This window comes from Calypte anna, chromosome 5A (genome assembly GCF_003957555.1).
Source record: "Calypte anna isolate BGI_N300 chromosome 5A, bCalAnn1_v1.p, whole genome shotgun sequence".
NCBI lineage: Eukaryota > Metazoa > Chordata > Aves > Apodiformes > Trochilidae > Calypte > Calypte anna.
Window position 1 is genome coordinate 5,376,417 of NC_044251.1, and position 117,224 is coordinate 5,493,640.

Sequence of the window (117,224 nt, forward strand, 5' to 3'; positions counted from 1 at the left end):
CATAGGTAAAATTCCCATTTTTCTTTTAGCTGAATAAGCCCCCTGCCTTGGTGCTTGCACATAAAAACACAGATAAACCCCACAGCTCCTACACAGCTTTGCTCTCATTTAAGAAGTTCGACCTTAGACTCCACCTTAATGTAAAATGTAAATGTAAAATGTAAATAAAAAATGTAAATGTAAAACATACTGTGAAAGGGCAAAACATTCCTGTTTTCCTCTTTTCCTACCTGCTTTTCCAGCTGTGAGATTATAACAGGATTTTCAAAACAGCTCAAGAATTTTTTTTTACTCTCAGCATAAGTCTGAAAATTTGAAAAAACTTTGGTTTAATTCTCACATTGAAAAAATGCAAAGCTATAAGAATTTAAATTTTTAAAATTTTATAATGAAACTGAAGAGTTTAGCATGGCAAAAATAACACAGATAGAAGAATGAAACTATAGAAAATAAAAAAGCCTTCAACATTCAAAATTCTTACATATTCTCAACAGAGGGTGGTATAAGAGCTAGAGTAGCTGACATATAATGTATCCTAAATAGCCTTTTATGAGGGACTGTACTTTAACCAGCCCTTAGATACGTGCACCCAACCAGAGAAAACCAAGAAACACCAAATGGAGATCTGACAAAAGCATTATGTAGATGACTATACAGCTGGCTTCAAAAAAATTGCTAGAAAAATATATTTGATTGACACAGGTACTGCTTAAACTTCTCACAATTTCCAATCACCTTACAAGAGTTCAAAAGAAAATACTGAAGTGTCCAACTCTCATAATCATGGTCAGACTTCTCACAAAACAGACACTTCATATTCATGTGCTCCACCACTGACACACAGGTACAGTTCACAGCCAGAAGCTAAAGCCTGGGAATCTTAATGAATATACATGAAAGAAAATAAGTACATTCAAAATGAGGGAGAGAAAAATGCCCTCTGGGCCTTCTAGAGACTCCACATTCAAGTTCTGTCAAGAAAATGGAGGTGCACAGTTAAAGTTGTTGAAAAAGAATACGGAACTCAATGTCTAGTAAAAAAAGAGGAGGTGGTGTTTTCTCAAAAAAAAATAATAATAAAAAAAAATCTTTGTTCAGTCAGAGCAAACTTTAAAGGAAAAAGTAATAGAAAAGTAATAGAAACATAATAGAAAAGTAATAGAAACCACCCCTGCAGGTAGATGGGACTGAAAAGGGCTTTAGGTTATAAACAGTGTTGTCATTCCCAAGAGCCCCACCAGTATTAGCAGAATTTAAACCTCTTTTTCTGCCCAGAGAAGACTCAAAGATGGCTTCAGCTGTAGAGGAAGCTGTGATTGTACAGAAGACAGGTTTTGTGGTGCAGGTGATGGTGTTGTTAAGAAAAGCAGCTGCTGTAAACAGAAGCTCAGACCACACAACTCCCGAGACCTCAGGGCCTGAGCACTGCAGGGCGAAGCTGCTGCCCCCCCCATGCATTATCAATAGGAAATTCTCTGAACCTCATTTCCGGGGCCTTTCTCCCAGCAAGTCATTAAGCTCTAATTAATGGCTCTGTGAGGTGGAGGGATCCGCTTTGACGTCCATTACGATAGAGGCTCAAATGTCAGCCCAGCAATGGCATGAGGTAGGCCCTGGCGTTCTGCCAGGTGTGGGATGAGTGCTGACGCATTCAGCATCCTCTGAAATCTTCAGCCCTGTAAGAAAATCTACAAGTTTTCTCTCTGCGTGTGTGATGGATAACATCTCTAAGTGATCTGCTGGTCCATTACCAAACACCACCTCTCCACTCCAAGCAAGGAGGAAGAAACGATTTAGGGTGGCTCAGTTGCAGAGTCCATCTCCAAACCAAAGTTAAAACCAGCCACGACCTGGCCCCTGGAGATGTCACACAGGCCCAGAAAGATCAAGACCTCTACAGGAAGCACTCGACACAGTTTGGGAGATGGATAAGGCTGGAAAAGAGGAGAAGAGGGGCCAGAAATGGCCTAAGGAGATGCAGCTGAAGTGCTGCTCTGTCAGCAGGGGCCAATGGTGGGAAGTTAGGAAGCACCTGGCTGCAAGCATAGAGGGACCACACCTCATACTCCACCTGGAGTATTTCAAAGGCACTAGCTAGAAATCATCAATTTGATGTTTATTTTTACGTTTTAATCTGCCAGACTGTCAGATGTCACTGTGAGGCAAGGTACTAAGCCACAGAACAGCATGTTGACATCTTACCCTCTTCCACATCAGTCACCGTCTCTCACTCCCTCGCTCCCTCAGCTGTTTGTCCTTGGCCTCTTATTGCCATGATCCTTCCTTCTTCCTAATTTGAAGAATCTAATTACTATGTCACTCATTTTCAATAAGAAAGTCCATTTAGAATTTCATATTGGACTAACCTAGGTAAAAGATACAAAGCTACCAGTGCACTTCTGCTCTCTGGAGTAGAAATGCAATGGTGATGTTAAATGTATTTTCCCTGGCAACATCACTAGAAGTCCTTCATAATAACTTTTGTAACTTCTGTCCATCCATGTTTTACTCCTGGGTCTGCCTGCCCCCTTCTCCTGCCTAGTAAAAACATAGGTGTACTGAATAAAGTAGTACATCTAAGACATGGTGAGAAAGGAAAGACAGATGCTGAAACCTCTTGCTGAGGATCTGGCTGGCTCATCATTAACTAAACATCAGAGGAACTTCTGGCCAGGCATCCTGAGGGTGTGATAAAACAAAAACCAGCCCTTATAAAAGTTAAAATACATGACTTTTTCTCTCTCTCCCTTCAAGGACCTCAAAGGACTTCCCAAATACAAATACAACACAATTCTGAAATACCATGGAAATGTATAGCAATCTTTGTCATGGAATCTTTCTTTATCCTTTTGTTTTCTCACCTGTCAAATGTACATTACAGCATCTCCCCTGTGCTTAAAAGGCCAGCCATAAACTAACAGCATTTTTATTCAAATGTGAGGAGCTACTAAAAAAGATGCCTACAGCAAGTATAACTATCAGCTTCTTCTTAACTAGTTAGTTTCTTCCTTGGAGTAGCTGATCACCCAGCTTGCGTATTCATGATATAAAATTTGAAAAAAATGAATGACCCATTGGCAGCAAGAAAAAAAAAAAATCTAGGACATTTACTTTCCACCATCAGGGGAAAGTATCAGAATAACTGCATGGATATTCTGAAACCCAGTTCAGTCAGTCTGACAGCTTCTTTTGGTCCGTTATTTCAGCATAGTACTTAACAACTGCAGGATTAGCTAAGTACACTACCAAGGTAAACACCAGTGAAGAACACAGTGGTACAGACCAAGCAAACAAGAAAAAAGAAAACCAAAGTGACATTTTCCCCAGCTTTCATATTCTCTTCAGCTTCACAGGCCTCTTCCTTGCTATTGGAGACCCTCACAGCTTATGAAAGGTTTGTCTCCCTGCAAAGAGAGCATTGCCAGCAGCCAAAATGAGCTATTACCCAGATTCATTTTATTGCAGTGATTTCAATATTGACACCAATCAGCACAGGGGTGTTGTCCTGGTTTGGGCCAGGATAAAGGTGATTTTCTGTCTTGTACTTTTGCTTTCAGCTCAGTCTCTTGTGAGTAGCTGTTCCTGCTGAAATTAACAGCAAGTTTCTCAGTCAGTGTCTGCTCCTAGGACTGATAACACTCGATGTTTATAGTTACTGCTAGAGACTGGTGTGCAGAGCCAAGGGCACTGCTCAGCTCTGAGGAACATTTTACCCTCCAGAAGGAATAGAGAGGTCCCACCTGCAGCCTCCTTTGGGGAGGAACGGACAAGATAGATGCCAGAATTGACCAAACAGAGTATTCCATCCCATACACCTCATACTCAGGATAAATTTGAGGGATCACAAGGGCCAAGCCAGCTTCCTGTGTTTCCTGCCTTTCCTGCTTCCTTTCCTTCGCTCATTCCCTGTTTCTTTCGGCATCCTGGGAGGATTCCATCCATTCCTCTGCCTGTGCTCCTGATCCATCCCAGCCCATATCTGTGTGTTCCTGCCTCCAGCTCCCAACTGCTCCTGACTCCAGGATTCCAGCCTGGACTTTCCCAGGGCTGCCCTGCAGCCTCAGTAGTGACGTGAGGGTTACTGGGGGAAAAGGGGGGAGGAATGTGGTATCCATTTTCCTGTATATTTGTATATATTTAGTAATTTTTCCTATTTATCATTACTGTTTCATTAAAGTTGTGTAGTTTAGTTTCCAACCCATAAGCCTCTCTCCCTTATTCTCTCTCCTTTCTTTATCAGGGAGGGGGATTCATAGAGAGCATCTGTCACTCGGTTTAATTGCTGGGCCAGTGTTAAACCCTGACAGGTGTAAAGTTCAACCAGGCAGAAAGCAGAGCAGTTTTGCAAACTCAGCTTTTGGGAACTCCTGTTCTAGCCATAGGAGAGAGGCAACAAAGTGAGAGATTCAGTGAGACTGGCACTATTTTAAAAGGCCAGGATGGAGCCAGGATCAGGGTGACAGCAATGGGTAAATACCAACCCACACCATCACATCTGTCACCTGACAACACAAAAACCACCAAACCAAGCTATGAAAATATTTGCAGGTGGTCCAAGGAGGAAGGACAACTATAAAACCAGACCAAACTGCTTTAGAATTGTTCTTTAAAAATAGAAGTACACAAGCTTGATGTAAAATACACAAAATTCAAGCTAAGGTTATGGAAAGTTTTCCACAGAATTTAGCTTTGCATGGTAGAAGGGAAAGCCTTGGAGCCAGAAGTAGAATGGAGCTACACCCGAGGTCAGACACTTTTTTTTTTTCCTGCATGTTTCTTATTTCTTTTAATTACTTCCTTTCCTCATTGCTTTTCTTCATACCCATGCCTGAAAGCAGAAGCAGGAAGAGACTGATAAATTTAGCTGTGGAAAATTTTTCTGTTGCTTTGTGATCAAGAATAGAAGCAGGAAAGTACAAAAAAAAAATAATCCAGCTAGATTTTTTTAAAATATATTTGCTGTTAGTTTGAGAAGCCACCAGCTTGTGCTCCTGTGTGCATGTTGAGACGTGGTGCTGGAAAGCAGAGAAATAATCAATAGCAGAGACACAAAGCCAGGAAGAACCCAAGAAGTAAAATCATATTAGAAACAATCAGCTCAAAACACTATAGCTAAATGAACAAGACAGGCAGGCAATGGGAGGCCTGGAAACAGCTTCAGAAAGCAGATGCAGTAAGTTCACATGAAATGCCAGAGATTGCACAGCCAGCTGAGAACTCAGGTATCGGCACCACTCCAAGCATTTTGGTAGCATAGCACCTAAGTATTCAGCTCTTTTTTTCACATAGAAACTTGGTTTCAAACTTAAAAGGACAAATTCAAGATGAGCTGTGTTGGGAACCAGCACTCTCAAGTTGGTCCTGTTACACAGGAGCAGTGTTACAACATTTCACCTCTAGCAGGCAGGAATAGAAGAAAAAAACCCCCATCAAACTCTTATTTTAGCTGAGATCAAATCAGTCATTTACAATGCATGCCATGACCTGGTCTTTTGGACACATCTTGTATTTTGCAGCAGTGCAAGCATGAGGTTGGGTTACACCTGGAGGCTGCAGCCAGTATAGGATGGGCCAGGTCATCAACTGGGTTCAAATGCAGATCCAAGGATTCTGCTACATGGGAAAACTGAACTAGCTGCAAAATAGCACAGAGCTTTAATTAATCCAGTTAATTAGTTGTGGTGATAAGGACAACAGTCCTCTACTTGCTGCCATACCTTCTGACTCATGAAAACTTTCCCCACAGCAGATCCCAGTGCACCCATCACCCTCCCTGGAGTTCACAGATCAGCTGCTGGGGCCACCAGTTTACCACAGGCCAACAGCAGCAATGATAAATGGGAGAAAACCACTCTGCAAACTTACTGTCAGGATGCCATTGGCCTTCTTGGCCACCTGGGCACATCCCTGACTCGTATTCAGCTTCTGCGAACCATTATCCCCAGGTCCCTTTCCACTGCGACCTTCCAGCACTCTGTATTACTGGTTTAAGCAGCTCCATGGAATTTTCACAAATGTTTCAAGTTTCCCTAGCTATAAGATAAGCATGAAGATCATCTCATCACACATTTTGTGCTGTCTCTTAACCTTCAAGCCATTGCCTTGCTCTGACTCATGACAATGTGTCAGTACCTGCTATAAATTTAATCTCTGTATTTATGTTTGAATGGGAGACACTTAGCTGCCCACCAACACTATACATGCAAGATATGCTCCTGCTTAAGGTTCAGCTTCAAGTCATTAAATGGAGAGAGCTAGTAGCAAAGTAAAGTTATTTTCCATGTAGCTGTCATGATTGGCACTGCCCGAGCTGCTGCAGAGATGCCCAAGTGAATGGCATCATATTTCTTACAACTGCATCTTAGTGTTCCCTCTACACTGGAAAAGGTAAAACCCTTCAAACAACACTGAATTAATTTGAACCTGCCCACTTTTATGCAAATACTCTATACAGATTTTTTTGATTATGTGCTAAGAATGTTTGTTATGCTTTTCTAATGGAATGGGTTACATGTTTGAAAATATATCAGTTTAGCATACAGCACAAGGAGGAAAACATTTGGCATTGAGTTATGTCATATGCAAGACCAGTCTTTTCAGAAGCTGATATTTATTTGGCCATAGAAACTCACAGATCTTCTTCCCCACAATTTGGCAGCAAGAGCTTTGATATATCTTGGTCCATCCCAACTTGATTCACAGAATAACTGAAAGACTGAAATGAGACTAAAAGACACTTCTGAGTCAACTAGTCCAGCCTGCTTCAAAGCAGAAATAACTCTGATTAAGTAAGATTGCTCAGGATCTTGCACAAACTATTTGGAAACCACAGACACAAGACAGCCTCCAGTGAGGAACAGCATGAAACCAAAGGTGAAACCACACTACAGGACAAGATACTTCAATGTTTTACACATTCATTCCTACACCCTCATTCCCTTTCCCATCCCTGCCTAGCATAGATTCATTGAAGAATTTTCACTTGACCCATCCCATCACAGAAACATAGAATGGTTTAGGTTGGAAGGGACCTTAAAGATCATTCAGTTCCAACCCCCCTGCATGGCCAGGGACACCTCCCACTAAACCAGGTTGCTCAAAGACCCCTCTCCAACCTCCCCTTGAACAGTTCCAGGGATGGGGCTCCACAGCTTCTCTGAGCAACCTGTTCCAGTTACTGATCATCTTTGTGGCCTTCCTCTGGGCTCACTCCAAGAGCTCTGTGTCCCTCTTATGTTGGGGGCTCCAGAACTGGACACAGTACTTGGGGTGGGGGTCTCAAGAGAGCAGAATAGAGGGGGAGAATCACCACTGCTTTTGATGCAGCCCAGGATAATGTTGGCTTTCTGGGCTGCAAGCAGACACTGCCAGCTCATGTTGAGCTTCTTGTCAACTGGCACCCCCAAACCCTTCTGCTCAGGGCTGTTCTCAATCACACAGCCTGTATCTGTGCTTGGGACTGCCACAACCTGCATGTGGGATCTCGCACTTGGCCTTGTTGAACTTCATGCAGGATGCACAAGTCCACCTCTCAAGCCTGCCAAGGTCCCTCTGAATGGCTCCCCTTCCCTCCAGCATCAATTCATGACAGAGTTGGGTGTCATCACCAAACTTGCTGAGGGTGCACTCCCTTCCAGGGTCCATGGCACTGACAAAATTGTTAAACAGCACCCATCCCAACATCCATCCTTGAGGGATGCCACTTGTCACTGGTCTCCATCTGGACATTGAGCCATTGACCACAACACTCTGAGTGGGACCATCCAGCCAGTTCCTTACCCACTGAGAGATCCATTCATTGAATCCCTATTGTTCTGGTCTGGATACCAGAATGTCAGTGTCCAATGCTTTGCACAAGTCCAGGTAGATGACACCAGTTGCTCTCTCTTTGTCTACCAACACAGTGATCCCACTGTGAAAGTGTCTGACAAATTTGGTGGCCTATTTGTCCTAAGTGAAGCCATGCTTGTTGTCACCAATCACCTCTGTATTTTTCTCTGTGCCTTAGCAGAGACTTTAGGAGGATTTACTCCAGGATCTTTCAGGGCACAGAGGTGAGACTGATTGCCCTGTAGTTTCCCAGATCTTCCTTATTTCCCCTTTTGAAAACAAGGGTTATGTTTCCCCTTTTCCAGTCAGTAGGAACTTCACCAACATTGGTATGCAAAACCAGGCAGATGTTCATCTCACTTATATTTAAAAAACCTCAGATTTTTTAACTTCCTGAGGTAGCTCTTCTGCTCTTCCTAAGTGTAGAAACAGTGTAGATTCCCTTAAAATCTAATACAAATCTCTCCTTGCAAATGACTAATCACCTTTTTACCTTGTCAGATGCTGAGAATATCTAATCAGTATCTTCAGTGAAACTACCTGGCATATATTAATATACTTTAAATCATATTCTTCTCTTTTCCACTCAGTCCCTTTTATATTTCTTCATAGGTTATATTTTCTAGAAGTCCAATTTCTCTCCCATTTATCTGCGACTCTCAAAACATTATGTCAAAACTGAATACTTTTGTATGTTTGACTTTTTCCTTTTCTATCCACTTATCTTCACTGAACTCCATATTATTGGATTTTACATCATTTCTTCAATTTACCAAGATCATGATGAATTCCAGTTTTCCTCCAAAAGGTTGACAGTCCTTTCTGACTTGGTATTCTCTGCAAATCCTATAAGCATGCTTATGCTCTCATTGTCAAAATAAGACATGAAAATATTCAATCATATTGAACCCTGGGCACGTTTCTGATGACCACCTCTTGAATGTTCTTTCACCTTGATAAAGAACTATTTATAGATTACTCAGTTTAGTTTTTCCACTGGTTGTGCCAATCTTCTGTGGGTTTTGCTTCCTGAGTTAGTGCCATGCAGCACTGTGCCAAGGCTCATCACAGCTGCCACATCTGCTTCTCCATTAGGGGGACAACACGAGCACAGCTGGTTCAAGCTTTGATATTAATTAAGACATAACAAATTGAATATCATGTTTAGAAGATGATCAGAAATAGTTATTCACACAGGTACACAGGGTTCAGCTGCTCAGTATGACAGACTCCAGTATTTCTGCCAGAATTTTGTTCTCTGCCTAGCACAGAGAAGTTCTGCATCAGAGTAATTTGCCTCTCCCTATGCTTGACAGATGTTGGGGAACCACTGTGTTGTGTCACACAGGCTCCAACTTGCTGGGAGCAGGCAGAGCCTAGCTTCCCATCCCTCCCCAAAACCTGGGAATTCAGAATTGGGTGCCCACATTTAGTTGGCAAAATTATGAAGAGACTTTGTTATTTGTGGGAGTTTTTTTCCTTAAAGAAATTCTACTGTGTTTCTTGTGTCTTCTGACTTCCCCTCTCCAGCCTGTTATTCTGTAAGTCTGTTACTATTCCCACACATCCAAACCCATGCTTTGGTCCTTACTGTTACGGCTGCTCTCTCATTTTCCTTCTCTTGTTGCTCTTCCAGCAATGATTTTATCCCTCTATATCTTAGTCAAATACCTCCTGCCTATGCTGCCTCTGTCCCTTATTCTATCCTGCACAGCACCTTCCTACTCCAAACTGCACCAGAAGTCTTGTCCCCAGCACACCAGCTCATTTCCAGTGCCATCCAGTTTACTCTTTTCCCAGTGACCATCACAACTCCATGAGAATCCCAACACTGTCCATAGCTTTGGCACTTCAGAGGTGACCATCAGAGCAGACTACTTGATGCCTCCTGATGTGGAGAGGGACCAAAAGATGGTGTTATTCAAATCCTTAAGTTCTCAGATGTGTCCCATCCTTCTTCAAAGCAGCCCCAGTGACTCCCACCCACTAACTACAGGTGTAAACTTTGCAATCTCAAGTTTAATTCTTTAGGGGTAAAGAACAGCAAGGAAAAAAAAAAAAAAACAAACAAACCAAAAAAACCCCAACAGAGTTAAAAAGAAAAAATTTCTAATTCAGTTACCATTTGCTTAAGGGACAAAGGAAATAGAGGGAAAATTAGTGATTTCACAGCAGTTGACCCTCCTGGAGAGTTTCTCTGTTCAGACAAACAAAAGAACTTTTATTTGTCAGTCCCCTGCTAAGTATTCTTCAGCCATTTCACAGCAAAAGCTGAGGGAAAGGGATAACAGCCCCAGGTAAAGACAGCCTGTTATCTAGGCTGGCCCAGTTTTAGAGGGAGAATACCAAAATCTACCACATCTGTTGGATGTTACAGCTCCTGTCTTGGAGGTACAGCCCAACACAAAGAAATAACAATAAAATAAATAAAAAAAAAAAAAAAAAAAAAAAAAAAAAAAAAAAAAAGGAAAAGGGACCCTGTATTTAAATTCAGTCAGATAGTCAACATGCAGACAGCAAATAGAGCCCAGGATCGTGCACAAGTAACCAGATAGCAGAAGTAACCAGATACAGGTGAGTTGCCAAGCCAGGGCAAGCTGATACAGGTGCTCTTGTGTCAGTCAATATGTGCCATGCAGGTGTAATTTTGACAAAAATACATGGCACTCCACAAGGAGGAGCAGCTAAACCCAGAGATATTTAGCAGGGTACCAAACAAGAGTTGCCCAAATACTCCCAAAACCCAAAAAATAAAAAAACTTTCTCTGTGGGACGTACATTTCATCACGGAATAACCTTAAAATCATAACCTTAAATCTCAGTTTCACATATACATTTCTATTCACCCACTTCACAGTCATCTGAGGCACCAAGTACAGCTAAATGAAACTTCAGTGATTCCTACAACAAGACACAATATCAACCTTTCTGGCCTCTTCCAGATTCTGACGGGTTTTTGCTTCAAAATCTTATGTGTGTAGTTACTTGCATGTAAATTATGGCACAAAATCCTAAAATAGGATTGCATTGAAAATTTGGTCTCTCTAGAGATGGCTTCAATTTAAGTAAACATTCACATGCACTTTACACATGTCCTGAAAAAAATGCCAAATATTTTAAACATATCAAATAATATTTGGAGTTTCACACCCTCAATATCTGCTTTATCTGTGCCATTTTCCATTGCAATTCCACAAACACAGCCATAACCTGACTTTTTTTGTGAAGGAAACTGTCAAATTTTCAATGGTGGGTAATTTGATCTGTAACAAAATACAAAGCCAGCCAGCCTAGTCCTGGGTTCAGATTTCTCTGTAAATATTGCATGTGTCTGGTTACAGCTTAAATTGTGGTGTGGGGACAGTCACACAGCATCACCCACTCATTGTCACCTGCACAAGATCCCTGGGTGAACTGCATGCCTGGCCTTTGTATCTGATACTTGGTTTCTATGGAAACCCACAGATTCTACATTAAAATGTAATTGTTCCCTCTGAAACTGATGTTCTGGTTTCAAAACATTTCAAAACAGGAGAGAAAAAGCAGAAAATACAAGCAGGCAGCTTTACATTCAGGCCATGATATATTTGGATATCTTTTTAAGTATTGTAAAAAATAATGATGGCAAACTTTTGAAAGAAATCAAAGCTCTAAAGAAATAAAATGCTTAAGCTACCTAGCTCTCAACTGACAATCATCACCCTAGGATATACTTAAGGAAATTATTTGTCAATGCTTGGAAGAGCAAGTTGTGGACATGTTGTATTCACACTCTTGGCTAAATCCTTAAGTGCTAAAGAACAGACAGGAAACAAGACCATATAACTGGTGTCAATGCACTAAGTAATGTAAACTTTAAAATCATACTCCTAATATTTACATAGGGAGCAATACCAAACACTAATCCAGACCCACAAGTATCCTTTAATAAAAATATGGCTTTTAAAGGCAGGGCTGGGAAAGGCTCTCAGTATAAAAATGTTAGGACATTAAAATGCTGAGCAAAAGCATAAGACTGAATAAAGCAGCACATATGGATGCCAGTGAACAGAGCTACCCTATTTCTCACAAAAAGCATTGTCACACATTCCTGTCCTGATCCATCCAAACCTTTTCTGAAACCACCTTCCTTTCCAAGCATTGCACTGCCCCATGCGAGAGCTTCCTCCATCCTGACTTTTCCCAAAATCCTTTCCTTAAACCTCCATTCTCTCTCGACTCCCTTTCCAAGCCCCCAACCTTCTTAGTTGTCCCACCCAGAGATCCCTCCTTCCTTTTACCTACTCAGACTTTCCAACCCATCTAAGCAGATGCTTCTCAGAACTGTCTCCCATCTCAGTACTTCTCTGCCCCTGTCCCTTGCCACCTTTTCCTCTTTTCACTCAGCATAGACAAGATTGCTGCCATCACTTCAGACCTAACCCTCTCCTTCTGACAGACTCCTACCTCCCACTGGCAGTCAAATTTTCTCTTTTTTTTTTTGGCTACAGCAGCCAGCCAAGCTCTTCTCACTGCTGGCTCTCCTGCAGGCTTCCTACCTGGAAAAGATTTCACTTTTCCATATGGATTGCGCTCCTTGAAACTCCATCACCTGAGCTCCACAAAAGGCAGGAAAGCCAGAATTAATGGATAGATATAGAAAACATTAAAAATGTGCTTTATAAAGTTTTGCTACATACATAAATAACAAAGCATATGTTAAATAAAGGAAGGAAAGAAAGAGGCCTCCAGCCTGGCTTGAGATGGGATGGGAGCAGACCATTCCCCAAGAGGAAGACATTCACAGCTTTTAAGGTTTCTGCTGATTTCAGACCTACTGTGACATTCCCACTCTTCATAAACTCCTGGGAAAATATTTCCACTCATCCTCAGGAAGCTTGATGCTTCCCCTTCCCCCTCCATCTTCAGCTGGTTTGGATGGGACCTAATGAGAGAAGCAGCCACATTTCCTATGCAGCATGCAGAGGAAACCTTAATCACCTAAAGCATTTTCATACATTTGGATGGCTTGGAGACACCTGAGAGGAGTGTATTGATACAGGATGTGCTTGTATAGCTCTGTGTCCCAGGGACCCACTTGGATTTGTATTGGGATATATGGGGAGGAATCCTGTGCATTCTCTCTGCTTTATTTTGCTGCTTCCATTTGCCCTCCCAAAGCCTCCTCTTTAAATTTCCCCAAGAGACAGTGCAATAAAGGGCATGAGACTGCCAGAGGACTTCCCCCAAGCCCAGGTTTTAAACACAGCATGCTTAAATTCAGGGCTTGTGTCCAGTCACTTATTTAGTGAAATAAAGGGAATTAATTTCTGCAAGCACTAAATAATATAAACTTTGCCTGTTCCTAGGAGGCAGGGACAGGGCAGGAAGGTGGGTGAAGCTTTTTAAAACTGCTGCGAAAAAGCCAGGGAAGAGCAATAGAATTTTTACTTGGTTTTTTATTTAAATCTTCGCAGCTTCAGAGAGGTTCCTCAGGATAATACTTCATCAACGTGACTCTGTTTGTTTGAAAACTCTCTGTGAGAGATAATTGTTTCCACAGCCTGATAAAGGCAATGGAAATTAATCAGACATATCACTACTTAATCCTTTATAGATGCTGGTGCAGATTGAAGAGAAAAAACCCAAACCTCTTAAATCACTCTACTCGTGACACAAGATCACACAAATGACCCATACTGCAGCTAATTAGATATGGCACTGGATCAGTGCTAATGAATTTAATTTCTTCCTTCTCTCAAACGAAGAGAAAAAAGTGGGCAGACTGGGGGAGGGAGGCAAGATGTAATTCCAGCTCCTATTTATTAGTCTGGTGTATTCCTCTAACCCCAGGATAAATATATTTTTTATTCTTGCTTACGATACTTCTCAGCAATCTCTTTAAACCCTTCCACATTCTTCAGGCAATGGGGGATACAGGAGGGGGGGGATGTTAAAAGTTCAACTTGAGGACATTGCAATTGAGCCAATATCTATTCAAACTATTCTATGTCTATTGATTTCAAAAATCAAATGTATCCACAGAGAAGCACGTGTGGGGTTTGAAGTGACACAGGGTCCTTTAGGATACTCATCTACTAAAGTACTAAAACAACTTGTACTCATGACACTGGCAAGTCTGGCTGGAATTCTGACAGGAAACCTTCTAAATATATGACCAGGAGGCTGCTAAGATTTCTTTGCTAACAGAGGGGTCAGGCACTGGAACAGGCTGGCCAGGGGAAGTGGTGGAGTCACCCATCCCTGAAGTGCTCAAAAAACACTTCCATGTGGCTTAGTTGGCCATGGCTTTGGTGGGTGGATGGTTGGACTTGATGACCTTAGAGGTCTTTTCCAGCCTTAATGATTCAGGTGCTGTGCAGATTGTCATTAATGAGACATATAAATGGGCTTCATTCAATAACAGGATACAGAAGTGAATTCTAACCCTCCACCCCATATTATCCATACATATTGCACTATTCATTCAGCTGGAAGACACCATGCCAAAAATAAATAGGTCATCTTAGGTCACAGGCAGACTAAAAGCTTTCTTCATAATTAATGGAGGAGTTCCTTTAAGCCAGACTTCACACTCTTCAGTGGGAGCTTTTAGTTTACACACATCCCTTTTTACTTAATAACTGGGAGATAAAAAAGCTGCTGCCAGGATGGGAATTTGCAGCCTGTCAAAAGGCCTGTCATTGGGTTTTGCTTGTTCTAGTTGGTGTCCACCCTGATCCATGTCTATTGGGATCTACATCTGAATTCCAGATGAGCAATAGCAGCATTCCACCTTCTGGAATTCCACCTTCTACAGTTGGAGCTGTAGAAGAAAAGCCCCTAAGAAATGTTTCTACCAGAGCCATCTCTAAGAAAGAGTCAAACCTGGAACAAAATTGAAACAGAGGAAGCAGATAAAATTGAAATTCTTTAAGATTCTAAGGTTACTTGGACACTACTGAGAACCCTTCCCTGTGTTCCCCTTCTCCTCTTCCTTTATTGCCCAGTGCTGACCTGTCCTGCCAGTGACGATGCTTTCAAAGCCATAGGTACATATTAATCCTTTCCTCCATTCTTCATAAGGGATGGCTCAGTTCAAAATTATGAAGAGAAATGACATCTCAGAGTCTCATCTGTAGAAATGCCAGGAAACCCAGTAAACAGGACAAGGCTTTCATAAGGACCCATGAGTTTCATAAGTGCCCCTTCAGATCAGGCTGCAGAGGAAAACATAAGATTTACATTGAGGCAATCTTCATTTTCACTCCCTTCTATCACCATCAATTTGGAACAAGATTTTTTTTGTTGTTGTTGTTTTCGTTTTATTTTCCCTCTTCGTAGCCCAAATGGGTCAATGAACTTCACAGCTTGAAACCTTGGCAGAACCATCTGTTCTTCATTAAAAGCCATTAATGACAATTATAATAGCACTAATTAGGCTGCTTGCAAACATCCCCACGCTCCAGCAGCTCCAGAGCTCCAGGCAATCAAAGGTCCAAATTGAACCAGATGCTGCATGGTATTGATGGGTACCAACACCCCACCCCCTGCCTTGTCCCCAACTACAGACACATGCAAACAACATCCAGTTGGACACATGCATCAGGTGCTTCTTATACACAACACTCTGGGTCTTTTGTCTGTGTTTCCATTGCCTTTCCACTGTATATTTTCTCTTTGTTTTGTGTTAAGAGTGATTGGGAAAAACCGCCACAGCCTGTGAAGCAGCTTGGAACTACATCCGGCTTTGCCCAAAGTGAAGACAGTGATTCTATTTCCACAGTTCCAGGAAGAAAAGCAGCTGATGGTGAATCTCAGTGTGGTACAGACATCTCTCCCCTAGTCAGGGTCTCATCACCATCTGCCATTTTCTGTTCTCTTAGAAGTAGAAGCCAAGGCCTTGAAGACACACATCATTGTGTGACACCAGGAACCTTCTCCCAGCAAATGGTACTGACTTGCCACTTCTCCAAATCTGAATTTTGGGATTTAAATTCAATTAAAATTCAAATTTTGAATTTTTGTTATACCCTGCCTTGGTTTCCCAGGCTCTAAAAGCAGAGACTCTAATACAGACGTCAGTCAGAGCTTCACCAGAAAGGAAAGCCCTATGAAACTCTTGATGTGAACATCTATATCTTTGAGCTATACTATTAATAATCAATAATCAAACTACCATGACCCCCCAAAAGAATGATCTGTATAAACAGCATCCATTGCAGCAAGGCCTGCTGGACCAGCTGGATTTACATGTGGAAAACTAGAAATCCAGGTCTGCCTCTGCTCTCAGTTTCCTCTGTGACCACAGCCAGGTTTCTTCCCTGCTTTGGGAGTAAACATCTGAAAAAGAGAAAAGTGCTTTGAAATTTCAAACTTTTTTTTTTTTATTTCAATTATTATTTTTTTTTAATATTCAAGCTGATATTTTAGTAACAGTGCTCCTGGGCAGTATATCCAAGCACATTCCTCACACAGACATACAGTGTTGTTCATATATGTATATATAAAGGAAGCTGAACATGACAGGAAGCTGAACATGAGCCAGCAGTGTGCCCAGGTAGCCAAGAAGGCCAATGGCATCCTGGCCTGGATCAGGAACAGTGTGGCCAGCAGGTCCAGGGAAGGGATTCTGCCCCTGTACTCAGCCCTGGTGAGGCCACAGCTTGAGTCCTGTGTCCAGTTCTGGGCCCCTCAGGAAGTTCAGGAAGGAGATTGAGGTGCTGGAGCAGGTCCAGAGAAGAGCAAGGAGGCTGTGAAGGGATCCAGCACAAGTCCTGTGAGGAAGGGCTGAGGGAGCTGGGGGTGTTCAGTCTGGAGAAGAGGAGGCTCAGGGGAGACCTCATCACTCTCTACAACTCCCTGAAAGGAGGTTGGAGCCAGGCGGGGGTTGCTCTCTTTTCCCAGGCAGCTCTCAGCAAGACAAGAGGCCACGGTCTCAAGTTGTGCCAGGGGAGGTTTAGGTTGGATATTAGAAAGAATTTCTTTATGGAGAGGGTGGTCAGACAGTGGAATGGGCTGCTCAGGGAAGTAGTGGATTCTCCGTGTCTGGAGATATTTAAAAAGAGACTGGATGTGGCACTCAGTGCCATGAGCTGGGAACCACAGTGGATCAAGGGTTCGACTCGATGATCTCTGAGGTCCCTTCCAACCCAGCGAATTCTATGATTCTATGATTCTATAATGCTCAGGTATGCATAGTAGTGAATGAGGAGCACAATATTGCACCAGAACCATCCACTCAGTGCATTCTGAACCACCAGAGCTGCTGGGAACCTTCAGACAAGAGGTACCATGGATGCAGAACCAGCAGAGAGAATAAACGAGAGCAGTTCTGCCATGCAACTGGGAGGAAACTGGTATTTCAAACTGGGCTAAGCCAAAGCAGTCTACACCAGGTTTTAAGATCAATTCAAAATGTGGAAGAATGAAGTGCCTTGATGAGGCTTTGAGCTAGAACTGAGAAAAAAAAAAGTGATCCACACCATCTCCTTTAGTATGGCTTACTCTGAGGCAATAATTTCAGACTGACCCCAATTTTTTTTGCTGGTGCCAAAAATGTGAGTAAGGTCCCAGCCATTATGGTCCCTTGAGAGCAAATCTGATTATGTGCCAGTTATGAAGAAAAAAACCTAGTTCCTTGGTTAGAAAGATCTCCCACTTCTTGTATTATCACTCTCCTTACATTCTAGGGATTGGCAACTCACCTGAACCATCTTTCTCCCATAGAGATCACTTCCTTTGGCTTTTGCTGCTTAGTCTGTAGTCCCCCAGCCTCCTATAAACCTATATATAAACCTATAAACTCCTATAAATCTATATATAAACCCTATAAATATAGGGACCTATAAACATTAATCCATTCCTACTCTTCTTCCTAGACCATAATATTGTGTCAGCTGGGTTCACAAAACTCTCTTTTCAATTTCAGGCAATTAATAACTTAATCAGAAGAGGTTTCTCGGTATCACAGTATCTGATAAGCAACATCAGAAAGCCAGAAAACATCACCTACCTGGTTTGCAGAAATATTGTGATAATGAGACACAGCTCCTGTATAATAGGCTGGTGTACAAAAAAAAACCAACCTACAAAACACACATTAGTGCAACTGTAAAAAAAGTAACAAGAGCAATACACAGCTACATTCTGTTTTAGAGAAAGTAAATATTTCTTTTGTTTTTACAGTTAAGTGGGTTTTTTTGAACACAAAATGCAGCACAAACCAGATGAGAACTCAGCATGGACTGACTGGTGGTGCTAGAGAGGAGCACTGTGTGAAAAATTGAGTACAATATGTATCAGCTAAGATCATGCCTGCTTAAATGTGAAGTGAATTAGAAAGCTCAAATAAAAGCAACAGCTTAGTTTGAAAAATCTTCATGTTCTGACTTCCAACAGAAGCAACACCAAATATGAATATTTTGGAAAAACAAAAAACAAAAAAAGTAAAAAAAATATATTATTTTAGAAATCAGGAACAGTATCACAGCATCTATGTTTTAACAGCCCGGGTTTCCCAAAATGTAACAGTGCCATTTATTCCAGTGATACCTTTGTATGCCCTGTGCTTTTATGACAGACATCCATAAGCCTCCTGAATCAGTTTTCATCACACACCATTGCCCCTGGCCCCTCTCAGCCCTGTCCCAACCCACAGCAATATTTCTTGATAGTCAGATGTTAATAAAGTGGTGTCCCTCTCTAGAAGCAACTCATTACCCAAGGAAGTTGAAGGAGGTGATCAGGAAAGCAGCATTACAGCCCAGTGACCTGTGAAGGTTATTACTCCGAGACAAGAGATGATGAGGAGGGGGTGCCTGTAGCAGAGCAGAACCTTGTCACTGTGCTGCCAGCACCAGCTTTTCCATGGTTTTCCTCCTCGATTCCTCCAGAGGGTGAGGATGAAGCTACCTGCCCATCTACAGGGGGTGCCTCCCAGCACAGGGCATCAGGGGCTGAAAGGGCAGTGACAGGGGAGGTGCCTGGGCAGCACCTTGGAGACAACATCCACTCTTGGAAAGGTAGGAAAGCCCTGTGTGCCAGCGCACAAAGCAAAGAGAGCTCTGCAACCTGACCACCAACCAGTGCTAATTCCTTTGCAGTGAAACCCCAGCTCTGTCCTAGTGGGGCTGGGGTCCCATTCAAGTAAGGGGCCAGGATGGCTTAGGAGGAGGTCCTGACAAGTTGGTACCACTAAGGGCTTGTGAGGAGTACATAGTTATTCTTGTCCATGGTTATTCTGGTCCAGAGGAGTTGTCACTGGGCAGGCTACACACAGACCATACCTATGAACCCATCCCCAGGCACTGTAGTTGAGAGCATACACAGAAACACCTGGGGAATAGGGCTTCCATTCCCCTGGAGAATGGGGCATCCTCAGGACAACTGAGGTCCGTGCCAAGGCAATGCTGAGGAGGGAGCCTTTAATCTCACCACCGTCAGTTATTTGTGAATTTAGGGCTTTCAAACAACCCAAAGAGTCAAAACACCTCAGCAAACTCAGACATGATGACTAGTCATGAGGGTATAAAGAAAATGGATTTTTTTTCCCCAATAAATTTATTACTTGCAAAAAGATTCCACACAGTTTAACCCAGGACTGGGTTTATCAGGTAGCTCCTTTTTCCTCTTCCCTTTCTCTTTTTTTTTTTTTTTGCCTAGAGCATAAACACTTCAGGGAAAAAAAAACCCAGTTCTTCTCAACCTTCTCCATAGCAGTACATGCATCCACCAAACTTAACCTGAAGGGCTCCTGATTCTGACAGGAGTCCTCCCAGGCACCTCTCTAATTGAAATCACTTTGCTAAGCCACAGAAATTAAATGGAAACAAAACAAAATGGAAACAAAACAGCTCCCATTCACGTTAGGGTGGTTAGAACCTGCTGAAAGATCAGAAGCTGTTAAAATTTTTGTGGATTCAGTGCACTTCTTACAATTCATAGAGTGTGTGTTTTCAAAACAACACATATTCAAATTTCAAGTTTAACAGGAAAAGTAAGAAGTACTACGTAAGCATAGGGTTCCCTTTTAAATGTACAGGAAAGGGACAACCCTGTGACATTGTACCAGGGTTCTCCTAAGATCAGGTGGCATTTGGGAACAGCTCACCCAGGGAATTATCCCCATGGGCTACAGCTGGTAGATGTTGATCTCATTTTTAGCTGTACTCTGGGCCAACCCAAAATTCTGGTCCCTGCATTAGCACAGCACTGAGCTTGAATGAATTATCCCAATTCTGGCTTTAATTCAGGTCTTGGTTGGCAATACAAGAAACATGGATTTTTTACTCCTTGTGGCAGGTTAGTAGAGACAAAATTACATTATACAAAACACAGATGTGGTATGATACTGCTCTGCTGATTCATATTTGATACTGCTGAGCCCCAGCAAGATAAGAGGCACAGACTCCTCAGTGGGGAATCCCAGTTTCTGGCTAACAGGGACATCATTTATTCAGCCTGGAGCACAGGCAGCATGTACTCATTTTAGACTGCACCATGGACAGATGTTCCCCAAAATGCCTGTCCTGCTTGCATTGGAAAACTTTCCTCTTCCTGGCAGGACAGTGTAATTATTACTCAAAAGTTTAATAAAACTAAGAAAGGAAGACTCCTGGCAGGAGGAAGGATTGAAAATTCTAATCTGCTGCAATGGATTAACGGTGTCCTGAAAACCATGCCGGGCTGATCTTTCAGCCCCTTTCCTCTTAAATATCTAGGACAGTGTTGAAAAATGCATGTGCCACCATGGCTGAGAAATGGGCAGCTTCTTTCTATTCCTCTGCCATTTACTGGGTAAACAGGCCAATAGCAGAGTCAGCAGCCACAGCAATTTCTGAATCAATATTTATCAAGCCCTTCTCCAACTGCTATTTCATGCCTCATTGGTCATAGAGCATCCTCTCTGAGGGAGCCAGAAAATCCTGACCTTTCAAATGACAGAAGAGCTCTTTGAGGATTAGAAAGTAGAGCAGCTCCTTCAGCTGAAAAAAAAATTAAAAAAAAAAACATTAAAAAACACACACACACACAAACAAAACCCTACAGTCCATGTGAGTGTTCACATTATATATTCTTCATCCACCTCTTTCCTTTTTCCAAGCCCTTCAAAACCTTGAAGCTAAAGCTTCATTTAAGAACCCTAAGCAAACAGGTTGTTCATTAGCAAAAATCAGGCTACATGTAAAGGACATTAAAAGCCATGGATACCCTAAAGGGAATCTGTTTTGGGCTTTTTTGTCTGTACTTTAATGGCACAGAAGATTGATTTCTTCCTGCCCCTCCCCTAGGCATAGTGAGTTCACAATTATTCCATCAAACAAAACCAAGTGCAACAATTATGGGGAACAGACTGACAGAAAAAGAGGGATCTGGGGGCACAAAAATGCTATCTTATGCCCTGGCACAAAAGTGACTACAAAGGGCAAAGAAACCTGAGAGGCCAAGGTCACCTCAGGAAAACAGATTGCCAAAAATCAACCAGTAGCTCAGGGACATTTCAAAAGAAAAAGTTTTGCCCTTTGTAGAAAGAGAAATTAACTTGTTATAAAAACTCGTCTAGGGTTATTTGAAGAGATGAAGTGATTTTACTTACAAGTCCACCCTCTAAAGTCTATGGATTGCCTCCAGAACCCAGCTAGAGAGAATACATGTGTACCTGAGCACCCTGTCAAAATACACACTGAAGGCTGAAGGTGATGAATTGTTCCTTCCAGAAAGTGACTGAAAACAAACACAATCAAAGTGCAAAAGCAAAGGTTCAGGGAGACATGATCACTTTTTTTTTTTTTTTTTCCTCGAACAGAATATAATGCTTCCAAGCACAGAAGGAAATTGCATCTTTGAGATCCCAGATAAGCAGAGAATTTCTTGACCTTTGACCATTGTAGTGCAGATGCTTTGGGCCTTCTCTGTACAAGTTCATTATTAAAAAAAAAAAAAACCACCAACAAATAATAGGGATTATTTCTGTGCACATTTTACTCTCAGAAATTCCCACTATTTTTCTGGAAACGTTTCTCCCAAAGCAGTATCTCTCTTTGCTATTTCTCCCCCTCTTCTTCTTACAAGCTAATATAAAGCTACTCTTTTTATTTTATTATCATTATTTCTGTAAGGTAGCAACCACAACATGCTTTGTACTTTTCAGCTTTCCTAAATGGATCCTCCCTGTCCTTCAGTCTCCCCAAGTCTTTTCTGAGCTCTACCCAAAAAATCATCCCTCTCATTTCAAATATTCCCCTTCTTTCTGCTCATTCAGAGGGTTAAGTTCAGGGCTGGCTTGCCAGGGGATGTCACTTGGATGTCAGCTCCAAATTAGATACCATGATACAGCTTGTCACCACCTTGATCCCTGGGAAGAGGCCACTGCCTTGTGCATACCCAAGTCCAATTGGCACTTTGTTCCTAAGGAGCCTGAGATGACCTCTCCCACCCTTTTTTCTACAGGCTTATTTCTCACATTAAGCCCTATGATTTCCCCTGGTTGGATTCTGCTTGCACTGACTCTTGTCCAGATTTGGAGACCTTTATTGCCTCTGTATTTATCTGGTATTCATGTTTTCCACATTAGCAGCATCAGTGAACTAATGGGCTATTTGTTATTTCCCAGATCATTAGTCAAGGGCTTGAACAGAACCAGCCCTTTGGCAATATTCCTCTCTGACTAGGACACTCCTCCTCAGTGCCATGACTACTATTTACCATTTCCTTTCATATCCAGCCCTCTTGCTCACTCACAGACCAGGTGATAGCACCTTCAGACATACCAATGCCTTTTGCATTGTTTTCACAGTTTACCAAACGCTTTAACTGAATCCCAAGTATTTATACAAAAGTTCTGCAATGGAAAAAAATAATTAAATCTTCTTAAATAAACAGTGGGAGGAAGGAAGTTCAGTTTTTTATGCCTTATCTCCTGCTACATCTTCATCCATATCTCCTAAACCTGACTTGGCAGTTTCAGGCTCCTTTCCCTGGTTTATGGAGTTGCACACCAGAAGAGTGGGATGCTCTGCGGCCAGTCTGGACCCACAGACTGAATGGTCTGCTGTGTCAACTGGCCAGCTGGGTCCTACCAGAATGAGCAGACATGGGCAGGAACAGCAGAGAGGATCACAGATGCCTGCTCCTTCTCCACTCAGCCACTACTTCCACACACAGGGAACTTGATATATTTGATTTCTGTTCAGTTACATTGGTTTCAAATTAACATATGGGTTCAAACGTTATTAGAGAAAGTCTGAAAGGATTCCTCAGGCCTCATTCCTGAAGGATTCATCCTAAAAATATGGTTGTGTTGGTCACACACATGAGCACCTGCAGCAAGAGGCACATGGGAGTCATTTGTGGGGGGAGATGCAGCTTAGCAGCATCCTAAAGGCGCAGCAAGAGCAGTCCTTGCTGTAGTGAAATGAGGCAACCAGGTGCCACTAATTGCCAGGGAGTGGGCATGAGCTTGTGCTAAGCCCACCTGTGCCTGATTAAGGTGGGCCCTAACTGCGCATGAGCAGGATTAGGGGGCCAATAAAAGGTGAGGCTTGAAGCACAGGCTCATCTCACTCCGGAGCAAGCCAGCAGAGAGGCTGGCTGCTCTTGGAGCAATAGCACCGATCCAGGCTGGTTGACCCTGAGGGCTATAGACTCTGAGCACTATTTGTGAGTTTCAGCTGGAACACCTGGTTGGACACTTGAGCGCCGTACCCTAAGAGAGGTTCGTCTTGCAACACCTTGCAGTCAAGCCCTGTGCAGGGTTAGGGACTAAAGCTTGAAACTGCATTGGATAAACAATATATTTTAGAAAGTGAATGTTTGTTGAGGTGAGGTGGTAGCAAAAAACCTTATGCCAGCTTCCCAGCTTAGCAGTCACTGGCAAGTCCAAAACCTGGGAAGGCTCCTCCAGAAAAATGATGAGGGGGACTTGGCTGCGGTAAGAAAAGAGGAAAAGAGGCAAAGTTTTGCACAGGGGTCACTCTCCCTCTGTCACATGCTTCCAGGGAAACCTTGAGCAACTACCTTGGCACAGACCTGTGCTGTAATTCCCCATCTGTCAAACAGGACCAAGAAACAGATTGCTTCAAGCAGGCATCAGGCTGCTGAGCACATCAGTGTCTACAGACTGCTCCAAGGCATACAAATGGGGGAAAAGAACAAAAGACTTCAGGAAGGGTGAGTTGAGGATCAAATTTTGAGGCATCATCTTTAAAGGCATTCCTCAGAATTGAGTACCAGGGCCTGTTCTGTCAATATATTTATCAATGATCTGGATGCAGAAGCTGAATGGACCATTAGGAAGGCTGCTGCTATGATTAATGGGGTGAAATTTAACAATTCAGAGTGACAGATTCTGCACTTAAGGTGGAATAATGTCAGGCACAAATAAAAAAAATGGTGGAGGGATGGCTGAAGAGCAGCCCTGCAGAAAGGGATCTGTGGGTGCTGATTGAATCAGCTGTGGTGCCCTGGCAGACAGGAGGGCAAACCACATCCTGGTTACCATCACAGTCAAAAAAGAAAGTTATCCAGTCAAAACGAGGTGATTTTCCCACTGGATTCAGCACTGGTGCAGCCTCACATTGAGTTGTGTGCAGTTCTGGGCCCCACAGTTTAAGAAAGATGTGAAGGCCCTTGAACTCATCCAGAGGAGGGCAAAAATTTGGGGAAAGGACTGGAAAGAATGTCCTGTGAGGAGCAGCTGAGGACTTTGGGTTTGCCCAGTTTGGAGATAAGGAGCCTGAGAGGTGACATCATGGATTTCTACAGCTTTCTAAAGAGAGGCAGTGGAGAGGGAGGTGCTGATTTCTTCTCCTCAGTATGGAGTGATAGGACATGTTCCATGATAGGGAGTGGTTCAAAGTTACATCAGGCGAGGTTTAGTGTGGATATTTGGAAGCATTCCTTTACCAAGAGGGTGGTCAAACACTAAACCAGACTTCTTAGACATGTGGTGGAAGCCCCAAGCCCATCAGTGTTCAATCAGCATTTGGACAATGCTCTTAATTATTTGCTTTGACTTGGTCAGCCCTGAAGTGGTCAGGCAGTTGGACTTCATGATCATTGTAGGCTCTTTCCAACCAAAATAGTCTGTTCTATGCTATTCTCAACAGCAGAGTGCAGAGGCAACAGAAGTATGAAGCAAGACTTTCAAATTTACTGTGCCAGCTCAGAGCTCTGGAACAAAAATTTTCCTCTAGACAAATAAACCTTGCTGATTTACCTTCCCTAGATGATTCAGGAACTCTGAGTGATGTACACCACCATTTATGATATTTTTATTTTTTGTACCCAGCTTCCTTCTGTACTCACCTGGTCTAGATTTTGCTCCTACATTTCTCTAGGATCATGCATCCCTTTTCACTGCTGGTCCCAACCAAGTCCCTCAAACAAGGTATTTGACCTCCAGAATCCATGAGCCAAAGAGTATGGTGTGACCAACTCAGTCTGCCATTCATGGGCACACCAGTGATGAGGTTACCCAAATTTCCAGCCAGCCATAGGACTGCAGCATCCTAAATAGCTTCCAAATCAAATCAGGGATAATAATATATTGGTGACTCGAGAGAAAGGAAAGCCTTTTGTCTCTTCACAAATTAAGATATTTGATTTCAATCCTCTGCTGCTGCTGAAGCTGCTAAAAGCATAGATGAGAAGCAGCAGGGTCCTCTTGGGGCTAAACAAAACTTCTTAATAAACAGGTGGAAGGACTTGGCACAGATCATTCCTTGGGCACTCTGAAACAGGACAGCATTTTCCTTTGTCCATTTTTTATTTCAGGTAACAGCTGGCTCAGTCAGGTATATCTTCCTGCAGAGACACAGTTCCTTGTTGGAAAGCAAAAAACCAGGAACCGGAGGCATATCCACCTTTGTGCTACCAAACAAGACTACAGCAAGTGTGATTTTGGGGGCAATGTTGAAGTCATCTGGCCACATATGAACAAGCCACATATGAAATCAGATGAAATCATATAAATCATATGAAATCAGATGGCTACACCATCCAAGCCATGAAGCTGTGAGCTGGGTCCATACCTCTATAGCTCTTCTATAAGGACAAACACATGCTAAGTTATATGCAATGTGCTAAGAATAGCTGGGAGGTAGAATTCCTCCAATTTCCTCACACACATCTTTTAAGAGCAGAGCTACTGTACAGAAAGTCTTGCTTAGATGATTCTTAGAGGGTTTTTTTGACATGCATACCCATGCACATACATTTGAATTAACTGTGAAATGCTTAAAACAGGACTGGCATGGTAGACAGGCCATTTATGCAGTTTGCTGTGGCTGTAGACAAGGGGCCTTACAGAGAGGTGGCCACATAGACAGAAAGATGATCTCACCTAGAAAAATCACTGGCAACTGGATACCCTCCTGAAAAAGCCAGGAATTGATTTTGGGGCCTAAATTAGTAAATGCTTTTATGCATAGCTGCAAATGACAGGCATACAAACTGGAAGATTCTTTGCAGTCTCACTTTGGCCTGCTGTGGAAAAGGAAAAAACAAATTAAAAAGATACATAATAATAAAAATTTGTTAGAAAGTTCCCCAGGCAATTAATATGTCATAGAAGCTTTGATGGCATTTGGACTCCTGGCTACACAAATCTTTTCTAAAATAAAGCAGTACCTAGAATAGACAGATCAGAGGATGACAGATCAGTAGTTACAAGATCATGATCTTTCAGGTAAGACATAAAACCAGGACCTGACCTTGTGTGATCATTAAAGATCTCATAACATTTTTTTTGCCAACAGAGGGTTGTTAATCCCACTGGTCTGGAAACAATCCAATTTCTATAATGACCTAAATCAATCTTACCAGCTCATCTGAATACAGTAGATTTACCTTTGTTCTTCATGCTAAAATAGCATGAGCATTTCTGTGTGCTGTAATACATAACTGCAAGAGTCCTCCTTATCTCTACATTCCATGAAGCAATCTCTGTATATGCACACATTGCCACTCCTACAGGAGGGTTACAAACTTCACCATTTGCTAAGGAACTTGGACAAGTATAGTGCAATGAGTAAGAAATTTATTATGGTGTTCAGCATGGTTCAGTTTTCATGAAACCCTTTCCACACTAGAGTTAGTTAGCTTCCCAAATGCTGAGTGCTAACAGATGAACTATAAATGTACAATGCTCATGCCTTTGCCACTAAGTCTATCAGACAGTATTCAAAAAGACTGAGACAGATCAATACTGCCTGAATTATGGCCACTGAACACATTGCAGGTGAAACTATAGGTGGTCCATACCAGCATGAGGCCAGGATTCCACACCCATCAAAATCTAAGACTCAGTTTCCTGGGGAAAAGATCAAAGCTAATTTGCAGATTATTTCAGAGATGTTCTTCCCTCCATCTTCCCAAAGCAGAACATCCAAGTTTTCTTCACTAGAAAAACCTACTAGGTTATTGCTTTCCTGGTCTTCACTAGGCGTTACCAAACCAAAAGCCAAAAACAGCTTCTGAAAAAGAGGCCCAAACCCAAATTTTTTCTCGAGGAGGAGCCTGTAGAATAAGAGCACAACAGTGATTTTAATGCATGTAACTTCCTGGTAAAATGTTGTATGCTGGATTTTAGCACAACCCCAGGAGGGATTTCCTGCTGACTCTTTCCCCTTTCTCTCATACTGGGAATAAAGCTGACAAGCCAAAAAGGCACCAGTGAGTTTAGTTTATAGTACGCAGTAAGGAGACTGTGGCACCACTTTCCTGTCACTGATTTAGTGCAATTTGTTGGAACAATATGCTGGTACCAAAAAAACTGCCTAAACTAAACCCCTAACCAATAACCTTTGTCCTTCAAAAGTTAATTATTCATGAACAGTCTGTTGAAGATGATCAGAAAATTAGCATCCCATTTTGGGTACCCTTTTGACACTGTCACATTGAAGTTCCCTGCAGCATGAAAGCTGGAAACATCTGAAATTTGGGAAAAACTTGCATGTTAGAACAGCTGCTGGCTCAGAAATTGGAGTCTCTCACATCATGAGAGGTTACCCTGACCTTAGGCTATTGGACTTTCTAGGGTGCATCACAGACCAGAAACCACATTCTGCAAAAGGCTCCTGTCAAAGGTTTAGAATGACAATAAAATTACATCTTCTGTTTAAATCAAGGCCAAGAACTTCAGCCTACCTGAAGGCTTACTGCTTCTTTGATCTGTAGATAGCTACAGGAATGACTAAAATAAATAGTAACAGAGAGCAATAAGCAAAGATTACTGATTCAAAGGGAAAGTCCGGCTACAAAATAAAGAATACTTTCTTAATTTTGAGTAACTTGGTAGCTGAAGAGACTCAAACAAAGAGACAAACAATTGTCCCTAAGATAATACTGGTAATTATGTATTAATTCTGAATTAATGCAAACACCTGAAGGCAAATACCCATGTTTTAATTTGTAAATTGTACTGTCACAAAAAATAAGACAAAAAAACCCCCATCACCACCACCAAAATTTGAGCTTTAAAGATGGTAATAAAATATAAAACTTGCTGATAAGAGATTATTGTGAAGAAGCATGATCAGCAAGTCCACACTTTACTCCATAAATATTTTAAGTGTTCAGGAAACTCTACCAAAGAGAGAGAGAACCACACTAAAAAGTACACTTTGCATCCCCTTTCCTCCCACTCCTTTTCACAGTGGACAGATGAGGAGAACACTGGCAGCTCCTGCTCAAATAAATTAATCAATCCAAACCTTATCAATCTTACAGCAGACAGTATAAGGAGGAACAAAAATGAGCCACCATCTGTGGCATCTTTTGGGTGGCAGCACAACCAACATTTTACCAGTGATCTTACACTCGAGTCAGGCACAAGAGATGCACAATACTTTAGCAGAAACTTTTGTATAATTCTATTTTTGATAATCTACATTGAAAGAAATACTGGTGCAAGGTGCTTTTTTGGAAGGATTCTAATAAAATATCTTCACAGCACATGTGCAGCACATGTGTGGCTGTCACAGTAGCATCCTGGTGGGATGCTCTCTCCAAAACTACAGTTCACTGTTGGCAACACAATACCTGAAGTTAATTCAGAGGTCTCTGAACTTCCTGCTGCTCTAGAGAGAAGAAAAAGCCACCCTGAACGCAAACAATGAAAGAAGCTATTTTTAAAAAAAGCCTACATGCACTGAGGAATCCTGGAATACTCTTTTGGAGATGTGCTCATTCATTTTGCAAGGTCAAAACTTACCATGAGGGAAGCAATAATGGTGAAATAAAGTTACTTGATCCACTAGCATCAGTCTTCCTTTCAGCAGACAGATCCAACAGATTAATTGCTGAAGTGTCATCAAATATCTGACAGCTCAGACCCAAATGGTGTGGTGTGCTTACACCACCTACGCAGCAGGCAATCTGAGTCTTAAAAGTAAAGTTACAGCCTCCTTTGGCTGTAATGTTTCCAAATGGCCATGTCACACACATTATTTATGGGCATCTACCCAGACATTCAGATGAACACCCCAAGAGACAGGAGCTTCCACCTCAAACTCAGTGCCAGCATCTCAGTTCTCCAGTTCAACTATTAAATTTCTGATTGCTTCTGCAAACAGCCAGGAGAGCAAGAAAAGCCAACGAGGGAAGAACTGGCAGCTCATACAAGATGTTAAGGTGGGAACATCATCAAGGACAAGGGCGACAAGGAAGAAAAAGCATGAGGGGGATGCTGTGGAGAGAGGAGGAAACACAACCCAAACCTCAACATGAGAGCCCCAGAAACAATGGCACCTGAGAGCTGCGCCATCCCCTGCTCATCATAGAATCATAGAATTGGCTGGGTTGGAAGGGACCTCAGAGATCATCAAGTCCAACCCTTGATCCACTCCCGCTGCGGTTCCCAGCCCATGGCACTGAGTGCCACATCCAGTCCCTTCTTAAATATCTCCAGGAATGGAGAATCCACTACTTCCCTGGGCAGCCCATTCCAATGTCTGAGCACCCTCTCCATAAAAAAATTCTTTCTAATCTCCAACCTAAACCTCCCCTGGCACAACTTGAGACCATGCCCTCTTGTCTTGCTGAGAGTTGCCTGGGAAAAGAGAGCAACCCCCCCCTGGCTCCAGCCTCCTCTCAGGGAGTTGTAGAGAGTGATGAGGTCCCCCCTGAGCCGCCTCTTCTCCAGCCTGAACACCCTCAGCTCCCTCAGCCTCTCCTCATAGGATCTGTGCTGGATCCCTTCACGGCCTCCTTGCTCTTCTCTGGACCTGCTCCAGCACCTCAATCTCCTTCCTGAGCTGAGGGGCCCAGAACTGGACACAGGACTCAAGATGTGGCCTCACCAGGGCTGAGTACAGGGGCAGAATCCCGTCCCTGGACCTGCTGGCCACACTGTTCCTGATCCAGGCCAGGATGCCATTGGCCTTCTTGGCCACCTGGTCACACTGCTGGCTCATGTTCATCTTCCTGTCAATCCAAACTCCAAGGTCCCTCTCTGTCTGGCTGCTCTCCAACCACTCTGTCCCCAGCCTGTAGCGCTGCATGGGGTTGTTGGGGCTCAATCCTTCCCTTTGTCCCTTGTTAACACATGGGCAGGAAGGTTGTGCTGTGGTGGGATCTCCAGGACCTGCTTCCTCACTCCCTCATCCCTTCAGCTGCCTGCAGAAAGGGGCTTCTCCTGCCATAGGACCCCAGGGTCCCTCCTGGGCACCCTCAGTACACATCAGGCCCTGCAAACCACCCTAAAGCAAAGCCTCACTAAGGACAGGACCAGTATAAGGCTGAGGACTCAGGCAACCCCCTCTCCTTCCTGAGGTGGCCATCAGCATAGCCCCAAAAACCACAGCAACCAAATCAGCTGAGCAAAAGCCTCCACTGGCTCTGGACTCAAACATTCTACAAATTCCATGTTTTAACACTTCCAACCTGGTTTGTGGCCTCAACAGCCCCTTGTTAGCCCCCCAACACTCTGGAAAAGCAGATGGAATGCACTATTTTCCTCCTCCCATCCATGCTGCTGCTGGCTTCTCCACGAGCTCTAAGCGGTGGTGCTACCCCTGCCACCCCTCAGATCAGGCTCCCAGCATCCAGGCTCCTCTGGAAAGCTTCCCTCCAGCACAACCTCACAACCCTTTTTTCCCCTCCAACCCACCTCAGATTTTAGGCCATTTTTTGACACAGTAGTGCAAGGTGATGCAAGTCTCCTTTTTGTTGTGGCTGGCACAAGCTGCTGCTTCAGAAGCATCAATGTCAGTGATGTCATTTGTCATCTGTGTTAGACTGGGGACACTGAGGGCAGATGCCCCAGCCTTCCTCATACACTTTTTTGACCTTTGCAGAGCTAGGGAGGAGGAAAATCAAGGAGTAAGATGCCTTTCTGATCTATGTCTGACACTGCAAGAACTGCACTTGTCTGATCTGTAGTACTTACCCCAGCCTTGTTCTACTCCATTGTTTCATCAGCAGAGGTGTTCAGAGTTTGCCTGATATGAACTGGCAGACAGAATGTGTTATGGTGGATTATTAAATTTCAAACTGTAGTCAGTAAATACAGAGGAATGCCAGGGCTTTATTCATATAAAGCTTCATGTGTACTTTACTGTTGTAAAGTTGCCATATAGTAGGGTTTCAGTCCTGGTTTTATCTCTTCCTTCCTTTTTCTCTCTACTTTCTTCTTCCAGGCTTTGTCCTACACGAGTGAGTAGTACAACCAGCTACTGAGTTGCCTACGTTTTCCTTTCCACTGCCAACATATCTTAAATCCAGGGAATCCAAATCACTCAAAAGGATCACAAATCGACTACACTTCTTCTAGGTAAAAAAGGATACATCTCTTAGCTGATGCAAAGACTTCTCCCTTTCAAAATGCTAAGAAAGATAAAGTGGAATGCAGGAAAAATGCTGCCATTAAAGTCATAGAGTATAAAACCATGACAGCCCCACCATCTGACTATCCAACTCAACAGCAATACCAGAATAATTCTCTTCAATTTAACTCCCAGCCCAACCAGCCACTGGCTTTTAAAACTACATTGCTGCTGCCTTCCAGCAGATCCTCTGCTGAATTTGTCTCAATACAGATTCCCAGTTATTCCACATTTGATAATATGAAGCCAAATGTTTTCTAGCTACTATGGACTAGAATATGTCTTTTTTTTTTTAGTTTCTAAGATCACATCTCTGGGGATTTTTTTAATTTGGCTGTTGCTGGATTTTTTGTCTCCTAATCACAGTTGTCAGACAAAATATGTTGCTTGAGTTAGAACTACTTCAACCTCTGAAACCTATTTGTGGGTCTTATTTCAGCAGAATTATTCTCTACTCACAGAAATCTTAAGCTTTTGATAAGGAGTTAAGAAGTCACATCAATTTTGGGGACAGTTTTCAGATCCTTCATCTCCTCACTTACTGTGATCAGGATTAAACTGGATTAGCAGGACTGGCACACACTTCTGCTTCACTTAAGCAGTATTCAGTTTAAGTTTTAAGCTTATATTCACTTTATCAGGATTTTTCAAAAACGCTCCTGCTAGAAAAACACTGATTCTTGGCAACCAATGACATTAAAAATTATTTAACTCAACACATTTTCTCTAAAAGTGTATGCAAAAATAAAGAAATTAAGAAAATTCAAACCAGGCTTAGGGGTTGATTTTTGGGGGTTTGTTTTTTGGGGTTTTTTTTGGTCTCAATTGAACCAAAGCTGAGGCAGCCAGCAATTTAAACCAGATATAGCAATGCCCTCTAGTGTTCTGCAGAGAAATCTGATAAAAGGATGCCCAAAGCCTTGAAAAATTCAAGCTTTGGATTGCTGTACCATCTGGAGTGACATCCAAAGTTGTGAAAACTTATGGCTCACATCCAGTGCCCTTACACACAAGCATGACCTGCAGAATGATTTTGGGATCCCTTCCTTCCCTCCACTGCTAACATCTGCATCAGAATTTCATGTCAAAAGATGTATTTTCTGGGTATACAAAGGTGTCTTGAGTAACATCTGGATACAAGAGGGGGTTTTGAGAAGCAGGCAAAAGCCCCTTCTTTTCCTAGAGTTCACAAAATAAATTAAATGCAGCTTCTCTCTCATCACCTACAAATATCATCCATAAGCAGTTTTTACTGTGATCCCAGCTGTGGCATACGACAAATCATATAATACCCATCCTATACCTTTCCCAAGTACCCATAGGATTAAGTACCCTAAATTACTGACCTACCAAGAAAGCAGGATGATGCTTTTGCCTTGAAGAGCTCTTAGAGAGCTCCAAAGCTTGGAGTGTGCTTTTTCTCAGGAGCAGAATCTCTATGATACTGATAAATTGCAAGCACACACATCCAAACTCAAGAAAGACTTAAATAAAGGGCAGCATTCTCATATTTCTACGAAAACCTGTACACATTACAAAACTCAACACTGCACAAAGGACTGGGAGAGTTTTTCAAACTGAGAGTTTGAAGTCCTTGATGAAGGCTGCTCTGAAATGGGCAGCCAGGAGTCCTTGAATTTTACCATCCATTGCTCTTGAAAAAACAACTCCTGAGCTCTCATCATCCTTTGCTTAAACTTTTAATCACCTCAAGTACTTGAAAAATAATTAACAGGTCAAAATCTGCAATAGAAGGAATAAAAAAAACACCAAAACTTTAAAATGAAACATCAGTCCTACTCACATCCTAACTGAAATAAGGGGGGAAAAGATTAAGTGATGTATTTTCTGGCAGTTCATAAGAGTAAGTTCTCTAAACAAAAGTGTGCCAGAATGACTGTAGATCTGCAAAAATTATTCAATAAAGATGAAATATCCAGTGAAAATCCCACCTAGAGTAAATTCTGGACTTGACCTGGCACTTGTTTTGAGCCTTTTAGGGCACTATAGCCAATATGCTTGAGACTGTAACACTGAATTTGGATTAAATTATGAATTTTTAAAATTAGATTTAGTTTAGGAACTCCACTTTAAAATTTAAATTAGATTCCCCTCCTCATATGGCTACCAATCCATGTTCTAGTTAAACAAGGAAACACTTTTTTCTTTCTTCTCTCATGGGGAGTGGTTACTTCCAAGTATCCTGCCCTGCAAAGAAAATATTTTTAGTTTTATACATGTAAACAAATTCAGGGAGAAAAGAAAGCAATGTAGTGACTATCCAAAAGACAGCCAAGGGAGGATATTTAGTGTTTGTACGACAGCACTAGGAACTAGTATTTCTTAGAGGTCTGACAAAATATTTCTGTGTGCACTGAACACTTTCCTTGAGAACTGCTTGTTTATATATATATATATATAAAATGCAAACAAACAAGCCTCAGGATCAACTTTTCCCTGCTGGATTTGTCATTTTATTTTATTTAAAACTCAGGGTACAAAAAAAAAAAAAAAAAAAAGAGTAGGGGAAAGATCTGGAAAAGACAGACATCAACAGTCTCAGGCCTGACTGGACAAAACTGCTTCTCCCCTTCCTTCAGTCTATCAACAGTCCAGTCAACAGTCCAGTGCCTCTCAGACACATCCTCACCTCCTCTGGGGAGAAGCAGAACAATCTGAAAAAGAATGGAGGTAAAAAATGCTCCAGCATTCACCGTGGAGAGGCCACACACACCTATTGCCATTTCTCGAGAAGATGAGTATTGCTCTGCAGGGCTGGGATTATTCTCCTAGTGCTTCACTTTGTGAAGTCACCAAGTGTCCAGGTAAGACTGAAACTGTCTGAAGTGCATATTGTTTCACAAGTGGAGCAAAAACTGAGCTCTTCTTCCCCTTGGCCCTCTTCTTGCACAAGTGTTTTGCTATGAGACCAGCACTGGGGTACTCTCCTTATTCTCCTTCTGTGTCACCAGCTGCAGATACTTCAGTCTCATGGGAGGGAGCTGCTCATAAAGATCAAATCCCAAAGGGCTCTCTGCATTCAACAGCCTGTAGTACAGCAGGTGCTTTTTCAAAGTCTGAAGAAAGAAACAGCAGCCATTAAACATGTCTGAAAAGATTCCAATCTTTCCCACCCTATCTCAAACACAATTATCACCTATAAATATTACAATATAATATCATGATAAACATTTGTCAAGTAGTAAAATTCCACCATGCCAAACTTGTTTAACTGTATCATCTTCAACAGAAGAGCTAAGAAAAGGTGAATTTCTTCCAAGAAAACTCACTTTTGATTTGCATAAGATTTCCACTGTTTTTTTAACAACTCCTCACAATGACTTCTTGCCAGAAGTCCAAATGGGGTTTTGAGAGAGATCTAAGTATACACCCTGGACACTAAGCATAAAGGGCCAAATGATCCATTTCTGTCATGCTTTGACAAGCTCCCTGAGAAAATGAGAAACCTTGTACCTATTTTGTTCTTTCTGGGCGAAGGACCCAAATTTGAGTTAAGGGAGATCACTGCTGGCCACCTGTTCATATTTATGCTATAATTATCCCTCTAGGACCTCTCACTATCCAGATAAAATGGTCCTTGATGAAGAGGCAAGGAAACAAAGTACAGGACATTAATCTGGGTTTCAATGATCCAGTGCTTTGAGTTCAATTCCTACAAGACCTGGATAACATTTTATAGCCACTGCAGGTCAAAATCAGTCATTCTCAAATTAGCAAGGCAGTTGCAAGACAAATGAGCAAGACAAATTTTAAAAGCCAAAGGTAAATCTGTCAGAGTACTGTGTTGGATAAACTGAAGTCCCTGTGGCAAAGACTGAACCTCACAGCTCCTACCTCATCCACCAAGAGCCACGTCTTCCGCAGCATGCTTTTTCGGGCAGCATCAGTCTCCTAGGAACAAAACAGATACTTTGCTTAACATGGTGTGATGCTGTCAGGCCCAGACAGATGATAAATCTACCACAAAGTGCCAGATCAGCTCCCTCATCCTCTTGGCTTCTGCCATACCATAGCCCGTGTAGCTGCTGGCTTCAAAGGTTTATGTAGGATTGGCTACCATTAATGCAAGTGCTTTAGGATATAATTAACAAGACCACCTGTCTGCAACTCACAAACAGCTGATCAGTCCTCAGTGCACTTGCTTACAATCTGTGTTTTCAGACCCAGTGTCAGGGATTCACCACAAGCCACACCACCCCCTTGAGAACAATGATGCAAAATCCTAAGCTTCCAGCCCTAAGGCTCTGCACTCCATTACTTACCTGTGCTGTGCTGTCTTGAGAAAAAATAAAGCTGTTCACATGAGCCACAGCCACCACATACAGAACAGGGCACCAGGTGGGGCACAGAGCACCAGTGACCAGTGTTCGGAAGTAGAGCCGCAGGAGGTTCAGGTTGTCCTCAGGAGGGGACGTGTATCGCTCGAGGGGCACAGGGAACTGCAACAAACGCACCAGATGCAACATGGCAATTTTGGTTAGGGTCTAATTAGTGAGGGAAAGTTCTTGACTTTAGGGTCCCCTTCCCCAGTTGTTTGTGCTTGCACAATGAACCTCAGTGGCACAACCCCATTTGAAGCAAAGCTGCTGCTGCTCACGCTGATACGGCGTGGATTTGACAAAGCATCCTCAGGAACTCTTGAGCTTTATGGAGAGATGCTTTACTGCAACTGTTGTTGCTTTTTGGCACACGTAAAGAGAGTGGTTTCAAAGTGAGAAGACAGTGTCTTCAACAGCACTAATGTACTAGAGAAATTTACACTGACCTATGCATTTACCCAGAAAAGGAAAGCAAAAAAAAAATACGTGTTAACAGCGTTGATAAGTGAAGTTTCTAAACACTTTCTGACTTCACTGTCTAGCCTTGAAAAAACAGGTTAGAAAAGCTCTTAGTAACAACATGGTTTGGTTTGCTTCTCCCCTCTCCAGAAATCCATTTTTTTATTTTTCAATTTTGAGATCAGTTCTCTAGGGCTAAAATTACGTATTTCGCTTTTGTTTTCAAGCAACATGGCAAGGAAAACATTGTTCAAAGCATTTGGCATTAAAAAAATTCTTAGCACATGAAGAACAAAAATTGGTTTGCAGTGTTCTCCATTGTAAGATCCCACAATGTTCTGACAGAACAGAGGGATCATGACCAACATAAAGCCTATGACATAGAATCAAGGCTTTAATCTGGAATATGGTGTTCAGCCCTGTTGCTGCATACATTTGTAGAACTGAAACTGGATTAGGCAGGGAAGGGTCTACTGGGAACATCAAGAGAACAAACTGCTCACCATAAGAAGCAGCCCACAATATATTGGCTCACCTGACTTAAGACACAAAGGTTCCATCTGGCCATAATGACACAGAACTACTGGCCACAGGGCTACTACATCCAGAGAAGAAGTGCAGTAATGCACAGAATGCAAAGCACTGGTCTCACATAAACAGTTGTTTGGAAAACAAATTTTGAAACATTATCTTTCTATTAGCCAACATCTTAGCAAGGTCAGGTATTGTCTGTCAACTGGCAGAAATTAAAGCCAGCTAAATCCCAACTCTTGTGCCCTGTTCACTCAAAAGAGATGCAGTCCTGCACTTGAAGAGAAAAAATTTATCACTGAATTACCCAGGAAAGCACAACTCCAGCATAACTAAATGTGAAACATGGCTGAGAGGAAAAATTACTGTTAGACTGTGCATTGGGCAAAATCACCCTCACCAAGATAAGAAAATACTTATTTAAGGGAAAGGTAATTGCTGGCAGAAGCACATAGGGTGCAGACTAGCCCTTCATACACACAGGCCATAAATTAGAAGGAGTTTCTCCAGTCATTAGGCTAAGCAGGGTGTGGGACAGTTTCTAATGGAGACTGAACGTTCTCACAAGTCTTGTCCTTGATATCAAGGGTTCAAGGGTTGGAATTGATGATCTCTGAGGTCCCTTCCAACCCAGCCAATTCTATGATTCTATGATTCTATATATACATACACTACCTGCTCTCAAAGAAAGTTTCACAAGTTTCTGAAAATGAGTATGTGACAAAGGCTTGCACCTACAGGGACTGGACCCTGCTCTTCAGACTTACAAAAGAGAACAACAAAAAAACCCATACACAGCCCTAAATCAAGAGAACATTGCTCTCCATTGCTATTCTATTTTACATTCCATCCATCAGACTTCCTTCAGGGAGAGTGCAAAGCTTCTAAGCAAAGAAGTATGATTATTCTACTGGGCAAGATGGGATGAGGAAGGAGGAGAAAGCACTGGAATGTTGGAAACACAATGGCATGAGCTCAGTAACCACAAATATGCAGTGACAGGCAGCTCATAAGGCAGTATCACCTGCTGGAGTGGGCCACTCCCAGTGTCCGCAGGACACTCATGTGCTTCCCCAAAAACGGACAGGCGCAGATGGACACTGAAACGCTTCTGCAGAGGTAGAAGAACAAAGATTCCAAAGAGTGGATCTCCAAAGGAGACACCTTCAAACTGCTCCAAGAGGCTTATATAAAGATCGTGGAAAGGATGCCCAAAACCAGGGAGAGGAGCATCCAAGTTCAGGGAGTCCAATGCCTTGGTTGGCAATACACAGAGAGAAGAGCAGCCGTGTAGCGGTGGATTGGAGCTTCTAGAAAGGAGGTCACTGCCTGTGAGGAAGACACACATGAGTCGTGCAAGCTTGGCAGCAGTAGGGATGCTCTGAAGGGTTTGAGCACGCCAAGTCTCCAGCAACAAGACCCACTGGAGGTTCAAGGTCACAGTGTTGACGAGATCAAGCCGGGAGAGAGTTGAGGACAGCCCCGCATATCTCCGCATTAGTCACTTGTTGTAGAGGCTGATAAGTGGAAAGAATGGCCAGTCTGAAGGCAGGATGGGCCCTTTGGCCTCAGGAAGCAGCATTGACTGGATGAGGTAATTCCGTCCTGGTAGGGATGCTTGTGAACGTGCCAGGGTTGGCTGCAAGTGGACGAAGTTGAGAAAGGTAGCAGGAGCGGATGGAAGGCAGATTCTGGTAGGATTCTCCTAGCAGGGCACCACGAGTAGCTTTTTCAAAAGATGCTGCTGCAGAACCAGGCTGTAACAGTTTGTCACCGGTACCCAGGTGCAGGAATATCGGAGAAGTCAAGCTGCCTTCAGGCCCTCCAGCTTTCCCTTCCCTGTAAGAGAAAGGCAAACATCAGCTGAAAAAAAACAAACAAAAAACAAAAACAGAACACCAAACAAATGGAAACACCATAGAAATTAATCCCTATAATCTTCCTGGATAAGGAAGAGTAGCACATGCACAGCACTCACAAAACTTAAGGTATCATAAGCTGAATTCTGGATTAAGTGCCTTTAAAGCATCAGCTTATTTACAGGAAAATCACAGAGCTAGATTTGAAGTTAGCAAACAACCAAGGCTTTGCCATGAAAAACCTCCACACAGTGCCAGCGTTGGTGTGGAGGCTTCAACCCCTTGTCCAGAGAAGCAATCTACTTAGCAACACACCAGTCAGGGAGTTGGGATGAAAATACAGGTAGGATACAAGGACTCCATGGATCAGTGAAAGAGTTCTCAAAATAGCAGCTTGGAAGCTGGCAGTGGTAAGGTCAGGGGAATCATACAGATTGGTAATCAGAAGCCTGGAGGGGGTGTGGGTGTATGTTTATCAAATCCATGTGCCAAATTCTCACAAAATGGTAGCTCTGTATTTTTAATAAAAAAACCAAAACAAAACAAAAACAAACAAAAAAAAACCCCACCCACCAAAAAGCAACTCTATTCACAAACTATCTTACTTTCTGGAAAACTGTCACTATCTCCTTGCAGCCACCTTGGTCCAATCCTTACGAGGGGATGCACCATGGTTAATTTTCAAAGAGATTGTTGATGAACAAGGACAACTCTGCTCCCAATTTTCTTGGGCCAAACATTAGAGGCTTTCAACTTGAAAATGTTCATTATTTGGTTACAATGTCAAAGTGGACAGAACAGTCACAGGGTGTCAATTCATAAACAGCAAAATAAATTTGGTGCCTAAGGAAGCAGACAGTGGGGCCTAAGAGGGATCAGTTCTAATCAGTAATCACAGGACTCTTGCCACAGAGGAGAGCAAATGAATATGGTCTCATTTCTCAACACCTGGCACTCTGGAGAAGTAATCTGCCAGCCCACACTGCTGGGCTGATTAAGAGAGGGCCTCCATGACTGGAGGAATATGCCAATGAGTATCTAAAATTTGAATACAGGCCCTACACTAAAGGCCAAGAAGTATGACAAAACTGCAGTGCAATCATGTGCTTTTTCAATTTTCCCAGGTTTTCCCATGTACCAGCCTACAGAAAAGTAGCCTGGAGGAAAAAAGTGCAAGGAAAGGAAAAGGAAAAAGGAAAAAAATGCAAATCTTACGGAAGAAATTCTGGATTAAAGGCAAGATCCACGAGGACCTCATAAGCCAGATGCTCACTCCCTGGCAACAACCAGCTTAGCAATGCCATGGCAACAGAGTGATGGAGTGAGGCATGCTGGGTGTAATCCGGACAAGTGCCTGCCTGTACAGAAAACAAAACAACAGATAAAAACACTGTATCATTTGTCAAAAAGGCTATCAACAAGGACAGGAGGGTCAACCAAGACATAGAACCCTCTGGAAAGTGAGAGACTGAGGCAGACTGCAAATACTGTCAGCATTCATACTAAGCAGTTCCTGCTTGTCCTGATTGTCTCAGACAGTCAGACATCTGCTTTAGCAGCACACTTGCAAACTTTGTTCTCATTTTAGCCAGAGAAATAGAATTTTGTGACCCGAAGTATTTTGGATCTAACTCCACACACCAGTAACTGTAAAGATTTTCTTTGCTAATAGGGCACAAAAATCAGACTCATGAAAAGTCACCTGACCTAAATGAGATACAAGAATGGATGCAAAACCAGTTGCAAAGGCAATTCCTTGGGTGAAAGGAATGAGAGGATTAACAACAATACCATTTTCTGAGCCAATGCCAACACAAAATACTGCAGATGGTATTCATGGCGTAGGATCCAAGCAGATGAGGGAGTTACAGAGGGAGGTCCAGTCTTCAAGCTTTGATGCAGATAATCCTTCAAGCCTCTGAAGCCCAGCACAGAGCTGTACTATAAAGGAAGCACAAGTGGAGACAAATATAATTAACACAATTTGTGTTTGGTGGAAAGGAAAACATGGCCCTCTACAAGGCCTAGCCTTACCTTCTCATATGAGAATTCCTGGTTACTCCAAAAGGGTATGTGACAATAGCCTGATAAATATCTGCTTTCCTGCCTCAGGGCTCACCTGCATCTGTCATGACCATCGCTACTGCAGGTAATCAATAGTCACTATCTACATTCTCCATAAAGCTGTGTAAGGCAGAAGTCTGGAAAGTGGCTTAAGATGTTTTTCTCTCATTTGTCCAGATATTCCTATTCAGCAAATTCAACATAAGGTGACAAAGTAAGGCTTTGAGAAAGCTTATGCCAAGTACTCCATTTCTCCAGGATTCTGCTATTTCCTCTTCAGACTCTGCAATCTTCCCTGACATGCTAAAATTCTAAAAATTCAGAACAACCAGAAGCAAGAAGAAACCTCTTCAGCCCCTGTAGCACTCATTCTCTTGGTTGATTTTACTCCATTTTTCCTTGTTACATATACTTGAACATTTTTTCCTCCTCTGACATTATTTTGCTTAGCCAAACAACAATTATTTAACCCTTCTCAACAATCTTCATAAATCCATTCTTTAAGCTTCACCACCATTCATCAACTGTTCTATAAATCTAGCTTCCCAGAGGCAACTGGATATTGGAATTCAAAGACAGACAATATTTTTCAGATGTCTCACAGGTTCTGAAAATGGGAATGTTTCTCTCTGTTGTACTTTGATATTTTTTAAATAAAAATACACATTTCCCTGTTAACAATCCTCCTAACATCACTCTTAAACCTGGGAAGATACAAATATTAACCTCTCTCATCATCATTCACCTAGACCTTACAGACAAAAAGTTTATTCTCACCTTGCTGGTCAGGCCTTTGTGAATGTGAGTGATGCTGTTGATGAGAAACAGGAGGGCAGTGAGGAAGGGGAAAGGTGACTTGGAGCCAAGTAGGCTCAGTGGAGGTTTGCCCCCAGTGCAACCCAGAGATGCAATGCTGGTGACAGATTCTGGTGCTGGGGAACAGGACAGAGGGTTGCACAAAGCAGAACATGGCCTGTGTGAAGAGATAAAGGGAGAGGAGTCAGGTCAGCAGCACTCATCCTGCTAAAGAATTATCTTGTAGGAATGTTATTGAGCTGTGCCACACAGTGCAGTAAAATGAAAGCCCCAAAGACCAAGGAAAAATGCAAGATCACAGCTCATCAAGTAAGCACTATTGACATAGAAGCCAACTCCTGTGAACTACCCTGAATTCTGAGCTCCAGGTAAATTGTTCATGATGTGCAGAAAAACTGATGCAGTGACACATCTCTGGTGTCAAACATTTGAAAGAACTGGGCCATTGATTAAAAAAACTGCTCATTTCCCATACACAAACTGGGCTAATAAAGCTGCCCACCCACTCAAGATATTTCAATAATAAGCTGTCAAGCAAAGCCAAAAAGCCAGATTATATCTAAAACTGACATTGCACAAATGCTGCCCTTTATATATTAATGAAACACATATTTTTCAAGTCTGTTCTGAAAGAATCCAGGTTTAATGCCTGTGAACATGACTGTGCATACTGCCCTTGGTGTGTGGCTCTTCCCCCACTCTCCAGTTTTTCATACCAGCAGTGCCCACACTAAATGTACCACATCTGCACATTCAAGACCACTATGATCAACACTGACCCACAAAAATGTTGCTCAACAGTAATGGGGCAACAGGGAAAATCATCTCAAAGATCCATTATTGTTACTCTGTGACAGAGAAATAATTCTTTAAAAGTGTTGGACTTCTTTCCACTGGCATTACCATGTAGGAGATGTGTGGGGCTCTGAACTCCTGATCCTAATCTGCCCAGAACATCTAGACAAGATTGTCAAGATATTAGGCAAAGACTACTGACTCTTCATTTTTACTAACCAGTAAAAAATAGCCCAGGAGAATTCTTGCTGATCAAACCCAGTTTTCAGCTGTTGAGGACAGGCAGGAAGAAGCCTAGAGTCCCATTCTGTTGGCAGCTTTGGTGCTAAGAGCTCCAGACCCCAGTTCTCAGTCATAAAAGAACATGGGCCAAAATGGTGACCAACCAAACAGCACTTAGACCCAAAAGATTTTAAGGGTCTGCATATCAGATGTTTGCAGAAGCAGCAGGATGTCTCCATGACTACAAATCAGGCACTCCAGTTTCCCTCTCTCCAGAGTACTGCTCACAGGCTGGTAGGGGGACTCCCTCTATAGCAGAAAGAGAGAGTATCTGCAGTACTGAATAGTTCAGTTCCTAGAGCTAGAGACAAAGCTTATGTTATTCAAATGTATGAAAGAACAGTTTGGTATCTGGCCTTTCACTTTCCTGCAGGGGTTTTCAAAGCCCTAGTGAAGCTCTGCAGGAGTCTGAAGATGAAAGCCTAGTTTAAATTATTTTTTATAAGCAGCATCACACAGAGCACATGAACAGTACATGCACACCCTCACCTCCCTGGTGTTAGAGGGATTCAAATTGCTGTTAATTTTTTTTTTTTTAAACACAGGAAACCAAAGAAGGACCAAAGCCAAGACTGACTAAAATCTGAAAGTCATATCAAAAACACAGATAGATGGAAGGGCAGAGTTGCAGACCATGAAGCAGCATCAGTAGGAAGGGAGGAACCAAACCTCTAAAGCAATCATTCTATTTGCTGTGAGGGGAGGGAGGACAAAGCAGGGTGTAGAAAAAGTCCCATTGCTCTCTAATTCATACATACAGGGTACATCTGTACAGAGAAGAGGAATGTGACAAGGAAAACTGCCACACAATACAATATAGAAATAAAGCTCCCTTAGCTTTTGGCAAAAAAAGCATCACAGCAGCGATGATTTTACCTGAGTAAGTCCCACATGCTGTGTACGGCTGGCTGGCTGAGAAGGGGCTGCAACACCTCAGATGACAAATGTTCCAGTTCCTCTAAGCAGTCAACTGGATTGACAGATGGCTGCAAGAAAGATGGAGAAAGACAGAAAGAGGTGGTGAATGAATGAGTTCCAGTGAGGGCAATCTAGGTTGATTTAATTACTTTCTCTGTGTTTATTATCTTTTTACTGGATCATATCATCTGCATAGTTGCAGTACTCTACATATGAGCTGGTCTCACTACTGGTAGTGTGGAAGCTCAGAGCTGGCACCTCCAGATGTTCTCACACTCCCAGAGAGTGTGAGAATCTTCTCACAGAGATTTCTGAGTTGGCTGCAAGTTAAGGCATAGGATCTTTGGAATCAAGAATCTCTAAATCTTCCCCTAAGAAAACTTCCCCTCAGTGGCTAAACTCCTCTTCCCATTTCATATACACGTTGATCTTTCCATTCAACTTGAAGATGACACAAAGGTGATCAGACATACTTTGAGAAAGCAAAGGGGCACTAAGAGGGTCTCAAAAGATTTTTTTAAAAAATCAGCTGTTTGAAGTGTGATTGGCCTACCCATCCAAGCATGACTATGGATGAATACTGACAGTGGAGGATCAGTGGCCTTTAGAGGACCCTCCAAATCCTTCTGGCCCTAGTAAGCAATATTCCAAGTTGAAGAAACATGCTGGAAAATTCTTATGTTCTTTCCCTTCATTAGGACGTTGCTTTAGGATACAGATATACTCATTCATACAACATAAAATTTAATCTTCCCCCAGCTGAGATCCCCCTCCAGAAATGAGTACAATCTATATGAAGATGTTGACCTTAGTTGTTAGTAGTCAAACAAAAATATTCCAAGATCCCAGTATATACTAATCTAGTTGCTATACAAGATAATTTTTTCTTTTTGCACTAATCCATTCAAATATGCTACATGCAATTTTTTTTAACCACAGATAAATGACTGATAAATGTAGATTTTAAAAAAAATCTTATTTTGACAGCCTCTTTTCTGGGATATCTATAAAGGTTGAAAAGAAATATTAGACTCCTGGTTATCCTGGTCTTCTAATGTTCAGGACCTAAAGAACACTTGTGAAGAGCACTACTAAACTTCAGGGCACTGAAGACATCTTTGAAAGATACTTCTGTTTTCTACCCCAGCCACAACTCAAACTCATTTGCTGGGAGCAATTTTCAGAGGAGTTGTAGAAGTGTGGATAAGTACAGCCATTAAATTCCCCCTATAGGTTGAAGACAGCTCCTCTAGGTCAGAACTCAGGCATGTCAGTTGGGGAGTATAGAGAAACCTTGCATTTTTCTTTAGAACATGAATCTTGAAGGTAGTTATAGTGAGAGACATTCATCTTCAACATCATCACACATATGTGTCACCTTCAAAACACTCACTTTAAAAAATGGTTGCATACTAAAACTGTAACTGGGTTGCAGAATTTGACTCTGAGTGTCAGTGGGGAAGCAAATAAGTTTATTGCTTACTATCCAAAGTTCATGGCATCACCCTCAAAACTCCATCTTCCAACCAGATTACTGCCATGTATCTGCCCACATGCAAGCTCTCAGAAGACTGCAGCAAATGCAAAAATGTGCAACTTGATTTAGCCCAAAAGGAGAAAGGACTGCCAAAGTAAACTACACTAGATTTGTTTCATACTCTGGATCTCTGCAGTAAATCAGAACAGTCACAGCACTACCATACACCTTGATTGTGACTCTAAACCCAAAGGAAGGAAGAATGACAGTGATGTTTGGCATGGCTAATGGTGCCCCTGAATGCCATGTATCCTAGATTTGAGCTGAGATAAACAAAATCTAGCTCTCAGCTAGATACCTCAATATCTGTCTTTTTCAGTATTGCCTGTAAGTTCCAGTTTTCAAAGATAATACACAAGCTGATGCTGGTGAGATGAAAAGCCACTGTATTTTCAGGCCTTACCTGTTGGCTGCAAGCATTGTAATAAACTCCCAGGTAGATCAGATAAGTTGTGGTCAGAGGTTGGAGAATTTGCCAAGTTTCTGTCTGGGATACGTCCTGAAGGAATTTTTTCAGACTGGTGTCAAGGAAGGGCTGCAAGCCTGACACTTGATTCCATGCCAGTGGAGGAGGAGGAATCTGTTCATTATCATCTGAGGTATTACTGAAACACAATAAAGAATGACACAGGATAGTGAATATGCCTCAGAAATAATTGTCTCTCTAAATCATCATATTTAATAGCAAGATTTCCACTTGCATGTAATCTGGGAGGTGATACCCAATAACGGCCACTAGGGGAAAAAATCTTTGCATTCTTACAGCCCAGACCAAATCAATTTAGGCAGAAAGGATGAATGCAGAATCTACTCATGAAAGCTGAAGTTTCTTCACCTGCACTACTCTGTCCTTGAGCTATGCTGTAGTTTTACAGGATGCACCACCAGAGCATCCAGCTTTAATTAAAGAGTTTCTTGCTTCCCACCAGAAAAAGTACCTCTGTCTTCAGCAAATCCTACGGCTTCCATGTCCATCAAAAGCAACCTCTTAATCCTGATCCATATTGGTCTCTGCAGAGAGATTCTTTCCTCCAAACCTCAGTAAGGTTATTTTCTTTTCCCTAAGAGAAGGCCAAAGGAACCTCCTTGCTGAAAAGTAGTGCTAACATTGCCCTTCTGCCCCTCTGTGTCAGAGGGAATACACCCAAAACAAACCACCCAAAACAAAGGAAAAAAGAAGGTGACAGCCAGGTTTCCAAACCAAAGAAAGAGAAGAGAGGATGCCAACTACTCAGATCCATAGAACTGGTGAGAGAGAAGGCTTACCTGCTCAGCTTGGCCTGCAGCTCTGCCACGTAGCCTCCTGTTTGTGTCATGTGTGTCAGCAGAGTAACCACTGCTGTAGCTCGCTGGACAGACAGCTCAACCATGGGGCTCTTTGCATAGCAAGCACAAAGCAATTCAGGCAGGGACTGCAGGATCCTCACCAGCACAGGGTAGAGATCCCTATGGTATGAATCACAAAACAGATGATGGAAAGGGCCTCTGGATACAATTTTAGTTCAACTCCCTGCCCAAGCACCGGATTCAGTCCTAGGTGTGCTGTGAACTATTGGTCTTAACATCACACAAGTACAGATTATTCATGCCTTCAGGGGGAGAAAATACAGCCTTAAAAAGTTAAGGTCCCACAGTAGACAGAACAAATAAATAGCAGTGCTTAAACACAGAACATAAGGAACAACAAGAAAAAAAGACAACACTCACACAAAAGTCTTTAGTAACCGAGTTTTACTGCAAGAAGACAGAAAAAAGGAGAAAAAACTCCCCGAAAGGAGTAAAGACTGAGCCTGGAGATCCCTGTGCTTGCCCTTCTGGAACAGGATGTCCATTTTCTCTGTTGCCCTCCACCCCAGCTCTCCAGCTTTGGACTTTACCTGTAGAGATCACAGGCCTGGCCATAGCCAGCTGCCACAGCCCAGAGCCGGAAGGCTTCGGTGCTCAGCCTGATGGCTTCTTCCCTTGGCAGGAGCAAATCCTCTGGATCTTCAGCCACAAACCGACTTATCCGACTTTTCATATCAAATTTGTGAAGCTGTAAAACAAACACAGAAGAATGAACAAAAAGAAAAAACCAAGACAAAGGGACAAGACAATAATTATGTGCATTGTTAACTCACTACTCCAGACACACCAAAACAGCTGGTGACTTCAGTTCAGCTCATTCTAAACTCTTCTTACACTGGTGAAATCTGTCATTATCTTGTGTTATCTTAAAGGACCAACAGACGGTCAATAGCTATTAAAAGAGAAATACTCCTGGAAGGGATGCCTAGGTGTTAATCCATTCCTAAACTGAATTACCTACACCTAAATCATTCCTAATGGAGGTTTGCCTAACTCACACACTCTTGTTTTCAGTGCTCTCTACAGCATTTAACTGATTTTTTAAAAATATATTATTATCCTTCTTTAAGTACTCATAAATGCAACTCTATTAGTCATGATCCCATGTAAAGATATAGCTTGTGAAAAACACTAGTTATAAAAGTACTGGATTGATGCTGATATTCTTTTTGGAAGGTCACACAGAAAGGCTTTCAGAGGTCCTAGAACCTAAATCTTTTCACAATTCTGTGCTTATTTTATAAAAAAGGGTACTTCCTGCTGATTAGTTTTGTAAGATCATAGGATTTTGATGCCTTGGTAATGTTCTGAGGTTATTTTCGTATTGAATTAAGCACAACATGACTCATTTGCAGCTCTCTAGAAACAAATCTTATCCTCCCTCACAACTGGGTATTTTTACTTAACCATAAAAAAGAGCTTCTTTTCCCCTCTCCCACACACATAAAACTTGTGTGTTCTCTGTCTAAACAAATGATGTAATAATGTCTTTTTTCACAACACAAGGACATGTTATAGATAATTTTAAATTCAAATGTTTTAGAGACATCTTGTAGGGAAATCAATGCACACCAGTAAGAAAGCAAAGGAACTGATGATTCAGACTATGAATTCTGACACCCCTCCTACAAACCAGAGGGCAAAGTCAAACTTGCTTCCAGAGGAGGAAGGCAGAAGAATTTTGCTGTTAGCTAAAATAGATCTCTAGATCAGTGATTTTGATTTAGTTTTTATTACCTCTCATTCCTATGTTGAAGTGCCTGTAATAAGTCACATGAAGGTGTAACAGAACCAAAGCCTGAGTAGCAGGAGCCTTGTAGGCACTTTTTACATGCCTTGAAACACCTGGAGTATACAAAGCTTCAAAGAGAGTAAAAGTCAGAGATTTTTTATTATGTTTCTAGCACTACCTACAGCCTTTAATATCCCACTATCCATTACCAGCATGCTATTCTATGTATTTTATAGGACATGCTGGTGTTCTTCTGCTGATAGTACTAGAATTTCCTGGATGGCAATTCATTAGATGCTATTAACAATTCTGAACCAAAAACTCTAAGAGATGCTCACTGCACTGTAATGGGTACTGCACTTGGTAGATGTTATGCATTTATAGCACCAGAGTGATGACCTGCATGAGTGATTGCAATTATCTCTAAAGTGGAAAACTGGTCCAGAAGTAGGTAAGAGGGGCTGGAAATACCAATAAATGTCCTCAGACTTAATAAGACAAATGAGTGGCAGGAAAGTTCAACCAGGGTTGTACACAGGGATGGGGATAAAATCTCTGGTTCATACAGTCCCAAGGTGTTCAGCACTGGAACACAGGAGAATACAGAGCACTACACACCAATGCATGCTCTAAACATCCACTGGTGGTCAGTATCACTGAGCTGTGCTATTTTACTCATTACTCTGACACTGATCAATACTCTGATCATCACTGATCACTACTCTGACACTGTCAAAATTTCTTCAGAACACACATATGCACCTTTTTCACAATTATTGTTTCAGCTTCAACTCTGTCACCTCCAATTATTCCTCCATTTTTCTTGAGAAAGCAAGGCACAGAGAGGAAAGGCCTCTGAAGTCAGAAAAGCCCTTCTGAGACTCACTCACCAGCCTGGCTGTTGCATTTCGGCCTGCAGATGCCAACACTCTGATGAACTTCATGGCAGTGGCACAAGCAACTCCATGGAGACTGGTGATGAAGCACCCTCGTTCAGCCACCTGGGGATCCCACTGAGTGGGAAGAAATTCCCTGACAATGGTTTCAATCAGTCTGGGACAGTCAAGCAGCTGCAGAGAGATGTACAAAAGCATGTACAAATAACCAATGCTATGCAATCACACAGACATGCAGAAAACATGCAAAACAAACATTTTTCCCTAATCTCCTTGCCATAACTCTGCTTCTTTCTTCCCTTTTTCAAAGCTTTCTCTACCACTGCTCCTTTACAACAGCAGATTTACCTGGCTACATGCTTCAGAGGAGTGCCTGGCTATGTGGGTGAGGATGTGCACCAGGACTGTTAGGATGCACCCTCCATCCGGTGCTGGATCCGTGTCCTCAAAAGTCCCTGAAAGAAGAAGAAGAAGAAAAAAAAATTCATTATGCTCCTTACAATTACTCTCTGACCTGCAGTTGCTCAGAAAAAAGCAGATTCAATTACATCTTCTGAAGAGAGGTGTTAAAATTACCAGTGGGGAAACAAATAAGTTCCTGTGGATTTGCTAGGATGGTAGCAAGTGAGCAAGAATTAGCAAGAGAAAAGGAAAAACCAAACTTAGGTTCTGTGTCAGACCACTGGTGGGGTTTGGTTACTTCTGTCTTCCAAAGTATGTTACTGTAAGTAACAGGAATAGGAAACAACCTTGCCTTAAAGAACTACTAAAATCTAATGTGGTATCTGGGCTACCACCTCTTAATGCAGCACCCTGTCTGACTGTAGCTGTTATGTCAGAGAATAGGACCAATCCCTATCGTGCAGTAGAAAATAGAGATGCACGGAACATTCTTTTTATTTTATGGTTCACAGAGCAGACCATAATCAGTGGTGTGTTAGAGAACACATCTACAGTTAAAGTGACATTATGCATTCCTAGTCCTGGAAAAGGCAACTCCACAACATCGATTCATAGTACCAAAACTTTTTAAAAGTTCCAGCCAAGCAAGGTTGCAGTGCTAGGCCTGACTGAGTTCAGCTGCTTGTTTAAATACTTCTTTTTCTAACTGTGTGGAGTAATTGTGTAGTAACAAACAGTAAGCAGATGTGAAACAGAATTTCACAACAACTACTACAGTGGAGATTTTACCCCAAAACTCTTCTGAGTTAAGGCCACTTGGAACAAATTAGGATCCATTATGCTGAACCACACAGCTCTTTCCAGAATCAGAAACTGATCTCATCTGTCTACAACTCTTTTGTTAAGCTTTTTAAACAGTCACCTAGTAGAATCCATCTGAAATTATGAAGCTTCCAAATGAAGCCCAAGTATATAATTCATCTTCCCAGTGAAGCAACCAAGAGCCATTTGAACACAGGCTCAAGAATATGGACTAAGTGATGTGACCACAGGTTTTAATGAGTATTGCAGGCAAAAGAGTTACATTAGCTCCACCGAGGCTGGTTCTGAGACAGCAGTTTGCTATTTTTAAATCTCCTATCAAGATTGCAGGATTAGGCTTAAATATATGAGGAATAATGCTGTAACTATGAGAAATGCAAATACAAAAAGTGAAATTGGGAAAATGCCCTTTATGGCAAGTAAAAAAAAGACTGAAATTATACAAATCTTACTATTTCTGAACTATCTAGCTGTAATGCTTATGTTTAACTTTACAAAAGCATCTACAAACACTTTAATTGTGTCTGGAGCCTTTTCAATTTTAGCCCAAGTGAGTTTGAAACTCACACAGTCTTTCAACAAGTCTTTCTTGTTGAAGCAAGTTTCTTGTGTGCTTGTTGTCAGTTTCTATAAAGGAAGTTAGAGATACGTATTGGTACTGAAATCACACAGGTCAAGCCACAGCATTTTTAATAACTTAAAATAAAAATACTTTCCTGGTAATATATGACAGAAACGTAACATCCAAATGCCAGGGAAGAGTTCCAGCTTGTGTCCAGGATGTCCTTAACAACATACACAGTAGGGCAGATGTTTCCACTGCACAGAGCACATTTTCCTAAAAAGATTTCCTGTATAAATCTGTGCTTACCTTTACAACATCATACCGGGCCACATCTGGATCTGGCTTGTTTTCATCCTTTAATTTTTTATCTTGAGACTTATTTGTTCCATTTAGATCTTCATCTTCCTCCTCTTCTTCCTCCTCATTGTTGGGGACAAAGGGGAATGCAGCCATCCCTTGGTACCATGAGAAAGTCCAATCAAGGTATTTCTATAGTGAGAATAAGAATATATTTTTAAAAATCTCACAAAGAAATCATGAAAGACAAAAAAGTTTTCAAGAATGCTTTTGACTGAGGAATGCTTTATTGATTCCTACCTAACCCCAGGAAAACAGGAGCACAATAAAGGGTATTCTAAACATGTACAAGTAGAATGCAATGTTTTTGCATGGAAGTGATTTTAACCTCTGACACACACACTTAGGAAATAATGGAAAGCAATTCCTGTGAGGTGAAATAAATTCACAACATGGGTAACAGAAATGCAGCTTAACTGCAAAACATTTATGATAGTGGGCATAAATCTTGTTTGTCTTACAAATCCTGGAGCAAAAGGTGAGACTTCCAGCCCTGATCTTCCTCAGAGACCTTTTGAAAATCAGCAGCACAAGACTCTAGGAAGGACTCTCCAAATGAGGAAAATCTACCAGCTCAGCACCCATGATGCTGCTTTTGGCATCAACTTCAAAAAAACATCACACTGCAAGCTTTGATCTGAGAACCAGAGTGCTGCAGACAGCTACAAACCAGAGTAAAATAGTAGAAGAAAAAGCACATTAAGTAGCTGATCCATAGCATTTAATTACCTACCACTGGGTGGCCAGGACTCATCTAAGAAAACACCATTAGGCTTATAGCTTAGAAAAGGAGCAAGATGTGGAAAAAACTGTTCAGTCCTTCATTTTTCTTGCCTCCCCACTAGGGATAGTTCTAAAGGCCTGGGAGAAGTGGCAGGGGGCTCCTTGAGATCTAACCACTCTTATCTATCACCAGCCCCCTTGCAGTCTGACAGAGGAGCAGCTCTCATGGAAGGAACCTGAAGCAAAGCCCACAGCATGCTTTGACTATAGTGGTCTGCTTCTGTCCAGCCAGGAAGAAATCTCAACCTTTCTGCTCAGGGTTCTCTTGTATCAATGAATGCTAGAACCATGGAATGGTTTGGGTTGGAAAGGGCATTAATAATAACTAATTCCAACTCCCCTGCCATGGGCAGGGACACCTTGGACTAGATCAGGTGGCTCAAAGCTTCATCCAACATGGCCCTGAACTTTTCCAGGGAAGGGGTAGCCACAGCTGCCCTGGGAAACCTGTTTCACTGTCTTACCACCCTCGCAGTAAGCAATTCCTTCCTTTGTCCAACCTCAATCAACCCTCTTCAAGTTTGAAACCATTACCCTTGTCCTGTCACTCAACACTCTTGTAAAAAGTCTCTCCCCAGCTTTCCTTGGGGGCTCCCTTCACATACTGGAAGGCTGCTATAAGGTCTCCCTGGAGCCTCCCTTTCTCCAGGCTGAACAACCCCAACTCTCTCAGTCTGCCTTCACAGGAGAGGTGCTCCAGCATCTTCTGGATTTGCTCCATGTCCTTCTTGCTTTGGGGGCTCCCAAAGTGGACACAGTACTCCAGTTGGGGGTCTGAAGAGAGCAGAGGGGAAGAATCACCTCCCTCAATCTACTGGACACACTTCTTTTGAAGCAGCCCAGGATAGGGTTGGGCTTCCTGAGCTGCAAGTACACTTTGCTGGCACATGTTGAACTTCTCATCAACCAACACCCCCAAGTCCTTCTCCTCAGTGCTGTTCTCAATCCACTCTTCACCCAACCTGCAATGCTTGGGATTGCCCCAAACCATGTGCAGGACATCACATTTGGCCTTATTGAACTTTATGAAGTTGCCATGGACCCATCCCTCACGTCTAACAAGGTCCCTCTCAATGGCCTCCCTTCCCTCCAGTGTGTCAACCACACCACACAGACTGGTGTCATTGGCAATCTTGGTGAGGATGCACTCAATCCCATATTTTAAAAAAAATAATTGTACACATATATTTGTAGTGGCCTGATCTAGACTGTAAAGATGTCAAAAAGTAGAGCACCTCAGCAGCTTGCACTGAATTTTAACACGGGACAGACCTAATCCAAACAGGAGAAAAGGGCTGAATCTCTCAAACTCAGATAACACACTCCCTGGTCTGTCCCAAAGCACAGCACTGGCATTGTATTGCCCATTAAGCTAACACATCCAGCAACCCTTTCTTCAAGCTGCTTGCCGTGTCTTCCCGTTCTGATTCCTGTCAAAATCCCAGCCTGCCCTCAAGCCCAGACACCTCATGATTCTCTCACCTCATCATCCAGTGACACCAGCAGAGCCCGGAGAGCACCAACAGATGCTGCCAGGACATTTTCCACTGCATCATCCAGGAGAAGCGCAGCAAGAAGAGGAACCCGCAGCATCAAGCAGCAGGCGCAGGACGCTGCCCTTCAAGGAGGAAGCAAACTCCCCAGCCCTGGCCTGAAACGTCACACAGAGCCAGTGTTAGAGCTGCTGGGTACACCCCAACATCCTGCATGTTTCCCTCTCCCTCTTTCTACAGTTAGGAAGTTAAACTGTGTGCAGGTTTTTGTCCTTTATTTTCTCCTCCTTTCATTCTACAGAGACACCAAACTCGAGTTCCTTAGAATGCAGGAAACCTTCCCTTCTTAATCTGGACCCATATTCTGAGTTCACCCTGTTCTGCTGTATCATTCTTCTCAAAACTACACTGTACCTTCTTCTCTGCCTCCACTGCTGTTGGAAGGAAGGTTAGTACATCCCCTAAGAGTTAGGTGGAAATGTGCACAGAAGTGAATACTCATTTTGCCTTATGCTGTTGGCACATTGCTCTGTGAGTAGGCTGGTTCATACTCACCTCCTGCAGAAAAAACGTATCATGCAGTTGGCTCAGACAACAGGAGTGAAAGGGTCATTGCCAAGATAGCTTTTTTAACAAAAATAACATATAAAAAAACCCCAACAAATTGTGTCCAAAGCAACACCAGAATGGAAGCTGCAGCTCTGCTGCTAAAGAATACTTTCAAGCATCTCTTGCCAGACAAACCTGAAATTCATCTTCTAATGTCCCAACACTTCACTCTTCCATCAGTAGGAGAGTCTCATTGAAAAAGAACACCCTGCTGGTGATTTTAGAATCATAGAATCATAGAATCGACTGGGTTGGAAGGGACCTCAGAGATCATCAAGTCCAACCCTTGATCCACTACCATTGCAGCTACTAGACCATGGAACTGAGTGCCACATCCAGTCTCTTTTTAATATCTCCAGGGACTCCAGGAATCCACTACTTCCCTGGGCAGCCCATTCCAATGTCTGATCACCCTCTCCGTAAAGAAATTCTTTCTAATATCCAACCTAAACCTCCCCTGGCACAACTTGAGACCGTGCCCTCTTGTCTTGCTGAGAGTTGCCTAGGAAAAGAGAGCAACCCCCCCCCTGGCTCCAGCCTCCTTTCAGGTAGCTGTAGAGAGTGATGAGGTCTCCTCAGAGCCTCCTCTTTTCCAGGCTGAACAGCCCCTGCTCCCTCAGCCTCTCTTCATAGGATATTTGCTTAAGTCCCTTCACCAGCCCAGTTGCCCTCCTTTGGACGTGCTCCAGGACCTCGATATCCTTCCTAAACTGAGGGGCCCAGAACTGGACACAGGACTCAAGCTGTGGCCTCACCAGGGCTGAGTACAGGGGCAGAATCACTTCCTTGGACCTGCTGGCCATGCTGTTCCTGATACAGGCCAGGATGCCATTGGCCTTCTTGGCTACCTGGGCACACTGCTGCCTCATGTTCAGCTTCCTGTCAATCCAAACTCCAAGGTCCCTCTCTGTCTGGCTGTTGTCCAACCACTCTGTGCCCAGCCTGTAGCGCTGCTTGGGGTTGTTGTGGCCAAAGTGCAGGACCCAGCATTTGGCCGTGTTGAACCTCATCCTGTTGGAATCAGCCCAACTCTCCAGTCTGTCCAAGTCTCTCTGTAGAGCCCTCCTGCCTTCCAGCTGATCCACACTCCCCCCCAGCTTAGTGTCATCTGCAAATTTGCTAATTGTGGACTCAATCCCCTCATCTAAATCATCAATGAAGATATTAAACAGAACTGGGCCCAACACTGATCCCTAGGGGACACCACTAGTGACTGGCCGCCAACTGGATGCAGCCCCGTTCAGCACCACTCTCTGGGCCCGGCCCTCCAGCCAGTTCCTAACCCAGCACAGGGTGCTCCTGTCCAAGCTGTGGGCTGACAGCTTTTTCAGGAGGATGCTGTGGGAGACGGTGTCAAAGGCCTTGCTGAAGTCCAGGTAGACCACATCCACAGCCTTCCCCTCATCCACCAGTCGGTTCACCTGATCATAAAAGGAGATCATGTTGGTCAGACAGGACCTGCCCTTCCTAAACCCGTGCTGGCTGGGTCTAATCCCTTGTCCGTCCTGCAGGTGCTGTGTGATTACACTGAGGATGATCTGTTCCATGACCCTGCTAGGCACTGAGGTCAGGCTGACGGGCCTGTAGTTTCCCAGGTCCTCCTTCCAACCCTTTTTGTGGATTGGTGTGACATTCGCCAACTTCCAATCATCTGGGATGTCCCCAATGAGCCAGGACTGTCGATAGATGATAGAGAGAGGCTTGGCGAGCTCTTCTGCCAGCTCTCTCATCACCCTTGGGTGGATCCCATCTGGTCCCATAGACTTGTGGGGATCCAAGCACCTCAATAGGTCACTGACTGTGTCCTTCAGGATTACAGGGGGGCTGTTTAGATTCTTGTCACCTTCTACAAGTTCCAGAAGCCAGCTGTCCTCAGGATAATCTCTCTTACTGTTGAAAACTGAGGCAAAGAAGGTGTTAAATACCTCAGCCTTTTCTTCATCTTTGACAACTATATTCCCGCTCATGTCCAGTAAAGAATGGATGTTTTCCTTGCAGCTCTTTTTGCCATTAATGTATCTGTAGAAGGACTTTTTGTTATCCTTCACAGAGGTGGCGAGATTCAGTTCAAGTTGTGCCTTTGTCTCTCTAATTTTCTTTCTACACAACCTGACTATATTCCTGAATTCCTACCGAGTAGTTAGCGCTTTTTTCCATAACTGGTAGGCCCTCTTCTTTACCCTAGTTTCTTTCAAAGTCTCTCTGTTCAGCCAGACTGGTCGTCTTCCCCTCCGGCTCGCCTTTCGGCACACCGGGACAGCCTGCTCCTGTCCTTGAAAACTTGCTCCTTGAAATATGTCCATCCCTCCTGGACCCCTTTATTTTCAAGGGCTATATCCCAGGGTACACTCTGAACTAGTCTTCTGAATAGGCCAAAATCTGCGCTCCAGAAGTCCAATGTAGAGGTTTTATTGACGATCCTCCTTGCATCCCTGAGTATTGAAAACTCTATTATTTCATGATCGCTGAGTCCCAGACGACCACTGACCACTACATCTCCCACCAGCCCCTCTCTGTTTGTGAAAAGAAGATCAAGAGGTGCTCCGTCCCTGGTAGGCTCAGTTACCAGCTGGAGCACAAAATTATCTTCTATGCACTCCAAGAATCTCCTAGACTGCCTCCTCTCTGCTGTGTGGAGTTCCCAGTTTTGCTCACCTTCACTGAATAATAAAACACAAATCACTAGTACCAGAGAATCTGGGCCCTGATCCACCATAAACTTGAATTTTGGAGAGAAATTCCATGGAAAACAACTTACCTTCTGAACAATATGACCCAAGACCTGGAGAGCCAGTGTCCTCTGTTGGATAACTTGGCTGCGAGACAAATGAAAGAGCTCTTGGAGAGAATAACCAGCCCTCTAAATGGAAGAGAAAAAAAATACAACACAAAACAAACCAAACACAAACTAAACAGCTATAAGTAAAAACTGGCCTGTTAAAATGAGATTAACTGTAAAATACCACAGAACAGAAGATGAACTGCAATGCAATATTGTTTGTTGCTTTGTGACAACTGCAAAGGAGATTCTAATAACTGATGTGACAGGAAAAAACTGAACTTCAAGAAGAGCATGTATATGCAGCTTTTTCCTTAAGAGCATTAAGGAGAAAAAGCATTAATGGACTTTTCTGAAAGTAAAGCAGTTGATGCATGCAGACCTAATACTCCTCAGGAGCTTGTTTAAAAAGAAAATCCCTCATCCTCACCTTCCTGAGGTTTTTGTCACTAAAAACCTCAATACCAAACGGATATCCCAAATCAAACCCAGTGAACAGATATTATTGTGCCCTTTCTATGGTATTACATCTACCTCTGCCTCTTCTCCATGGTGATGCAGGCCTAGGTGTGTTGGTAAATCAGCATCTGCAGGAATCAATTCTCCTTTTAAACTGAATCGAGCTTGCATTCCCTGCAATAAATGATGGAGAGATAAAAAGATTATTTTTAATGTTTGCCACTCCACTCATCACTTAAAATACCACTTCTTACATCAGCGGCTGGAAGGTCAGGCTTCAAATTCTTAACATTTACTCCCCTCTTTCCTTTTTTATTACCTTTCAGGACCCCTTTCATCCCAGATTACAATTGCTAGACTCTCACTTCCTAGTCCTCTTGAGACTAAATTGACCATGTACCATCCCACCCTGTAGAAGAAACTAGAGAATTCCTCAGCCTGATTTACAGGTTGATTTACAGACTAAGTAACCAAAAGACTACGTTTTGAAGCCTTCAAAACTGCTACTGCTGACAGGCATAATCCAGACACAGTTTCTGTGTTCAAACCTTTTTGGTTTTCTTCTGTCGGGGTGAGGGCAAATCTTTCATCCATTCAAGCTTCTCAAACTCCACGCTGTCCATGTGAATCCATTCCTTCTTGGGTTTCAGAGGCAGATCATCATCTTTGTGGGAGGGGAAAAAAAGCCAGTCTTACTTTCCAAGGCAGGGATGAAGAAAACACCTCTTTGCCAACCTGCTTGGCTTAATGGCTGCACACAATAGAGGATTCATGTAAAGTAAGAAGAAAATTTTCAACCTGACTGCAGGCTGATGCATGGAACATTTAAAGCTGTTTTCATCTTTCATGAGAACTAGAAGAGGAAGTAAAACAGAACTGTAATAAAACTCACAGCCCAGGCTGCTTTGGGAGAAGTCTAACAGAGGTCAGGGCACTAATAAGGCAAGTGATCAGAACCTGGACAGAAAAATAATATCAGCGCTACTTTCAAGAGAGCAAACTAAGATTATCCAAGGAGAGGGGTGTTAGGAGAGATGTGAAATGATTCAAAAGTGTTAGTGCAGAGATGTCCAAGCAAATTATTAGAAGCCAGGACGATTTCAGTCTAGATACACTGGAGAGAGCACAAATATTATTAGTGGTGCTTTTTATAGCATCTGCTGTCCTGCTCTTCATTATGTGTCCCCCTCTAAAATCTTGAGGTGATCAGCTTGGGAAGGAAAGATCAAAATCATGCCAGAAAGAGCTGGCAACTGGGAGAGCTTGCCTGAGAAACAGCTCAGTGGGAAAAATGGACAGCTAGACAACTAATTCAAAATTGTAAATACAAAAGGAAGAAATTACTGATTTAACTTTATAAAAAAGATTGACTAGAAGAATTTGAGAAACAAGATCTTAATGCCTGACATCACAAGAGTTGCCCTAGGGAAGAGAAAGATCAGCATCAGCATATGGAAGAATCTCACAAGTAAAGAGACAGGAGACACAGAAATGGAAATAACCTGAACACTAGGAAAGGTAATGCTTTGCTACTAGGATACTATCTGATACCAGCATGAGAAGAGATAAGAAATCTCAAGAGAAATCACACATAAGGACAGGAACAGGCAGTCTAAGGGCACGAAATTCAGCAAACATCCCTCCTGCTGGTGTAGCCCAGAAGTCATTCACATTTCAGCTATTAATCCTTGTGCTGTAGTCTTCCCTTGCAAGGAACATTTAAGTCCCACTGAGAACCTGTTCTTTCATCAGATGTTTTCCTGTTGATAACTTGTCTGAAACCTAACCTTTTCCTTCTCTCCAATTAGCAGATAAACTTTTGGGAAGGGCACTCATCTTTTCTAGGATGAAGCTTCACCATTGTGATCAATGTGGTGTTGAGTCAGTCAAGGAACCAAGGACAGAGCTATCTTCCCCAGCCAGAAAGCTGTTCAGCAGAATTGCAGATAAAGCCTTAGCACACATTTTAACTGAAGAGAAGGAAAAAGCATCTGAAATGGAAGAAAGTGGAATGTTTGTAGGTGGTAGGTGCAAAACCAGAGGAAATCAAATCAGCAGCAAAATTAAACCTATTTCCATTTGTAATTCAATAAACTGTTTTCTCCATGTCCACTTATCACTAAATTGATAGGGCTCAGTTAATCACTGTAGAAGGAAAATAGTTTTAAACACAAGTAGTTTTTGCTGCTCTGTTAGGACTGGAAGGTGAAGGCACTGAAGCCTTGAGCTGCAAGCTGTGAACTGTCAATCTAAATTTGTTGAACTCTTCCCTAGTAAAGAGAAGGCCCCAGAGCTGGCCCTGGCTATGGGATAATAAAGCTCCTTTCATTAAGAGAAGCTGCTGCCTTAGGGATGAGAAATGGGCTGCCTGGAGGCAATGAAACCCAATGAAAAATGGGAAGACCCCAGACCCTAATATTACTGCTGGTCAGAACTGTTGTGTGAGGGATGGGGAACTTAAAGTGTAAGGGTATAACTTTCCAGGGGTTTATTTTTGTTCAGGGTTCCTTTATGGAGACACTCATCTCAAGCTGTAACATTATTAATAAAAAGGGCTTTATAGAAGAATCTCTTCACAGATTATTGACTTAGTGGAAACCTAGAGTCAAACCCTGTTCTGCTGGCACACGGAATTTCCATAACATCATCCCATGAACAGGATTATGCATACTGCCACCAGCCCTTAGTATTATGATCATGTCAAAAAGAAAAAGTCAGATACATCCCAAGGCATCAGCAGATTGTTCAGTTCCTGAGGAATCCCTCTACAGAAACACAAGCTAGCAGTGCCAATGCAACATTTGTACTGAACTTTTCCAGACCTGGGTTATATTAAAGGCTACCACACAGCTTCTTCCCTTACCCAACTTCTTCCCTTTCTGCTTTGCTTCCCTTTTGTCTTGGTGCAAGAATTTACATTTCCATTTGATAAGATTAAAAGTTGTGGATAAAGGCTTCACCATCTTCTTTATTAGACACAGTAGCCTTTTCACAGAATCCCACAATATTAGGGGTTGGAAGGGACCTCTGGAGATCATCTAGTCCAACCCCTTCAGTTAGAGCAGGTTCATCTGGAGTAGGCAGCACAGGATGGTGTCCAGGAAGGTTTTGAATGTCTCCAGACACTCCATCAGCTCACTGGGCAGCCTCTTCCAGTGCTCTGTCACCCCCACAATAAAGAGGTTTTTCCACATGTTTAGGTTGAACCTCCTGTGTTCCAGTTTATGATAATTGCCCCTTGTCCTATCACAGGACACCAATGAGAACAGCCTAGTCCCATCCTCCTGACATTGACCCTTTAGATATTTTTAAGTATTAATGAGATAACCCCCTCAGTCTTCTCTTTTCCAGGCTGAATAGACCCAGCTCCCTCAGCCTTTTCTCATATGGTAGATGCTCCAGTCCCCTAACCATCTCAGTGGCTCTGTGCTGGACTCTCTCCAGTAATTCCTAGTCCTTCATGAACTGGAGAGCTCAGAACTGGACATAGTACTCCACATGGGGACTCACCAGGACAGAGTAGAGAAGGGAGGACAACCTCACTCAACGTGCTTGCCACACTATTCTTGATGTCATTGGCCTTCTTGGCCACAAGGACACATTGCTGGCTCATGGTCATCCTGTTGTCCATAAGGACTCCCAGGTCTTTTTTCCACCAAACTGCTTTCCAGCAGGTCAATCCCTAATCCATACTGGTGCATGGGATTGTTCTTCCATAGGTAGAGTATCCTGCACTTGCCCTTGTTGAACTTCAGGCAATTTTTCTCTGCCCAATCCTCCAGCCTACCCAGGTCACCCCCAATGGCAGCACAGCTCTCTGGAGTGTCAGCCACCCCTCCCAGTTTTGTATCATCAGCAAACTGAGGGCACACTGTCCCTTCATCCAGGTCATTGATGAATATATTGAACAGGACTGGACCCAGTATTGCTCCTAGAAGAAAACCACTTGCCTCTGGACCTCCCAATTAGACTCTACATTACTATGATCCACCCTCTGGAGCCTAGTTTTGAGCCAGTTTTTAGTCACCTCCTGTCCATTCATCTAACTCCACTTCCTAATGTTCAAGATGCTGTGGGAGATGCTGTCAAAAGCTTTGCTGAAGTCAAGGCAGAAACATCCACTGCCTCCCTCATCTATCCATTCAGCCTATGCCATTTTAGAACAAAGCTATCAGATTAATCGACATGACTTCCCATTGGTGAATCCACATAGACTACCTCTGATAGCTTTTTTTTTTCTCCGCATGCCTTGAGATGATGCCAGGTGTCCCATCAACTTTCCAGGATGTCTGGCTGGCCTGTAGTTTTCTGTGTCTTCTTTCTTGCACCCTTTTTGAAGACTGGAGTGACATTGGCTTTCCTCCATTCTCAGACAACTCCCTGTTCTCAAGGACCTTTCAAAGATGAGTGGAGAATGGCCCAGCAATTATTTCTTTCATTAGAGAGACAGGTTTGACTTTTGATCAACCTCACTGCTTTGTGTAATCATCCTCTCCCTGGGGCAATTCAGAATGACCATTTCTGATGAACCTATCACAATTAATTTACTTCTGAGTAGAAAGATATGCAAATCCCAACATTAAGTGCTAATGTCAAGTCAAATATTTCAACATCTCCTGTTGGCGAGATGGGCTGCAGGCATAAACTGAGGTGCTGGAAAGGTTCCTTTTGTTTTATAATTGTGTTTCCAGACCATCTTTCTTTGTTATTTCAAATATCTTGTGAAAATTTCTCTTTACTTTCCTGTGCAGTCTTCCATGGGGAGGCAAAAGATGTCAGTATATGACACTCTGAACACTGAGTTACTCCCAACTCTACTCTGCTTCTATGGTCCAGGCAAGCTGCTGAATCTGGTGCTACTTGTACACTCCAGTTTGGTTCTACAACTAAAAAGAACTAAGAATAGTCCTTTTGATTAAGATAGATTAGTGGAAAACTTTGGGAGAAATAATAAAATTATGTTTCAGTGAAGCATTCTACTCAATAAGAGGTTGACCAGCTTTCCTTCTCCTGCATCTTGTACAAACACAATGCCAAAGACTCACTCCTCTCAATCTAGAAAATGTAAACTGTTGTATCTCTGCAAACACCAAGCTGAAATTTGGGAGTGACTCAGAGACCTCTTTAACCCAGTTTCATCTTGCACTGAGACACAAAGATGCATCATAGGAAAGGATCAAGAGATGCAGACAGTCAAAACTGAGGGATTGACGGAGATGCATGCTAATGAGGGAGGGAAACATGAACACAAGTGTGGGGAAGATGAGAGCCTAAAATCACAAAGAAAAGGAAATGGCTAAAGAAAAGCTAAGAGTTTGGACTTGATGATCTCAGAGGTCCTTTCCAACCCAGCTGATTCTGTGATTTCTGTGAAAAAACTGCAGTGAGTTAAGGAAGCACTAAAGCTCAGGGAGACAAATATGCTTCCTCTGCTATGAGATTATATGGGTTGCTTTAGGTGCTGGAGATAAAGCAGCATATTAATATAATCTATGATACTGAGTATTAAAGAATTCTGTCATAAGAGACAACAGGTTTGTACAATTCTTCCAAAAAGCAGAAGAACACTCTATACCTTATTACTTCCCTCCATCCACAGCAGAAAGATAAAAACCATATCATGTAGAAATAACCCACGTGTCCTCTGAGATACAACCAGAGTGGGGCCATCAGGAGCAGTGTCATGATAAGATGTACATGTGTTGTATGAGCAATTTTGCTGAAATGAGTTTGATCATCATCTCCATGCTACCCTGCAAGCAAATCATTAACCTACCCAACACCCTCTTGTCCCCAACTGGTCCCAGTTAAAAAAAATTATTCAAGCAGCAGCTGAATCTCACTACCACACTCTTTTGTCTCCTTGTTCACATGACTGAACAGACTAGCAGTGATGCCTACTCTTTAAAATGCATTTTCCCTTCAGAGAACTCTGGAAAAAAATTAAAAACAAAGCAGAACTTCCCACTGAGTAGCTCAGCTCAATTACATACAGTACCATCCTTCTTACCTAAGGAACCAGGCTAAAAATAGCAGAGATGTTCTTCCTTGAAGCAAAAAATATCTGTATTTTTTAAATATCATTATAAAAATTTGAGTTGGATAACAACATAGCAACATGCAAGCATCATTCAAACTGTACATTTATGTTCAGAACATTAACAACATGCACTTTATTTCTTACCTGTAATTTCTACCTTCATATTTTCTTCTTTCCTTACAGATTCCTCCATATCCAACTCCTCTGTGCAAAGAGATGATCCTACACCATGCTGAGCCACAGGCAGAGATTCCTCAGACTCCTCCAGTCTGTTCTGTTCTATTTTTAATTCCTTTTTCTGGCCTTCATTGCCACCACGTCGTGACTTCAAGAAAGCAACTAAATTGGAATCTGCAAGTATTGACAAAGAGACAGACAGAGAAGTGACAGAAAGTCTCAAAATACTTGATACACCCGTAGCTCCTGCTATTTATGTTTTTGCTTTTGCAGTGCCATTCCTCATGTCCTCTTCTTCTCTACCAGCTGTCACTTCTTTGCAAACTGAAGCACTTACTTGTTTTTATGACCTCTTCAGCACATAAGCTGGGTACAACTGGCTGTTGAGGTGACACCAGAGAAAGAGCTGATGAACATCTTTCAAGGTAAAGCAACAACAAAAATTCTAGTTATTCTCCCAACTTAAAAATAAAGAGACAATCACTTCCTTCTCCCTCACTACCACTAAAAATGCACATCCAATCAAGACTGTAGTGAGAATTCTGGTCTGCAAATTACAGAAGGAACCCAGGTCTGATGCTTTGCCCACCCTGTCTGTGGACCACTCAGTGGCATCAGTCTGAGTGCCACAAGAATACAAAAAACAGACACCACTAAAGGATTTACCTGCTTTTTATTGAATTGCACAAGATCTTCAGTGCATGTTCTAGTTCCTGTGTTAGCAGAAGGAGATCTTGTTTTTTCTGAACTGACTCCCCATCCTGAGAGTCAATTATGGGCTGACAACATGCAGAAAATGGAGGTGGCCATTCTCTTTATGCTTTGGGACATTTGGGAGGTAGAGGTGTATTGGGAGAACAGATAAACATTCCTACACCTTAAAATAGGAAAATGTCACAAGATCATTATTTTACTTTCAGATCTGCTACAGATATCAGATATTTCTGATGAAGCACACCCTTTGTGAACATTCTCCATCTAGAAGAGGGTCACTGGGATGCTTATGCCAGAGGTGAACACTAAGAGCCTTCCCACTGTGCCTCTAAAAGGTCCAAAGATAATAATCAGTGTCTGAGATACATGAAGTTAACAGAATATAACACCTACTTTGGTTATTTATTCTCCAACATACAAAGGGTAAGAAATTCAGAAATGCTCTGTACCTGAGAGAAGTCATCCCAAAGAGGAAACAACTCCCATGTCTCTAAAACAGGTCAAAGAGGATGCTGGGATCTACCCCACACTTTTGATTGCTGCACACCCTCCTCATGATACAGTTTTAAATCTCCAGTGGAGAAGGAGAGGTAATCACCCCAGTCTCATGAAACCAACCATATTTTTTTCATGAATGCAAGCAGAGCTCTCACATTCCAACACTTCACTGTACACAGCACGGAAAAGATTATTCATTATTTCATCATGTCACACTAATACTGACAAACAAGTCACTTAATTAGGTAAATCTGTGCACAATATGTCAGAAAGGAAGATCACTCCTGCCCAGAGTCTCCAGGAGCAAAACCAGAATAGATTAAAAAATAAGACCCTGAAGATACTGCCCAGCAAGGAATTGCTTACACATCCTCACAGTTGATACGATGAAGTTTCATCTGCTTCATAATTGAGAGGTTAATTCAGACACTGGGCAGCATTAAACATCCACATATAATTAATGCTCCTAAATATGGAGAAAAAGTCTCTTTAATTCATATTTCTGCACCTGTCCAGTTCTCAAGGTCATCTGTAAGCTGGCAATTTAGTTTAGAAGTTGCATCAGCATGCATAATTCCCTAGCCACATATATTCTGGGAATGACAATTACTCTTTGTAGAGAAACAAGAGAAACCAGGTGCCTCGAGTTGCCAAAGAGTGGGTGTGAGTCCACCTGTGCCTGGTTAGGGCAGGCCCCCTATTACCAGGGGGCCAATAAAGGTGGGACTCACACCCACAGAGAGGAAGCTCACTCTGGTGTGAGGCAATGGAGAAGCCAGCAGCTCGTCGAGCCTCAGGAGCAAGAAAGGCTCGTCCCGCTACAACTCTTAATTTCCCTAAGGTCTCAAAAGACTGAAAAATCTACATTTTTACATCATGGGCATATAAACAAATACACTGGTTTAGAAAAATCATTTAATGTTCAAAAATACTTTAAATACACCCTATCCTTTCAAAACTCTTAAGTATTCACTAATATTCCAAAGGATCAAGAGGTGGAGACAGGGAGCAAAAATGGCAAATGAATAACAGGAGGAAAGTGCATAAACAAGTTTTTTTGTGTTGTTTTTTTTTATTATTAACCTCAGCGCTTATAATGATATGTGCATGAAAAATCAGATATTTTTTTTTTCACCTCCAGCTGTTTGGAGAGCTCAGCTCTCTGAATGAAGGTTCTGCCCAAAGATTCTGTTTTGCATAGTTCCTTTCATACCCTTCCAGTTATACCCATGCTGCTTACAATGAAGTCAGGTTTATTAATATGATCTTTAAGGTACACCCACAAAAGACTTATGCAACTAAAATGCCATTCACACCTCACTTGATGCTAGAGAATCTGAAATTATGAGAATTTCAAAAACCCTTGTCTGCCACCTACATCTGTACATCTGCTCTTCTAGAACATAAAAAAATCATTTAAACCAATGCCAGCAAGTTTGACAGTGCCCTAGATCACACAAAATCTTACCAAAGATACCACACCCAGGGTTCTCCCCTATCTTATCCTTAGCTGTCAGTGTCAGGCACTCCCAGAGCACCACTGCAGCCATGGCTCCAAACCAGAGACCAGAACCCTGCACTCAAGCCAAGAAATTAAAACATTTTTTCAAGAAGTTCAAGGTTAGTTGTAAGTTGTTCTGCTCTAACAAGTACATATTCAAACTGAATCTCCCACATGCCCACATGTCTCCTCTCTCAGGGTACTGACAGTTCCAGCCCACATCTTTGGTATTTTGGAGAGGGAGCCCCTTCTCCATGAGAAATAAGCACTCTTTAATTCCTTCACACTTAATTCTCACTCATAAGATATATTATCCAATGCAATAATTGGATAATATGAGCAGGAATCCCAAACTCCCAACTTTGAGCTGTGAATTTGCTAACACTTCAAGTCACCTACACATTCAGGAAACTTTCTTGCCTCCAAAATTCACCATGGAAGCACTTACCCAGCTGAGCCAAAAGCCTTTTCTGCTCCTGCAGGATCTCTTCCTCAGACATGGATTGCAGCTTCTCCAAGTTCTCTTTGTGAATAGCTTCAGCTTCCTGCTCACTCCTTTGGTTTCCAAGACCTTCTCCAGTTATCAGACAAGACCGATAAGAGGTCAAAAAGTCTCCAGCTTTAGCTACAAAATCCATCAGAGAGAGCAGTTAGTGACTTAAGTGTCTACAACATTATGAATATATCTGAATTTTGTCATTATCAGGCTTGCATAATTTCTTATTTTTTTTTTTAGATTGGTAGCCAAATTAAAATAGGAGTAAGGAAGTTCAGTTTAGCTTACAAAAAAAAAAAAATTTGGGCTTTCTTCCCATGTCACACCAAAGCAGCATTTCCACCTTCTTTCTTTAAGAGTTGGAAAAGGGATGGGAGGATAGGAATTTTGTTTCTTTAAAGCAAAGCAACAGCAATAAAAGCTAAACTGAAGCATAATTCACAATTCACAATAATTCCCTGATGAGTCAGGGCCTTCCTGATAGTGACTACTATATTCTTTCTCTGCCCAAGAAAACTTGGACCCGCACTTGTATGTCAGGTGAACCACGACCTCGTAAATATATGCTGAGTGAGACAGAATTAAAACTAAAATGTAACCCAGTTTCCAGAGTAATACAGGATCCATTCTCAATACAGGCACATTTGCTTTGAACAGTGGCCTGTATTCACCTCTAAGAGTTAATCAGAAGTTCCAGTGGAGGGGGGGCACTTTTCCACCCCCAAAAAAATAATTAAATTCTGCTTTATCACCTCATCTAAATCTTTTTTATAGGCTCATTTCATTTACCTCAAGAAGCAGGATGTAACATGTGCCTTTGGTCAGAATGAGATACCCAGCTGTCCTGTAGCCTACTATACAAGGACTTGACTTAGTGATTTTCCTTATGTTTTGTTCATATGCTCCATGTAGTGACTTGGCATATCCCTATGACTCTAAACCAGTCAACCCTGAAAGTATCAAACCCCTGCTCAAGCACCAGTAATGACACTCATTATGACATCAGTAAGGTTTGATGTCATTTCTGCAGCAGTTGCCTGGCATATTGAGCAAAAAGAGCTGAGAAACCAGAGTTTCTCAGTTGGTAAAAGATTCAGGAAGCTCCTCACCAAGTGAGCTGAGGGTTACCAGGTACAAACACTGTTACTACAAGAAATGGAGATCCCCCTCTTCTCCTCTTGCTTCAACTCATCTTGCTGCAACCATCTTGCTGAGGAGGCCAAGCCATTTTCTGATCCCCCTGTTGTGCTACTACATTTTAGAAGCAGTCTATGCTTCCAGAGGATTACAGCTGTATTTTCCTTTGAGAGTCTCCAGACAGAAGCACACATGCACAATTGTAACAGGACCTACAGTATATTGACCTGGATGGTGGATTTGTGCACAAACAAAGGGTTCTCTGAACAATTCCCTGACAGGGGTCAGGGCAGACAGAAACCTTAACCAAATGGCAATAAACCCCAAATGACACCTGGCCTCTATTTCAATGTGAAAAAGAGGGTATGATGGGAAAACCCAGACACGTGGTGGTCCTAAGCAAGCAGGCCTGCCCAAAACAAACAAACAAACAAACAAACAAAAAATCAGGGAAAAAAAAAAAAGCCTGGAGATGCTGGTACCAGCTGAATTGGTTTCATCTTTCCTTGTCATGTTGCTGTCAGACAAGTAACTGCTGAAGGTGGCACTGACTCATCAGATCTGCCTCACAGCATTCCTCATGGAACACAGGCTCATCACAGCAGATCTGGTGACAGAAGACTGAACTTTCAGCTTCTACGTAGAGGTGGGAATTTGCACCACAGTGGTCTCAAACATTCATCAGGCACAAGAACCACCCTCTGCCTAAAACTGTAAATCAATGATGAAACAAGAAAAACTTTACATATAACAAAGAGAGACAAAAAGGAGGGCAAGAACCTTGAAAAATAAATTTGGCCCAGTGTGAAGCAAAGAGGAAATTAGCAGAAAGGTAACCCAGTTTTTAGGATGTTAATTTGGGTCTCACACCATTTCAGATCCTTATCAGACCAAACATTCCATACGGCCTTGAGATTCCTAAACTGAGGACTACAATGTTATCCTATTTTAAAGCTGCACTGATGTTATGGGTGCTAAGGCTATGAAAATAGGATAGTCTGGATAAGCAGATCCTTCTCCACCTACCATCCTTGATGCTGGGAAGAGATGACTCTCCTGCTGATGCCTCGGGATCCAGGGCCCCAGGAGCAGCTGATCTCCTTTGCAGGCACTCGGCAGCAGAGGGAGCTGTTGCTGGCTTTTCAGCAGCTCTTTTCGCTGCCATCTTTTGCGCAAAGATGCTTTTTCTTCCAGATCCCACCTTCACCTGCAAACAGGGAAGCTGTGTGTCAACCACTTTCCCCTCCAGACTCACCCACACACCTGTGTCTAATAAATGTATCCAGATCTGCTCCTAAAGACATCCTCAGATCAGACTTTGGGATGTGACACAGAGGAGGCACCAGCACCCACCTACCCTTCTCTGTGTGTGCACTGTTCTTTTTTTAACACATAGCTTAATGCCAGGACAGAGAGGAAAAAAAACATGAATGTTTTTGCTACCTAGAGAAGGAAGATGATTAATTATTAGTGAATTCAACCCAGGCAAGTAGGCCTAAAATATCATTTTACAGTTCCACAAACAACAGTTCCAGCTTTCCTGCTGATTGGAAGCCTTGCATAGCTGAATACTTTGCATTTCTAAGGATAAATGGAGCTGTACTGTACTGTACTGTGCTGTGCTCACCACATGCTTGGAACAGGCATCTTATAAGGTGATTAGAGAGCAGCAGGGTGAAGAGATTTATGCAGTAAGAAGTGAGCAAGTGGTGCTAAACTAATCCTGAATAAATAACTGCACTGCTTGTCTAGGCAATGGAAGGGCATGGCTCTGAGCAGGATGCATAGAAGTCCAAAGTAGACTGAAAAAAAAAAACCAAAAAACTCTTGCATGTCCTCACTCAGTCCAGAGAGGAAGCTTAAAAGCCAGTCTCAACATTTGGTACCTACTTTGTGCACTGCTGCATCAGGTAAGCAGAACTGGTAGTTTAAAAACTATTATTCTTTCAAAAAAAGCCCTCCTTCAAAATAAGCTACCACAATGCAACCACAGCTATCAATCACATCCCAGTTCCCAGCAATTGACTCAGCTCTTGCTACTACAGCAATGACTGATGAAAGCAGCCACACCTTCCAGTCTTACAGCCTCAGAAAAAGTTATATCAAAACACAAAAAGCTGCAAAACCACACTCAAATATCATGCTATGAGGAATCAGGTGCAATTTCAGGAAGTACAGACTTAATCAAACCTTGTGGACAAATTAGGAGTTTGTTCCTCAGAGGAAAACAAGAAGAACAGGATTCATTATATTAATACTGTGCAAATTTGACCCACCTCACTAAGGTTAGCTGAAGGGGATTGCCTTTTTTCCTAACCAAAAGGACTGCAATACTACTTAACTGGAGGGTATGGAGTACCTGCCCCATGGCAACTTGGTAAGAGAATTCTCTCCAATGCTAAGGTGGTAGTGCTGGAGATACACAGCTTCTTATCTCCATCATTCCAAGTCATTTATTTTGAGCTCTGCCATCCACCAAGCATTAGGCTTTGTTGGGAGGAAGTTTTAATAGTTAATGAAGACAGTCTAAAACAGCTGCTCCAAATCTTACCTCACTTTTTATCTCCGAGCGATGAAATGTCCTTGGAAATGGGTCTCCAGTGGGCACTGGCATGGTCACTGCTGCTGCACTGGTGTCTCGTTCCTGAAGCAAAAAAACCAAACAAACTGTAGAAACCACTGTAACAGCCAGACATGTTTATACCATTTATCTAAGAGTAGACTCAAAAATCTCTCAGCTCTGCAGCTCACAAGTTTTCTACTACATTGCTGTCAGGCTCGGAGTACTTAGGGCTTATTTAGAGCCCAAATGAGGCTACTTTCCAAAAGTTTGGGCTGCCAAACTCAAAGAATCAGATAAAAGGAAAACCTGGGCCATTGCAGAGCAATGAGAACATTTCCCTTGCAAAGGCCATAAACTCACCCAAATCTATAATATAGCACATGTCTGAATCTAAGCTGTAGGATCTGTAGGCAGTTTGGACTGGAGAGCGGATTCAAACCGTATTTAACTGACTGCAGAAAATAGACCCAAAATAGACCCAGAAAATAGACCCAAAGAGGTTTTTCTTTCATGGTGCTCCAGGATACTTGTCTACAGTTCTATAACTGCTTCATTACAGTGCAGAAATAAAAAGCAGCAACAGCAACCTTTACCCTTGCCCGATGCTCAGTTTACAGAACTAAAAAAAAAAACAAAAACTAAGACAATCACAGAAAAAAACAGACATACAATAATTTTGCTGAAGACTGCTGTAATGTGTTGATCATGTCTCTCCAGTCTTTCCTCTGGATTATCATCCTCAAAATGGACACAGGCACTTTTGACCTTGGACTTTTTTGGAGGAGCTGGAGTTAAAGCTGGGAGAACATCAGGAAAATCTGTAAAGCAAAAATAATAAGGAAAGAAAGCAGTAAAGTTGTACATATTTGTGCAATAGTACCAAACCAAAGACTCCCTAACAGCACCTAATTTTCCTCAGAAACAAAAAAGATGAGGAAGCAACAAGACAATTAAGAATCCCCTATCTCTGGCTTGCACTGGGTAGTGGAGAGTAACATGCTCAAGAATTTTATTATTTATTTACATATTGGCACCAAGGTCTTTTCAAAGAGCTGCATAAGCAGGAAAGAGTATTGAGACCTGACTGCAAGTATTAAGAAGCAAATTGTACAGAAAAAAATTGTGGGCTTGCAGGTGGTGTTCAGTCACAGAAAAGCATGTTTGCATTGCAACTCTAACAGCATAATTTGTATGATCTTGAGGAAGTCAAAGCCTCCTTTTCACTACCTATAAACTGGGATATTACCTTATTTGGAACCAAACACTGTAACACTTAAGGTGTTGCTTTCAATAAGACACCTTGAGCTTCTGAGACTGTTAAGCACATGACATAAGTATAACAGTTACTACTGATGGAGGAAAGAAACACCTCAGGAAGGAGGCTTATCAAGCCAGAGCTTCTGGCTGAATGTTGGAGCTGTTAGCAGAGGCAAATCTCAAAAGATCTTGAAATAAGGTTTGGACAGATGGCAAAATAAGCAGTGAGTATCCAGTGGGTACAAATTCCAGAAAACACCTCTTACACTGAGGCTGGTAGGGTACCACAGGCAGCTGAGAAATGTAGACAAAGGCAAAGTGTTGGCAAAGTGGTTCTACTAACATCGGACATATGCATATTCCAACAAGCATAAGAACAATGTTACAAGGAGGACACATACGCAGGGCAAAAGCAGCACTGGGTTGAAACGGAGGTGAAAGTACAAGCAATGAACACTGAAAGGGATAGAGAAACTTAGTAATTCAAAGAACCCCACATGGGAAATTACCATCCAACATGACCACATCCTTGCTGTCCTGTAGTGGGTGTTTCTCAGCATCTCTGCTCCCTTCCTCCCCCTTCCTCTTGTCTGCTTTCTTCACAATCTTCACTGCAGGTGAAGCTCTGGCTGCCAGGAACTGGGTTTGAAAGTGCAGCAGGTCTGCCTCAGACTCCCCAGGCTTTGGTCTCGACAGCATGCTGCCTGCTTGCTCTGTATGCTATTACCATGGAACCTATTGAAAACATGAGAAACCTGTTCCAGACTGGGATTTCCTGGAGAGAGGATAGGAACAGCAAGGGAAAACCACTCATTTTTGTCCCAGTCTTCTATTCCTGTGCATACTGCAATTGCCCTACTTGAGGATCACCCCAGGACATAACTAGTTGTACCAGAGTCCCAGACAAACTGTTTACCTTGTTCTTCATTGCCAAACAACATGCTACTAGACAAGCCAACACCTGGTCTACCAGCCAGCTGGGAGCAGAATGGCACCCACCCAGCAAAAAGCCAGCCAACAAGCCTATCACTGCCAGAATGCCAACACCACAGCCTTGGATTTGCAAAGCCACAGAATCAGCCAGGTTGGAAAGGATCTCTGAGATCATCAAGTCCAACCCTTGATCCACTACCACCATGATTCCCAGCCCATGGCACTGAGTGCCACATCCAGACTCTTTTTAAATATCTCCAGGGACAGAGAATCCACCACCTCCCTGGGCAGCCCATTCCAATGTCTGAGCACCCTCTCCGTAAAGAATTTTTTCCTAATACCCAACCTAAATCTCCCCTGGCACAACTTGAGACCGTGCCCTCTTGTCTTACTGAGAGCTGCCTGGGAGAAGAGACCAACCCCCACCTGGCTCCAACCTCCTTTCAGGGAGCTGTAGAGAGTGATGAGGTCTCCCCTGAGCCTCCTCTTCTCCAGCCTGAACACCCCCAGCTCCCTCAACCCTTCCTCACAGGACCTGTGCTGGATCCCTTCACGCCTCCTTGCTCTTCTCTGGACCTGCTCCAGCACCTCAATCTCCTTCCTGAGCTGAGGGGCCCAGAACTGGACACAGGACTCAAGCTGTGGCCTCACCAGGGCTGAGTACAGGGGCAGAATCACTTCCCTAGACCTGCTGGCCACAGTGTTCCTGATCCAGCCCAGGATGCCATTGGCCTTCTTGGCTACCTGGGCACACTGCTGGCTCATGTTCAGCTTCTTGTCAATCCCGACTCCCAGGTCACTTTCTGCCTGGCACCTACTCCAAGATAACATTTTACATACTCCAATATCAACACCAAAACCACCAGAGGCACAGTATCAGGCAAAGCTCCCCAGTTCAGCACACAATCTTCTCAGGATCCTAACATTAGCATCCCCATCAGGATGCAAGACCACATCCCATAGATTTGGATGATGCACACTCCCTGACTCCACTTGCTCTCACTTTCACCCTGCTTTGGTTCTTCCCTCACTCTCTGACTGCACTCTTATTGGCAGAGGTCATGCTTTTTCATTCACTGCCCTGACCCATGGGCTGAAAGCCAAGAGTGGTATTTATATAAAAGACTTTTATCTCCATGCATGCAAGAATTTACTAGGAAGGCAACTATCCCACCTTCCATCTACTGGGCTTGAAAGTGCCTGTGAGCATTACTCCTCACCTCTTCTTCCCAGAGCCTGCAACTATGAGTCCACTTCTCATAGGCAGCAAGTAAAGTGTTTGCAAAAACCTTTCACACTAATTGAATCACTGATCAGCACTAATGTTACAGACTCGACACCCTCCCACACTTGGTATGTTGAAATATTTTGCACATATTTGAGTTCTTCCACTTTTAAAAGCCCATCAGGACTCAATTATGATTTACTGCAAAGTTGGAAAGTGGATATGAACTTTCAAAACTCCAATTATCTGCCATATGGATAGGCTGTACACGCAAGAAAATGCAAAGCTTGGAAGTGAGCTGCTGCCTTAACCTCAGACCAGTCCAAGGTTTAAGCATTGTGCTGGCACAGCCACTGCCCTGAAGCCAATGTTTTGTTTTATGCCATTATGATACATAATTGTAAAGTGTGGGGAGATATTTTGTGGGAGAGACACAAGAACTACCCCACAGAATATTTATGGCCTACATTTGGAATATTTACACTATTTTCAGAGATCTTGTTTTGACCAAGGTTGTTTAGATGCGATGTTCCAAGAGCATGAAGAGGTCCTTTTGTATGTGACCTCTGTCACTCCTCCCAGCAGACCCAAGGTTGTTCCTTGTTGAGGTTTGGTTTTTTTTTTAGATCAAGGCTTTAGTTAAAATCACCAACCACGTAAACCCTGATGAAATTCTTTTTCATGCCCCTTAATTTAGTACAAAAGCTGGACTAAAATAATTTGGATTCCAGAGTTTTGTGCACAAAGTAGATTTTCAGAGGTTTCCAGGGACTCCATTCATTTCAGCACTTCAGGACTGAGAAAACAGAGACCTCTTCAACAGACACCTGCAACATAAGTTAGTTGCTCAATTTCAGACATATCAGAAGCCTGACCTTAGTGACAGCTGTCAGCTCAAGAGTCCCAGAACCACAACTTCCATCTACAAAAACCCCATACATGGCACAGCAAGGGAAACTTCCCTGCACACTCTAAACAATAAAACCCTCTCCCAACACACTGGGAAAATGCCCAGTTTCTCTGCCAATGCTTTCAAGGACATCTGTGGAACATGGCCACTAGCAAGGCTGCTACTGGGCAGGAAGGGAGAACCCTACTGAGGTGCCTCACTACTTTCAGAACTGGACTTAAAAACACTTGGGACACCACTGGTGACTGATGCTTAGAATGCAGAAAAACTCCTCCTCGGCCCAGTTCCCTTGCAACTGCACAGCAGAAACTGTAGCTTCTGCAGACAGCTTCTTTTTTTGTGCACTCCTAGCATAAGCACACACCTACTTACTTTTTATTTATAGAAGCCTTCTGCCACAACGGGGGCTCCAGCAGTCATACTTGAGTTGATGGGTCCCTCTTTGATCTGCATGAGTAAATGCCACACACATTAGAAGCCAAGTGTTTCATGCCCTATCATCACAGGCTTCAAAGCCCAAATGAGGATGATGCTTGGATTAACAGACAAAAATACCCAGTTAGAAGCACAGGGCATTGCTGATCTTTCTGTAATGAGCCTCTTTCACACAGAGATAGACATATGCTTGTTCAAGTCTCTGCTTATTAAAAGTGGTACTCAGAAATACAGTGGACCTGTGAAGCTCCCTTAATTTGCCTGGGGAACTGTCAGGGACAAGAAGCCAACTCTGTAGCATTGTCTAAAGAAGTTATATGCTGTTCCAGGAACCATTGCCTGCAAGTCACTCCTTCCTTCATATGGATATGGAAGCCATTCCAATATCAAGAGTTGCAAGATAGCAATATAAAGGTAGGCAATAGTTTCGTGCAGAACAGGAGAAAAACTTTAAATACATTCTTTTAACTGGGATGACCACCCAGTCAGCATACACAACCTGTTGAGGATATTGTCTCAGGAATACATGTAAAGGATCAGATGTGCTGTCAAAGGACCCTGAGCACCTGCATCCACCCAGAATATGTGATTATTGTGCAAAAGCATTATCATCTGCTGTTGTATCCTCTGTCTCCACTAAGAGTGTCAATAAATAGTTTTCTGTTATGCTTTGGACTTCCCATGGATAACATCTGAAAAGCCCATCAACATGGAAATAGTTCTATAAATGCAGCTGGGATCAGAGGTCTAAGTCAGACTAAAAGATAGCACAAAATCACAGAAGGCAAGAAAGCCACACACAGTGCCAAGATACTCCTTTAGATTAACCAACTTCAGCTCAAGCATAAGCCTAAGCAGGAATGCCAGTTAGGACAGTAAGGGAGCCTAATTAGCAATTAATGCAGCAGCAATGTATCAGAGGATGATATTTACTTTACAGAAAAACTGAGGTTTGTAAAACTCTTCCAATATTTTCCAGAAGCAGCATTTAAGCCTCTGAGGCATATGTTACCAACCTCTGTCACTACTCCCAACAGGCATAAAATAACCTAAGAACTGGGCACAGGACTTGTTTGAGCAAACTACCACCCTGTCCAAGCTTTTTACAGGTGTCACCAGACTACAAAAATCTGTACTTAACTGATATAATTGAATGATTTTTTAATTTTATTGCAGTTCATATGCATTTACAATGTATTTTTCTTCTGCAGCAGCAGAGGCCTAAAGCCCACAGGAGACACTTGCATCACAACAGCCACGAACCAGACACAGTGACAAGAAAAAGCAGCAAGCACGTGTAGAAGCAAAGAATCATCTGACTCCGACTGATTTTTGAACCCTGTCAACTTTTTTCCCCATCCTCAAGGCTACAACTTCACATTCTTTCGCTATAATCAGGTTTGGGTCAAAGAAGAATACGAGGATCCAGTGTCACAATTAGTGCCTCAAATTAATGTATTAAATTGATTAGGGTAAGGAATTAAAAGGAGAAGCAGAGCCACATGTCAGCCTCTCCCTGACAGCTCATTAGCCAATAGAAATGTAAAATTTCAATATAAGCCTCACTGAGGCTTCCTGGCAACTGTGAAACACAGTGATGTGCACGTCCTGCTGTCACAGAAACAGGCTGCAACACACCACCAAAGCCTGACAGCCCAAAAACACCTGTCTTGCTTGACAAGACAAGCAGCAACTTCAAACCGCCACAGAGAAGGCAGATACCTGCAAAGACCTTCCTCCCAGGAGTAAAACCCCAGCCAAACGCTGCCAGAACGTCTCCTCCAGAGCCTTCACAGTCCCACCGCTCTCAGCAGCCTCAGGCACCGATTCCAGGCACACATCGGGTGTTTACAGGCGGTGCCGGGTCTCGGGAAACATCGTTTTCCTCAGCTTGCCCCAAGAGTTTCTGCAACAAAGCAGCCCCAGAAGGGCTGGAAAAGAACGCAAAGCAACAAAACTGCTGTTACCGAAGTCAAGAGCTGAGGCCTCCCGGCGCTCCTACCGCACGCACGGCCCTCGCGGGTCTTCCCTACACGAGTGTGAATAAAATAATAAAAAAAAAGCCTTAAAACACACACACACGAGCTGGGCCCGGAGGCCTGGCCAGGCTTCTCCTCCCTGGCGGGGAACTGCTCGGGGGAAGGGCTCGGCGAAACCGGGCCGCGCAGCACGGGGTGCACGGCCACTGCCCCCGGGGCCGCACGGCGCCTATAGCCGCGCTCCTCTGCGCTGCCGTAAAGGCGAAGGCCCGGGGCACCGCTGGCTGCCTGAGCAAGGCCCGACCCCACCCGGCCCGGTCCGGTCCAAGGGACTCTCGGGGTAGCCGCTGCCCCCCCGTCCGAAGCCCCCCCCCCCGCCTCCCGCACCGCGCCAGCACCTCCGCCCCGCAGCGTCACTTCCGTCACCACCTCTGCACCGCCCAGGCTAAGGAGCCGCCATTTTTCGTTCCCCGGAGGGGCCGCGCCTGTCCTTCACTTGGGGATTCCTGAGGGGATGGAGGGTGATAGGGAGGCACGGAAAGCTCGGTCTCCCGTGGCGGTTCCCCCGCTATCCCGGGAGGAGGCGTGGGGAGGCTTGTGGAAGAAGGTCCCGCCGCTGGTAATGCGTCCCCCAAGCTCGCCCCTGGGTTGTGCGGGCCAAGGGCAGGTTTTTCCAGGCTGGATGTAAATCTACGATACCCGCATCTAAGAGCGTGTCTCTGCACACAGAGAAACGCGTTTATGTAAATTGTGTTCTCTGCCTTTTCATTATTAGAGGGTGTTTCCGTGCCTGAGACTGGAGGTACTTTGGCAGAGCAGATACATAAAGCTGTCTAAACATAGCAGTAATTTATTATTCATGCCTGGTTATTCATTTATGCAAGCGTTATTAAAAACTACCGGAAAACTGTCGTAACTTGCAGAAACATTGATTTTAATATTGGTCATTTACTTAGTACTTGGTTGCCTTTCAGCTTTTTTACAGGCTGAGTAGACAGGTCAGAGAACTTGGGCTGGAGGACTTTCAGCTCTGAGGACTCACTGTTCTTCTTAAGGCTTTAAAAAACTGTGATACTACTGCACAGTTACGACCAGACACAAATTTTACTCATTATGAGCATGGAAAGCACTTAACATCTATAGAAATTAAGTGAAACCTTTATCCTGTCAACAGCCAGTCTTAACCACAGTGTCAGGGAACCGGTGTCATGCTGGCCCTGTACGAAATGGAAGTTCCCAGTGAAAATGCTGCACAGAAAAAAATATCTCAGGTGTGCATCTTCCAGTGAGCAGTGCTTATCCTGAGATGGTGACACTGATGGCTGCTGAACCCGTCGTGAAGTAGGAACCATCAAAATCACTTGAAGATGCCCCATTAGACCAACTGAGTAAGAAGCCAAGAGTGACCTTGATTCTAAACTTAGGAATGGATGGGGTTTTTTTTTCCACCTGATTGTTGCACAGGTATTTCAGCAGTTCCTACTATTACATTCGGTGCTTATAGGTGCCACTAGCAGGAGGAATAAGTAAAGATACTTCTAATTACATCTGGAAAGTCTCAAAAGGGAGCCTCAAGAGTGTTTGGAGTGCTTCTCTAAGACTACCCTGCCAGACTGCAACTCAGCAGCTGGTGGAGCTCTGCTTGGCACTCCTTAAAGGAACAGGAATCAACTTAAAAGTCCAACCCAGTTCAAGAATAACACTGACTGCTGAGAAATGTGATGTCCATTTCTCCGTTTCACTGAAACCAGCTGTGAACCACCACCATCTGCCACAATTCTGCCCTTCCCATTTTTTTTTTTTTTTTTTTTTTTTTTTTTTTTGCTGGTCTGGAATGCAAGAAACACTTTGAAGTAATTGTTGAAATTTCTTGCATTTCAGAAGGAACTTCAGCAGTTTCCACTCCTTTCTGCGTGGAAGTGTTGGATATTGCTGGTGGCTCCAGACCTCTCTTGGTCATGTAGGACTGCTCCAAATTCTATTGAAATCAATGAATTATGCCTCTGCTGGAGGGAAAAAAAAAAAAAAAAAAAAAAAAAAAAGGTTGAACTAGGGTTTTAGTTTATTGCACCATTCATCTCCAATCTGGACAAGAGGGCACCACTGGTTTTACAGACGGGTTTGACAGATGCACTGATGTGGGTAGAAGACCTCACACTCTGAGACTTTTCTGGTTCTGATGGACCTGATGAAGATATTTGGGTTCTCTTCCCTGGACAATAAGGCAAGGAGGCCTTGACACTGGTTGTGTCAGAACATGTTTGGGGAAGTGTGGGGAATGCTGGTCTGTTTAGACTGTCAGCAGAGGTTGAGCTGTCCTGACTCCAGGGAATTTATTAAGTAATTGTAAGGTAATTTTGACTTCACAAATGTTGCTATGGTGAAACCTGTGTAAATGCCTGACTACTCATTCAGTGAAAAAGATACCCTGAAGGTTTTACAGGATATTTGGGCCCATGTGTCTTTCACTGAATCAATTCAATAAACTAGATGGCCTAACTCACAAAAAGACTTGTTTGAGTTTTGGTTCTTTGAGGTGGTCCACTTGTCATCTTTAATTCCTCAGCCCAGGAGAGCTGAATTTTGCTTTCACTGAGTCATCCTCTGATCCTAATAATTAAAAGCATTAACTTTGTCTCTTGCTTTCTGCTGAGGTAAACCTGTGCCTTTCTGTAATACTTCTCATGTAAATGGACAGCATTAAACTTAGTAAAATAAACGTGCTATTTGAGTTTCATCTATTCTGAAACTAATGTTAGGGTCAGCTGGTCACTGCCTACAGACAGGTATGCTGGCCTAATCAGGAGGTGGCATTCAAGCCTGAGAGCATTTTTCCCCTCAAATTTCTCTCATGCTGGCTCTGCAGCCACACACAGTCACTCCTATGTTGCATGTGAAGTGGGCAAATAACCCTTTTTTGCCAGAAAGATACAAAAATCTACTTGGTATATTCAATTTTATTACTGCAAAACAGGAAAGCTTCCCATGAAAGTAGCAGTTCTATGTATCCTTTCTTCATTAATTTTTTTCCATTCAGTTTTAATAATACAGTTAAGGGCTCTATATATAGCTTACTCTCTATTAATAAATCATGCTTGTGCATCTTCATATTTATTCAATAAATTATAAGTACCAACACACTTGCATGGATCTGCTAAGCTATTCTAGCAAATAAATTCCCACCAGAGCATCTTTAAGAGTCACTGGAGGTGAACTCAAGCATTCCTCACTTAAAAAGAGCTGGTTTATGAGATTTTAAAAAGTTGTCAGTCTTGTCACAAGCCTAAACAATCTCCCTCTTCCCCTTCTTGGAGCTTGCCACAAGCAAACAGACTTTCTGGAGGATGGTTTTGGTCTTCCAAAGTGGAGAGAGGCATGAGAGGCCACAGCCAAATAATTTCTCGTGGGATTGTAGCAGGGAAGTGTTTGGAATGACAAATACAGCAACAAAGGCAGTATGGCTGTGGCACTGGTGGAATCAGAAAGGGTAAATGCATAAATGTAACAGCATTATGGTGTGTTGCAGAAATGAGCAGTATTAGGATGAGCTGTCTAGGAAGCCTGACCAAGCAGGCAGCTAATCCTGGGAATTTGTTGCCAGAAGGAAGAAACTGAAGTCAAGAACAGAGTGTGGTGTGCAGCAGAGAGGTCTGCTTGGGAATGGAGAACAGTCCAAGAGACAAGTCCTCACTTGTGTTCCCTTGTGAAAAAGATACAAGTCTGGTAGGACAGTGTTCCATACTAAGTTGTGCTCAAGGTTCAGCTCTGCAAGGGACTATTGAATTCTAGTTCTCAGGAACTACTGAACTTGCAGACTCCCCCCTGCAGGGGCATTGAACTGAGGGAGAGTGGCAATACCACACCCCTGGATGGAGTTGCTGCACTGCATGTTGACACCAACATCTGCAGGAATCCCTCTGGAAGAATGAGAGCCCTGAACCAGCAGACAAGAGACTTCCACACACCAGAGTGATGCACAGCACACTGGGACTCTTGGTGGCAGTAAAAAAACCTGCACATATTCTTAAACAATTGTGTATGCATGAGACCAAACCTGGATTGTGAGGGATCAATGGCAGCTTTCTTGCTAGGGGAGCAGGGACTGTGTATACCTGAAAGGAGGTTGGAGCCAGGGGGGAGTTGGTCTCTTTTCCCAGGCAACTCTCAGCAAGACAAGAGGGCAGGGTCTCAGGTTGTGCCAGGGGAGGTTTAGGTTGGATATTAGAAAGAATTTCTTTATGGAGAGGGTGATCAGACACTGGAATGGGCTGGCCAGGGAAGTAGTGGATTCTCCATCCCTGGAGATATTTAAAAAGAGACTGGATGTGGCACTCAGTGCCATGGGCTGGGAACCGCAGCGGGAGTGGATCAAGGGTTGGACTTGATGATCTCTGAGGTCCCTTCCAACCCAGCCAATTCTATGATTCTATGTGTCCAGATATCTTCAGAGATCCACTCGTGGGGCCTCAAGTGGCTTTTTCTGCAGCTCTGGTCTACTTTTGGGGTGGAACCCCAGGGCTGTGGCAGTAACACCTCACTGAGCAGAGGCTGCAGGGCATCCCTAGGACTAGGGGAAGCAGGATCATTTTAAATCAAACCTCTTGTTGCTCACCAGTAACAAGGATTTGTCTGTGCCCACTTTGAACTGATTTAACCATGTAAGTGAGGGGGGAGGGTTGTGTATCTGAAAAGGTCAAATCATCAGAGTATTTACTCATCTCTATTAATGCACTTGTCTAACATTTTGCTGGCTTTTGACATTTAGCATAGGATTTCCTCTTTTTTTTTTTGCTTGTTTTGTCCGTTGTTTCTATAGAAATGCCATTTTTGTTAGACTAAATGAAATATACTGAAATAACACACACCTGCAGCAAATAGAGGTATTTCTTGTTCAGTCTACATAACACATCTGTACCACACTGGGGTTTCCTCCCCTCATTACAACATTGAAATGAAACCCAGCTAGAAGTGAACTCCTGTGCCACTGAGACTCCAGAGAAGAGACTGCTGTGGGAATCAGAAGGGGCAATCAAGCAAATTTATTTCAAGATTGGTCATTCAAACACTTCCTCTGAAGAGCACTGCAGGTAAAAACCAGTGCCTGCACACACAGGGAATGTGTCCTCTCTGACAAGAACTGCTTCAGATGAAGCTTAATTGAGAACAGCCTCTGAGCTGACCCTGCCTGACAGTGCCCTCTGCCCCTGCTGTCACTAAGGAAAGCAACATTCCTGAAATTCACCTTCTCAGGGCTGAGGACAGTGTCTCTCATGGCTGCTGCTGCAGGACCTGTCTGAAAAATCTGAGTGACACAGTGGATGCGTTCAAATCCACTGTCACAGGTTTTAAAGGAAGCCTGTCAAAGTGACAAAGCCTGATATTTCATGCAATTTAAGGCAGTTTAAAGCACTGGATGATTATCCTCCATGGAGAACCTCCTGAAGTACTGGGGTTTTTTGTTGACAATTCAGGATTTGTTATTTTCTTCTCTTCAGATAGTTTATTGTTGCATCCTGGAGAAAGCCTTATCCTTGTGCACCTGAACAGGAGAAGTGTGATGCATACATGCTATATCCAAATCTTATCCATACCAGGCAGAACATATATTGAAAGGAGCACTGTGGGAACCTCACCTCCCCCAGACTCCAGCTCTTGAACCCACTCATTTGGGGAGCTCAGTGCTCAGTGTAGGTGCACACACAGCCACTGCCTCCTGCTGCCAGTGGACCCAAGCCTGAAATACTTAACTCTAAATAGCTCTGCTAATGCTGCTAGATCTGCCAAGGGTTTTTTTAACTCTGATGATCATGATGTCCTGATGATTTAAGTGGTCTGGCAGAACTAACTGTAATCACACAGAACTAGGGGTTCATCTTTAGAAATGTAAATGGCTATGATGGGTGGCTGTGCCTTGTCTTCAGGAGTTCTTGTCTGTGGAGTCTTATGAGGCCAGAGCTGGTTTCCCATCTCCTTGGGAGAGACATGGAAAGCTGTGGATTCCCAAAGGATTGTGTTAGAAGTGTGCACTTCTGCTTCCCAAGTACCAACACACATTGCTTCACCCAACTTTCCAGGCAGGGAGAGACAAGAATTATATAAGAAACAATTGTCTAAAAGAACAGCCCAGCAAGGTTGAAGAGACACCTGGAAGAGAGGTATTCTGAAGAAACTATCTGTATATCTGGAAACTACCTGTATTGTTACGACATGGGGTACCTAGTGCCTGGCTGTGGCACTGGTCCATAGTGCCAAATCAATTTTCAACTCTGTTGCCACCTCACACACTGAAGAAATGCCCCAGGTAGGAACTGACACCATGGAGGTAAGTGCTTGTGAAATTCGGTGTATACCTGGCCTCGAGACAAGACTGTTCCCTCCCCATTAGAACTTGATAGAAGTAAAGTCATTAAAAAGCTTCAGCTGAAACACTTCTCTACCAGGCTGATCGTGAAAGCATCTTTCTAGAGTGCTATCTCATGCTCATTCATTGCTGGACAACAAGTTCTCTGCATTGTTGGGGGGGGATTTATTATTATTTTTAAAGGTATTTAGAGCTATTGTGATCTCTCATGACAGTTGCCTGTGTCAGGAGCAAAACAGTTGACAGTGGCCAGAGGAAAGCTCACAGGCAGAGAGCAAGCAATACCACCAGCAATACCAGCATTTAAAAGCCCTTTTCCTCAGCAGCACAATTAGAGGGCAAACAGCAGAGATCACTCCAATGCTTGCTCAGTGTCACTCTGTGGGGACATTGATTGCTCAGATGCCTGTGTGCTCCTTTTCATTTTGGTTTGTCACTGAGAGCCATGAATTTGAAAAGCGTTTGGCACTGGAGGCCAACCCTGAGTGCTGGCAGGCTGCCTTCCTGAGGCATACAGCAGCAGCAACTGCCCAGCTCTCTTCCCATGGAAAAATACTGGGAACTCTCCAAATTATTGACTTGACTGGAATGGCACTGCCCAGATGTCTGTTCTGCATCAGAAGTTGTGAGCCATGGAGGTCAGTGGGTAGATTTGGGCTGCTGAGTTTAACTTGGGTAAGAAGTTGACCAAGCCCCATGACATTCAAGTATCTCCTGCTGAGGAGCAGAGGTATTTGCCCATCTTAGAGCCAAACACACCATATTTTGGTGCTTGGAGCCACTGGTGATTTGCCTAGCCCAGCACTCCTCCTCTGGTCAACCACTGTGTCTGAGGACCTCTCTTTCCTCTTCAAGGTAACAAGATGAACAAGATGTTGTGAACTGATTCTTCCATTGCTCCTCCCTTTGATTTACAAAGCTTCTCAGTGCTGAGGAGACTCTGGGGACTCAAATTCCTCATCATTGTCTGTAGCACCCCATTTTTGTAATTTGTAATTACCCAAAATTTGTAAAAAGACTTTTGCTCTCTTTTGCCACAGAGAGGTTTGTGAACAAAACCTGCCTGGGGTTAATCTGAGCTACCAAGTGCCACTGAAAAGCAGAGTATGTCAGCTCAGGCTGGAAGCAACAGCAGCAGCATCCTTGGAGGATGCTGATGTACTATTGTGAGCATGACTTTTGCTGCTACCTATCTCTCACAGCATCTGTCCAATTTTACATGGGCACGTTCAGCATATATGGAATAGGAAATGTCAGCAAACAAAACCCCAAAGAAGGGAAGAGGCAGCTCTAGGTCCCTCATGCTGCCCATGGCCCTTTGTGTCTTACCCAAGCCTGAGAGGACAGTATCTGTTTTGTCTCTGTCAAGTGGAGGTTGGAGATGTCCTCCCTCAGAAGCAGCCTCAAAAAAAAAAAAAAAAAAAAAAAAAAAAAAAAAAAGAAGAAGAAAAAAGAATAGCAACAATGTGAAGAAGCAGAAAAAACAAAGTTGGATTCTGTGCCAATAGAATTAGCCAGTACTCTTCTTCCTAAGGGCTTCTTGGGAATGACTCAAGAGAGTGCTGTAAGGGGAGGTGAAGCTCTTGGTGACAGTGATAGGGGCAGAACTAGGGAAGGTTTCTCAGAATTTAGAGACTGAAAAAGCTGGGAAATAAATTGTGGGGAATGATGATTGTTCAGGTATTGAAAAAAGCATACAGAAGGAACAAGATAAGGGAAAGATAGGAACAGGAGACAGGTGCCATATTTGAAAGACACCAAGCCAGAGGAATAGAAGGGAGAACATTTCATTCTGAAAGGAAAGAGCAAATGTTAGTCCAAATTCTGGGATATCTGTACCACGTGGCAATAACATTACTAAGCCAAGAGCTTGAGAACAGGGATCACTGACACCAGGAAAGAGGTGGTAGCTAACAGGGTAGGGACATCCAAGAGAATGGGAGGGAAACGGTATTGAAGCAAAGAGCCTGAAGTGTAGAGATGGGTTGAGAAATAAAGAGAAGACAAAGAGCAGTGTCAGGAGATGCTGATGGTGGGAGATGATGATGATGGGAGATGACAAGGAATGAGGAGCACTTCATCCCTCTAGAGATGGGCCCTGTCACATCTGTGTGAGGGTCACCCCTGCTTTCCAGCCATGTTGGGTTCTCAGAGGGTTTGTGCACTGGCTGTTAAAGCTCAAGCCCCTCAAGGCAACAAGCCTGCTCTTTACACCATGGGTACCTGTGTGGCAGGATGGTACCAGTACCACTTAGATAATTTAATCCTGTTAATTGGAAAGTCATCAAAAAACAGCAGACTGGTGGTTCATCCCACTCTGGAGCTGACCATCACACTGAGAGTAAAAATGCCCCTCAAAACGAGGGGTTGTCAGCACTAGCATATTAGAGTATGCAAAGACTTCACAACCTAAGAGACAGTATTGTCTTTGTCCTCTTTTTCTCCCAGAAGGCAGAAAACTACAAGCACTGGAGGATGTAATCCAAGTGCTAATAAATTATTGATGTCTCCCTTCAGCTTTTTACTTGCTAAAAGGATATCAAAGCTCATTCTGTGAATGGTCCAGGCAGATTTTCTCTTGCTGCATCCCCAATTTAATTCATAAGTACTGCACTAACTGTTAATACTGATGCTCTCTATTCCAGGCTTTGCAAAAGATAATAGACATGTTTTGGATTACACCAACTCATACAGTGAGAGAAATGCTACTTGTGACTCCAATAGACGTCAGAATTTGTGATTTAAAAAAGGCAAGGCTTATTATTAACTAGGAAGACACTTTTTATAGATACATTAAAAGCCTGATTGAAAGTCAGTTAAAATGACTGGACTCACTCCTTATGGATAGCCTGCATAGTTCTTTGGCAGCTCTCACAAGTCTTAAGACAGTATGACTTACTTTATATTTAGTAATAGCTTCTCTCTTCCAATCTAAGTCAACTAACAAACCATCTGTATTGGATTTTTGCATTGCTGTCAGCTTTGGAGCAGCATGTGGCAGATTCTTAACATCATATATTCATTTATGCTGGTTTTTGGAGCAGCAGAGAAGTAACTTGAAGTCATCAGACTGAAATTTCCCCGGTGGGGATCTCCCCTCAACAGAAGGCCTAATGTTTCTCTTGCAGTAAAGTGCTCTGCAAGTTTTGGTGGCCAGAAATGCTCAGAATATTGATACCTGTCTCATCTGAAAGCCTAAACACCAGCCTCCAAGGTATATCTTGAAACAGTCCCAGATCTTTACAAATTAACTCAAATGCTGTTTCTCACTAAAGAAGAGAACAAAATTCTGATTGTTACATTAATGCAATGGCCCAGCAAAGCTCAGGGAAGGGATTATCAACATTTTAACAGGGACAGACTCTGAGTGACAGGGCCTGATTTTAAAGCAAAAGAAACTGCAGTTCCTGACTGCACCAGTTTCTTCTTGTACTGACTAGAGGTGGCGGTGCTACAAACCCATGTCATCTCTTTTCTTTGCTAGCCATTTAGAAAGAGTGAGTGACCAGGCACAAAGCCCAGAAGTGAGAGCTAGTTTTTTGCAATATGGTACACATATCTGGCAAGGCAGCTTGCAAACTACTTATCACATTTTTTTTGGTGCTATATATATAAATATTCATAATTAATCTGCGTTAGAATAGAGGGAAAGGCTTCTAAAGAACAAAAATAGCCCCTTCAGGCAGCTCGTGCGAGTGACACTGCATTTCTCTGCATTTCTGAAACATAAAAAATGAGCTTCTTTGCATAGATTTTGCAGTCTTCTCTAGAATTCAAGCTTCCTTTTTTCTCCTGTTTCTTCAGGTTGTGAGGGCGACCTTGATAACAGAGATTGATGCCTTGACTCTGGAGCTAGAGAGGTGGAAATAAAGGCACCAAGGGAGAGATGACATTTGCAAAGCTTAAATCTCAGGAACAGCAGCATTCATTTCCCCTTCTCCAGGTCTCTTTCATCTCCAGGCTTTTCTTTCCCTATGTTTTGGTTTCGGGTCCTAGCAGAATATTTACAGCAGCTGGAAAGATTTACATACCTGGTGCTTTCAGAGAGGCTGAATTCAACTCGGGGCTACATCCCCTCAGAGATAACTTCATCCCTTAAAGGTGGAAGGGCCAATTAGGCAGCCCTTGAGCATGTTTGCAGCCAAAAGCTAAGCAACAGTCAGGACTGGTTTGTATGAAACACATCACAATTCATTCAGCATCAGAAGTGGAGCGTCTGTGGAAATGAAAATAGATTAAAAACCTTAATGAAGCTGTTTGGGCTGCCCCACAGCTGAGTGGGTATTAGACATATTTATTAAATAGAGGTGACTATTCAGGCTGAGATGGCAGACAAATCTGACAGGCTGAGCTCTGCCAGGTCTTTGTTTTCTGGCCTTGCCTGACTCAGCTTTTCAATTGTTGCTTTTAGTCCTGGGCTGCTTGGCACCTTTGTGGTGCACAGCCTCTCCTTGCTGTCTGTACATGGGGGTTCCCTGACTTCAGAAAACCATCACCCCCTTCTGCCTTACCAAATGGGAGTGTTCCTTCACAGCTGCTTTGTGTCACAACTGAAGCTTATTTTTTCTACCTCTCTTCATGGTGCCTTTAACTGTTGCTTTTCAACAGTCCCTACAAATAAAAATTTTGGTGTTAGTGTGAAGTTCAGCCCAGATTTCTCAGTGTACAATTCTCTGGCTTGGCACATTTCCCCCCTAACCTCAGCACTCCATCACGTCCCAGCACAGCCACAGACACTGGTTTTATAGTGTACATGAGGTCACTGAAACCATCTACACAAACATGTACAGGCTGACCAAGCAGAACAGGTTTTTAATTTCTCTTCTCCTGTACGTCTTGGTGTATGGCACAGGCACTCCTTATGCATTTTTTTCCTACTGCTCCTTCCTACGTCCCAAATGGGACCCACTCCCTGCCCATCCACTGGCTACCTTATCCCAAAGAGATTATTTCCCATTTTGCTACTTATGGAAAGGAAATATGGTATTTTAAACGTGCTTTTTCATGTGGTTTGTAAGCTCGCATTGTACTGCCTTTCACTGTGTGCAACCCACAGCCCCTCTCCAGGGCTGACACGAGCAAAAGCCACATTGTTTTCCACATGTATATATTAGATGCAGCCAAACAAACGCAATTCCTGCCTGGAGGAGATGTCACCAAGGGAAGGAAAAGGCACCAGTGGCTGTAGCTACAGTGGCATTCAGAGCCACAGGATGCAAAGGGAGTTAGGGGATGGACATCCCAAAATGGGTGGGTTTCTCCATCTGGCATCAGCTAAGACTTAACCAATGCAAAAAATTCAGATTTCTTGGACCCCAACACTTCTAGAAAATCCAAGCTTTGGGACTGTGCTCTATACATTCACACACCAAACACCATTCCTGGATCCACAGTCCTACTAACCAACCTCTAATGCATCATGAGCACCTTGGACCTGGAGTGGAGTTTTCCAGAGCAGAATGCCTGAAAAGCACCAAGCATGCTGTGGCAGGGATTGAGGTGCAAATATTAAAGTGAAGGTTGATGCTTCAAGTATGTGCACTTCCCCTGTTTTCAAGATTTTATGAAGCACTTAACACACTGTTCTAGTAACAGAAACAGATCAAATGAGTTGAACCTCACAAGGCAAAGAGTGTAATGAAAGATGAAGCAAATATGCAGAGGTAAGATGGTGCAGGACACCAGTCCCGGTCGGCAGGAGAGCGGGTAATGACTGGATACGCGGGAGGAAGGAATATTGACAGTTCCAGGGAGTCTGCAGGAGGCTGCAGCTACGGGGGGAGATCTGTGCTGGAGGCGGATGAAACCGTAGGAAAGCAGGGAAGGAGGGCAGGACTAGCAGAGTGCCTCCACGTCCTCTGCCAGCTGCTCCTCCTGGAGAAAGGAGGTGAAGATGGGCAGCAGGGGCAGCTCCGCTCCAAAGCTACTGTGGTACCGGAGGCAACAGAAATCCCACTGCGGGAAACGCGGGGGAGAAGGGCGGGTGCTGCTCCCCGCCTCAGCCCGGAGGTGCCGGGACGGCAGAGTTGCCCTCTCTGCCCCGGTGCGAGCGCCCAGCGACAGAGGAGGGGAGCGGGACATCTCCGGGTGGCTGTCTGCTCCGTACGGGACTGCTCCCCGAGGCAGCCTTCCTCCTCCTCTTCCTCCTCCTCCTCCTCCTCCAGCTGGGCCGCCTCCCGGCTGGGGGTCCCGCCAGCCCGAGCCAGGTGCGGGCTCTGGGGAAAGGCGGGAGACGCGGCTGGGGCTGAGCTGAGGAGGCGTGAAGATGCACTGAGAATGAGGAGCCCCCGGCGGGAGTGCACCCCGGGGGGCAGGGGACACACCTCGGGGGGCAGGGGACACAAGCCGGGGCGGGGGCAGGCGGGAGGGGCGAAGCTGCTCGGAGAGGCAGACTGGAGGGGGCACCCTGGGGAGGGTAGGAATTGGGAGGGCGTCCCCCGGGGTGGGGTGGTGCACCCCGCAGCTCCCAGCCTCCCGCAGAGGCGCGCCGGGAGCCAGCGGGCGGTCGCCTGCCCACCTGGGGGGACCGGGAGAGGCAGGGGCACCCCCCCCCTCCCCTCACCCGCCTCGTCTTTCTCTCCTCCCCTCCACCGCCTCCCTCCCTCCCTCCCTCCCTGCCCGTCTGCCTGGGATGGTGGAGGGAGCCGGGAGCACCCGGCGGGGCGGCCCTGGGAGCGAGGGGCGGCTCGCCGAAGCCCCGGCCCCAGCTCTGGGGGCCGCCCGAGGGGGGTTCCGCCGTCTCGGGACCCCTCAGCCCCCGCCGCCGCCGGCGCCGGTGATGGCCAAGGATGTCCTCGGAGAGGGAAGCCGAGGCGGCTGCTGAAAGCGGGCCGGGCAGCACCCCCGCACCGGGGGCCGCCGCCGCAGCCGCCGTGCGGGAGGAGGTGAGCGGCGGCGGGGGCGCCCGCCCCACCCCGGGCAGGGCTGGGGGACAGCGGGGGGCCGAGGCAGTCCCTCCGCGGAGCCGGGGTGCGGGGCGGGCGTGGGGAGAAACGGAGGAGCCGCGGCGGGAGGAGAGTCTCCCTGCCGAGGGTGTCTGCGGGGCTGGGGGAGCCGAGCTACCAGCCACAGCCCGCCCGGTACCTGCAGCCGCGGTGCGGTGCGCGGTGCGGTGCTCCGCCGCGCCCTGCAGTGCCGGGGCCGCCGCCGGGACAACCGGGTTGACCGCAGCCGTGCGGCCGCTGACTGCAGGATTCTCCCGACCGTCCCCGGCCCCTATCCCTGTGGCCGGTGTCGGGCTCGGGGCGGCGTCTCGGCAGTGGCTCTGCACCGAAACGATGCAGTGGGGGAAAGGGGACCTGGCCAGTGGAAGTTTAGCTGAATCCGCCCCTTGGGTTTTGGCCTAGGAGAGCCTCCTGCTCCCCTGGGACTTGGGGAATGGTGGAGAAAATTGCAGCTCTGCGAGGCACTGGTGTAACTGGCAGGAGGGGGCACAGGGAGGGTCAGAAGGGACTTGCAGCCTGGGGCTCCATCTCTTTCAAGTTCTTTGGGGCAAAGGAGGTCATCCCTCTTCTTTTCCTTTGGGGCCTAGGCACTCCTGTTGCCTAATCTGCAATAGTGAGAAAAGTGGCTTAATATGTTTCTTCAGATCAGCTGTGAAGCCCTTACCGTGCCCTGCAGATCACAGGGAGGGAAGGACGGACGTGTCTGAGTGTTGACACAAAAAAATCCTGAGCCACAAGGCATTGGCCAAAGACAACTGCAGAGCTCTGTGGCAGCAAGTGACAATGTGTGTGCAAGCCTGCACATCCAGCACAGCGAGCTGTCCTGCATTAGGACAGCCTGAGATTTTCTTCTACACTTCATATCGACCTTGCTCCCAACTGTTTTTTACAGGTCTGCCATTTACATCGTTTAATTCCATGTGCAGGTCATGGGAGTGAGTGAACTTTCTTCATAATGTAGAGTTAAAAACAAACATACATCCTTCCAAGGATGCAGGGAACAGCCTTGAAGTAGGCAGAGAAAACTGGGAGCAGAAATGATAGCAGCCCCGGAGCATTGCTGTATGCAGTTAGTCTGCTAAAGTTTCTCTTAATGGTCCTGTGGCTCCTCAACAGTCTGATGGTCCTGTAGTCAAAATCCAGTAGCCTTAACAAAGCCTACATGAACCTACAGTGCACGTAGGCTAAAACCAAACAGCACTTGTTAAACTACCTATAATAGAAAATTGACTTTGCAGCTCAGGTTGAAAAAAATTGGGTGAAAATTAGGGTTTTCTCCTGTGCAATTGCTTTTTGAGCACCTGCAGCACAGTTCACCGTGAAGAGCTGGGGCTGGATCCAGGATACATCTTCTGTTTCAACAGTAGAGCTCCCCAATGTAATTACAGCCCTGCAGAAGATCAATAGATGGTAAATGCTGGAAGGGATTTTTTGATTTATTTGGTCTATGACCAGGAGCTACAGAAGGCTTTCCAATATATGAAGTCCACCATAAAAATGTCCAAGCTATTTCTAGACATTAGAGCACTTGAGCTCTCTGCTAAGCACATTATATCTTGCTTCACTCATCCTGTTCTCAGTTTTTCTTCTGGTCCCACATGAACATTTGAGTCTGTATCTCGAATGCCTGTAACAGCAATGTCTCAACACTGCAGTCCTGTGACACAGGATACTTTCTCCATCTCTATGTAAACATTCTTTTTGTGTCTGGACCTGCAGTTGCATTTAAATGCCCAGTATGGAAAGGGCTTTTCATGGACTTCTTTGTTAGTCTTGTCATTTATGGATTTCACTTAGATCAAATGCCTGGGCTTAAATCTTAAACCATGACTGAAAATTGCCTTTTTTGGCTAGTAAAACAACATGAGAGAAAACCCTAAGCTAGGAATAAAGACTGTATCTGAGGTCTTCATTTTTCACTCTTGGAAGCAGGACAAGAGAAGGTGCGCCTGCAGAGCAAGAAGGAGAGAAGCAGTTTACTTACAGTCTTCCTCCTCTTCTGCCAAGGGCTGCTTTGGTTTCCAGATGACTTTGCTGAATGTCATACAAGCCCTTGGACCTTCTAATATTCTGCTTTGGCTCTTTTTCTGTTGAAATATCTATTGCTTGAGCTGGGTGATCTGGAGTAGCTGTGCTTTTGGTGGTGGTGTAGGATTTTACCATCCCATCAACTTTCACAAAAAAAAAAAATGAAGATCTCTTAGGGGAGGGAATGTAAAGGACATTTTTTTTTTTGTGGCAGTCATTCTGTAGAGTCATTCTCTGGACATATTTTCCTTTAGTTTCTTCACTGGGGAAGCAGAACCTGCTGGTCTGTGTTTCCCCAGTTTAGCCAGGAGCTGGTGGTTTTCTTATCTTGTTATCATGACAGCCCATACCTATTCCTATACAACTCCTGAGTGTATGAAGAGCTGGTAGGGACTTTTCTGCATTTCTGCCAATTTATGTCTCAATGGAAGGACATGCTCTTAGAGAATTAAATCTTTAAACCTTGATTGGGAATTGTTTTTCTTTTTCAGGAAAGTGAAGCTTCTGAATACAAACATAATTTATTTACAGTCAACTAATCACTGAAGAAAGGTGAAAGCAGCAGCCACTTGACATTATGCTGATCTTGTCTATACCAGCAGAGTCAAATAGCAGTTGTCCATGCCCCCTTTTGTCTTCTCTTCTATATTTAAGAAATTTAATTGGGCATGACATAATATAATCCATGCAGCTATTTAAATAAAAGGAGAAAACCTCCTGGGTCATGTTTCCTGAAGCCCACTATCATCAGCTCAGCGATGGAGATGTTACAGAGGACTGGCCACTTCAAAATGTCTCATCTATCTCTTACTGCCAATTGAAAATGCAACAGGAGCTTGTTTCAGAAGTGCTACTTGTGGTCACAACAACACTAAGAGGTGTTACAAGGAAAGAAAATTGACATGCTGCTTATTTGCAGGTCAAAAAGATAGCTGGGTCCTGTCCTCCTAAATATGCTGCTGGAGAGACATCCTCTCCTTGAAGGATTAACTCCATTTAGGTCTCCAGCTTTTTTATCCCTTTCCCCTAATATGAGTGTCAAACATATATTTTATTTGTCAAGGCTTGTTTTCTGGCATTGAAAACATGAGGAATAAAGCCCTTCAAAACTTAAAACTGGATAGCTTTAAATTGTTCCCATGTATGGGTTGAGTCAGACTCATGTGGCTGAGTGGTGGTGGAGGAAGCCAGGCAGGCAACCCCCTCAGTTTTATTGGGAGTGCTGGAGATTTACCTTCCCTACCAGCAGATCTTCCTGGTCTGATGAAACCCCTTCTCTCACAGATCCACAGAAGCTCCCACTGCCTTTCTAGCAACCTCCTTTTCTTCTAGAGGCTTGTTGTCATCCCCAAGGCTTTTCCAAGGAAGAAACCAGGGGCAGAGCATGGAGAGGAGAGAAGCCTGTGATGGAGTTTCATGTTCCTCCTGGCACCTCTTAAGCAGAAGCAGTGGAGGGACCATTGAGTACCAATCTCCAGAGAGGGGCTATTTCAAACAGTTATTCTGCATGCAGTGCATAATATTCCTCCTCATGAGTGAGGGGCAAACAGGACAAACCCTTTCCTACCTCACTGTCTCTTTGTTTATTCAGCAGACATAAACCAAAGGGTACATCTCATTCCTTGGTCCAAAAGATTTCCCTCATAGGGACAAAGGAAAAATTCTAGCATCAGAGTGGCATCAGAGGGACTGAAAAGCTTTTTTTTCATGATCCTGTCATTCCAGGCAATATTTGTATTGAAAATCCTGTCACAAAAAAAATCCATGCTGAGAGATCACATCTTTTTTTCCTATTTTGTTCTTTTCATTGTCCAATTTTATCTTCCGATCTCGTGTCTGTTCTTGGTGCCTGGAAGTTGTCTGTTTTCTCTGCACTTCATACAAGAAGCTGCCAAGAATTTGAAAACCAAAAAACCCCAAAAAACAAACCAAAAAAAGTTCCCATCAAATGGATGTGCCTGAGCTCCAAAGAGCTCAGGGTTTCTACAGGCAAAATCTTCTGTCCTCTTCAAAATAGAGGGCTCTCTGGCCACTGTGGCTGCGCCTGAAGTGAGCTCCTCCTTCTGTTTGATTTTCCCTGTTTCCTCTGGCAAGGGAATTTTGTTAATGGAACATTGGGGTGGAGCAACTGGGCAGCTCCACCATGGAAGGGCTCTAAGGACCAATGAGTCAAACATCAGTTAAGTAAATAGTTGCCTACTGGGAGGAGAGACCTGGTAACTCAGTGGTAGAACCCCTCCAGGCCTGGTTACTGATGGTGTTCTCTCAGATGGACAGACAGTCAGCTGAGGCCAGTGGAAAAGCAACAGGTCTGCACGCTGCTTTGGAGCCCAAAATACTCTCCTTGATCTCTCCTTCAGAGCCCCCAAGGGATGATCTCCCTCCAGAATGGAAGAGTGGATACCAAGGATGCTTTTCAGTCACTGCGAGCCATTGCAAGAGTGAGGTAGGAGGTACCTTTTCTGTGGGAACAGAATAAGAGGCTTCCTCTCATCCGTTTCTGTGCCTTGGAAGGAAATAGCTCATTCCCAGTGACCAGGGACATTGTGGAAATGGAGATTGCAGAGTGAAGTGTTCACAAGTAGTCTGTAGTGAGTGGGGCTTGTTTCTTGGAGTGTCCAAGCATATGGCAGTGAGTTAACACCACAAGTAGTGGCTGCCAAGCTACCATCAGCACTATAAGGCCCTCTGAGTTGCTACAGCAACACTGTCATGACACGACAGGTAAGGCTGTGTGCTTGATTTTTCACTTACAGCAGGAGTTCTACTTTTCAGAAAAATATGGTTAAGTAGTTCATCAGTTTTTAAGTTCTAATCATGGAAATGTAGTTCACTCAAGAGTTGGCTTTCAGACTCCAATCATTGATTGTGCTCCTCTGAGCTTAAAAACTGTAAAGTTAAAAATAGCACATCCTAAAACTTTGTTGAGGTCGCAGCTATTACGATGGCTTTAACAACCACCAAAACTGTAATAACTCGGTTTAAAGAGCAGCACAGAGGATAGAGGTCCAGACTTTACAGCAAGGACGCTGCCACAGCAGGGCTGGCAGGGCGTCTGCCAAGAAGAGCCCACCCTGCAGGTCACAGGTGGATGCTGCCTCCCGGAACCGCCCCCGAAGAGCTGCCCACGCCCGCTCCGCTCCTCCCTGAGCATCCAGAGCACATCTCCTCCGCAGCCACAACAAGAAAGCGTCTGGAATGGGCAGGACAGATGGCGAGTGGGGAGGCTGCAGGAGCCCGGCTGGGCGGTGCCAGGAGCTCAGCAGCAGCCGGCCCGGAGCCAAGGGGAGGTTGGGAAGCAGTGCCTGGGGTACCTGGGAGCTGCTCTGTCAGTACCAGGATTGCTACCAGAAGAGGGTGAAGGGGATTATGCCCCACTAAATGTCCATGCTTTCACCTTCCGTGACTCTCAGAGAATCTCAGCTCACACCCAGCACCGTCTGTATATGGCTGAGGTATTGCACATCCCAGTTCAGCATCCAGCCAGGGAGGACTGGTGATACTGGGCCTCAAGGAAGACAGTGGCTTAAAAGAACTGGCTGGTGGGAGTGGGGACCAGCAGGTGGGAGCAGGTCACAAAGGGTCCCCTCCTAACAGCAGGGAACTGGGGGGATTTGCAGATCTGGAGTCTGTGTGACCTGACCTTACCTCATCAGGGAAGTGGTTGGGATCAGTCAGAGACTTCTGCAGGTCACAGTGGATTTGGCTGCGGGAGAGAAGTGATTTGTTGGCCCCAAATTCATGGCTTCATGGCCACACGGATGATTGCCCTGAGGAGCTGTACTGGGAATTGTGGAGCAGAGCATTTGATTAGTGTGGTAACAAAAGTGTTTCAGCATGCTGCATTAGCATCTTACTCTTGAGTAGCTTCTGCAAACCAGCACAGTGTGTCCTGGAGGACAAGAGCTAAAAGAGCCTTAGTGCCCACACTAAGGCACAAGCTGTGCCATCTCCTCCACCCCGAGGCTGGGGTGGTAGCATCTGTCAGGAAGGTCCTGCCAGCCTGGGGATCCCTCTGAGGACCAAAAAGATGGAGATCCCCCCCTCCTCCTGTCTGCCTGGAAGTGAGGTGGCCAGTCAGAAGTGCCACTACCTAGTGGAGGAAGGAGGTAATAAGGGAATGTGCTGAAAGGGTGGGGATGACTGCCTGCAGGCCTGAGGTGTGTCCTGGTCCTCTGCAAGGAACTCTGGCAGCAGACCAGGGACCAGCAGGGCCTAAATCCTCTGGTTTCCACCTCAGAGTGGCAAGACGCAGCAAAGTCCTGTGCAGATGAAATGCCTTCCTGCAGAGTGCTGCTGCAATGCTTGTGTGAAAGCATGCTTATAGGAAAATGCTTATTTTTTCAGTGTCCTTGGGAGGAATAAAATGGAGTTCTAAAGCCAAGCCATGGCTCAAAGTCAAATCAAGAAATAAAATCCAGGGGTGCTGGCTCCCAGGATCCCTTTTAACCTGTGTCCTTGCCCATGCAGGAAGGTTGAAACCAGATGATCTTTAAGGTCCTTTCCAATCAAAACCATTCTATGATTAGGTGTTTAAATGAATTTCCAGTTAGTTTTCACCTGCTGTGCTATCACATGCTATTGCAGAATTTGTCACGGAGACAGAAGAGAGAAGCAAAGAAGTGATGTTTATGATGAAGCCTCATTTCTCACAGGGAAGCATTAGCTGCTGGAATACTACCTCATCTTAACAGGAATACCATTACAGCACTGAGGTCCCAGCTGTGCTCAAAAAGGTGCCAAGACAGGGAAACACACTCCTTGAATCTGACAGAGCAGCTGAAGCCCGGGCAGTGTCTGGGTGTCACCGTGGGGGATGCTCAGCTCAGCAGTATGAGGGACCTGGTACAGCCCCAGCCCAGCACTGGGGGGCTGGCAGGTCCTCTGTGGAAGCATGGCTTGCAGGCTCCAACTGGGAGCTCACACAGGGAAAATGGAAAGGCTGGAGGCTGAGAGGTCAAATCACAGAGCCACCTTGTTCTGGTTGAGCTAAGTAAAAGGATGGCTTTGCAAGAAAGGAGAATAAAAATAAAACTCCAGAGTTCTGGACAAAGGCTGAATCACAGTTCACTTTGAAAGACTACCCCTGACTTGACTTCACTGGAGGTTGGATGAGTCCCAGATGGCATTTATTCAGAGGACTTAGGAGATGTTTCTATCCCCCATTTAAATCTCAGGGTGTTCTTCAGAGTAAGCAAAGATTAGATGTTATTAATAATGATGAAATCTTTTTCCCATTTGCAAAGTCTTTAAAGAGAGGCATTCAACAGCCAGGCTGCACATAGGTGGGGAGGAACTAAGATACTGTGGGTCTTCTGTCACAGGGTGGTCCCCTCCCTGCTCCCTGCTTTGCTTGCCAGGAAAACTGATCTGTGGCTGCTGTCCAGCCTGGGTTCAGCTCAGTCCTTCACTTCTCTTATTGACACTGACAGAAGGTTGGGCAGGACACACAGAACCTATGGCAGTGATGAGAACACTGAAGTACAGAACATGCACTCTTCAAGGATGGGGACAGCACCTGTGACCATGAGGATGCAGGATTGTGTAGGGACAAGCTTTTGTAGGCCACTGAGTTGGCTCTACCATCCATTACTGCAGGCTGTTAGCACAACACAAGAGAAAATACACCTGCCTGAGCACCAGCCTCTTCTTGCTGCTCCTTCCTCTCCCACCCTTGGAGAGCTGCATCCTGCAGGCAAAGGTAGCTGTGAAATAGGTATGGCAGGATTCCAGTTCAACCCAACTGGGACTTTGTCAAGGACATAAAAGCTGTTCTCCCTTTCTGCGCTCTCTGCTGTCCCAATCCCTCCCAGACTGGGATGGAGCTGACCTCCCCAGCCCTCCTCTTTTCCCTTGGCTGGCAACAATTTTCCCGTTGTGCCAGTGAAGCAGCCAGTAACACCAGTACTGTTTGCAAGCTGCACCAGCTTTCTGGTGGCTGTGGCACCTCTGTGTCACCTGCAACTTCCCCAAGGGTGCAGGGAGCTGGTTCTGGCTCTCACAGCCTGCAGCATTCTGGATCCTGCTGTGAGGATCACTGCTGAGCAGCCAGAGGATGGATGGATGGATGGATGGATGGATGGATGGATGGAAGGATGGAAGGATGGAAGGATGGATGAATGTTGCTGTCAGCCCTTCCAGGAGCTCCTTGCAGTGCAAGGGCACCTGTGCAGCAGGGCTGGCCACTGGCTGTGGTTGGGGGGCAAGTGGCCAGGTGTGAGGAAAGCTGCAAAATATTGAGCAGCAGAGCTGTGGCTTGTGGCAGTCGCTTGGTCTGATTAATCTGACAGTGGCTGGGAAATGCATCCCAGGAGCTTTCTTGGGGATGCATGATGCTTTTATTGGTTGACTGATAAGTGTTGAGGCAAACCACACTATTATACCTGTAAAGTTTACCCTGTGTCCACCAGGAACCATTGATGTTTGGGGCAGGGGAATGGAAAATACGAGCTAAGTTTGATGGGTGTGTCTACAGTGTAAGAGAAAGAACCATTCTTGGAGCTGTTCAGTCTGAGGCAGCTTGAATTCTAGCTTTTCTTTCTTAATGAACTCATTCCCAGCACTGACCTTACTGGGAACAATCCTCTGCCCCCAGAATGCAGATGATGCTCTCTGTGTTGCTGCTGAGCTGAAAGCCAATGGCAGCAGCATCAAGAGTTTGGGGGAAAATGAAAAAAAAGATAATTTTGTTAATGTTAAGTTCATTTTTGTGAACTTATAGGAAGCTGCTACTAAAATAGCCCTGATTTCTGTTGTGCAAGTGGTGACCACTTTGTTGCCAGGATTCCTTGGTGCTTAAGATGGAACTGCATGGCTTTCCCATATGGGAGCATCCCCAGCAGGGGTGGCTGGGGCCACATTCTTCATGCCAGTCACATCCCTGCTCTTGTATTTGAGTGAGTGGCTTTCTCATCCAGCTCCAGTGTGCCACATGTGTATTGGCTGGGATCCAAATGCCTTTCTTTTCTGTGATTTCCATTATTCCTGCTTTAAGAACTCCAAAATATCCTGCAAGAGCCATGTCTGAATCTGACCTTTTAGAAGGTTGGAAACTGCTGTCCTGACCTCTGCCTTCCTCTGCTTCAGGTCGTGGCTTGAATTAATAAGGGTGAATGGTGTGAAATAACAGACTGTCTTTGTATGGTACTTCAGGGGAGTCCTAGCATCGGAAATGAAGGTGAATCTGCAAGATTTGTGCCTTTCTGTGGTTTGTTGTGTGTTATAATAGGCTCTGCTGGAGAGACAATTAAATGCTACCATTTTGTGCACCTTCCCACCCTGAGATGTTCCCTCTGGCAGCTCTATGGATGGAAGGAGGAGATTAAATCTCTGCAGGGACTTAAACAATGAGAAACCAAGATCCCTGCTCGCCACAGGAGGGCAAATGCCTGAGTCGGTAGCAAATGCCTGTAGCATCAGTCAGATGCTACAAACACATGGGGTGAATGCAGATTATTCTTTTTTAACCAACCAGCATAATTTCTGCTCCACACTGATGTCACAGTCCCTGCCTGTAGGAAGTTTTCATTCTCACAGGAGTTTTGTGGCAGAAGAGGAAATGGTGCATCCAAAACATACGTTCAGCAACCCATGTGCTGTGTGCTCAAGAACTGGATAGAAATGATCTTTAATGCAAAATGGATTTTCTGTTGCCTTCTATCCCTTATATTTCACATTCACTTCATGCTGGCAGCCACTCTGAGAGCACTTGCTTCTGGCTCAGCATGAGCTAGGGGTAATGGGCTTCTTGCTGTTGAAGATGGATGGCAGGAGGGATTTTGTATCAGCCTCCCTAGGAGGGGATTCAGGAGGTGACTGTTGTAATACCTCCCTTTTCCTTCACCAGGCCTTATTATCGATGCCCCATGTGGTGCCCAGATTGGGTCACATGGTGGGGGAGCACTTCTGCCTGTCATAGAATCATAGAATCATTTTGGTTGCAAAAGACATTGAAGATTGTCAAGTCCAACCCTTAACCAAGAGCTGCCAAGTCCATCACTAAGCCATGTCCCTAAGTACCACATCTACATGGCTTTTAAATACCTCCAGGGATGGTGACTCAACTTATTCCATTGCCTGAGAACCCTTTCAGTGAAGGAATTGCTCCTAATAATCAACCTAACCCCCCCTCCCCCCGATATAACTTAGGGCCATATCCTTTTGTCCTGTAATTTGTTACAGAGAAGTAACTGGCACCCACCTGGCTACAACCTCCTTCCAAGTATTTGTAGAGAGTGATGAGGTTTTCCCTTTGCCTCCTTTTCTCCAGACTGGAGAACCTCAGCAGCTCCTCGTAAGACTTGTGCTCCAGACCCTCCACCAGCTTCCATGTTCTTCTTCGGACAACCTCCAGCACCTCAATGTACTTCTTGTAGAGGGAAACCCAGAACTGAACACAGTATTTGAGGAGTGGCCTCACCAGTGCTGAGGGGACAATCACTCCCCTAACCCTGCATCTGTTTTAGCACAGGCCAGGAGGTTCCTTCCTCACCATACCAGTGAGTATCTGACAGAGGAGTTCATTTGGCCCTGGAAGGCAATAAAATGCTGCACTCTGATTCTTCTTCTGAAAATGTCTTCCCCCTGGTCACTTGAGACTTCTTGGGCCAGTCTTTCATCAGGATCTCCTCAGGAGCTGGAAGATGATATCTGCACCCATGTCTGTTGTGGCTGCTGGGGGAAGAGGGGTAGAGATCTCCTTGCTCTTCAGTCATCATCCTTGTCCACTGCAGAAATGGGGAAGCCCTTCTTAGCACCAGAGGTTGGTCCTGGTGTCAGAGTTCACCTCAGTTATATCTAATAGGCCTAAGGCTTGCCTAGCAAGGATCCTGCAGTCCTCTCTGGTTTATATCCTGCCATATCCATCAGGAGATGGAACATTTTCTGGTTTTTTCTATTTTCCCTCTCTTGATCAAAATGGAAGAGGTCTTATATGTAGAGACAAAAGTCTTTCACCAAGGAAGGTCACAACATTTCAAAGTGTGTGACTTGTGGTTACTGACTATTCTTTCCCTTTCATGTATCTTATTTATTCATCACTTGCATAAATCTTCAGAGACAAATGAAATTATCTCTGGCATTAATTTATCCATGCTTTTTTCTTTTTTATTCTCTACTTTTATTTCCTTTCTTCCAGTCCTACGTTAGTCTTTCCCCCACTCTTCTTTTTCACATGGATTGTTCTTTCTAAACAAAAGAGAAAAGAAAAAAAGATTGACTCATTGCTCACGAGTTAATCCAAGCTGTGGGGTCATTCTGTTGTTGAAGACAGTCATAAAGTCACCCTGTGGCCCCGAAGCCAGGACTTGGCAGAGAGCAAGAGCATGCTGTGATACCTTACATCTCACTGAGACACAGCTGCAGTGTCAGCCGTGTAGCACACTGTCACCTCTATGGGACTCTCTGCTGCAAATTAGCACAACCTTATCCCACCTCCCCAGGCTCTGGGGAGGAGAAAGGGACATCCTTCTGTTTTTTTTTGGAAAAGTTCCCAGCAGGGAGAAAACAATCTGTGAGTTGTGCTTTCCAGGTCATAGATGGGCTGGGAGGACTGCTGGCTCAGGGGATGTTTTGATGCTCTCAGGCTCAGTGCTTCCCCCCTTCATCCTCACCCTGCTCCTTCCTCTGGGCTTCATTCTCTCCTGTCCCTGCCGAGGCCGCCTGGTCTCTATCCTCACATGCCAGTGCCCTTCCTTTTGCCCTGGTGGCACTGGTGTCCAGAGTGTGTCTAGGCCATCCTTTTCTCTCCTCTCCCTCTTCCAAACCCCTGTGTTTCCCTTTCCTTTCTCTGTTTCCTTTTGGGCCACGCGTTTGCTACACTCTTTGCTCTCACTCTTTCATTTTAGATGTGATAGCATTTTGCTTCAACAAAATTGCAGCCCTTCAGGTCAGCCACCAAGGGCAAAAGCATTTACACATCAGGTTTGGAAGGACAGGAACTGCTTTTGGTGTGATTACCCCAAAGGAAAACCTAGTGCTTTTTGGGGAACTTGCATATCTGACTGCAAACCAGACACAGATAGTCAAACCTGCACCCCAAACTGCCTGCCAAGCAAACACTAGAATAAATTCTATATTCTATATATACTGCTAGTTCTATATATACTGCTGTGGCAGTATATTTTCTACTTATACTGCTCATTCTGGAGTTTTCAAGGAGACTGAAGCATGAAGTCTGACAGAAGAGGAGAAAGACATTTTTTTTCATTAGAGAACTGTGGAGAAATAGCAGGCAGAAGGCAAAATTACCTATCAAATTTTTAAAGCCTGTGACTCCATAATAGTTCAGTCTGTTTCCTTTGAATACCACAGATTATTCCTCCCCCCCTATTGGGGCTGACTTGGAAACTCCCAGTTCAAATTTATTACCTCAGCCAAAATCAGAAGGGGTCACAACAAGAGGTTTGTAATTGTCACCCTAGCCATTCACATGCCAGGAGCACTACTAAGGCAGCTTGAAAAAGAAGAGATTCTTCAAGCCCACACTGCCACGCAGCTACTTTTGGAGTAAAACACAGTTCTTGATGAATAGCACTCAGCAACAGCAAACTGGGTTATAATGGAACATTGTGAAGTTTCTCCTAGTATAGTATCCAAAGCTGCATGTGAGATTACTCCTGGCCTTGAGCACTGTCAGTGGAAGGAGCACCTCAGTGTCCAGGTGATGTCTACCACGTTATTTTTATGATTGACACTTAGCTTTATGAAGATAGTTGTCTTGTATAACTTTGTGGGATATTTAGCCATTAGATTGGCTGAGTTCTACACCAGATTTGACACTACCCAGTGGAATTAAGCATAAAATCACTGCTGGTAACATTGATAGTTGGCTCAAGCATGAGCAGGCTGGTCTGTAGTGATGAGATGAGCACAGAGGGATCTGCTTCATTTGATAATTTTATTATTCAATGCAAAGCCAAATCTGAAGTTACACATTTCAAGGTGGAGAGTATAGCACGTGAATGACTGAACGTGAACTCCCAGTCGTGCTGGGCAAAAATGCAACCCTTGGAGATAGTGAAAAGGGGGAATGGGAGTTAGGTTTATATTTTGGCATGATGCCAGTGAAACAAGTGCTGAAGTCCTGTATCTGATTGCAGGGTACATATTTGAGAAGGATCTCAAGGTGCTGGAAAGAGAGCAGAGGACCAAAAAGAGCTAGAAAAAAAAGTCTGTGCCATGAAAGACTTCAAAACCTTGACCCATTTGAAATTGTCAAAAGGAAGGCTGAGAGGTGTCATAATTAGAGAAGTATTGTCAGAGAGAGAAGACAGTCAGATGAAAGGAGTCTTTAATCACCTGCAGAATGGATATGCCCACTGCCATGGATAGGGGCTGAAGTGAGACAAAATCACTATGACAGTAAAATTTCATCCAGAACAAATTACAAAGGGAATTGCAGGTTCTTAATTTCTTTCAGTCTGTCAGTTAAAGCAGAGTGTCTCCATGGAAGGTGAGCTTTTGCCAGCTGTAAGGACTGCAAAGTTCAACAGCCTTGCTTGTGTGATACAGGAGCTACAGAGAGATGGAATATTGTCTCCCAGTCTTAAGGTGTAAATGTAGTTTGGGTCATAATAAAAGCTGAACCTTCCTGACTCAAAATAGCCTTGCAAAGCCAATAGGTGAAATTTCTGTGAGTACCTATAGGTAAACTAAACTCATATCTGGAGGTCAGCAAACCCAGCAAGCCATCACAGAGGGATTGGAGTTTCAGGTTAGGCACCCAAAAACCTGGGAATTCATCTGGGCTTCTCTGAGTGTGGTCCTTCGTCCTCTTGCTAATGAAAGGGGGGCTCGTTTGGGAGAATGGGGATGCCCAGCTCAGGGCAACCTGTACCCCAGGAAATTCATCAGTCAAGGAAAGGGCCTAAAGGCACAAGCACTCTTTTGCCAACCAGAAACACATTGTTCTGGTTCTTCAGATATTTCAAACATACATTTTAAGTGTGAGTTGAGGAGAAGGTGTAATTTTTTGCATTCTTGGCTGCCCCACTACAGTTATTTGTAGGCTCACTTAGGATGATTACCAGTTACAACCTACATGCCTGTGTATTAATGCTCATGGTCAGTTGCAAATAGTCATGGGATGGGCCAAAGAGCCAAAACCAGCAAGAAACCACCCTCTTGCTCCTGCCTCCAGAGCATGCTCGCCTCTAGCTGCTAAGTGGGGGTTGTACTGGCCTGTGCACTCCCTCCCCACCCCTTTACACTGTGGGAGATTACCACCCCAAATCTGCATGCTGCTACAATGCAGAGCACGTTTTAATGATTTTAATTATGGTTGCTTCAGCCAGAACCCAACCTGACTGCCATTGAGCCAGGAGGAGAGCAGGGTGGGTGTGCCTGCGTGAGGGAGGCTCCATGCCAGTCCTTGCAGAATTGCTTTTGATCTTGGGCATCTGCCATCAGAGGGTGTCTTTGAAGGCAATTGCCCTCTCAGCCACTGCCTGTATGTTTTATCATTTGCAAACTTAAGTTTTGCACAGAACTTACTTGAAGGAGAAATTATCAAAATGCTGTCAGCCTGGAAACTCCTGTCTGCTACAGGTGTCAGTTGAAATTCCAGTTCTCCATCGGCAGTGAGGGCTTTCCAGACAATTTTCCAGCAACTGTGGCTACAAATTAAATAGCATCTATCATTTAGAATCTCGGAAGACTCCACAGCACCAGACAGAAACCATGGGAGGACGTGGAGCTGCCTCTTCACTTTGCATGGTACATGTCTTGAGCTCTGCCTCAGACCAAAAAACCACAGCACAAATGTGGAGTGGAGCCCATTGCCTGGGGTCAAGGGCAGCTTGGGGCAGGACTGTCCCCAAATCTTGTACCACTCTACAAGGAGCCCAGCATGTGCATCCCTCATCCACATCACCTCTCACCTGGGGCATTTTCCTCATTTGAAGTCAGAGATCTACTAAGGAATTTGGGAAATAATTTTTGTCATTTTCAAGGGTGGAAGAGTAAAGTGAATTTTAGCTTATACTTATGGATAGTTTAGAGAAAAGTTAGCAGGAATTTCCAACCCAGTCAGATGCAATGAGAAGAGAGACGTCTGAAAGCTGTTCAGCAGCATGCCAGAGCATAGCAAGACATTATTTACAGTGTCTGTTATTAGCACAACTTGAAATTAATAATAATGACAGCTTGACTGCGTTCCTTCACAGCATTCCATACAAAACAGGACAGTTTTACTATTCTTACTGTCATCAGAGCTGGCTGGGACTTCTTGGGTGAAACATTTAATCTGGAGAAGCTACAACCTCTTTAAAGAAGTGGTTGTAGAATTATAGCACAATTTGGGCCAAAAGGGACCTTCAAAGATCATAGAATCATAGAATCATAGAATCATAGAATTGGCTGGGTTGGAAGGGACCTCAGAGATCATCGAGTCCAACCCTTTTACCACCGTTGTGGTTGCTAGACCATGGCACTGAGTGCCACATCCAGTCTTTTTTTAAATATCTCCAGGGACGGAGAATCCACTACTTCCCTGGGCAGCCCATTCCAATGCCGGATCACTCTCTCTGTAAAGAAATTCTTTCTAATATCTAACCTAAATTTCCCCTGGCACAACTTAAGACCATGCCCTCTTGTCTTGTTGAAAGTCGTCTGTCAAAAGAGCCCAACCCCCACCTGGCTACACCCTCCTTTCAGGTAGTTGTAGAGATCGATGAGGCCTCCTCTTCTCCAGGCTGAACAGCCCCAGCTCTCTCAGCCTCTCCTCATAGGGTCTGTGCTCGAGTCCCTTTGCCAGCCTGGTTGCCCTCCTTTGGACCTGCTCCAGGACCTCGATATCCTTCCTGAACTGGGGGCCCAAAACTGGACACAGGACTCGAGCTGTGGCCTCACCAGGGCTGAGTATAGGGGCAGAATCACTTCCTTGGACCTGCTGGCGACGCTGTTCCGTATACAGGCCAGGATGCCATTGGCTTTCTTGGCCACCTGGGCACACTGCTGGCTCATATTCAGCTTCCTGTCAATCCAGACTCCCAGATACCTTTCTGCCTGGCTGCTCTCCAGCCACTCTGTCCCCAGCCTGTAGCGCTGCATGGGGTTGTTGTGGCCAAAGTGCAGGACCCGGCACTTGGCCGTGTTAAACCTCATCCCATTGGAATCAGCCCAACTCTCCAGTCTGTCCAGGTCCCTCTGCAGAGCCCTCCTGCCTTCCAGTTGATCGACACTCCCCCCCAGCTTAGTGTCGTCTGCGAATTTGCTGATGATGGACTCAGTCCCCTCATCTAAATCATCAATGAAGATATTGAACAGAACCGGGCACAACACTGATCCCTGGGGGACACCACTAGTGACCGGCTGCCAACTGGATGCAGCCCCGTTCAGCACCACTCTCTGGGCCCGGCCCTCCAGCCAGTTCTTAACCCAGCACAGGGTGCTCCTGTCCAAGCTGTGGGCAGCCAGCTTTCTCAGGAGGATGCTGTGGGAGATGGTGTCAAAGGCCTTGCTGAAGTCCAGGTAGACCACATCCACAGCCTTCCCCTCATCCACCAGTCGGGTCACCTGATCATAAAAGGAGATCAGGTTGGTCAGGCATGACCTGCCCTTCCTAAACCCGTGCTGGCTGGGTCTGATCCCTTGCCCATCCTGCAGGTGCTGTGTGATTGCACTGAGGATGATCTGTTCCATGACCCTGCCAGGCACTGAGGTCAGGCTGACGGGCCTGTAGTTTCCTGGGTCCTCTTTCCAGCCCTTTTTGTGGATTGGCATGACATTCGCCAACTTCCAATCATCTGGGATGTCCCCAGTGAGCCAGGACTGTTGGTAGATGATAGAGAGAGGCTTGGCAAGCTCTTCTGCCAGCTCCCTCATCACCCTTGGGTGGATCCCATCTGGTCCCATAGACTTGTGGGGATCCAAGCAGTTCAGTAGGTCACTGACTGTGTCCTTCAGGATTACAGGGGGGCTGGTTAGATTCATGTCACTTTCTATGAGCTCCAGAAGCCATACGTCTTCAGGGTAATCTGTCTTTCTGCTGAAAACTGAGGTAAAGAAGGTGTTAAATACCTCAGCCTTTTCTTCATGTTTGACAACTATATTCCTACCCAATCATCTGATTCCATTCCCCCCTGCAAGGAACATCTTGCACTAAGATGGGTTGCTCCAAGCCCCATCCAATCTGGCCTTGAACACTTCCAATTATGGGAAACCCACAACTTTTCTCACAGGAAGACTTCTCTGTGGCTCATTTTATCTTCCAGCAGGAGGTTTCTCATGTCAGCACTAGAAGCAAAACCCCAGCACCCAGTAAAAGGATGGACAGCTCTCTTGATTTGGGTTAGAGACCCAAATCCCTGAGTCCTGGATCATGGGCAAATTGTGTGGTGACTGAGCCTCCATCTGCTCTGGGACAGCCTCTGTTTAGCTCTGGCTTTCTGTCAGCTCTCTGTTTTAGCATTTCTCTATTTACATTTTCCTGGGATTATGCTTTTGTTCCACATCAAAACAACACAAATCCCGCAGCATTTCTCAAAGGACTCCTGTTCTCTGGCTGGCCCAAGTTATCATGGAAATTACTAGTTTCCTGAGGCATTTATTATACCTATCCCGAAATACAAGCTTGCCCTGTTTCAATCCGAAACACTGCACTGAAAGGAGAAAATTCTATGTAGTACCACAAACACCATGCTTGCAAGAAGGTGGTATGTTAATTAATAAAGTCTGGGAGCCACTGGTTTAACATATTAATGAATTTTTTATGCAGAGATAGATGGAAAGATATATTTCCTTATTAGATTTTTGAATGTCTGATACTTCTATTTTAATTACGTTCTATTTTATGTCTCTCTTACAAACACTAACAGTGTTTCTAATAGTATAATTGTGTTAGATAATTATTTTGAGCAAAGGGAAGGAGAAATAAGGGGAGATAGGCCTGATGAGCACATTCTGAACTTGAAATAGGAGGAAGAGCTGTGGGGATAGACACTACAATAGGGATTCTTTTATAAACAAGGACCTGCAGAGAGTCAGATCTGCTTAGGAACCAAAGAGGCATGAAGCAGTGGGTCAGAAGAGCCAGAAAAAAAACCCCATGTTATTCCCAAAGAACTTTGAACATGAAGGTCCTGCTGAACTGGACTAGTAGGTGTGTGAATCAGAGACATGGCAGTGGACTCTATGGCTGTATGTCCTCACTAATGCAAGGAGGAGAGAAGCTGCCTTTTTTACAGGTTGAAGTGAGAATGGTGGAGGTAACCTGTCTCAGGATGATCCAGCTCTTTCAGTTCAGTGGCTTGGAGGCCATTTTTGAAGTGTCTCCAGAGGACACAGACAGAAATATCATCGTGGACCAGCAAGACTCTAAGCCCAGCCCTGTGCTTCTCCAGGACTGGTGTGACAAGAGGTACCTCTCTCCCCCAAGGGGAGGTGGTATTTGATGGAGATAAGCACATTATGGGACATTTGCCCACTCTGATATGGCCACAGATAGCACTAACCAGCAGGGCTGGTTTTCCCACCCCTGAGGCATAAGACAAACTGGGTTGTAAGTTGGACCACAGAGTTGCAGAGAGTGGAGAAGTTGTTAGTCAGGGAGAGTGAGATAAAGGGAAGGTGGGGGTTGCAAACAGTGCCTTAAGTGATGTGGGACAGCCCTCTTGAATGGCTGTGCCCAGGGCCAGGCTGACAGCACTTCAAACAAGTCACAGAAAAAAAAAACAACACTGGAGTTCCCAGAGCTGCATGAAGTACTCAAGCACTCACCTTATGTTAAAACTGACTGCTGGACTTTGTCTGTCTTCTCTGGAACTCTTCACAGTATTAACTGTATACAAATTTACATAACAGGGACTTGTGGAAACCTCTGGAAGATTAAGTTCCTGTGTTAGAATATTGCCCAGCTGTTTCCTTCTGCACAGTCCCCACAACTGTGATGACAGAGAGATGTTCATTTTTAGAGTTTTCTTCTCAGAAAATCTTCAGGGGAAAAAAAGGGTAAAGGTTTGTTTATTCTTCATTACAGCCCATACTTTTGCATTACTATAGCACTTAAACACTTTAGTTCCTCATCAGGAAGAAACAAAGAATTGAAGACAGTGGTTCCTGGTGGAGTTCCCATAAGTTGGGAGAGTTTGGGGCTCTGTCCTGGGGCCCAGAATACAGAAAGCCTACTTTGGGTCAGTAACCACACTGGAACAGAGCAGTGGGTATTGACAAGAGTTTTCCAGAGGGGAAAATTTCTGCAGGCACTTACTCCCAAAATTCCCATAGTTATTTTACTGATCTGAGGACTGCCTAAAGCCACTCTGTAGCTTTCCTCAAGGCTTCCTGCAAAAGGCTAAGGAAGTTATTCTCTTACTGAGATCTTTTCATTGCCCTTTCTACAGAGAAGTTTCATGCCATGTCCTTTATAACCCACTTAGCTTCTCTACACCCATTTTGTCCACTATAGAAGGAATACAGCCCAGAATAATTATTCTTTATTCTGACGCACACACGTACAAAATGTTGGGGATAAAAATAGAAATTCTTTGGAAATTCCTTCTGGATGCATCAGGAAGAGTCAGGAGCCAGATCCTGCCCTTAGCTGCAGTTGAATACTGGTGTAGCTCCCTAAAATCAGTAAAATTACTGTGCAATTACACAGTATCAGATTAGAAGGTATGAAATCAAAACCAAACCCCATAGAGTATAGTTTGTCAGTGCTCACACCAAGCCATAAACCCATCTATAGTTTCATAGAAGTGGTTACCAGTTGCAAAAAACAAAAGCATAGAAAAAACCAAAACACCAAAACCAAAACAAAAAAACCCCAACCAAACAAAAAAAAAAAGGCACACACTTGCCCCCCAAAAAACCCACACCACACAACAAAAAAACCCCCAACAAACCAAAAAACAAACAAACAAATAACCAGTATTAAATGTGGTCTTATGGCCCTGCAAGTTTAGATGCCAGTGATCCCATCTCACTGAGATGGGAGAGTAAACTCTTCTTTCTAGTGGCAGCCTACTACTATTTCCAGAGTCATAAGATGCTGCTCCTTAAATTTCTTGCTGGTTCAAGATTACTTACTGAATCCTAAATGCTGTGGGTCTAAGATCAGTTATACTAGGGGAGAACTTCATCCCTGTAGAAAGAAAAAGACACTTCCCAAACCTAGCATCTTTTGGCAGCTACAGAACAGCTTGATGCATTAGAGGTGGCCTCTTAGGAGAAGGAGTTAAGGAGTGCTTCTATTTTTGCATGAAATCAGGCTAGGCAGAGGGTATGATGATGCATGAATATCAGTATCTATTTCTTACTGTCATTTCCTCAGAACTGTGGGGGAGACAGAGAGTAATGGTAACAAGAGGGATGCAGACAGCCCTCCACATTACCTGCCAGGGACATGAGGGTTTTGCTTCATGCACTTTCTGGTGGCTGCCAGCCAGTAACGTAACTCATGCTGCTGCTGCTCTTTGCAGGGAGACAGCTCTGTTTCCACTGGCTGCTTGGCTCAATTTGGCATTTTTTTTTTATAGCCCAGTTTAGCATGACTACAGAGCTGATTCACTGCACCATGGCTGGGGTAAGAGCTTCACACTATTTCAGAGAATGCAGTGAGAGTATCAGAGTGTGAACTCAGGCTCTACTCCCAGCCTGACTTTTGGGACTTGGAAGAGAAGGATGTGCTGCATTTTAAACATTCACACACATACCTTAGCTCCAATGGTTAAGCTTTCAGGTATATGAGGTCTGAGTTAGTCTTCTAACCAGCCTGAAGCTGTGCTGCACCATGCTGTAATCCTGATGATTTTTTTCAACTAGATGTGCTTGAATCTAGTATTTTCCTGATGTAATTTTCCTGATGGCTCACCTCCAAGAAAAATGGTGTCGATCATTTGGTAGGTTTCAGGGCTGGGTGTGAGTCAGCTCTGAGTCAGGCAGCAGCTCCAGCTCCACAAAGTGCTGGGCTCCGTGTGCTGGCACGACCCATGGGGCCACAGCCCTGCAATGGATGCTGCTCCTCAGCATCCCCAGCAACACCGCGTGGAAATCCAGGTGTTGGGCACTTGCAAAGCAAACAGGCAAGTCCACGGCCTCGGGCTTTTGGCTGTTCAAGTGCTGCGAAGCCCTCTTGGCTTTGGAAGATGGTAAGGTGCATAGATGATGCTGGCTTCAGGCAGGGAGAAGATGAGGATCCCCCCCACCCTCTGAGGAGGGGAAGGTCTGACTGGAGTGGAGGCATAATTTCCTTGCCCAAAGCACAGATGAAGCAAGGAAGGAGTTTTGTCCAGAGACCTCTGTCCCTGGCACGGTGGTTTTGTTCGTGTTCACTTTTATATTAAGTAGGGTGGTGTCCCCAGTCCTCAGGCAGCTGAGAGCAAAGCCAAGAGTCGAGACAGTCCCGAAGGCAACAGCCACTGTGTGCATTGTCAAAGTGGTGTGACTGATGGGTTTTCTCTTTGTCTTTCTCTCCCTCTGCCCGTCGGTGTGTTTGAAGCAACGCCCAGTGAAGCAGTCCCTGAGCGCCTGCATGTGCCGAGAGTCCCACTGGAAATGCCTCCTCCTCTCCATCCTCATGTATGGGTGCCTGGGAGCAGTGGCCTGGTGTCAGCTGGCCCAGGTCACCAAGCTCAGCTTTGATAGTTCCTTCAAGGGCAAGTCAATGATCTACCATGACAGCCCGTGCTCAGATGGCTACGTCTATATCCCACTGGCCTTCCTCTCCATGCTGTACGTGGTGTACCTGGTGGAGTGCTGGCACTGTCACGTCAAGAGAGAGCTGCAGTACAAGGCAGACGTGGACAGCGTCTATGAATGCATCAACCGCATGCAGCAAGCCACCCCCTGCATCTGGTGGAAGGCCATCAGCTACCACTTTGTGCGGCGGACACGGCAAGTGACCCGGTACCGCAACGGTGATGCCTACACCACCACGCAAGTCTACCACGAGAGGGTCAACACCCACGTGGCTGAAGCCGAGTTTGATTACTCTCACTGTGGATACAAGGACATCTCCAAGGAGCTCCTGGGCCTGGAGAGCTACACAGCCACCAAACTGAGGTTCACCAAGTGCTTCAGCTTTGCCAACATCGAGTCCGAGAACTCTTACCTGACTCAGAGAGCTCACTTCTTCACAGAGATCGAGGGGCTGGATGACTACATGGAGGTGAGGGAAGGCATGCAGCTTAAAAACGTGGATTTTAAAGAGCTCATGATGGCCTACGGGGACCCAGATCACCTCCCGTGGTATGTGTCCCACTATGCATTCTGGGTGGCCGCCATCCTCATGATCTCATGGCCGCTCAGGGTGCTCATAGAGTATCGGACTGCTTATGTCCACTACCACGTGGAGAAGCTCCTGGGCCTGGAGTACACTGCATCAGCTGAGGTGGAGGAGCCTTTGTACCGATACCGCATGCCCCGGGACGCCACGCAGGACAGCACCGAGCTGGAGTGGCACATCTGCACCAACAGGCAGCTGATCCCCAGCTACTCGGAGGCCATGCTCATGGACCTGTCCAACTCCCCGGCCTACGGCAGCTACGCGGCGTGCCGCTACAGCGGGACGGCCGACAGCTGCACCCGCTGCAACCGGGCCTCCAGCACCTCCTCCATTTTCTCACGCCACGCTTTGCACAGCTGCGGTGGTGCCTCCCGCCTCTCCCTCAACACCAGCCGCTTCTCCCTCTGCCGCCTCCACGGCTCCCACAGGACAGGCCTCTGGAGGAGCCGCAGCAGCAGCATCGCGGACCGGGGCTGCCAGGACGAGCAGTGCTGCTCTTACTCCAGCCAGCTGGCTGTCAATGAAAACCCCCCCACCTACCATGACGCTCGCTTCTTCCCTGTCCTCATCGTGCACAGGCCAGAGGGGCAGGATGGGAGGCGGTTCTACATCAGGCGCTCCTCCTGTCTAGAAACCTCTCTGTGACGGCCTCTATGGCTTCTCAACTCCTCTGTCCCAGGACGGGGCATCTTGCGGAGGTGCCATAGGCAGGGAGCCTGCAAGCTTCAGCCCCCACAGCGGCTTAGCAGGACGAGCTTCAGCTCTTCCCCCGGCCATTGCAGGAGGACATGGTCACTCTGTCCTATGGCTCACCTCATTTCTGGGAGATTCTCCCCCTCCATCAGTCTCCTTGGTCTTTTGTTCCTCTCTTCCTTTTGCTCTTTCACTCCTTGCCCTTTCTCTGCTCCTCAGCTCCCTGCTTCTCCTCCCAGCACACCCTCTTTTTTAAAAATTTAATTTATTTATTTATTATATTTTATTTTATTCCCAGCATTTGACTGCTTTATAAAGCCTGTCCTTTGCAGTATTTTGCAATCCTCTTGGATGCCCTGCAAGGTAAGAAGCTCAGACAGAGCAAGGCAAAAGACATGCTGCCAGCCAGAGCCAAGTCAGAAGGAGAATTCAGATCTGCAGGCACTGAGTCACCTCCTGCAGACTCCTGCAAATGAGGTGCTTTCTAAATTTATTTTGCTTTCATCAGTCTCTTTTCCTCTTCCTCCATCATTTATTCTCTTCTTTCTTCACGTTCTCTTCACACTCATCTTCCTTTTTTTCCTGCTTTATCCCTCTGCATTCCAGTGTTTCTGGGGTTTTGTCAGTGAGGATGTCTTTCAGTGTAATTTCCTTTCACTGGGGGAAATTAAGGTATTCACGGCACAAACGTCACTGACTGCTGACACAGCCACACGCTATGCCCCTGAGAAGTGCTGAGTGACTGTCTTTCCAGGGCAGCAAAAAGCAAAAAGCCCTTTGCTCACCCTGCCCTGCCTGGTCTGCAGCAGAGACACTGCTGTGTTTTCAGACGTAGTTAGCCTTGTCCAGCTCCACCCCTGCTAGCAATCACCGAGAGCTCTAATGTAGATCAGTGCCCTGTTAGTGCCACTATTTTTAGAACTGTGGATCTGGTTTGTGGTCCTTTGATTGTAGGAATCACTTCTCCACTTGCTCAGAGCAGCACGGGCTGGAGAAGGGGAGAGGAGTGGCGGGGGGAGAGGTAAATATGGTGTTGAGCCATATAGGGCCCATAGTCTGGAGTTGTTAGGAAGCTCTTCCTCCCACAGCAGCTACCAGAGGATTGCTTGATGTTATCCTTCAGCTTTCTGTGTGCCCTGGGGTGAATTTTTGGCTCCTACCTTCCCAGGAAAGATGCGGTGCCACCTCAGCCCCAGGCAGGGTGCGAAGCTGCCCCACCAGCTGCTCCTGCTGGGGCTTGGGGCTCTTCCTGCCAGGCTGCCCCCAGAGCAGGTGCAGCACCTTTTGGAAACTATCAGCTTAGTCCCAGCAATGCCAAACCCAGGTGTCTGGTCCTGGCAGAGCAGACTGGGCTGTGGGCTGCCCTCCCCAAGAGCCAGGGACCAACCCAGGAAGCTTATGGCCACACTGAGAACCCACTCTAGATCTCACATCTGCCAAACCTCCATCCCACTAGGGAAGATCCTACACTGAGCAAGTTCCATACTATTTTGTTGTGTGGATGGCAGAGATTATTATCCACCACGACTCACAAGAGAATGCAATACGATCGCAATACAGTCACTTTAAAAAAAAAAAATGTTGTAACTCCCTACAGCAAGTAGGTAAGAAACCAAGCCCCTAGAGGGGCTGGCAACAAATGCTTCCTCCTGAGTCTGTTCTGTGTGTAGCTACATGTAATACAAGGTTTGTGCAGTCACATTAGTTTGTGTAGGTTATATCTAACTGCAAACTTATATGGTGTTTTCTTATGGCATTGACTGTTGCACCATGTTAAATACATTCTGTTTTGGTTTGATGACTCTGTTTTGATGTGCTGTGTTTATTTCAGTTCCAGAAATAGAGGCATTGGCAATAACTGGCAAACCTTTTGCAAATGATGGAACAATCAGAAAGGTTGTTTAAATTCATATGAGTTGATAATTATTAATGTAAATATTTCATGTATGATTTATGTGACATTTTCGTTCTGACAGCTTGGCATTTATTGCAAAAGATAGATAGCACATATGATGTGTTATTTTATCACCTCTTAAAAAAAAACCAAAAAAACCATCCAAGAGACATGCAGTAACCAGATTTGGGTTTGAGGTAATCATTATTGTTGGTCTGGGGCCAAACTGGGCAACAGTTAACTTAACAGTTAACCTGAAATTGAAAGAATTCAAACTTGGATCCACTCTACAGTGATCAGGTTCCAGCCTCCATCTACACTGTGCCATCTGCCACCCCCATGTCGAGCTGGCAGAGTTTGGCCAGTAGGAAAGCATCAGGCCTGAACTCAAAGCTCAGACTCATCCCTGATTTACTTGCATTCTGAAGACAGAGTAAATTCAAGTCTTTAATATGGCTCCCTGTCACAGAATCATAGAATCATGGAATGGTTTGGGCTGGAAGGGACCTCAACAATCACCTAGTTCCAACCCAGCCCCTCCAGGCAGTGACATCTCCCACTAGACCATGCTGCCCAAAGCTCCATCCAACATGGCCATGACCAATTCCTGGAAGGGGGCAGCCACAGCTTCCCTGGGCAACCTGTTGCAGTGTCTCACCACCCTCACAGTAGAGAATTTCTTCCTAATGTCTAACCTGAATCTACCCTCTTTCAGTGTGAAACTGTTCCCCCTCATCCTGTCACTACATGCCCTTATAAAAAAGTCTCTTCATGGCTTTCCTGTAGGCACCCCTCAGGTATTGGCAGGTTGCTCTAAGGTCTCTCCACAGCTTTCCCTTCTCCATGCTGAACTACCTCAACTCTCTCAGCCTGTCCTCATAGGAGTGGTATTCCAGCGCTCTGGATTCACTCCAAGAGTTCCATGTCCTGCTTGTGTTGGAAGGCCCAGAACTGGATACAGTACTCCAGATGGGGACTCATGAGAGGGGAAAAATCATTTCCCTCAACTTGCTGGTCACACTGTCCTTATCTTCATTCACACAGCAAGTTAAAACCAGCACACATGGAAGATGTAAGAGCTGGAGGTGGGTGAAACTTCACAAAACAGAGAAGATGGAATATTTCAGCAGTTTTCTACTTAAGGAGGTTGTAGGGACAACAAGCAATGAGAAAGGAAGAGATGGTAGAATAATATAAATTAAAAGAGAACAGACTTCAGCTGCAGCTAAGATAATTCCCAAATGAGCAGCATAACTCAGTTATGGCAAGCTTAGTCCAGACACAGGCAGGATACGTTTCAGTCATCTTGAGTAGATCCTGCAGCCACCTGCAGCTTTAAATACTATGTCCAAGGTCTTGGCATAGCCAGTTTGGTCTGACATGTATTTCAGGATGGAGATTTATATTTGGGTTTGAAGGTTTATATTTGCGTTTGTTTAGCATTTGGCCATGCTAAACAGTATTATTATCCAACATTAACAAGCTCTGGCAATCCCATTATTTTGATGGGTTGGGCAAAGAATGGAGACAATTTATGCCCTGTTTAACCTTTCCAGAGTCCTCAAAAGCCACTGTAATATCCAGCAGCTCTCAAGCTGTGTCCTTGGCAGGGTTTGGAAAGCCCAGAGTGTTACTGCTTCCTCATTCCTTGCGTTCTGGCCCAGCTTCAGGGCATTTATTTGAGAAGCTATACCTAAGCTGTGAAAGCCCCCTCACCTCCATGGAGCTCCCTTCTG

The 117,224-nt window shown here is 44.3% G+C and overlaps 2 protein-coding genes across 2 annotated transcripts; one reads left to right on the forward strand and one right to left on the reverse strand.

The window, feature by feature from the left end:
* Positions 1-34,084: 34,084 nt before the first annotated feature.
* RPAP1 (RNA polymerase II associated protein 1) lies at positions 34,085-77,639 on the reverse strand. The gene is given in 35 exon segments (XM_030452356.1): positions 34,085-34,711; positions 35,490-35,546; positions 35,918-36,094; positions 37,989-38,221; positions 38,224-38,281; positions 38,283-38,423; positions 38,425-38,468; positions 38,471-38,621; positions 38,623-38,803; positions 40,039-40,181; positions 40,615-40,764; positions 41,665-41,860; positions 43,657-43,766; positions 45,639-45,840; positions 46,502-46,681; positions 47,113-47,270; positions 49,205-49,384; positions 49,559-49,629; positions 49,632-49,665; positions 51,306-51,488; positions 53,622-53,701; positions 53,704-53,725; positions 53,728-53,790; positions 57,000-57,101; positions 57,555-57,653; positions 58,028-58,143; positions 63,664-63,870; positions 66,858-67,034; positions 69,069-69,249; positions 70,594-70,686; positions 71,275-71,423; positions 72,372-72,597; positions 75,303-75,377; positions 77,088-77,296; positions 77,446-77,639. Coding segments are annotated over 32 exon segments (4,284 nt in total). The 5' UTR covers positions 72,562-72,597; positions 75,303-75,377; positions 77,088-77,296; positions 77,446-77,639; the 3' UTR covers positions 34,085-34,555.
* A 34,482-nt stretch (positions 77,640-112,121) lies between these two features.
* LOC103534452 (transmembrane protein 151B) lies at positions 112,122-113,546 on the forward strand. The gene has a single exon (XM_008500415.2). It carries the CDS (start codon positions 112,149-112,151, stop codon positions 113,544-113,546), a length of 1,398 nt encoding a protein of 465 aa, XP_008498637.2. The 5' UTR covers positions 112,122-112,148.
* Positions 113,547-117,224: the final 3,678 nt, after the last annotated feature.

Excerpts from the sequence above, each read along its gene's own strand:
- LOC103534452 (XM_008500415.2), top strand. The coding sequence starts at position 112,149 with ATGTGCCGAGAGTCCCACTGGAAATGCCTCCTCCTCTCCATCCTCATG.